This window comes from Anopheles moucheti, chromosome 2 (genome assembly GCF_943734755.1).
Source record: "Anopheles moucheti chromosome 2, idAnoMoucSN_F20_07, whole genome shotgun sequence".
NCBI classification, from domain to species: Eukaryota; Metazoa; Arthropoda; class Insecta; order Diptera; family Culicidae; genus Anopheles; species Anopheles moucheti.
In genome coordinates this window covers 15,748,734-15,890,129 of record NC_069140.1, presented here as the reverse complement: position 1 = coordinate 15,890,129, position 141,396 = coordinate 15,748,734, and the positions used below count along the sequence as shown (strand labels likewise).

Below are 141,396 nucleotides of genomic sequence, written 5' to 3'. Positions count from 1 at the left end.
GTGCGCCACATTTTGCTACTGGTGATGTACGAAGACAGCAAAACAGGCGAGACCCCAGGTCTCGGGGGCGACGGAACCGACCACCAGTTGAATGTGCTGCACGCGATTCATCTTTTGCGAACGCAGGAAATTACGCTTTTATGAGGATTGATAGTGGCGCGGCCCCCGGGAAAGCGGAAATTTCAAGCTGCGGAACAAAATCCTTCCCCACCCCCCCGGAAGGTTAGGAGGCGCGAGGTAAAGATTGTCCGTCCCGGAGTTGAATAAATCACCAATCATGCAACAGTCTGCGTCGGAAGCATCAGCTACGGTGGTAATGTCGTTATCGATGATGTTACGCCGAGGAAACACTTGTTTCCCGGCTGGCGAATCCTGGCAAGCCAGACACTAAACTGGAAGGCCAATTTTTATTCTGAAAATAATGAAAAGGGGACGGCTAACACCTTCATTCACCGTATTTCCATTTCCGCTAGCATGCTAATCAGCGAGATTCGATTATACGACACGACGCCAATCGGGGAGCCGCATCCGAAGCTAAAGTTTGAGCAACACGCAAGAAAGCGAGGAGTGGATTGATTGGTTGTTTCCGGACCTGGCACCGGGTTGCGTAATGGGAAAAGTCCTTTGAGTGATGAATTTTTAATTCCTAATCGACAAGATGATGAAAAATTTGTACCCCGACGACGGCAGGTCGGCCGGCGCTTAATGTTTCGCTTTTAATCGACCTGTAGAATAATAATAATTTGCATTATTTAAGCATATTGTGCATATTGTAGCAGCTCCTTCCTATAATGACCCCAAAAGCAGGGCTACTGTAGACGGTGCAACTGTTCTTTTGTGTGTGTGTGTGTGCAACTCGTTGGCATTAGGACGGGGCAACGGGGAAACGCAAACCGTAGCCAAGCAAGTGGAACTGAAAATCTAATGGAAATCGTCATGAATATATAACGAGGAAAATTGACTAAAATTTTAAGATCGCACGACTTGCCGGGTCCCCATGCCGGAGCGCATAACGAATTAGCTGCGCAAAAAGAAAAAAAATCACCGACCACGTTCTGTCCTTTCCGGTGCAATCGTTCACCTTTCATGTTTCGCTCCGTCACATGGTTCACATTCGTTTTATGTATTTATGTGCGATTTTTGAGCAAGTTTAAGCGTACCAGCCTCGGGGGAGATTTAATAACGATACTATGTGTGGTACGGCAGCAGCAGGACTACGAGGGTGGCCTGTTGTGTGAGGTTTCGGGTGCACGAGACGCTCGAGGGTTCGGAAATTTACGTGTTGAGGTACGGTGTTACAGTCGACCGTGTGTTACGTTCGATATTGTACACATTTGCTCTAAACCGTGGCTAGCCAGGTTGAGTTCTCCCGCCCCTCGGGGCAAGCGATACCGATAGTAGCGACACATCTTTCAAATGAGTGCTAGTCTCATATGTATATCCATTAAAATGTGGTACACTTTCAAAGTTTAATGAAGCACAGGGTGTCGTACCGGAAGCTATCGTGCTTTGCCGGCAATGCACATTACGCCTAGCTGTAGGCCACCGGGGAATTTGGAAAGCCAGGCTGTGGGTGCGGCTGTTAAAAGTGTCCAACAGGGAAAAGGACTTTAGAATTTTGCCCGCTATCATCTTGTGATAGCACGGATTTCAGAATGAATGCGCCTGAATGTGTTCGGTACCTGTGTTCCGTTGCAAAAGAAACCATCATTGGGCGTATATGTCACACAGGCGTTTGATTGCAGGCTCACCGGTTAGGAGTGTGTCTCTAGAAAATTAGATGCAGATGCAATTATTCGCCCCAATGTCTTACTGCTGCTCGTTTGCGTTTGCAAACCAGACGAGCTCGAGGTTTTTCATCGATGTCTCTGTGGCGCTTTTTGCAGCCAATTTCCATTGGAAAAATCCAGCCACAGAGCTTTGATTCGTCAGATTGATTAATTTAATTAGTGATATAGTGGGGTCGGGTGTTGAATGGGGACAGGAAGCACAAACATATTCAGTTCGTTATCGCTCATTGGGACCCGAGGCGGTTGGGCAAATGCTTGGTGAATCGAACAGAAGGATAGTGCGGTTAAACGCATTGCGTGTGGCACCCACAGTTGTCAGTAATCGTGACATACAATCAGAAAAAATGGCATGAACGAATCTCCGCTTCCGATGGTGGGACAGAGATACAAACCCTCCTCCACAAAACGGTTCCATGCTAGCGTCGCGGTGGAATGAATCATTGCGAAAGAATTAATTATCACAAACACTGTAATACATGTACTGTGTACGTAAAAATGTCATGTAGAATTTCGTTGATATTCTGATGTTATTTACCATAATTATCGAAGGAATTTTAAATAAATTTTTAACAAACCCTGCATTTGCGATACAAAGCGAGAGATCGCATGACGAGTTCGATCGGGCAGGTTGAGCTGAAAACAGATGTATCATAAGATGCTTTATCGCTCTCAATCGATAGAGTAATCTAAAATTCGTTCATATAGCAAACAGATGAGCGTTCTGTAGTATACTTTTAGGCTGCGCACAATGAGCGAAATTGTGAAAATGAGACGCGTTTTTCCAATGCGTTACTTGTCGAAACGTTTACCTTTCTCGATCAATGAACTTCAGCGATCAAATAACGATCAGCGAAAAACTGGTAAAGTACGGGGTGTTTGCCGGTATACTGCCTAGATATATTAGTTATTTTAAAATGATGAATTACGTTAACGATTAGAAATGGATGAATTTTCCACTAAACCCAACAGAATCACATTCAACATAGTGTTCTGATTTTGTGCATCGTAATTTCTACTTCTGCGAGGAACGCCTTCGTAGTAAGATTGTCAGATTGATACGCTAAGAGTGAATAGTACCAAAATAAACTTCTCCATTGGTAAAAACTTATCTTTTTGGCATTGGAAATCGTAGAGCGTAATTTAATCGAATTATTTGCTTAAGCCATGATGAAGAGAACATATCCGGTAGGAATGTGTGCAAAAAATAGTACCATCGCACAATTGGGTTGATTTTGCAACTGAGCACAATATGAACTATTATGCAAGGGTGAGTAGCAAATGTCTGCGAGAGGCGTTGCTGGCTTTTGACGCATATAAAAAGAGGGATGTGTTGCGAATTTCCTATTTCCTTTGCAGCAGTGACGGTATCGAAATGAAGCAAACATTCGCTATAATTGTGGCACTTGTTGCCTTAACCGGGCACGTGTGCGTTGGACTTGGAGTTGCAGTCAGTTTACCTGCGGTTACTGTCGCACCGGTGACTGTTCCCCCGGTTACCGTTGGACCTATCGCCGTGACTGTGGCACCTGTTACTGTTCCGCCGGTTACTGTACCTACCGTGGCTGTTACGGTTCCAGTGACAGTTCCATCAGTGACCATACCTGCAGTTACGCTTCCCGTCACCATTCCATCAGTGACCATACCTGCTGTAACGCTTCCCGTCACAATTCCATCGATTGCTGTGACGGTACCAACTCTGGCCGTTACTGTTCCTACAATAGCAGTTACAGTGCCTACCCTCCCCGTGACAGTGCCTTCCGTTATACCTATACTAGCAACAGTGGCCACTACAACGACTGCAGCCCCAACAACAACGACTGCAGCCCCAACAACAACGACTACGGCGGCGTCTGCCAGTACTGTGGTCTTCAATATTGGTGGCAGTGAGTATTGTTTTAGTGAAGTAGAGTCTAGACTCTAGAGGAATCTGAAATTGTCTATAACATTGTGCGTTTTGCATTGCAGGCATTCTAACAGTTGCTGCTTCGGATGTAGCAACAATTCAGGCTATAATTCAAGCTCTACAAGCCACTGCAACAACAACTACCGTTGCTGCAACAACTACGACAACTGCTAGCCCAACAACAACGACTACGGTTGCGGCCACTACAACCACTGCTGCCACCACAACGACAGCTGCTGCAACAACTACAACAACCGCGGCCGCAGCAACAACAACAACGACCACAGCAGCACCTACAACGACTACTGCAGCTTCTATTTCGATATCTATTACGATTAACTATAACGGGTCGTCCGTAATAATCGTAGCCAACAATAGTTCCCTACTGACGTTGCTTACTCAGTTGTTGAATCAACTGTCCTCGTCCACGACAACAACAAGCGCTGCAACATCGACGACGACCATTGCTGTGACGACTACTACAACCGGACGTCCGGGTGGTTGCCATAGGCATCATCATAGTCACGAGCTATTCGGTTTAGGTTTCGGTGGAAGAATCGGTATCGGTGGACCTGGCGGCGTCCTCGGTATTGGTGGAGGAATTCGTATCGGAAGACCACCGATCTCACCGATCGCACCGCTAGCTGCGCCCGCTCCGGTTGTTAATCCTATTGGACTCGTTGTCAGACCGGTGCTGGGTGCTGCCGGACAAATTGTGAATGGAATAGGAGCAGGTATTGGCAATATTGTAGGTGGCGTTGCAAATGCTGCTGTCGGTGCCTTGCGTGGTGTAGGTGCGGGACTTTCTGCAGGAGTAGGACTGAATGCTGGTGCTGGCATAGGTGGAGGCCTTGGTCTAGGCATCAGAGGCAACGTAGCGTTGATGGGCTGAACAATATGAATGAAAAACAAACCTGCAATAAACTGTTTCTCGTGAATACGAACCATTATGAACTGGCAATCAGCCCTGCCTGGAACTTCACGAATAATTTTTGTGTCCGAAACGAGAAATGTTCGTTTGACATTCAGCATTTTTCAGTGTCGAAGTGAGTTTTAGTAAATAGTCTCATTTATGCCCAGCAGTCCCCAGGAACAAGATGCGTATTGATTGTTGGGTGTGTTTGTAAACATTGCTAACAATCGTTTCTCAAACAATTCCGAATGACGTAAATTGCGAATGATCGCATGTTTGTGTGCTTGGTCGATGTCCCATTAAGTACATAAATCCTACTTCATCATTCATGAAACGGAGTGTTTCAAACAGGTTTTGTCGTTCTAAATGTTACAAACGTGTTTCTTTATAAGGACTTAATTTCCACTCCATCGTTCTATCGGCAGTGTTTTGACCAGACGGTAAACAGCTCTGCATCGGTTTCAAAGCAATATTTGCGGGTGCAATGTGCCACACGTGCAGCACAAACTGTGGAGATAGACCGCGCCCCCACAGAACGTTTTATTCAAGCAGAAGAAATGTTTGCATATCGCGTTCTCTTTTGTTTGTTTTACAACATGTGTGGATATTTTAGGTGGAAAAACATGTACCAGCTTCGTATAATGCCGATTTTTATAACTACTTTAAAGGTGTATCAAATAAAGAGAACTGGCCTTTCGAGTATCAAAGAAAATAATTGTACTATATGGCGTTCTTTGCGAACTGAGTTTGCAACGTTCGAGAGAAAGTGTTCTTGAAAGCTTGCTTGCGTTAAACAAAGAAATAGACTGTAATTCAAATTAGTACGGTTGTCCGATCGATGCAAAAACAAATTTGTAACAAATGTCTTACAACTGAAGATCAATGTTGTTTCGTTCAACATACCAAGGTCGATAAATAATCAGTTCTTTTGAATTTTCTACTGGAAGCTTCTGTTCAACACTGCTGTGTGAAAGTGTTGTTTGTTTTGTATATTTTGGCAAACGTATAGCCTTATGGTGTGCTTTTCGCAAATTCCCTATATAAAGCAGGTCGATGATAGTTCGATTGTAGCATTCATTATCTTGTGCCACACTTGAAGAGAGAATGAAGAAAAGCCTTTTGTTAACGTTTACCTTGGCAGCATGTCTGCTAATCAGTCAAGTGCAGGCTCAAGCTACTGTGGCTATAAATGTAGGAGGAAGTAAGTATAGGAGTTGAGGAGCATTCGACATATGGAAGCATGCCTGGTTGATGTACTAACGATTGTGAATTATGCAAAATAGGTACAATCACTGTCGCGTCAACCGATATTAGCACAATTTTGGCAATAGTGGCAGCACTGCAGACGACAACCACCACAGTCGCCGGTGCAACCACGACAACTGTTGCAGCAACTACGACAACTGTTGCAGCAACTACGACAACCGTTGCACCAACCACTACAACAACGGCTGCACCAACAACGACCACAACTACAGCAGCGCCAACAACAACAACGACCACTGCTGCTCCAACAACTACCACGACCACTGCTGCTCCAACAACTACCACGACCACTGCTGCTCCAACAACGACGACAACTACAGCAGCGCCAACCACTACTACAACTACGGCTGCTCCAACAACGACCACAACTACAGCAGCGCCAACCACTACTACAACCACGGCTGCTCCAACAACGACCACTACAACGGCTGCGGCGACGACTACTACAACTGTAGCTGCTACTACCACGACAGTGGCTCCTATTACCGTAACTGTCACCGTCAACGGAGCTACTGTTTCTGTATCATCTACCAATAATTCTTTGGTGAATGTAGTACTTCAACTGATCTCGAGTTTGACAGCAACAACCACTACGACCGCAGCCCCAACGACTACCACAACGGCGGCGACTACTACTACTACTACTACTGCTGCAGCAACGACCGCAGCTACTACGACGACTGTCGCTGCAACGACAACTACCACCGCTGCTCCAACAACCACAACGACTACAGCAGCCACTACTACGACCACTACTACCGTAGCTCCAACTACCACGACCACTACCGTTGCACCGACCACAAGCACAACGACTACCGCTGCCACAACGACCACTACCAGGAGATCGTGCGGTACGCATTTGGGAGGAGGTGTCGGTATTGTCGGTGGGCTTGGTCCGCTTGGCTTTGGATTGGGCGTTCGAGGTGGAATTGGCGGCTTTGGACACCCACATGTCGGAGGGTTCGGAATCCTGCCCGCTGTTGGTAACGTTGCCCGTACCCTTGTTGGCACTGGATTGAACGTGGTTGGATCTGCAGCTAATCTGGCTGGAAATGTAGTTGGTGCAGTTGGTAACGTAGCGGGCGGATTGCTGAGTGGATTGAGCAATGCTGCTACTGGAATCAGCAGTGGTTTAAATGCAGGAGTGAACGCTGGATTAAGCGCAGGAGTGAACACAGGAATAGGATTAAACTCGGGATTGAGCGCTGGTTTAAGCGCCAGAGTGGGAGGTGGTTTCGGAGGACATCATGGAAACCGCTTTGGAGGAAGCTTTGGCGGTGGAATCCGCGCCGGTCTATTGGGTTAAGCGGTGTTAACAGAATGTATATCAATGCAAGTATATAATATGCTCAGTTGAAAAATAAAGAATCCATGCAACAAACATGAATGCATTTTAAACATTTATTTTACAATGTTCATACAATCAGTGCTATCATAACGATGAGTCTCTTGAGTTGTCTTGAGTTGAGACAAAAATCAGAGCCGTGTAAGAATTTAGAACTACGTCAAACAATTCACTCATTATTGTTTTTTTTTTAATAATGATAACATCTTCGCAGTTCATAACCACCTGTAAACAATCAAGTAGATAATGTGTTTTTTTTTTCAAAAAGTCCAAAGCTAGTAAGGGATCGATACTTTTTTTATTTCTTCAATAGTTCTAGAATGTTCTTAGCAGAATAGAACACCTAAATATCAAACATGTTTTGGATGGCATGCTGTCGATTTCTTGTCCAAGAATGAGTCTTTTGTGCCCATCAATCGAACTTTGAACGGTTGAAAGCGCCTCGAAACTAATATTGGAGGCATTGACGTGATCGTTTTGTAAAAATATTTTGTTACCGTTTTCTCTATAATGACTTTTCATTCATTGGTGAAACTGGTTCATATGTTGGTTCGTGCAAAAAGCAATACAATGAATACTGTTATGCTTGAAACACATCTGCAGACGAGACGGTGGCATCAACACGTGCTTTATAGCTGATTTGAGTGCGCATATGTTCTGAACTAGATGTATATAAAGAGGTTCTCGGTCCTTCAGTCTTTAGAACGTATCCTTCGATAGCTGCCGTATAGTCTACAAAATGAAGAACTATTTGGCTTCTCTGGTGCTCGCCGTGTGTCTGCTCACCGGCCCTGTCGCTAGCCAAACGGTGTCTATCAATATCGGGGGAAGTAAGTGCTACAAAGAAAAGTGTTGAAGAGTGAATTTAGGGTTTGGAAATTAACTTTTTGTTCAATTGAAATTATTGCAGCTGTTATCACTTTAGCCTCGTCCGATCTAGCGACGATATTGGCCATTATAGCTTCATTGCAAGGTACAACAACGACTGTTGCTGCTACAACTACAACTGCCGCAACTACAGCTGTAGCAACAACAGCCGCAACTACAACTGTAGCAACAACAGCCGCAACTACAACAGCTGCAACTACTGCGGCTACAACAGCTGCAACTACTGCTGCTACTACAGCTGCTACTACAACCGCTGCAACTACTGCGGCTACTACTGCGGCTACTACTGCGGCTACTACAGCTGCTACTACAACAGTTGCAACTACTGCGGCTACTACTGCCGCTACTACAGCTGCTACTACAACAGCTGCTACCACAGCAGCTACTACTGCTGCCACAACTGCTGCTACTACAACAGTTGCTACCACAGCAGCTACTACTGCTGCCACAACTGCAGCTACTACTGCAGCCACTACAACCACAGCAGCAGCTACTACTGCTGCAACGACCGCCGCCACAACTGCTGCGACGACCGCAGCCACTACAACGACAGCCGCAGCTACTACTGCCGCGACGACCGCAGCCACAACTGCTGCTACCACTGCAGCCACTACAACTACAGCAGCAGCCACTACCGCTGCGACGACCGCAGCCACAACTGCTGCTACCACTGCAGCCACAACAACCACAGTCGCAGCTACTACTGCCGCGACGACCGCAGCCACTACTGCAGCCACAACAACCACAGTCGCAGCTACTACTGCCGCGACGACAGCAGCCACTACTGCAGCCACAACAACCACAGTAGCAGCCACTACTGCCGCAACGACCGTAGCAACAACAACCACAGCTGCAGCTACTACTGCCGCGACGACAGCAGCTACAACAACTACTACAGCCGCAGCAACCACGGCTGCTACGACTACGACCACAACAGCAGCAACCACTGCTGCCACTACTACGACTACTGCTGCTACGACTACAACAGCTGCTCCGACTACGACCACTGTTGCTGCTACCACAACAGCAGCAACCACGGCTGCTCCGACTACGACCACTGTTGCTGCTACCACAACTACAACCAGTGCTCCGACTACCACTACCGTAGCTACAACCACTACAACGGCGCCAAGTGTCACTGTTACACTTAATATTAATGGAAATGCCATTACTATCGTGGGTTCTAGTTCCGCTTTGGTGAATTTGATAACACAAATTTTGGCTAGCTTGACGAGTACAACTACCACTGTTGCACCGACCACCACGACTACAACGGTTGCACCGACCACCACCACCACTACGGTCGCGCCGACTACTACGACGACTACTGTTGCACCAACCACCACCACCACTACTGTTGCACCGACTACGACTACTACTACGGTTGCTCCGACTACGACTACCACTAAGGCGGCAACATCTACGACTACTACTACGGTTGCTCCGACTACGACTACCACTAAGGCGGCAACGACTACGACTACTACTACGGTTGCTCCGACTACCACTACCACTAAGGCGGCAACGACTACCACTAAGGCGGCAACGACTACAACTACTACGACGACACGACCTTGCGGTGTTGGTATTGGAATCGGAGGTGGAATCAACATTGGAGGACTTGGAGGAATTGGAGGAAGCATCGGTATTGGAGCAGGACTAGGGGGTATCGGTGTTGGGCTTGGAGCAGGACTTGGTGGTATCGGTGCTGGGCTTGGAGCCGGACTAAATGTAGGAGCTGGTTTGGGAGGAATTGGCGCTGGATTTGGTGCAGGAATTAATCTTGGTCCCAAAGTTGGAACTGTCGGCACAGGACTCAACATAGGCACGGGACTCAACGTAGGCACGGGACTCAACGTAGGTACGGGACTCAACGTCGGCACGGGACTCAACGTAGGCACGGGACTCAACGTAGGCACGGGACTCAATGTCGGTGCTGGTATCCGTCCTATCGGATCATTGCTGGGCACAGGATTGAACTTGGCCGGTAATGTGATTAATACGGCTGGTAATGTGGCCGGTACAGCGATTAATACAGCTGGTAATTTAGCTGGTAATTTGGCCGGCACTGCGCTAAATACGGCTGGTACTGCTGTTCGAGGAGTAGTCGGAGCCGCTACCAACGTGCTAGGCGCGGCCACCAACGTGGTTGGTAATGTAGCCGGCGGACTTTTGGGAGGGTTGACCAATGGTCTTCAGGCTGCCTCTAACGTAGGCACCAAGCTGAATGTCGGTGGAAGTGTGTCCGCAGGTGGTGGACTCCTTGGAGGCCTGTCCGGTGGACTTACAGGACGTCTTGGGTTCGGATTTGCTGGATAAAAAGTGTGAAAAGTTGTGATTACCAACAATCAAATAACTCTGGACTGATCTTTTGACTTTTTTTTCTATCTATTAAACATGCAATAAAAGCTGATCTATTTGACCAAAAGATGCGACCAAACTAAGAATTCTTCGGTTAAACAAGCGAACGAAGAAATGCGATACATTTTTGGGTAAAACAATACGAAATTTGTGTTTTGAAATGTAAATATCGATCACGTGAGACCCCAGAACCAGTTTGGATCCACTTCGTTCAATATGGCATTTGTTTACTGAGATGTCACCTCCGATAGTTTTTATCATAGCTTTCGATCTTCAACTGCTATCCAACCGCGGCGAAGTTGGTTGTGATGTAATACGTCACCAGGTGTCCCTTGCTTAGCAAGAAACCGTGACAATCTTGATGGCACTTCGTGCTTTACATCTGTTTGTGTTCCACCATCGATTACAATGGTTCGATTTTTCAAGTTTTCAAACAAGCCATACGATGCGAGGTTTCGTTTGCAAGACTAGGTGGCATCAATTCCAATCAAACATTAACAAGTCAACCGAGCCGCAACTAGAGACAGGTTTGGTTGCATTATGTGTTGGATCAACTCGCTGTCGTCGTGCTTGCGGCTAATTGCGATCGTAGTAAAACGTTCGACTTCGTAAATCAATCGCAAAGATGTTACAGAGAAGACCACGAAAAAATGTCCGACGTGTTGATAAAATTGATTAAAAAAGTTTCAAAATTGAGAAAGGAATACAGTTGCTATTGCTCAGCTATTCGGCGAAAAAGATTGTAAAACATTCTGATATCTGTCCCACAAGTGGCTGTGGCATCTTCTTTGGCTTTCCCTAATCCTATCATATTTTTGGCTGATCCCTGTCAAAAAGGGAACTGTTTTGGGCTGTGGAGCGCAGGCTCGCAAGGACGCTTCTGGAAGCGACTTTAGCGTGCTTTCTTTCCGCTTGAAATCCATTGCTGCCGCATTAATACCTGTCCGTGTGGGTACCTTAAAGCCCTCCCACCGTCGGCTCCAAAATGTGTCCGGTGGGCATCCAAAACCCGGGAAACCCTTTTTTTAATCTTTCCAATTTATCACCCCTTTTGTTTTCCAGCAAACGGGCGAACGTTTTATTGAATTAGATGGGAATGGACAAAGATTCGCTAAACAAAACAAAAAAAAAGATCGCCAAAAACCTCGGTGTGCTGTAGTCACTAAAACGGTAGCACACACAGAGGGCCCAAATACGCTGGATTGGTGGTGGAAGTGGTGTTTTATATTTTTGGTGCTTTTCAGTATCCGGGCTGCAGGTTTGTTTCAGCTTTTGCTGGAATAATATTGAGGAAAAAGTTGATCAATGGTGACAGTGCTGCCTGTTTGACAACACTTTTGCTCAATGATATTAGTCAAGTTGGCGTAAAAATATGTCACGATTTGGAGCCTTTCCATTCGGCGCAGAAAGTCGACGAAGCAGAAAACTACTCGCGGAAGTTATGTAGGTAAGATAGGAATCGTTGTTTACTGCCGGAAAAAACATGCTTATTGTGCGCTTCTGCTTGGCAATATGTTTCACTGTGCTTCGGTATTTTAGCGTCCGACTCGAACCCACTTGAACTCGAATCCACCATTAAGAACGTTTTATCCACTATTAGCGCCATAGCTTTGGTTGGCGGGAAAGTCTTACAAATGATGAAACACTGCTGAAAGTCCTTGGGTAGTGTGCCCTTCACTTGCCCGACGCCGACGCTGCAGGTGCATCGGAGTGATAGAGCGAGAAATAAACGGTCCACCAATTGCCGGGGAAGCACGTTTCCGCATTGCATTTCCTTTGTTGCGGAAGTCCACCGTTTTCCGGTTGCATATAATACTCCACACACACACCCGTCCGTCCGGTATGTAATTAGCAGAAACAAGACAAAGTTTCGCCGTAGACGAGTCGAAAACTTGCGCACGCCAAAATATAACCTCACTGCTGACACAAAAGCAAAGCGCCCCGATGCCAAGCGCATCCTTTACCTCTTATTTGTCTCGCTTTGAAGAGCGTCTCGTCTGGTCGTGAGACAACCGAGGCGCGAATAATGAAGAATAATTAGACTTTCGAGCTCGAGCAAACGAGTTTCGCGGAGCGCTATTTTAAACTAATCATAATTGAATCAATTTCATCGTGGCACCGCGCGCGGAACGCTCCAGTTCCAGCGTTGGCTGTTGTTCCGCAGCGCCCCCTGATCCGTTGTCGGTTTACTGTCTAGCGGAATTGTCTTTCTTTGCACGCGAAAAACCGCGGCCAATTTTCGTTGCTATCGATGGTTTGCCGAGCTGTGCCGGTGACTCAAACCTGGACGAGATGGAATTCTTCGAAGCGGAACACATCGTCATACGGTGGGATAAGTTTGCGTACGATACACATCTGGTTAACATACGTGTTGGAGTGTAAGCTACGATGAGGCGCACGACATCATTGCCGGGGCGTCACTGCATCGGGGTCAAGTTCAATTAGTCAGCGGAGCCTGTGACTAATGTCGTCCGTAACTCTCGGTGGTTGTCGTGGAAGTATGGCGTATGTCATTCTGCTAGTTTTCACTTACTTATTGGCTAACTATGCTCCCGTCGCAATGGTTGCAAAATCGAAATATCTTCAACGGTTATATGAGACTCGAAACATACCCCTTCGACCATTCTTCGCTACATGTTGTGGCGAGGTCGAGTCGCTGTCGAACACCACACATACGAATGTTTGTTTTTAATTTCGTCACTTTCCGGACAGAAACGCGGAAGGTGGCATAGAAACAAATCTTCAATACTGCACCATCTCTAATCGTAAGAGCCATCGGGGACGGTGCGGGGTTTGCTGGCAAGGAATTCAATCTCACGTCACTTTCCGATCCGAATCCCTTTTTTGCCTAAGCCAAAGTGTGCTGGTTCGATTTACATTCCATTAATCAAACCGTAAGGATCGATCGGAAGCGGTAACGATGTGTTCGATCGTCCGTCCGTCCAGTGGAAAGTGAATGCCAGTACCTTTGACGCAAGGACAGGATATACACCGGAGTGACACGATGTCGTCACGCGTACGGTTGAAATTATCAACGGTCGAAACGGTGCCCGAACCGAAGAGGGATGGACGCCCCTAGGAAGGCATGGATTATGCTGAAAAGATTCAAAATCGATTTATTTTGTTGCTTGTTAAACAGATTGTTTCAGCATCGGGTTGTGCCCCTGCCTGCCGGCAGGGCGAAATTCGCGCGCTTGGGGGCACGGAACTCGATAAGAAGTCTTCCGTCGGGTGTTTAGTGTTTGTTACTTGACACTTTCGGCGTGGCAAGATGAAAGAAAAGTGTTCGATTTTCTCGCCTTTTGTTGTTGTGTCCCGGCTTCACACTGCTGCTGAAACGAATTCGCACCGCACGATGTTGTTCTGTTCTAGGGAGGTATACGGGGGTTTTTCCCCCCACAACGCTTCACATCAAACGAATGCAACAACGCTTCCGCTTGCCAGCACCGGGCGGATCAGCTTCGGGATGATGTAAACCATTTGCACTGCTGTGCTGGGTGTGTTGGGATGTGGGAAATGGGATCAGGAAATGCTAAGCTGATAATATGGGCGGTGGAAAGCGAATGTGTTATGCAACGGTTATGCTAACGAACTTTAAGCTGTTTACATTAGCTCCGCAATCAGGTGGAGAAGTCACAGTCAGCAGAAAAATGTAGCCAACGTTACTGACTGGGGAAAAAAAATCATTAATCTTCTTAATTCTGTCTGGCGGAGTTCTCGTTCGTATAATTCATTAGCATTAGGCTTTACGAATGGAGGAATATTTTAAATTTGTTGATTATTTTAGTTTGTTTAGTGTCGTCTTGTTGACAGGTTAATATTACAATAGGAAAAGTTTTTTTTCAAATTTTAATGTATAGCAACCATCACGAATTCACCATTTCAATGTTGATGTTGATCCGGCATCTGATCGTAGTGTTGTGTATTGGCCGATCATGCTCGTCTCAGCATCTGGTGAGTCAGAGCCCGGTGATGCTTCTGGAGGAAATGTAAAACGAGAAGGAAATTAACCGCTTCGCACAGCGTAAACATCGCTCGTCTATTGAGATCTCATATTTGATCAACAAAGCCCACAGCAAATTGGTCAAACGTGTGATCACGGAGAACGTCAAATGCCGAAGACGCATTCCAGTTTGTTTAGACTAAGCTACAACCGTGCAGTTCGTTGTTGTACGCTACCCATGCGCTTGTTCGAAATTGGATGTTTTACTTCCGATAAAGAAGTCCAGATATTTTTACGCAGGTCCAGTGACAAGAATAAACACAAATCAAATCAGTTTGTCTAGATAACGATCCGAAACCGATATAGACATCGGGTGTGCCAGTCGCCGACCAAGACCTGACGGAAGTATTGCGGGAGGAAGTGCAACGGGAGCAATATGTTCCTGGGGACGATTGCATGCATGTTCGGTGTCAAATTCACCGGATCGGCAATCGGATGTGGTGATGCAGAGGGATGTAGAGGAACGCATTCTGCTAACATATCGTTTTGACTGTTGCTTTCAACGTACTTACTTGAAACTTTCTCTCTTTCTCTCTCTCTCTCTCTCGTTTCAGGTATGGCTCGAACCATCGAATCCTTCGGAGGAACAACTTCCATAAACATGTAACACTTTGAAGTAAAATCCGCACGCATCTTGTTTGGTGGCATGACAGGCGATCATGTTTCATAAAACGTATACATGATTAATTATGTTGAAATTCCTAACGAAATTGATAGGCAACGTTGGAGTGTAGGGTTGCGGCGATGGCTCCATCAATAAATACGCTTCACCTCCGATACGGAGCATCTTCACCGATGGATCGCTTACGAAGAAAAGCCCACAAGATCTTTTACTTCTCTCGTTAGTTTAATTGACTCCTTCGAGATGGTGGTGGGGGGGGTGTAGACGGACAAGCACACATAAGCATCATTATGGGCATTAGGACGGTTACGGAGCAGTTCGTTGTGAGCAGAAGTTACCCCTTTAGCGGTGGCATCGGGTGGGTGAGAAACTCCATTAAAAAGTTTTATTATTTGCTAACACACATACACACATCGGGACACAACACACACACACACACACACACACACACAGCACGTGCGCATACATACCGGTCCGGGGGTTGTCGACGTAATTTTCTTGCAAAACTGGAAAAGCGTGGGCTCATCATTAGTTTCGGGCAATTTATTTATTTAACCAACTTGTGGAAGTGATTAAAAAAAATCACCCTCTAACTCTGGCCCCAAACCAGTGCACGCCTTTTCAATATATGTAGGCAAAGGCAAGGTTGGTCGTTTATCGGAGATTAGCCAACAGTTCTGGTGTGTGTCTTGTGTGAGTTCATTGCCATGTTTGAAGCCACTGTTCGACGTTGGAACTTGTACGTTGGATATAAAACGTTCCGTGCCCGGGATGGTACAATGTGCAACACGGTGCGACGATTGCAGGATATATCGAAGAGGTGATCCTCCGGTGCGATAGTGAAACGTCAGGGATTTACAATGGGGGGACGATAAAGTTTAACCAGACAAAGGCTTATTAAAAATTTACGGACACGTTTATGTCATCCTTTGACTTTGCCTCACGTTGTGTGGAACACGGGAGAAGGATTGCAAAGAAGGCAACACTGGCAACGGAACATCTGACGATCTGTCCTGTGGCAGTAAAGCCTGCCGTGTGTTTCTGTCCATCCGGTGGACTGTCCACCGAGAATTCACCACCCACCATTTGCCCTAGAGAATTCCCTTCCACCCTGCGCCGTTCCAAAAAGGGTTCTTCGTTTTACCGTATCCGTGCCTCGGCGTGCGGATCACGACCGGAGGCGAAAGTGCGATGTGGACCAAGTGGCTGTGGTATTAAATTTTGTGCTTATTTGTTCTAAGCATTATTGCCCGCCCGTACCCAACCACACCGTCTGTTTGCCGTCCACTAGCCGAATGTTGATCTTCGTCCTTCGGGCAACATCTTCGTCCTAGTTTTCGATGCGGCCGCCCCACTCTATGCCCGGGTGGATGGACGCCTTTGCGGTCGAACCCGTTTATGGTGGGTGTTATTGCTGGGTGAAATAAATAAAGCGCCGCATGGGGGGATGGGGCTGTGGTTGGGCGGACCCCGGGCCAAGGGGAATGGATTGTGCAAGCTCATTTCCTTTGAAGAGCCATCAACCCGATAATATTCCCTCTTCACGTTGACGGTCTCGCTGAATGGCAGTTTTTGTCGAGGTAAAACCAGAAAACCAGAAGTGCAGCAGCAGTACCTCCAAGTGGGACCGTTTTGCTTGTGAGTGAAAGCGCACGTGGAGAAAAGCGATGAAAGGATACGCAAGCAGCAGCGGATAACGTGCGGGGCTGTCTTGTTGGTTTGTGCTGTCCAGGGGAATATGCTTCCTCTCGGTGGAATAGGAAAATTGAATTGAATCCTCCTGCTCGGACTGTTGGACATTGTCCCATTGTCTTCGGGAAACGGGGGTATAGGATTATACGCCAAGCACAACAGGGGGTTTCGGTTGTGCCCTGGTCCTGTTAGAGCGGTATTGAAAAACTGCAAACCGAATAAGGGTGGTGCACGTATCGTAATAAGGGAATTCTCTTACCGAAACTAAAAGCTCACCGCTTGCCTGACGTACGTCAGGAACGGCAAAAGGTGCCCAGACTGTGGGGGCATGTAATGCACGGTAAACATATTATCGTGCAAATGATAATCGGTCTCGGAAGGCGAACAGAAATCACCCTGTGTTTTGACACTTGGCGCTCGAAGGGCGATTAGACTTGTAGCCACAGTACGACCACAATAACAGGAAGCACACCGAATGTTCTTCCTGATTTTGGCCAGTCAGGTCAGGGCAGGTCCCCAGCACCGAGATGCCAAACAGTGTTGTGCGGTAGATGCATTGATGCATGCTGCAGCAGCAACAGCAGCATACATGATGTGCATGTTTGGCGTAGAACAATATACCACCGTCTCGGCGTGGCACACATGCCCCATTCGTCGAGCTTCGTCCTTTCCCGCTAGGTAGCCATAATGCCAGAAGTTGTTCGTCACTCGTCTAGTCGTACGCTTGACTGAACTTTGGCCGAAGAAAACAGGGTTTCACCTCTGCAAAGCTCGGTCCCCCGGCGTACGGTAGGTCGGATGTGGGAGGATACGCGAGGCCGGACCGAACAAAAACCGGAAGTCGCTTGAGACGAGAAGATGACGTTGTTCTAGAACTGGCCAAATACATGCATACACACACACACGGGTGCTTTTGGGGTGGGGCACAAGGTACAAGAATCCGTACGAACCTCGTCGGTCGTAGAAGTTCGTGTACATCCGTGGGCCCTTTGCTACCACGTCGGCACGTCGGCCTGTTGTTGCATTTAATGTCGATGCGATGAGTGCGCCCGACCCGACCCCCGGCACACGGTGTTTTATATCGCAATAATGGAAAACTATGTTGATCAAATTAAAAGATACCAACTTTTGCACTTGAAGTGCTGCTTCATGTTGGACTTGCAGTGGCGGCCACATGTCAATATAGGAGGGGAGCAAAGCTTGAAGTGGAGGAACTTCAAGGACGCAGGACAAATTTTCGTGCCGGTTGTGTCGTTCAAACAAAAGGGCACCCAAACATGTATGGTGCAACGTTTGCTCTCCGTTCCGGTGAGTATCGTCTATTGTTTTTAGGTGTTCCGGTTGTCGCTTGCCAACAAAGTTAAATATGGTGGCCATCGCTATTGGGGAAGGGTTTAGGCAGAGCTGTGTGTCTACAAAAAACCGAACGGCATGTGAACAACAAATTTGAGTTCCAACGCGTGGAGCTGGTGTGGAATCCGTCAGAACTCGTCCAACCGTACGGTGCCCACTGTTGCGAGATCGTTACGGCGGAAACGGTTTTGGAACACCGAGAGTTTTCGTGGATATCCAAGAACCTTTCCGGCACACCATACTGCCCTGTGTGACAATGACAAATCGAGCACGATTCGAAAGTGAGAAAACGCCGTGCAAATGTATGATTGTTTGCGAACCAGTTTGGTGAATGCATAGTATGAAGATATCACGAGTCACACCCGCTGAGAATAGCCAGCGGAGCACCAGGCAGAGGTGAGAACCCCATTAAATATGGTCGAAGGGAAGTCAAAGAAAGTCGAAACCCTCCTTTTTGGCCTCGTCGATGGATGATTAATGGTCATTTTCGTGGTTGGTCCAGCAGTCATCGACAGGATCGGAGAACTGGCCCAATTAAGGGTGGTAATTGTCTGCGAAAAGTTGTTGGATCATTGGCCCCATTGGGAAACTTGACATGTACCTGTACCTGGTCGATCGATTTAAGCTTGTACCATCACCGTTGCCGGCGAGCGGCGGTACAATTGTTCTCGTGAGCTGTTCAAATACGATGCGCGATGATTTGATCGCCTTCGGCCACAGTCTGCCACAGGTCTTGAAGCTGCCCGTGAGACGTGAAAAGTGCACTTTCATTTCGATTCAATTATATTTGTTAGTTTGCAGGGAAGCATGAAATATGCTTTGCTTTGTTTTTAAGCCTGCGCAGCAAATAGGTTTAGCGAGTTGCAAAATGTTGTAATAAGTTTGACGATAATAGCTTCTCCCCGTATCAGCGTGATGGTGGTAGGATGTGTAGGGGAGCATTAAATTTTGCATTTCGTTTGTCCTTTTCACGGGATGGGTCTGGTGGGATCCGTCAGCCATCGACAAGTTGACTGCGCCACCGTACAATGCTAAAGCCCGTCCTTCCGCAGCAGCAGAAGCTGCTGTTGCTGCTGCGGGAAAATACTGAAATGCTGTTGTTCAAGAGTACTTGGAAGGTTTTTGCGTTTGTTCGGCAAATTGTTTCGAAAATTGTTTGCCATTCGTATGTGTGCCGACGCGAACTTTTGGGGATGGTGTAAACAATTGAATAAAAAATGAATCCGCTTATATCGTTTAGGTGGTGCTGCTGCGGGCAAGAAAGGCGGAGGGCAATGGAAAAGAATGTGGAAAATCAGGAAAATTTTTGGTCAATGTGCTGCTTGTTGAAGTACGGATGCGGATGAAGAAGTTTTTTTTCCAAACCTTCCACACACGCCATTCGCCATTGGGGGAAATAATAAATAGGGAGGAATTGTGTGGAAAACTCGCTTTATAAACATTGTGACGTTTAGTGAGTGATGCTGTAGCTAATAGCGATGTAGATCAGCGCGTTACCTGTATTTCGTAACCGTAGAATCCCCACAAAGTATGGCTAGTTTTGCTACTTGTCCTATAAATCTTTAACAACATTTAGTGCCGCGACTAGTCAACAGACAAGCAAGCGATACGGAAAATTCCCCCGAGGCCCCCGGGCACCAAAACTTCGGTCGTGTGCCGCAAAAGGTAGGAAAAACTTGTCGTGCGTTTTCCTCATCTCATCTCGTCTTTTGTTTTAGTTTCATCTCGATCAACGCTGCCGAAAGCGCCGGTGAACGCTGTGGAAATAAATTACATTTTTCTCCGTATGATCAGTTCGCTCCACCACCGGCACGAACCGTTGGACAGACAAATGATAACACAGCGTGTAACACCACGTGGACCCGTGGACGGAAGAGCTCGATGGAAAACACCCAACTCTGTGGTAGCGGCAACAAAACTGTCCGCTAAAGGTGCCGACCTGGAAAATGACGACAAGAAAAACTAGTTCCCTGGCAGTGGATTTTCCGGGGGTGTGTTTCCTTTTTTTTTTGCTCCTTCGGTTTTCCCACTGCTTCCGACGTTCCAACAAGTTCCGCTCACTGTGGGACGTGGGATGGTTCCTACCACCGGCTTGCGATGCGAGGAAACATTTTTCACTGAAACCATACGGGAGGCCATAAGGTGGGGGGGGCGTACCCGGGACGGATGGGTTGGTTGGAAGTGTAGCAAAGGCGGTGAACTTTTGCCGCCTCCATCTCGGAATGTCTTCAAATGGCGGCTCGAGGGAGCAAACCTCCTCGTGGCGACTGAGTCTTTCGCGTGTTTTCCCATCATTTTTTTTTCCTGCTCCCATTTTACTCGATGTTGGCGTGTTTCCACTTCAACAATGTCAACTTTTTGTTGCCGATCCTGCCGTGGTGGCCGTAGATGTCAGTTGCCGGGGTCTTTATTTTCCTTATTTTTTTCTGTTACACTCCACATCCCTATCTTCATGCTGAGGGACGTCTGAGCGACTCGGTGACAGTAACGATGGCATGGTGGCGCCCCCCGCACACAGCTAGTGGGATCCAAAATGGCGATGAAAATGACAGGAATGTCAGTACGTTTTGTCTCGGTTATTTTCATCATAGTTGTTTCTCCATGTCGTCGTCGTATCGGCCGAGCTTTGTTTCCTCGGGAAAGGCGGCAATGCTTTCCATTTTCTTTATCACACCCAGTGCGCGCGAGACGCCGTCGAAAGTTGTACCTGTTATTACAAAACTGCAAACTCTATCGTATTGTACACAGGAGTCTGGGGAAACTTGGTTGGGTTCGCGTGCCCACCTTCATCCTCAAGTTGTCCCAGGGGAGTTTGAATATTTTCTTACCCTCGGCTTCGCGCTCGTGCACCTGTATTACGCCATGTGGAAGCGAAGGGATACTGGGAAGAACGGGCCACGGGGTTTTTCATCTTAACCCCCGGCTCACGGGAAAATGTAATCTCGTTCGATAGATGGATGAATGATAAAATTGTATGACCCCCGATACCCACCTCTTCCCATGGTGGTGTGTCGACCACCAGCTTTCCCACCAGGGCGCGACAGTTTCTGCCACAAAGAGAGCGCTTAATGCAGCACACGCACGCGGTTCCGTCGTATTTGTCGATTGCATTTTACCGGCCCGAAGAGTGCGTTAGGCGGAGCAAAGTTTATGATAATTTTAATTAAGCACTCGAAAGACAGAAGCGCGTACCGAACGCGAAAGAATAGCACGCGTAAGTGCAGAACGCCGGGGTTTTGAACAACGCTTCGCAATTACTCTAGCGCCGTGTGATCGGTAAAACCCCGCGGTAAGCCTCGGTGCGCTGATTTATTCAACCGTAATTTTGAGGTGAAAAGTTTGCATTTTTTCACTGCGGTTTCTGTGTGGTGCCGTTCGGTGTGGGTTCGTGGGGAGTTTCGTGTTTCGTTTTGCGTTTTTGTTTTATAATAATTTGCGCTGAAGTTAATTGCAAAGTTAACATGCCCCAGCTTCCACAGTTTGCTTTTGCCTAAGCGCGCGGCGTAGGCGATTATCATAAATTTTATTACGACGCGTTTCAACGTTGCAAGTTGTGATGAGGGAATGGGGGTGACTTAAAACCAACAGAACTGATTGCTATTGAAAAGGACGTTAGAGAGTTAACTCCATCGCTGAGGGGGTTTTATATCCTTTTTTTAGTATGGAGTGGAGTATGGTTGTATAACTCAGATTATACTTCTTATATGATGTGATGAATGATTTCGTACTGCTAGCTCCAGTGGTCGGCAAACTTCTTGAAGCCAACTGTTATAAAGATGTCAAGAAGGCAGGATATTAATGAAAAGGGAATTTGAGAAGAGCCAAAATAAGCTTCAAATGGACATGTAAGATGTCGATTTGTACATCTGATTACTAAATGATTCTGTTACCATTGATTAGTGTTTTAAGACAGCTGTTTATTAACAATTATTCTATATTTGAGGCTATCTTTTTGGGACAGTTTCTTTCGTTCTTTCTTCCCGATTTATTTTATTTCCAGTATTTTTAAAAATGAAAAGTTGAGAGTAAATAACCGATTTGAAAGATTCCTCGCTAAAGATTCATACACAAAAGATTCATCAAGCACTTGGCCAACCATCAACTTGGCCAAAAGTAGTAAAAGCTTAAAGGGTACCATTTTGGGACGCAGTGTCCTTATGACACAAACCTGAAGTAATCGAGACAACGATATCGAATATGTAAAGATCTCAAGGGCTCTCAAGGAAAATATTTCAGAAAAATCCTAGAATTTATCAATGAGCTTTAAATGCATTAAATGCAGTAACATTAATTGTAACATTTTACCAAATTTTTAGTTTAGTGGTGGATGCCAAAGAGTGACGAGTCGTACTTTGCCGACCACTGCACCAGCCAGATTTCTACACGTGACATCTTCATGTTGCCACGCCTTTCTCTGCTTGTTGATGCTTCTTTAATGGTTTATTGATAAACTTCCGAAAGTGATCATCTTAATCTTTATCGTTTCGGCCGGTTTATCAGGTAGCAATAACAATGGACACCCTACCCCAGGGGTGTGCTCTCAGGGAGCTACGCATGCAGCATCGCATCAGCAGAATTAGCATATATGCATCCAATTAAAATGTTTTGTTGCACACCATCATCAGGTATTCGAATCGAATCGGAAGGTTGGAAGCATCGATTTGTTTGCATCGAGCGACGATCACTGCCCGGCCCAGTATGAAGACATCATCAGCATAATGCTTCTCCGCCCCATAAGCACGGGTCCGAAAGCGGTGCCACTTTTTGGCTCGGTTTAATATCATCACCATTCTGCCCCCGGCAACCCAGTCGGCATAGCCTGCACAGTCCTATCTGTCAACACGTGTTTAAATTCGAATGTTTTTATCTTTCGACCCAGCCGCACTCGGGAAGCCGCCGCCGCGCGCTGTTTCGGATGGGTGGAAAGTAATAACATTAAATTAGAGCGAACTGATGATGGATAGGAACGAGGCGATAAAAATGCATAACTACCGTTTTGTGCAAGGGACACACAGCAGTACGGTTCGGGAAAGGAAGGCCAAATAAATGCAACGATTTGTGGAAACTCTCGGAACTCACCAACGCTCTATCGATCGAACGCTGTTCGGCCGTTCGGCTGCGGGCAATCAGTGGGAAATGATAATAACGCATGCATAGGACAATCGTTTGGATCGGACCGTTTTCAACAGATGTGCAAACGGATGGACATGGCGGAATGGACGCGCCCTGATCGGGTGGCTGGCGGGTATCCCTTCGAAACGATCATCGCACCGGTACCGTGCCTGAGTGGCTTTTGAGACTCAGACGTAGCCCTGTTTAAATTTTGGCCGTCGGCGGCTTCCGGCAAATTATCCTCCTGCCGGCATCTCCCGTTCCACCATAATTCCATTTTCGGCAAGGCATACGAAGCACTCTCAGGCGGGTTCTTTCCGTGCGGATCCCGACGATCGCCCGAGATGCAGTCAGTTAATTGAATTTCCACACGAAACGCTAACGACGACGGACAGTTCACAGGGCCGTTGTTGGGTTTATTGGGAGTGTGAGATATGCGCGCTGTAGAATGTCCGCTGATCGCGCCTAATGGACGAACCGGTCTGGTCGAAAGATAAAGATGGACGTCTTATCGTGATTTCCAATTAAGATTAGTATTTATTTTGTGCCCTGCCGTGCCTGCCCGGCCCGTGGACTGCGGCGGAGTGTGTTCGCTTCGCTTGTCGCGTTGCACGTGCACGCATTGCTGCAGCGTGTAAGACGAGCAACCGGAACCTGCGGGCGTTCTCCGGCCGACGAGGTGTTAAGTGATAAGAGCAAAAAGGCTTGCCCGAGGCTTTCTGCGTCCGTTTCGGCAAGGGGCGGATCAAACATTGATTGAATTCAATGGGTTCCCCCTTTCATGGTCCGGAGTTCCTCCGTTGGCTGGGTTCGCACAAAGCAGATGCTCCGTTACGATGCGCTGGTGTTTGGGGTTTGTTTTCGAATCGGCTGTTAGGACTCGGTCGCTAAAGTACGCACCGAATTAATTATATATGTTATGTTAATTGCAGCAGCGGGGACGGAAACGGACCACGGGCCGAGCATGTGGCGGCACCATCAAGCGTCCGATTCGTGCTCTTTATTAAGTCTTGGATCGGTATCGTCCGGCTGGGAATGCTTTGGGAGCGAACCTCCTAGGCGGCCAAGAACTTAATCTCCAACTGACCAAACTGGGCATGTAGGCTATACATTCCCACTTTATGCAGCGTACGATCCGCTTCAAACACACATACGGACACACACACCAGACGATTCGGCTTTGTCCTCTTTGGTGAGCATTTTTTAAAATGACGACACACCATAAATTCAATGTTCATAAATTCACGTCATTTGTGCACTCGGTAAGGGGGCGTTCTTAAATGACCAGCTTGAAGTTTGGCGTGTATGTCTTCAGGCGCTGCTTCCCGGTTGCGGGACCGTTGAAAATATTGTTCCCCCACCCGGCGGCGGACGCGCCGGACGGATAATAAACTCGTGCCATTCCCGAGCCTCCGTCACGAATAGTTTATTTTCGATTTTCAAACAATGTATTGCGCCGTTGTGGTTCTGGTTTGGTGTGTGCCGTCTGTATCATGTGTGTTTGCATTGGAACAGCGCCAATGCCGCCTTTTATCCACCAGCGGATTGTGCCATTTAATTATGCTTTTCGAATAGGTTTATGTGTTTTGCGTTTGCTGCTGGAGCAGCAGCGTTTAGCAGACACGATGTAGCGATGTGATTGGAGTATCGCATTATTATCGACGGTTTAACGATTTCTTCGATCACCATCACGCGGAGCGGTCGCGTGTGTTGTGTTGGCGCGAGGTCCTTTTTATTGTGCCGAGCTAATTTTGATTTATGCTGGCACTACTGAGTGTGCATTTTAGAACACACACACATATTGGCATGAGTGGCAAACTTTTACGATTTTTGCTGCACTTTGCATCTGGCATCGGGTGGTGGCCGATTAGTGTTAGTGTGCTGTAAAAGTTGTAAGTGCACAAGAGCATTTAATTTTAAGTGAACTTTATGTGTATGACTAACATCATCATCACTGTGGTCAAATTAAGTGCCTGGATCAATTTAAAGTGTGGTAAATTTATGCAAGCTGCCCCGTTTTCCATGGGAACTTGGGCTGCTGGGAATGCAAATTAAAAAATCCGACTTGCTTCTGCTGCTGCACCCATTTCCGCGCGTTCCGTTTCGAGTGTTTCGACTGCCGTGATAGTACCATCAACATTTCATCACCTTTTGCCGGAATTTTCCACCATTCGTAGCATCGCATGCTCGTAAATTTGTACGTTCCGATGCCATAGTGGTGGCGTTCTCTCCGCTAACGAAAACTCAGAAGCTCCAGTTGTCTGCGATCCACCCCTCCCTGCCCATCCGTCCGGACATTGGTTCATTCATGTATTTGGAGCGCCGTCTGGTAGTTTCGGCAGCGACGGTTTGGGGATTTTACACGGGAAGCGGAACACGCTCATTAACATGGTCGGAAGGTATGGTTCGTTGCTTCTACAACACAACACGTAACGTTGTGTCTCAACAACTTGTACGACAACAGGGTGGCGCAGTTTGGACGATGGCAGATCGTGTCACTAGCAGGTTGTGAAAATGAAAATCACATCGAGCCAGTGTCCGGGAGTTTTGTTTAGCTTGTGGCAGCGACGAAGTAATGCTGATTTAACTGCGGTCTCATAAATGGTGCTTGTTTACTCAACACACTCAGCAGTCGGCATTTACAGTGGGACCACCCAGTGTTTCTCTGGGACCGCGCATGCAACCATGCACGGATCCATGACCGGCTGATGGATCTCTGTCTGTCCGCGAAGAGACGACCAATGTTGAATGATCTGTGCGCAGCAGTGACTCCTTCACCGTACTGAAGTGAAGATTACTTAATTGCTTGTACGCAATACAGCCATTACAATTGCAGCTTTACGCACCGATTTCGCTGTTCATCCCATCCCAGCCAGAAGTCATGCCAGCTGTTTAAAAGGGTTTCTTGTTCGTGTCGGTTTTTTTTTCGTTGCTGTTGTAACTCCCACCCTCACCACTAGCTGATACAATCAACGTCCCCGTTGGTAGGGCCATAAAGGTGGGTTGGAAAATTCCGGGATGAAAATTAGAAATTCTTTGCAAAAGGATCCTCCCGAACTCCCCGCAACAAATCCCCGCACACATCCAAAACGTGGCACATCCGTGAGAAGCTTAACAATTGGTTGAAGATTTCACCGTGACTATGTGACCCAGATAGAGCAATGGCAATGGCACAACTGCAACCCATCTCGTCGCGGAATCGCTGGATGATCGGGGCGATGGGCTCATTGTTAGCGAGCGTGTTAGCAAAGGACGTGACAAGGACTTTGGGTTTTAATTGAAAACCGGTGTAAATGCGTCCTACGGTCGGAGGGGAAGGGGTGTATGTGTATCACCTTCAACGACCTCCCCGGGTACACCTGATTGGAATACAATAGATTAGTCCGTGGGCCCGGTCTTGGGAAATTCGGCACCGGGAGGGAACGCTTACCGCAGAGAGTTACGCAGGAGTTTCTGTCGCGGCTTTTTGTGGCCAGTTGTGGTGCATCGTTTCGTATCGTGGCACCCGGGAGTCATTATCGTGGTGGGGAGCACGATTGTTCCGCCACACCACAAGCTCAGCTCCAGCTCTGTTGCGGGGGTTTGAATAGTTTCATCTCGGGATTTTCCGACCTGGCCACACAGACATCTTCACACATTGCCGATGGGTCCGTATAATGACTGATGATGATTATGTTCCGCCTACCGGAATGTGTGGACCGTTTCGGTCGCAACAGCACACGTCCGATAGTCCGGACGATGTACGGTTGGACCATTTCGTTAATTCTTCTCGCCCGATTCCGATAGCGATGCTTGAGCATGCTTTGCGCATCATTGCGCTTTACGCTGCTGCCTACTAACTAATCTCCACCCCGTTTCCCACTCTCGATATGATGGAAGGTATCGAAAATGTGTCAAAACGTGGTTTCGAATATGATCCACACTTGAACCAACCGTACCGGTCGTTTACGGTGGGAATGTTCGATTAATCTTCACCTAGCACCGGGTAGCTTCGTGACAGCTGCCAAGGAATGTGCAACACATTCCTGAGAACACTTGGACAAACGGATGTCTTACTCCGAAATTCGTCATGATGCGTCTCTATCGCGTTGGAGACCGTCGGTTTCCGAAACGGATCGATCTCTGGTTCGATCTGTGCAAACCAAGCGTATAGTGTACTGTCGCACAACTGAGGCCACTCAATCTTACCCCAGTGACGTTTCGTGGGGAATCGATACGGTGAATGGGCAAGAGTAAATAGTCAGTCTCTTAGAATTCTTGTGTCTTTTTTCCGTTCAAATGAAGCGGTCACCATCCCTTAGAAGGTGACACAACGAATTTACTTCGTTGTGCCCAAACACGGTCAGTATTATTTGATCCAATTTTCCAGTTTTCCAGTTCACTCACAGCTTTGCTGCTTGAACGCTCGCAGGATGGGAAAAATTCGCCAATAGCCCCGTCACCGCAACAGTGCGATGGGGTGTGATGGCTTGTCTCTTAGCAAAGCAATGACGGAGTACTTTTTCGACAGTTGAGCGGGTGCGAACTACTACCATTCCATTCCCCGAGAAGGAATCCTTACGCGCCAAGTGTCACCATCTCAGCGGTGCGTGAAGCGAGATGGCACAAGATTGATTAGTGAGAAAGTAGTTTGTGAGCTTGCTCGTACGTTTCGCAACGACGCTACGACGCCGCGCAAAGGAAGGTTTGCTATTTAATTAATAAAGTTTTTCAACTACGAAAGCGCGTGAAGGCAAATTAATTTGCCAATGGAACCACTCGGAAGCGACGCCGTTCCAGGTTCGAAACGGCATCAGACGCCGGGAGGAGGATTTGTGAAAAGCGATCCGGTTGCGAAACGTCGCGAAGGAGACGATGATAACGATTCTGAAGTGTTCCTTATCAATTACAGTGTTCAAGAAATAGTAATTCCACCTCAGCGGGCTCAGCTTTTGGCTTCTTACTGCGATGCTGGAAGCGATTCTTCCTGAAACAGTTTGCGTGTTGTTCATCGAGCGCCAATTAACCTCGACGCCATTGCGAAGGCTTGTTGTGTAGCCTTCGCGGGAAGGAAACGGAACTGTAGTATATTGCAATTTGCAGGAAAAACAAAAATAATTCGAACTCAAGTAATTCCGTGCCGCATTAAATACTCCGTCGTTGTCTTGGGCGAGATCGCTAAAAGTACTGATTATTTGTTTTGCCATTTTTCCTGCTTTTGAAAGGGCACAATCCATGACCCCGGGGGTGAATGGTGCGACGAACATCGGTTCGGAATATTATCATAATTGCTGTCAATTAGGGATAAAAACGGTATCGACACGAACACGAACCATTCCTAGCAGTTCGCAGCAGCAGCAATGGTGCAGGCGAACGTCGAGGACATAATTTGAGTGTCACCGCTTGAGCTCTTTCACTCTGATGGCTCTTGAGTGCGTGGTCCACGGTGCACAGGGCAACGCGGCCCGGAGGCAACGGAGCTATTAAGTAGATATTGAAATTTTAATTGCAGACCAGTGGGGTGGGAACGAACACCGGGCGGTTCGATTGAGGTTTGTGGTGTACTTGATCAAGAGCCATCACCACCATCGTCGACCACTGTTCGCGATCTTGAGTGTGTTTGTGATTGAACGAGAGATCAAAAAGTGATCACCGTGATCAGGTAGGAGGGTGACATCGATTATGTAAATGTAATACGATCGCAATCGTTTAGGGACACCGGTTGTCTCTATTCAATTATGCAGCTACAATTACCAAGATCCTGTTGCGCTGCACCGTACGCGCTAGAAGGCGGGCAAACGAGAGAATAAAACGGCAAAAGATAAACATACGTACCTTTTCCCTGTTTTTTTTTAACTCACCAACCAACGACTGCGAGACCGATAAAACAGTTGCCGGCGGTAAAACGTTGTTATCGTTTCTGGTGCAATGTGGCTGCTCATAAAACACGACACAATAAACCCCTTTTTGATTACACACATTAAATTAGTGCTGTGCGCATCTCGACTCCGTTACACTTGTTGTTGGGTGCTCGAAAAACGGGTTAGCTTGATCACCTTCCCGCCCCATCCGGCCGTGAAGATGCCGAAGCGAGGAAAAGTAATAATTTTCCGATGCTCCGATACACTTCACCGTCTGCAGTGGAAAGCGAACGCGTCAACATGCATCCGCAAGGGTGTGCTGCCCGATATTGTGCTGCCCGATAATATAAATACAGCATCGCATCCCAGCCGCGGTGAAGGGGAAGCAGAACGACCCAGAACGGCCATAAAATCTGCCAACACATGTCATATATAGAATGGCGGCACCCTCCGTGCGCGAATGCAGGCGGGAGGCAAAACATAAATCAAATTGTTTGGAAGTTTAGTGGAAGCGATCGCTTCTTAATTCGTTACATGCTCCAAGACCCGTGTTGTGCGAGGAGTGTATGCTTGGCCATGTCTTCGTGACTTTACTACGCGCCGTACGACGTTTCATCGAAAACCATCGAACGACTGACGATGCTTGTGATGTTCGGCCGAGCGCTACTATTTGCTGCCACCTTTGGCGCACGTGGGAAGGGTGAATTTGGTTCAGAATTTATTTGCACACTGGAGTGGAGTGTCCGTAAGTGTCGCGATGTGTGTCCTGGGGGGGCACAATGAAGGGGGATTGCATTTTGTGTACTGCGCTCGTTTACGCAGCTGCTTCAGCCAGGATGTCAGCTGGCAGTACTAGCGCATTATGCACCAAAAACTGCACACACCACCATCGTGTGCATGCATGCATGCATGCACTGGGTCCGTTCGTTCTCGGTACTCGGTGGTTTTCGGGCGGCTGATGATGTTGTTGGACATAGTTTATGCTTATGAATACATCATTCGCAACGAGCGCAGCAACACGGAGACGCTTTAAACAATATGCTTCGATGTATGCAGACGGTGCAGGAAATTGCTCTCCCGAGTTGAGGCACGTCGGTGGTGGCGTATGTGCTGTAGCGACACAAAACACGATTAAGTGCCTCTTGTGTGTATGTGTGTTTGCGTGTGCAGAGGACGCTGATGAAGTGGTAAAGCGAACTCCAATGTGCATCCTGTACCTTCGTAAAAGGTAAATCATTATTCCTAGAATCGATACAATAAAAATGCATATCGTTTCTACTTTCATCCCCGAGCATGGAAGAAAGTGGTTAGGGAAAAGTTGTTCAATAACTTGTGAAAGGGACCACTCCACATATGCAAGACGCACTGGGGACGTTTCCTTGGTAAGCAATGTAATAAAATGCCCGATACACCATAAAGCCAGTGGAAATTGAATGAATATTTTGATGCAAAAGCGTACTCTTTTTTTTTGGACCGAAGCAGTGGTAGTATTCGTTTGGAAGGTTTGTGGCGCTTCCACTGCTTCAGTCCAATTGAATTTTCTTTCCATTTCGGGAAACCGGGAGGGAAGTCACGCACTCCGGGCAAAATCTGGCAAATCTGGTGTGCCAGGTCAGGGTTGCCGAATGGCTGGACGGCCTTCAGCAAATGTTTCTCGCTGGAACGTGCGTGCAACACTGGGGCTTTCGTGTGCCCATCCATCCATCACAGTTTGCATTTTCCATTTGCGTGCCGTGGGTGGGCTCTAGCTCTACCCAATTCCAATGGTCCAATTCTCCCCCCCCTCCCGAAATGGATTACGGACTTCCTGTACCGCGACCCATTCTCCCCGTCGGTGGTCGGTGATTTCGGGTCATCAATCATCAAGCGATCGATGTAGCGATCGAGGGAACGTTCGCGCGGAATGTGGCCCTTCATCTTGTGTGTGTTTTTTTGTCGTTTTTCTTGTTACATTTTATTTTTCATCCATCAAAATAACTCGCATTCGGCCAGCAGGCAATTGATGGCGGTTTCGTGTTGTGGAGGTGGTTTTTGCGTTTTTATTCAACCAAGCCTAATAATAGCCGGTGCAGAACAGTCGCTACAAGTTGCACCGAAGCATACTTTGTATTAGAAGCCGGAAAACAATTTCAATGGCCAATTGTTTTTATTGCCAGTTTTTCCACCCTGCCAGCGCATCTTAAAACGCGCATGTAAATTCGGCCAAAGGAATGCAGTTCCCTGTGCCCGTGACTGCCCTGCTTGGGGTGGTTTTATTTAGAAACATTAGTGAGCTGGGGGGGAGGAAAATGCTTCAAATTTTCTTCCACACCCCCCGGGGAAAAGCGGTGGGCGTTTTCGTATGCGGAATTGGAATGTAGTGTTTCCAGCGATCCAGCAGATTCCAAACCATCCATTGAAGGCCACCACCACGCACGGCCATGGTACGGCCAAATCATGGGGATGGAATTTGCAAAATGCAACATTCACGTAATTGCGGAGGCTGTGCTTGACTTGAACGCTTTTGTGCATTGCGTGCGTGAGGGAGTTTTCCGTTTTTCTTGGTGCTCAGTTTCAAACATTGACAAGTGGCGAAGGATGGTTTAAAGTAAACAGTTGGGCCGTTAAAGTTCGTTAAAAGTGATACAACGCTGGGCAGTACTGCGTGTGCTTGTTGCGCTAGGGCATGGCAACAAACGCCGAACATCTCCACATAATTGGCACAGAAATGATCCGCGCTCTCCGTACCGGGGAGTCCCGGGGAGAGTTCACTAACCACCGTAACCAAAAACCCACACGCGCCCCCACCTGCAACATTCTGGCAGGGCAAATAACCACCTGATTAAAATCATCATTACAGAATTACCATACCATGATTGTAACGCATTTCATTAATTTTCGGTACGCGGCGGTAGGCAGTTCGATAAGCGAGAGCTTTGCGAGAGGAACTGGCGCCACGATGCGATGCGAGCCGACACGCTGCGGTACACAATATTGCAATAATTTGGTAGTATTTATTGGATCGACATTTACGCCACGTTACGTGAATATTTGGAGAACGTTCCGCGAACGGAGGGAGAGCCGAGCTGCATCACTTGATAGAGAATGTATCGATGGTACCGGGTCAAATATTACCAACCAATATCCGTGCTTAATGAGGCGATTCATTAGCACCTATAAAGCATCTGCCGGCCGGGCCGCGTGGAAATGCGTCCGGATGCAATATGTGCGGCCCATCCGTTTTGGGGGGAGACAGGCCGGTCGGTGTAAGCAAACAAACGGGCCCACAACGGGGTACACGGCTGCACCGTTTTGTGCAATTAAAGCACCGAGTTTAACACCGGAAAATTATGCACACCTCTTCACGTTGATTAGTACAAATCAACCCGGCACGAACCGGTGTGTTTGTGTGTGACCCTTTTATCCTATAATTGGGCACTGCACTTCCCAAACATGCAGCAGGGATCAAAGTTTTGAAATTAGTTAAATACAAATTGTTTACCCTTTTACGCTTTAGCGTGGAATTAGTTTCGGGGGCTTATTGGGTTTGAAATTGGAGTCACCCTTTCGGATGCTAGGTGCCCTCATTGTTCTGATCGCGTGACTCAACCCGACCCGACTGACAAAACAACACCACGAACACGATCATCTCACCGTTTTGCCATTGCCCCTATCGCACATGTTTATCAGCGTCGTTTACCAACGGCCAAAATTACCGGTACCAATTTCAAACGATGCCACGGCAATAGAAGTTGTATGTGTGTGTGTGTGTGTTTTAATGACCATGCCGGAAGTTCCTTTTAGTGTGCCACGCTCAGCAGCGCGCAGTGCAGCAGCGGCAGAATGCTAAGTGTGCTGCTTCCCTTTTTATCACGTCGTTTGTATTTTACGATGGCATTTTAACTCCCCCCCTACCCGTAACGACAACGTCTACACTGCGTCGCTTATCGTCTGATGGGACACAAACACATTCTACCCAGTTCCCGTATTGCACGCGGTGTTCCAAGGCTCGGTCGCCTAAGGAAATCAATGTCAAGGTAGTTGATCATGTAAATATGTGGCATGGGGGAGAAGGGGGTGGAGGCCTGAAAGGGGAGGGTAAGAATTCACTTGGGAAATGTGAAAATGAAAATGAAACTCATCATCGCCGTCGTCATCATCATCATCATCGTCGTCGTCGCAGGATCTTAACTTCGCTGGAGTGTGTAATGGGCCTGGCGGAGGTTAGATCAATTTTTACGATACACACCATTTTACCGGCACGGCACGGCTAGTGAGGGTTAATGAAACATACTATTACTTTAGATTAAGCTGATGTGATGAGAGGAGCGCCCAAATACAGGATTAGTTTGCGTTTTTTTTCTTTTCGTGTTATCCACAGTTACCTGATGGGATTTGAAAACTTTTCTACACTGCGCGAGTTTGTGGGAGAGTTTTCCTTTAAACGTTTAGAGGGATTGATTGATTTGGAACACGTTAAACAGTTGAGTTTGATGGAGATCCATCAACAGAGCTTAAAGATTAGAGCGCACTGACTGCCAAACTCCGTTTGAACTTGTTTGCGTACTTGGACATCCGCACACAGACCCCGAACACCAAACAGATGGACAGTTTTCCAAACATTCGCCCGTAACGTAGACTGATGCCCGATTCGTTCGGATGGGAGTAGTTTGTTTATTCCGGATCGATCCGTACGTGTACGGATCATCATCTTTCTCCATCGCGCTTCCCCGGATGCATCGTTAGCGTACGGCGGCTTAGGGCGCACATGTTTGGGATTCCATCCATACTAACTGTGCCACCCGGACCCCCGAGTGTCCCATGAGACTTGTTCATGTTATTTTTCGCATCATTAAAATTGATTGCAGTGAAAATAACAACGAATCGGGATTAGAATTTTGGGGAGTAACAAAAAAAATAGATTTTTGAAAGATCACACGTGATAGAGGCAAAGAGAATTACTCTCGATGAAGTGGCTGCCAATTAGGCCGTTAGAATTAAATTAACTTCCGAGTCCGGCGAGCGGCGAGAATATTTAGTTTTCAACAACGTGTCACTACTGCTCTCCAATCCATGCGCAAAAGGGGAGTGCAAACCTGTTCCATGTTTTTCGTGTTTTGGAGCTTCGCAGCATTTAATAGTGACGAGTTCTAGTGACTTTGAATATTCGCACAACCTCCGCACGGACGGGAGATGAAGAATAGACGAATTAAAACCAGTCCAGAGACTAGCATCCAAACAAAAAAAGGAAAGGATGATCAACACGAGGCAGTGGCGCGCTGACAGGAAATACTTTGACATTTGGTGCGATGTCACCAACGACCAACGACGTCCGTCGCGTTTTTGGAGCTGATGCTGACCGGCGGAATGGTTCCCCGAAGCGTGTTCCCCACCGGCAACCAACCGTTCTAGGCCTGACTTTTTGGATTCGTTTTGGAAGGGCAGTGCACAAACGGTCGTTGCAGCCAGGAGGACCAGTTCATTGGACAGCGCTGCTATTTCGGTGCGAAGTTGATGAGCCATGTTCGGGATGACATTCGGCCACAGGAGGCCATACTAACGCGCGTCTGTCGGGACCGGGCTTAAAATGGTGTGGGAGAAAATCATCAACCCATCAAACGCTTCTGGTCGAGAAGGAGAAGGGTGATGGTGTTTTTTTGTTTGGTGTGTGTTAGATTCACACTGCCAAATCTCCCCTAGCGGACGGGTTGTGTGATTTGATGACACTGTCCAACAGGATGTAACTATCAATATATTCACCAAAATGGTAGAATATTTTAAAAGACCACCAAAGAGAATTGGCAGATATTAAAGGAGGTTTAATGGTATAGTGCTGCTAGAGTTGCTTAGTGGCCGCGTTGTTTCGCTTAATGGACTACGAAATTAAATCGTCACACAAAAACACGGCAACAGTCCCACATGTTCCATAACAGCAAAACACGCAACTGTTTTGAACTTCTACATTCCACTGGACATGGCCAAGTTGCCATCTTACAATCTCGTGGCCGTGATAATGCAAATCATTTACATCCAGATCGACGATCGGGATTGGGAGTGTGTTCCGATTAATCTATGCGCATAAATTAAGACCGGGCAGCATACCGATTGTGTGCCCCACGCCGAATGCCACCGGGAAGGAATATGGGTTCGGGTTACGATGCTATTGGAATGGGGAAGGGTGTTTTTTTTTCTTCGTAAATAATGATCTTCATCGCATCGAAATGGGAATCTATCGGTTTTCGGTGCGTTTGTAGCAAGGCTTAAACATAGACGAATTTTAACGGCAAAACCATTCCCAAGACACCGTCCACGCGACAGGCCGCACGATTAGTTTACATTTGTAATTAGTGAAAATTGAATTTAAGGAACTTTCGGTCGATGGAATCGTGATTTATCTTCCTAGAAATTGAATCGTGAAGGGTTCAGAATGGAAGAATTTAGTTACCCCTTACCGCCACCACCCGATTCCGATTCCGCCAGCGGCATTTTTAACCCCCCATGTTTTCGGGAAACAAAAAAAGGGATCCTAATTATCTGGATCCACCCCAAAAATGGGTGAATGTTGTGCGATCTGGCGGGGGTATGTCCCCCGGGGGCAAGCACTAAGCCGCGTACAGTTAATTGTTTCGCTGGTTCACTCTTTCTGCGCCTACTTCGTTTCGGCAGCACAAAAAATTGCTTTCGTTTGGGGAAAATTTCGCAACCAAAATTCATTTACCTAAGTCGGTGTTTTTATGTTAATTCGATCCGATTATTAACCGTACCGTGTGCTTGCTCTCGTTCGTTTGTTTCTTTTTTCCCCCCAGTGGGACTATTGGAGCACGTACCGGATGGAGGGTTCATGGTTTCAAACCACATCGATTCAATCATTTCAGCGAAATGTAACGAATTCGTGAAATATTTCTTATTTTGTAGTCATCTTGTGATAGTAGTCCCCCCCGGGGTGGATGTCTTTCTTGAGGAATGTTTTCGTACTGAACCCAAAATAGGTCCCTGGTTGTTCAGCGGGTAGAAAGCTGGCGCTAGTACAAATGAAAATAGCTTAAGCCTCTTGCTGCCTTTGGTGGCTAGAGCGGCGGGGACACACCGTTTCGCTTGGCCGGAAACAGAATCAATTAATTTATCGCAGCTTGCAAAAACACGGTTTTTTTGCGGTTTGCTGGTGAGATGCGGAACCGAACAAGCACTACGCAGCTTGCGGAGGTGGATCAAAAGCGATAAAATAGTGGCTGAATAATTGCCTCGTAAAGTTGACCTCCAAAGGGACCACCACCGCCACCATATGTCCCGCGAGACCGCGAGAGGTGCAAGAAGAAGTTTGTGTTTATGTTGCTCCCAGAAAGGGGGCTGGGGTTCTGTTCATTCAAAGCAGAAAACGTTGCCTTTTTGTGTCCACCGGTTCACCCGGCAAAAAGCTCCGTCCGTCGCGTAAGAGTGGTCGAATATTAATCACAGTTTAGAATCACGATCGAAACAAAGCATTAACACACGGTCTTGCACTTGGTAGAGTACATCGCAACGCCAATGCTCGATGGCGATGTACAACATGTGACATGAAAAAGTGTCCGAGTCGGGCCGGGCAAAAATTGCCGTGACAAACCGGGCGAATGTTCGACATGGCTGGGGACTATCGCAGCAGCAATGTAGGTTGTGGTGGTCCTGCTGCTACTATCCGGCTGCCTTCAGGTGGTGGAATATTCATAGGCGTCCCGGGTTGTTCCCGTAGTTTGGAATTAACTTGTTTGCATTTGGTGTCGCTGTCGTATGGATCATGAATATTTAAACTTTGTCTATACTTCGCTTCTCGCAAACTGGTGGGACGAAGTTGGCTGAGAATATGCAACTAGCCAAAATGTAGACCGAAGGATCGGATTTGACCGGGAAAAAAGCACACACACGAACACACAAATGAATGGCCTGAGCCAGCAATCCGGCGGCATTGTTTTTGTTCCGCTCACTTCGGGGGTTCGGTGATGTAGCACTTTCCATACGCGTGGCATCGCAAGCCGTTCCTCCAGTAATTCGACCGTTTATTGAGTGCTTTTTGTCCTCTCCGTACATTGTGGCTTTTTTCTGCCTAGATGTCCTGCCTGAAGGTGCCACCCAAACAACCACACGGCGAAGAGTAATTTGCATTAAATACTAAGCGATTTTACAGGACTCGAGGCTTGTTTTTTTCGAGGCCCCCCTTCTCAGCAGGACGCTAATAACACACGCCGAATTGAGCTTATCCCGTGTTGTGTTGCTTCACCGGGATAACAGGGACCGGGATGGGGAAGTGTGCAAAATTTGCATCGAAATGAAATGCAATTATGAGGAAAAAGTTTTATTCGCTTGAAACGACGCACAACAATATATCACACCTTTACACAGGGGTTTTTTTTGCCCGCATTGTCGCCGTCGTCGACGTCATCGGTTCGGGGTGTGTTTTGAGGACAAGGGACGCGCGGGTGAAATTTGAATTTTTGGCCACCCGAGCTTAAGGTACGGGCATGCTCCGTAGTAAATGGGATTTATTGACTTTTAGCGCAACATTTTTGCGCAACACGCGGTGGTAGTACACGCGACACGCGCGTGTGACAAAGTGTGTCGATGGTCGATGGTGGTGAAAAACTGTGCCGAATTATTCAAATGAACCGGTCGCTCGCATACACACAGCCAAGAAAGTCAGGTGAACCATTTTTGTGTGTGTGCGTGGTAATTGACTTCGTTATGTTTCATTACCACATTTTCCCAATAACTGAGGACTGATTTGAACCGTGGGTGATGAACGCACGCCGAGAATCGTTAGATGGGGCCGGGCCCCGCAGCTGTAATGGAGACGCTTTTCCGTGGAAAACAAACAAATTGCTCGGTACAAAGTGTGGGTCTCCTTCGTTTGCTTGCTTGCTTGATTTGTGAGCCCCCGCCCAAGCTCTCTCCGTCTTTGGGAAGTTGTATGAAATTGACACCAAAAAAACACGCAAAACAAAATGAGAATGATAACCTCACCTCCCTCCCCGGATTTTCATCGAATCATCGATGGAAAAACAAAACGGAAAAGCGGTCGTTCTTTCGTTTTTGTTTTTTTTTTTTTTGTGAAGAATCTGTGTGCCGTCTTTGTGCTGTGTAATGCGCACATTTTAAAAGGAAAGCTACGCAAGCACAACACCGGCTTGCTGCTATGCTGTTATGAAGTATCGTTTTTCTCCCGGTATCCGGTCCGTTTGTTTGTCTCGGGAAGAGACGTAATTGCGAGAGAATGGAAAACTCCTCGCCCCAAACTGTCTGGCTTTCACAGTCACAGCAGCAGAAGTAACCGATTCCGGTGGATGAAATAATAATATCCTTTCCGTGCCTTTTCCGCCCCGATAAATGCCCCCCCTCCCCCCTCCCCACTCCGCCCTTATCGAAGGAATAGGGTTGCATCTTGTCGTCACAAAGGAAAAGCGATCGCGATCTCCATCCCATTTTTCGTGCGATGCTCTGCCAAATGCGTTCGGATGACATCACACGGCCCCGCTGGCAGCTGGCTATCACAACCGTCGAAGTAATATTTTCTATTTCCCCATCAAACTTGTCCGTGTCCGTTTGTTTGTTGCTCTGGGTATTGCATGTCCTTTTGCTTGCCTTTTTTTGTTGTTGGCCACCCGAAAGAAGGTAACTAAATTGAGCTCCATAATTCAGTGCCCGCTCGGAAATGATACACAGATTTTGGGGTGGATTCGCTCTATGTGTGTGTGTGTGTATGCGTACCTTTTGCATCCTTCCATAAATAACGCCCATTAAGCATTTTTACTGTAGAGATATATCTTCATTACGCGACAAATCCTGCCTTTTTGCCTGTCTCACCTCATCTCTCCGGAAACCGGAGTTCCAACATCCTTGCGCCACGCGCTCTCCGTGGGACCACCGATGCTTTCCGGTGTGAAGTTGTGTGTTTGTCGCGGTTTCAGGGTCACCCGGTGTGTGTGTGTGTGAGTGTGTCCGGAGTTTGAATCCCCATGACATGGCGAATAGTTGTCCTTTTGCTGGTTCTGCAACTCTGGTTCCAGAAACTCGGTAGACGTGAGCGGTGTAGTATAATGCCACCCCGAATGTTGTGGCTTGGAGGCTTCTAAATGGTGTGTTAGCGAGGGCAGTTAGTTTCGATGTAGATTTGGGGTCAGTTTAGAATCAAAGTTGGTCTGGTTCGTCGTGTCCGTGTTCGGTGCGGTCGGTAATTCCCCATCGCAGAGCGCTGAAAATGTTATGCTAACGCCATACTGTCTCCGTCCGTTGTAGTGGCGCAACGCACGGAGCTCCCAGAAAAACCACTTGAGGCGATCATTTACAGCATTGAATTGGTTGGCTCCCAGTCTGCTGCTCAATCATGTTGCTGTGTGCACCGGCGTATGCTAAACGTTGCTGGATTACACGCACCACCACCACCACCATCGCCATCTCGGGGACGGGCGGGGGATTCCATCATTTGGAAGTCATTAGACATGTTGGGTGACCTACTCGCAAAAACCAAAGTACCATTGTTCCCCGGGAATGCAACAAGCACACACCGACTGTGGCTGCTGTAATGCCGAATCCACACGCACACTTACGTGCGCCGCGTGCCCACTGGGGCACCCCGAAATGCGAATGAAATGGAACAGTTTCGGGGAGGGAAAATTTGCACGGACCACAGGTTACCGCGATTGTGGGAAAATTTTCCAGTGGTTGACCCCTTTCCCAGTACCCGAGTTCCCTGTCCACAAACCCCATCCCCCTCCTTGTGTCGAGTGTTGCACGGATAAAGCGTGTCCTTTTTCCCATGGCAGTTACGGTAGGCTCTCTTTTTGAATAGTTGGCTGGCTGGCTGGCTGGCTGGCTGGCCGTCGCTCGGTGCCGTTTGCTCCGGTGGTTTCGTGGCTTTTTGTCGTTTCGCTTCGCTTCAGTTTGTTCGGTTCGGTTTGGGTGCAGTCTGGCGAAAGTTAGATAACGGAGAACGATGGGTAAAGTTTTGGTTCAAAAATCGTGTGCCCATGCGGCCACCCTCATCACGACTCGGTAAGCTCAGCGGAACTACAGCTTTTTCCGGTCACAGTCGTCGTTGTCGTCGTCGTGCTGGTGGTCATTGGGTTGAGAAAAGGAAAACTAGGAGGGAAAATGAGCGGGAAGTTTAATTGTGTGCTATCATTTCCTAAAAAGTCGGTTGTTTATGATTTTTATAATTTGTCCGCACGTTTTAATAGTGGAGCGTGTTGTGTGCTGTAGTTTTGTTGCTTGCCTTTTATTGTATCATAAGCATTAGCTGACACACGCAGAAAAAAGAAACGTTTTCGAATATCGTTGGGCATCCTGTATTTTCTTTAATTTTTTCTTCTGTGGAAAGGATTTGGGAAGTTTGTTATGTGCACTGTTTGCATTAACATGTGATAAGAAAGTAGGGTATTAATGTGTGAAGAAGCTAATGTGAGTGCTCTCTATTCTCACCTGTGCGAGATACCTTTTGGAACACAATAAATAGACAACATCCTTATCTTTAGTTTTCCAGCAGCCCAGTTATGCTGCTTCCTGTGTATAAGCTTCCTGTTCGTAATGCCTGCTTGCCAGTGCTTAGTGCTTACTTAGTAATAGTTTACGCGGGAGAATTGAATAACAATAACAATAATGCCATAAAAAATCCCTCTCAGTTGAGGTAAAAAGGGTGACGATTTAAGACATCTAACACCACGAGATCCTGTTTTTGAAACTGTTATAGAAACGATCCTGTTTTTGTCTTTAAACTACTTCAAACACCAAGAGAGTATTCAAATCATGAGGTAACACTAATTCTCTCCACCGAAGTTCTAGTACATCATACATCTTCTCCATTCTTCCATTGATCCTCGTATACTTATAAGTAGTCATCACATTATTTTATCAATATTATTAAAAAAAAACTGTACAAAAGTGGCAACAGGTACTCTACGATTTGTCCATCTTGCTTGCACTCTGGATCCTGTGTTTGATCGGGATAATTTAGTAGAATATCACTCAGAACGGAAAGTGGAACAGCTATATACTATATACTATAGGAATAAGTGCTACCTTCCTCGAGGATGCTCTCTGGAGTTAAAAAATTTGAAAGAAATATTATTTTCAAAGGAAATTTGTCACTTGATGACGAGTAGTTTTTACGATAGAAGGACGTTCTTAAGCATACTTTCTGCCTCTTTCGATATATGTACACTATTGATCGCTTTCATGGTAATGGAATATTGAAATGCTAAGAGATCTTCTATCACGATCAACGATACCGCGACATAATATACCAAAATGATTGATGTTGGATGAGGATCAATGCTACCTCCTCTACTAGGATGCTCTCTTGTTAAAGGATAAAATTAAGGCGAAAACTCCATTATCCTGGAAGAGTTTTCGCATTTCAACTGGCTGAGGTTTAAACAAATGGTGATATAAGTCAAAATCGTTCTATTTGATCTACGCGAGGATCACACCCCAGTCGATCATTCTCCAAGGTTTTTCCTTCTTTTAAATTAAATCCAAAATGCTACATCTAACTTCATGCCAGTTCCTTCAAAAGCTAGGGCTCATTAGCTAGAATACGGGCGCAACACTGTATTGTGGTGGTAAATCCTTCATTGTCACCGGTTGCAGCGGTTGGGTTCTGCTTTATCGAACCGGAAACACTCTTTCATCGTCCATTTTTTGTCCTCCCCATTTCGCTGCGATTGTTTGTTTTTCGACCCGTTCTTCAAACATTCGGCTCGTGTGCGGGCACACAACAGAATAAAAGAGCTGGGCGTTTCATCCCCATCCCTTGCAATTCAACACCCCTCACAAGACACGCTACACATTGGCCGGAGTGGAGCCACGGGTCGGGTGTGAATTTTACCCAAGGGAATTCAACGTGCAACGACCCAGCTTTGCGAAGAAAAACCGTCCGCGCCTCGGCATGCCCCCCGGGTGTGTGATGATGTGCTTCGGGGCGAATGAAGCAGACAAAATGTCACTTAAAATTAATTTTTCGAGTGGACTTGGGGCGCATCTTGTCCGACTCCGGTTCTCACACCAGCCCCCCCCCCCAAATGAGCGTGAGCTCACGGTCGGTCCGTTCGCACCCGTCTGCTAAATGAATGTTGTATGTTAATTTTACACGCGCCCACTGCTGGAGAAAACTCTGTCCCCGGAACCTTTTGGCTCCGTGCAAATGCAACGTACCTCAGACATTCGGGCGGCCACAGTCGGGCGTCCATCGACCCGAAGCGGATGAGAAGCGGGGTCTATCAGGGGGAGCGATGTGACTTGTGTTGGGTTGGGTGTATTTGATGAAGAACTTCCGCTTTGTTGTTTGTCAAGTGGCAGACCACTATTACTCCCTACCGAAGCGACGCCCCCGTTTCCTTCCCACGGCCACGGGGCCACCCTTCGTCCCGGTCCAGGCTCCCGGAGTGCTTCTCACACCTGAGTGAACTTCGATTTTTGAACTGGACCGAAAAGCGATTTTCACTCTTTGCCCGAATAGCTGCCACGGGGAAAGTCTTATTTGCTGTCCCCGGGGTGGACACACCCGGTTGTAGTACACGGTCCGGGCGTTGCTATGCGCCGAGCGAGATTGCGAGATCCTTGGAGCCCCTAGTGACGATGGGAATTTAAAGGGTTGGATGAGCTTTTCTCGGTTGGTTGGAACTCCAAGTTCGGGTCCCGGTCCAGGTCGTCAATGATCCATTCCCTGGACACGGTACTGTGGTGCTGTCCGCCCGTTGCGGGAAGTTAAAAGGAAATGAAGTTCAAAATACAATCTAATGACACTTGCTGCCGGTGACATGATGATTCACTTCGACCAATGGGTTTTGGGGGACCGGATTCCGGGTCTACGACTCCGTAGATAGCGTCGGTCAGTCCGTTTGGTCCGTTGGTGTTTTATGTTTGACATTGTACCGATAAAGTTACCCGGGGAGTCCGTGCCGTGTTGGACTAGCTTAGACCCGGCCAAAAACAGGAAGGACATCCGACGAAAGTACTTCGCTACCCCCCCTTACACAACGATTTAGCAAATTGGTGCTGGTGATGGATGAGGTCCACAGAGGGAGGTGTTTGCAGGTGTAGGTGTGGGAATTTTCAGCATCACCGAATCTTACATCGTTTTGTCCCCGATGGGGTAGCCGTACACGGAAACCGTGGAAGCTCGTGGAAGAAAGATTTATTCGCTTCGGTAACTTTCAATCCCGGTCGTGTGCTACATTGCATCTCACACACACACACACAGAGCCGTGGCGTCGAGTGCGACATAACTTGAAACTCTTTTGCAAGCCGTTATCATCAACGGTGCATCCCTTCGCCGAACACACGTTGACTAATTGCATCAAAAGGTTCCCGGTTCTCGCGCGGTGCGGTGTGCGGAGGTGTGTGGCTTTTGGATGGAATGCATAATGGCATTGATGACAGCGAGGATTGACCGTGCTACGCTGAAGATGTCAGTGCAGCCCCAGTTGCCAAGAAAAGATGCCTGGAAAAGAAGTGTGGCCCCATCACCGTCAGCAGCGAGGGTAAATTGTTATAAATTGATTTACGACAGTACGCCGTGACACACTCTGTAGTTCGTGTGGCCGAGTGACTCTGTGACGGTGAAGCCCTTACCACCCTTACCACTGACTACGATTTTGTGCAGCATTATCTATTTGTCGCGAATTCTTGCGACATGGCGTAATATCGCGTTGGCTTCGCGTACACGCGCTCAGCGCGTCGGCTTAGTGCCGTGGTATGAATAGGCGAAACGGTGGCTGTGTTCCCCGCGGGCCAACTAACTAGGGCAGGAAATCGAAGAAATCCCGTCGGAAATGGGAAGCTTTCATAAGATTGCGAATATTTATCCCGAGTTTCCCGGGTGCCGGTGTTGCGCGTGGAGTTAAAGCTTCGTTCCTTTGCGAGAGGGCGCATACGACACACGCAAAACAAAACACAGCTTAGCGGGGAGATCTGCCAGGCGAGACACACCCGGATCCGGTGATGGGGGGGGGTCGTGAAGACGACCCGGAGGCAAATCGGCAAACTCGAAATCCGGCCGCGGCCTAACCGGGGAAAGCATTTCTTTGCCGGCGGTAAGCATGAAAGGTAATCAAATAAAAACGTGCGCCCCGGAATCAAAGATCCACACGCCATTGATGATGGCCCGGGACATCGAAGCCGTCGACGGGAGCGGGAAGACTACTTGACGGTGGAGCGGTGAATCGTAATGTTATTACTAATAATAATAATAGCTACTACAATAACGGTAAGAACCGTCGTACGAAACACGGTGCACGTGCCTAGAACCGAATGCCTAAAGCTCTTGAAAGATAGACTAACGAAGGCGCAAGGCAAGTTTCGCCGGGGATCAGAGATGAATGGCCGCCGGATAAAGCCGAAATTGGATGAAAGATGGTAGCGACAAAAGGGAAAGCCGCCGGAAGGTTGAATCTTCGAAAAGGAAGCACTCAGTGCCATTATATTGCCCAGGACAACGGGTGTGATATGTATGGACGTTACGCAAATGTAACATTATTTCCACTTGTCCATCCAACCGGACGACCGGCCGGACGATGGGTGTCAAAATTTAAAGTAACAAAAATGTGTTTTATTACCACCGCGACCTTCTACGGTTGGGAACAGGTTTTCTACCCCGTGCCAGAAGAGAGAATAAGTATGGCCACCCAATGTAATGTGCTGTGCGCTCGAAATCGATCGAGAAATGAAAATGGATGGATGGAAATGAATGGAACAAAAAAAAAACATGGAGTGGGATTGGGGAGTTCCAAGGTAATAGAGATTCCAACGAGCAGCTCACAGGACGAACCGGAAGCCGGGCTCAATTGAAAGTGCCATCAGAGTGCCTTTCATCCTTCGGTGCCAGTGCCGGGGTGCCTGCCTGCCTTCTGACTTCTGAGCGTACGAGGTCGCTTTCTCGACAATGGTCCCGCCCGGAGTCCGTGTACATGTAACAATGCCGACACGTTCGAGGAGTTTCTCAGGAAAGTCGGTTTCACCTGCTCCAGCATTTTTTTCTTCTGCTGGGGGGTTGGAAAAGGAATGATTCGGATAAAAAACCCCTATCTTGTGCTCGGTTGTACGGAACAAGGGGGCCCAGAGTTGGGTTTTGCCAGAACGACTTTCCTTAAGAACGTTCAACCGCATCGGCAATTCACTGAACCATGTGTGCTGCGGCTCTGTGCTAGAAAGGTGCAGGGGACCTTTTCTGCCCTTCAATTGGATCCACGCCCGTTCGTGATGCGGTTCGCGGCGACAGTGATACGGAAGGGAGATGTTATGCTGAGCTTGCTGAGCACTCTCGAGATATCGAACTCGGGAACTGACCGAACGGACCGAACCGGGGGGGGGGGTCCATCGAAGACGAAACGGGAACCTCTTAAATAAATCTCAATTACGACGACACGGGGACCACGGTAAATAGCTTCTCACGTTTCATCGTTTTGCCTTCGTTTGGTTGGTCCACGCCCCCGTCGGAGCTCTCCCGGGACAACCCGAGATCACCCTCCCCAATTACCGGTGCCGTGGAGTGTATGGGACGGGAATCTGCGTCCATCGAAACGAACATACACGGACGGACGCGCGATTATTGCTCAATCATTTCGTCATTTTTCATTCATTCATTCATTCGTTCCCATCTGATGGTGGGGCGTCTGAAGGATCCACCAGGGTGCCACTGGCTTGTTTAAAGTGCGATTTTTATTTCTTTAAATTCTACCCACACCGACCACAACAGATGAACTGTCGAAGATGCTGCACACCAAATGCAAATGTAATGGATTGCATGCGGCGGCTTTCGTCGGTGCACATTTTGTGGTTCCCCGGTGCTGCGGTACCCAAACTCTCCCCTAAACAAAGGGGAAGCATTAAATGGAAATTAGTGAAATTCCTAGAAGATTTTGCATACAACATTTGAATGTGGCATGTGGCGTGGCATCAGAGGGCTTCTGAAACTCTCCCCTCCCGCCGAACGATGGCCGGAGCGCTATTAACACGATTCCATTGAAGAAGCTTTTTAGCAGGAAAATTGGCTTTAATGTATCTTTCATGCGTTGTTTCCTTTAAGCACTGCGCCAACAACGGTGTACGGTACGGGTTACCACGGGACAATGAAATTTAGGATGCTGGAGCGTGCATCAACAACCGTTGGTTTAGTCATTGCCCGGTGCTTGCCCGTGGTTTTTGCACCATAGTCAGCTCGTTCTATGATATGTTGTATGATGTATGCTATCAAAACATTTCTTCGAACTTGAGCCCGAACACAGCCCGCGAACGAAAGGTTTTTATTATTGCGCTGTGTGTGTGTGTTTTTTTTTCGTTCTCCGCTTCTTTGCGCTTCATATTTCCACACTTTCAGGTGGGACCAGGAGAGGGACCGAAGGGATATGGAGAGAAAGAGGAAGAGAGAGGATCTTTTTTTTTGCCCACCTCAGACACCCAGAAGAGGATTTCATTTTCATTTCCCGTAATTAAATGATGCTGTGCCTGCTGACGACGTGTGCCCCCGTTTGTGTCTGCTTTCAAGGAACGGTTCGGTGGTGTTCCTTTATGCTGAAACATATGCCATGCGTAATAAAAACATACCCCCCCTCCCACTGTTCGGTACGGCATCCGATGTGATGGTTTAAATGGCTGAAAATTACAAAGAATTCGTTTAACTTTCCATATTGAGTAGCAAATTGATAGATAGTTAAGGCGTAACCCTATGCCGGGTGATACTGGTGATGCTTTTTGCCCTACTGAGTGATGGTTGTTTAATACTTTGAAAACAATCTTAATTTCTAGTATTAAATAGAACACTAGAATGCGTCAAACGTTAGGTACTACATGGATCGTACTTATTTAAACCTCGAACTCTATTCGTCTTGAGCTAAAACTTAAAGCTCTTTTCTGATAAAAGCTCCTGGAAGACATCACTTATAACATGCTTTATTATCTATTTACAGCTTGCCTATGCATGAGCGTGTGGTTGGTGCAGTTGGCCGATGCTCGGAAGTGTTACATTTGTGGCGAAGGAGCTGATGGACCGTTCCGGACGCTTCCGACGCATCACGGACAGAGCAGTGTGCCAACCGTCGAAGGCACCTGCGAAGACTTTCGACCGGAGGAAAAGTATGCTTTCGACTGTCCGCCAACGTACACGAGCTGTTTGACGCAGGTTGATGGTAAGTTAGTTCACATGACCCGTTGGCTAATGAGACAAAACTTGACAAACACTTTTAAGCAACCGACTAACTGCGGCGACCAATATTCCAAGTTAACATTGGACACCCCAAAGCAACTGAGGGTTTTATCATCACAAACATAATCGTAAAGCAGATTTTTAAATCGGTTCATGTGCTTATGATGTGTACCCCCGACACCCGAACTCTCGACGGCAGAGCTAGAGAGCCGATGGCCCTTCTTTCTTTTGGGGCAACGTTGGACAAGATGCTGCGTTACGATTATGATGGTGACAAAAACGATAATGATCATGACACTACGGGACCAACTAACTATCGGTTGATGGTGACGATGACGATGATGATGATGATGATAAGAGATTATTCCCGACTAACATTGGAGCGAGAGAGCCACTCGAGAAAAGATACAAATGACAAGTGCACTCGAGTGTTATGCCTTGTCGCATCGGTACACATGCACGTCACTCCGGCTGAAGGTATGCTACCATTCGCGTTTAACCTCCGACCGAACGTTCCACACAGTGCGGTCTTTTTACGCGAGGATGGCCTTTTTAGCTGCTCATTAAAACACATAGCTCTCGCCTGGTGTCTGGCAAGTGTCACAAGGAAGAGAAAAACCCCGAAAACCATAAGCCCCTGTGTGCGTTTTATGGTCACGAAGCACAGCTATTCATATTGGTTTGTCCTTTCGTTCGCATCGCCGTACTACGGATGAAATGATATTATGTCCACTACGTTGTTGGTGTTTCAAGGTACAGTATTTAAGGTACTTACCTTTAAATAAGACACATTAATATGTCGAAATGAGGACAGGGCGATATAATCTTCGCTACGACAGTGGAATGTACGGAATTTAAAGAAGTACAATCTTCCAGTTAATATTTACCATTTATTTACATCCTCAATAGTCCGCATTCGAAGACCAGCGATTTTTAGTTCCTGGACCGCTCGATTTGTCCGACTGGTTTCTTAAAAACTTCAATCCCGCCTCGATGGAAGCTTCCAGATTGGTTCTGCTTTCCGAACTGCCCGCTTTCTGCCGTCCTCCGGTACGATTGCGATGCATTCCAGCAGCATCCGAAGGTCCGTAGTAATCGTACGTCGGTGGAGGCTCTATTTCGGCCCCTCTCCTTTTCGGCAAGTCGGTTTCCTGCCTGCCCGAATCAGCTGCTTCTTCCGTGTCGCTTAGTTCGTTAACAATAGGCACGGGTGCAGGTTGTTTCGCTGGCGTTACCATTTCAACTACGTTCAAATTACGCCGCTTCAGCTCCTTCTTGGGGGGATTTTTTTTCGTGGTAAAAAACAGAGACCTTCCTGCGGGGTCTTCCTGTTCTGGAAGTGGAATGTCCTCCAGCAGCGCGCTAGAAGAAGGATCGTTCGGCGTACTCTCCTCCTCGGGCATCATCATCGGTGGCATTGGTCCAACAATTATTTCCTCGCTGTCACTCGCATTGGAGGCGTCACTGCTGTCCACATCGGAGTGGGTCGCGGGCTGTGAAGGTTTCCACGGAGTTCGATCAGTTCTACCGGTATGCGCGACAGGTGGTGGAGCAAATTCGGCTATCCGTTCGTTGCGCTTCAGATCGTTCCATTCGTGCTGGGACAGAATGAACCGTTCCTTTGCCGGGACCCATTCCTTATCATCCGCATTCTGCTCCTTTCCCTCATCCCACGGTCTGACATGGTCCGCCCGCTCGCGCTCTCTGCGCCGTTCTTCCTTCTCCTTCTTTTTGCGCTGTTTTTCTTCGGCCTTGCGTGCACGCTTTTCCTCCGCCTGATCGAACAGCTGATCGGTGGAGTTTTTGTCCGTCTGATTTTCATCCCCGTCTTCGTCCACTGGCGGCAGTCCCTGGCGTGCCCGTTGACGGGCACGGGCAGCTTTTACCCGATCGGCGATAAGTTTGTCACGTGCGTTTCGCAACGTTTCCCGTTCCTTTTGTGCCTCGAGCGTTGACTCACGTATCGAATCCAGCTCGTCCCGTTGCCGGTTACGTTCTTGCTGGTCGGTGGAAAATGCATAGTATCCGACGCCATGCAATCGTGCCTCTAGAGGGTTGGAGAACGGATAAAGACCAATTATTAATTGTAACAAGCAATTCTGTGCGGGTTTCCCGTTCGAAGGGGAATAAAACGACTCATAATCATGCGGAGTAGTCTGTTCTAGTAAGTGAAAAGCATTATGTTTTAACTAAATTGGGTCTCTCGCCGTTTCTTTTCGTCCTAAATATGAATATTAATGTAAATAATGTTACATTCACAGTCCGGTTGCGGATATATTCAACCGATAGCACAAAATGGCCAATGATGCCTTGCTTTCCTTTTTCGGAGAGTATTCCCTCAGCTACACAATTATCCAAGCGATGCCAAAAGATTCCGCACCGGCAGAGATTTTTTTGTGTGGAAGTTTTTAATTAAATTACTCCTTATCACACCCTTCCGTCGTTGCCGCGTCACCTTCAGCTGGCAGGGCTTTCTCCTTTTGGGCAGTTAAATCTTTGTTCGTTTCCAAGCTCTCGAGCACTAGTGCCAGGGGGCGAGTTCGGTGTGTAGCGTTCGGCCACGGGTTTGAAAATTGCAATCCTTGCCACAGCTGGTCAGTAGCAGCAGTGGGTGAGAAATTGGGATGCGAGAGTGAAAATTAGTTTGAACCACACCATATAGTAGAACGCAGCGCAAAAGCGATACAACGGGAGGGACACACAGGGAATGGGGAACCACATTTATTACATTATATTGTTTCTGTTTGCCATCATCGACAGGCGACACACAGCATGTTGCAATAACCGTGATGTTTTACAAGGGTTAAATACGCGAGACGGCCAGCAAACGGCACGCGATTAAATGGGTTTTCATTCGGCAAGTCCCAGCATTTTATTTCCACTTTTAATCGCCGATTATTGTCACTGAATGTGACTGCAATGTTTGACCACCAGTCGTGCCCAGCTGGGGGCGGTGCGTCCCCATCGGTGCCAGTTGTTTTGCTATTTTCACAACTTTCCAATCCAATTTGCGTCATGTCGATTATCCAATAATGTTTTTGTTTTGTGGTTTAGTTTTTGATGAAAAATGGTCCCTTTCTTTTTTGAGCTTTTGCCCTGCTGCATGCAACTTTGTACGTTAACTCCTTTATCATTTGGTTTATGCTTGCTTTCTTTAGATAAGAAAAGAACTCCCACTATCTACGCTCAGGATCGTTGGCAAAAGAAAGCGTACAATAAAAACAGTACGCCCAAAAGCGGTTTTGTAACACAACCACCAGCATCATCGTACATCGCTGCTGTGTTTCGGTCCGTATGGACAGAGAAAAAGTTTGCAATCACCTTTGCCAGGAACCGTGAAGATGTGAGGCTCTTTGAGTTCCACAACCATACCCGTGTAACGATATGCCACTGCTTATGATGCGCTTCTATCTCGCACTGGAAAACTTCGTCCACGGGGAAAACTTTTCGCCCCCATTTAGGCATAGGCATGACACTCATACCTCTTGCAGGGACGGTGTCTATCAGGGCGCGTCTGGAGTTCGTTTTTGCCGGGTTTGCTTATCGGTAAGACAAACCGCTTTCATTAACACAACCGGGAGGACGGACCAAGCCGGGGTAGACGGGTGAAGTTTGTGACAGGCCACGAAGTCGCACGAAAGCGCGAGGTGAACAAATAGCGCACCAGAATCAAATGCCTAAAAACGTCCGCGCAAAACCCGCGCGGTGTTACTGCCAAAAGGTTCGCAAAGCCTATTGCTGAGGATGCCATTTCCCTTACCTTGACGGAGGAACAGGATGGTGCTGCTCCAAAGACTTCCTATCTGAGATCTGGGTGTTACTTTCCTTCTTTTGCATCGCTCGTGTGCTTTCTGGATGCTTCAAACAAATCATTATCAACAACAGACTTTGATGCTGCTTCTCGGGGAAAGCGTACAATCTCAATAATCACATACCCCATACACGTGCCGGATGATGGGCGTGTGTCTGTGGCTGTGCTACATAAAAAGCTCACACTAAACACCCGGTACCCGCAATAAGGGAAAAAACGAGAAAAGCAAATTTAATTTTAATGATATTCCTTTCAAAAAAAATAAATAAGGCCCCATCATAACAACTTCTTACAACGTCAAAGAGGAAACCTTTACCGGCAGCGTTAACACCACACACTTTGGGCTCTTTGAGGAAAGCGGGAGCGCAAAAAGCAGCTGGCGAAACGGGGACGATTCCTGCGTTCGATGTGACACATTGAAAATCGCGCAAATGGTATGACATCTTAATGGACCTCGCTTGTCTTCGGTTCCTCCTTCGGCGCGCACTCCTTCCTTTCACTTGCACCACTCTCGCAGTGGATTTATGCCTGGGACATTTCGCGTATGTGCTCCAGAACGTTTCACTGCCGCTCATCAGCCAGTGTGATTCTAAAATTCACCCCCCTACTGCATGCCCTACTGCTTCCCCTCCGGTGCCTGTTGGCGTGTAGCGTGCGCATAGAGGCCCGACCAGCACCGGTCCTGAGGCTCGTTCCCGTGCTCGATGACAGGATTCATTTTTAATGAAGATTGAAAGTTTATTAGTTCTATACGCATCCCCGATCCGGGATGAATCAACACAACCGGAAGGGAATGGCCGACCGTATTTGTGCGTGTGCGTGTTTCATCTACCGGAAACGTTCGGCGGTTTTATGGACTTTGGTGAAGGTTTCACGCAAGGGGAAGTGGGCATGAGTTTCATGTGCAAACTCCAAAGAGCTGAAATTGTTTAAAAATTAAAACCCTTTCAAAATAATGATTAAAAGTACCAAATGTTGAGAAATGTGTGCCGAAAAGGCTTGGTTAAATCCTTTAAACAAGAGAGAAAGTATATACAAAATAAAACGTATAATAATCAATTAACCAACCGCGCTACAAAAAGTAACCACAATCTGTGAGCACCTGTGTTTTCCACCCTCTAACGAATTTATACTCAGCAAAAATACATTTCGTGTTGAAAACCGTTTTCCCTTGCATGAAATCATGCAATAAAATCATTCACAACCGACGTTCGTTTTTTTGCAAAGAAAATCCTTCATTTTTTCACTACAAACGGGTGGAAAACGCACGTGCCGTTTTCTGCCAATTGGCAGTAAAATTCAAAGTCAGCAGTTGAATTATAATTTCACATGTAAATTTCTGCGGCAAGCAACCAGCTCGCGTTCCCTCCTACAGAAGTTGATTTATTGACGTCCTTGCTATTTTACGTGAAACAAAAAAAACAAAAGCTCTACCACCCTTACACACTACCCTTACCGTGCCTGGAGATTACTGCATTAGTCATGACCGAAGGTAAGGGCAATTTATTGCCGTCTAATTGTACCGTTTGTATTTCTGTTCGGAACGCCTCCGCGTGCAGGAATGACTAATGGGGAAGTGGCGTATCGTTATGAGCATTAAGACATCAACTGATTTGTCATTTGTTAGCCTAATATTCTCTTTTTTGATTGTATAGTTTAACTTTTATCTTCTCGTTTCTGTTTCCCCCCACCAGGTGAAATCGAGATACGAACGTGTGGCGAAAGTTTGGCGATTAACGATTGCAAGAGCGCGAACAGCATCGACTACTGCTACTGCAGCACGGACCTATGCAACCAGCTGACCCGTACCGAGATCCGCCGTTCGATCGAAACCTCCCTAATGCATGCGCACCATCGGAACCGGCTCGGTGGTGTCGGGATGCATCATCAACCGCCACCGAACAACAGTGACGATGAGGATATGGCCGAATCGTCTGGTATGGACGGTGATCGCAGCGAGACGCATCGTACTATCTCGTCGTCGCGTTCGTCCACGCAGCACCAGCAACCGCACCATCGCGATATGCTACACAATGGTGGTGCCATCGTTGCGCCGGGCCATCGGGATGCTACGACGCAAATCAATGTTACGCTCAAACCAGTAGCGACTGCGGCCGATCGGCGAAACAAGGATAACAGTGCCACCAGTGACTCCAATACGACCGCATCCGATCGAAGCAGAGAAGCCAATGCCATTCCCAGCACTAGCAGCTCGCCGTCCTCGGTGCGGCTGGGATCGTTCGTTGTCAGTTGTTCCGTTCTGCTGCTTGTCACGTTGCAGCACCCACTACTACCGTACTAAACCGGTGGGTCCGTGTGAAAATAAAAAAAAAACACCATAAACACATCCCTGTGGATAGATGTGATTCGGAAAATGTTTTGCAAACGCCGTGTACACGACTGCATTCCAAGAATGAAGCAACACCGGCCACACAACTAGGCACTGGTGCCGGCACGAAAGTGATTTGGATTGGCATTGGTGATGCCATGCGTCGCCATCGTCGATCCCAAAGAATCTGAAATTTGGACGCGAAATGAAAATGCATAACCATAGCTAATGGTTATTTCGAATTTTCCTTTCGGTGCGTAGTAGTAAGTAGAACGAGTAGTGGACTCCCTTCCCCTCCCGTTAGTCCCGCGTCGCGGTGGTGCTTTTGATCGATTAGTAAATTAATAAATATGTTTCACCATCGCAATATGTGCTGGAGGGAAACCAGCAGCAGATCGACACCTTTGTTGCACCACACGACGCACGGATGCACAGTCATTCTGGTGCCATGTTAGTTGAACGCATCGTCAAAAAGCTGTCGTATTTGGTTCGACCTGTTGTGCCACTAGTCCTCCTCCGGTTTCCTTCCCTTCTCCCATCCGTTGCAGAAGGCTTGATAAGGATTGTACATAATTGTAAATAGTGAAAAAGCCACTGAAGCTACACTACTAATGGTCACTCTTGCGCTTCGACACCGTAAACGAAGCAAATCTATCATGTATTCTATCGTAAATTACTTCTTCTCATTCCATCCCCCAGCTAAAAGAAAATGCAATATGTAGAGAATAATAGAAGACGAAAGTGCGAAAGGGACGACGACCAGAGAAGGAAGGAAATTGACTAATCTGCAAGTAGTAGGAAGTGTAGTTTTGTGTATCGTCCCACCTCGAAAGAAAACCCCTTCTCACCCCACTGGGTAACCCATAGGGAGCTCAGCTCGATGGACCAGGGGTTTTGTTTTATTTTTGCTCAACCATCCCAACATTCTTCCACAGCTACGAATCTGACGATTAGCGTACGATCGTTGTCGTTCTTATTAATCTTAAAACAAACAGAACAGCTAACATTAAATCGGCTCTACCATGGGATGGCAATAAGATATACACGGACAGTATTGCAATATAAAAGGAACGAGAAAATGATTAATACTCTAAGCGAAAAAACAAATAAATAAAACGGCTAGGAATTTAAAACGAGGGAAAACATACATATGCATGTAAGCGATGTTCGAATTTCACCTGCACAATTAAAATGTAGTAGAGAACCAGAGAACCATTAATATACTTTCCCCTTTCCGAAGGGAAAACCAGCAAAGGGCGTAAAACGGATACGTTGGCTGAAGAATGCAAGCATGTGTTGTATTAGATGTTAGAACTAGCCCGGTTTGTATCGATTAAAAATGTCCCGCAAATTACAGATCGATTCATCGGATCGAACCGAAAATAAAATCCCCCGGAATAATGTGAAAATGTAGTTGAACAAATGACGGGATGCTCTACCAATGCAGGATTCGTTTGGACGACTTGTAGCGTGCATAATATCACATAGAGAAAGTTTACGGGTAACGCGTCTATCCCGTTCATTGGGAAGGTGAGTAGCAAAGCACACATACCCACATTGAAAGGTACGGAATCGCCGGTGCTATTTCCGACAGCGGCATTATGCGTTCCGCAATAAGTGGATCTGCAAATTATCACTAACAACTAACGCGTCGACCTAGTAGGGGGAAATGCAAATTTGCATAACAACTTTCGGAAGTGCGTATTTGCCGCCTCTGACAAGCGTTTTTAACTCGCGTTTCCTCGTGAATACTACACACGAAAGCGGTGTAGCTCAATCGGGCCAGATTTAACAATACCGTCCCGGATGAGTTTACACATCCACCATCCGCTCGGTGGAAAAATGGACGCGCTTGTGAGACATGGATCGCTTCGGCTACAAGCGTGTGATACATTAGTCTCCACGGCGGCGCAAATTATATTCCATTGGGATAATTCTAGCAGAGATTGGAGCGAACCTCAATCGAGCTTTCCGGTTAATTTCAACTCCAGCTTGGACCCGTGCGTGAATTCTCTTGAGATTACCGTTTAAGTACTAACCGACAAAGATTGTCATTAGGAAGCCAATGGGGCTAGTTAGCCCATTAGCACATCAATTGCTGCGGTGAATCCACCAGGACAATCTGTTTAACTAACACATTCGTTAAACTCTGCTTCAAATTGATATATTAACAAGATTTAGAAAAGATCAATAACTTGCCTCCCTGAAAGCCATATAAGTACATTTTTGCCACTTACCATCAAACAATACATCCTGGTAGTGTATGGAATCCTTCTCCAGATTAGCTTCCTCCTGTTGTATCCATTGCTCTTTCATCTCACGGAACCGTTCACCAATATCTGTGCAACCGGGTAGACCCATCGCAGGAGGCATTGGACCAACAATTTCTCCATCCTCCTTCTCCTCCAGGTCGTCTTGATGATCATTGACGATTTTGTCGTGCTTGGTGCTTTCAAGGGGAGCCTTTGCTGCTGGCGTGTTTTCAGTAGACGGTCCACCCTGCATGTCTTCTCTACGCTGCCCATCGCGCGGACCCATCGATTTTGCAAGCTCTTTATCCCGGGCTAGACATGCTTTCAAATCTTCCTTTAGACACTTTCTCGTACGTCCCAAGCAATCCGTGTATTCAACCCTGCAACAAGACATCAATATTTAACCATTTTTAAAACCCAATCACCCTACTTGTAATGTTACGAAACCCAGCTCCTTACCATTTGTTGTCTCCACTTTCATCTGCTTCACTCTCGGACGAGCTAGAGCTAGCACTGCTTTCTGGGGCAGATTCGTCGGATACGTTGTAAGCTGGTTTAACGTCCTGCTTCTTTTTGTTGAACATCACCAAACTATTTTCATCACTGTTGAGCGAACCACCGGCCGCAACCATCCGGTCGTAATATTTGGCCTTCGCTTGCAGCATTTGTTTCGACCTCGCGAGCTGCGCGGAATCTTCCAGTTCCGTGACAATAGGCTTTTCCTTCTTCGCACGACGTTCCTTTCGTGCTGTGGATTCATCCTTCTCCGGTTTTGGGACTCTTTTTGGTACGAAATCTTCAATCGATGTTGACGCCTTGGCTCGTCCTACTTCTTCCTGTTTGCGAAGCAGCTCCGCTTTCAAACTGAGTAACTAAATGAAACGATCAATTAGTACTCTAGTAGGCTATTTAATATAAACGCCATGTAGCAGCATACTTACCGAAGATTTATCAATTTCTATTTTACGGTTTGGATCGTTCATGGTTGCTTTGTTTTGTTGTGAATTTATGTTTCACTATGACAGTCCTGGCGCGTCCATCAGCTGATTGTGGAACGCGTTCGCAGAGTATGTTTTGTTTTTGCGTGACAATAGTTTGACAGTTCTTCTCTTTAGCTGCACTTTTTGCTGTTTTGCTGGCAGACAACACGTATTTGCGGTTTTTGCAGGAGACTCGGGCATTCTTTTTTCAGAGGTAAGCAATGTTCGTTTTGTTTTTGCTGTATTTCAATTTGCGACCCTGTTAAGTAAGACTGTCTCGATCGCCACGTGCAGGCATGGTGCGTATCTTGTTCGTTCATCCGGATCTGGGCATTGGCGGTGCCGAACGGCTAGTAGTGGATGCGGCGCTAGCTTTGCAAAGCAAGGGCCACTCGGTCAGCTTTCTAACCAACCATCATGACCCCAACCACTGCTTCGACGAGACGAAAGATGGACGCTTGCCGGTGATGACGGTCGGTGATTGGCTCCCGAGAGATATCTTTGGCAAGTTCTATGCCGTGTGCGCCTACATACGCATGATGTACGCCGCCTTCTACTACAGTCTTTTCCTGTCCAAAAAAGAACCGGTGGATGTGGTTTTCTGTGATCTGATCTCGCTGGGAATTCCCATATTTCGGCTGGCACGTCCCAACCCTAAAATACTGTTCTACTGCCACTATCCAGACCAGCTGCTGTCCAAACCGGGAAGCCTTCTGAAGCAGTACTATCGCATGCCGCTCAATTACCTCGAGGAAGTAACAACGGCGCAAGCAGATGGCATCCTGGTGAACAGTAAGTTTACCAGTCGAGTATTTAAGGAAACGTTCAAACGAATTGCAACCGATCCGGATGTGCTGTATCCTTCGCTAAACACCCGATTCTTCGACGAATCTCACATCGATGAGTCGGACCAGGTGGTCAAGCTGTCGAATGATGCTTTCGTGTTTCTCTCCATAAATCGTTACGAGCGCAAAAAGAACCTTTCGCTAGCTTTGCACGCTTTCAAGGCGCTGCAGGAGTTGGTATCCCCGGCTGAGTGGCACAAGGTGTGTCTCATTATGGCCGGCGGATACGACGATCGGGTGATGGAGAATGTGGAGCATTACGACGAGCTGGAGGAGCTGGCTGAAGATATGCAGATACGTGCCAAAGTACGTCTTCTAAAGTCTCCCACCGATCGCCAAAAGCTGTCCCTGTTGCACCGCGCACAGGCCCTGGTTTACACGCCAGAATTCGAGCATTTCGGAATCGTTCCGCTGGAGGGAATGTACCTCTCGAAACCAATCATTGCAGCTAACAGTGGTGGTCCGCTGGAGACCATCATCCACGAGCAGACGGGATTCTTATGCGAGCCCGTCCCGAAGGAATTTGCGACCGCGATGGCAAAGCTGGTGAAAGATGATAAGCACTGCGAACGAATGGGAGCCATGGGACGGAAGCGAGTGCAGCAAAGGTTTTCGTTCGAGGCATTCAGTACCAAGCTGGACAACGTCGTTACCGATCTGATTCAGCGAGATGGAGAGAAAAAGTTCAAATAGCATAGGTGGTGCTTGTTGCTTTCAACATTGCTGGCGATTCATGGTACTCCTGGGTTTGGCTGTGACTACCCGTGGAAACCCATGTTTACATTTCCAGTGCGTCAGCACATCGACTAAAGCGACTGCAAAGAATTTCAATGTAAAATTGTGTATCTCTCTGACCGCTGGAATAATGCGCTGCGGCGCATATTCATACAGCCCCATTATATCTTAATGCACGTAGTTATTGTGATTAGCCAGCATAGTAGCAGTGAACAGAACTAGTTCCAGTAGATTATCGAGTTGTAGTTGATGTTTTAGCCTTCTCAAATAAACTTCTAATCAAAAGCTTCCGACGTCCGGCATCTCGCGACCGTGATGGGTGGGAGTTTCGTATTTTGAATTCAGTCAAATAACAATTCGTGTTTATCTACTTTATTATTACTTGATAAGCTTCATAGCATCACTTTTCCATTTATTATTCTGGAAGGTATCGAAAATATGGGGTGAGGAAAATTGCCACAATTCATATAGAAAAATAATGCTTACCAAAGATTTAAGAGCATTTTCCGCATAAAGCCGTTCCTCTGTGCCGGTATCAAGCGAATTTCGATAGTTTTCCAGTTCTGCACGATCCTTCAAGAGAACAAGCGCATCCACGATACCGTGCTTCGAATTAACCTTCCTCGCTAAAGCCAATCGCCTGTGCGGATCTTCCAATTTGGCGAGAAACGTATTCAGCACCGGATCGGGTGCGTGCAGTGAATACAGTCGCAGGATCGTGCGATCTATGGGAATGTTAATTTTGAACGATTTTTGTTTCAACTTCAGCCATGCTTTTCGTTCGAAAATGTGATCAAAGTCTAGCCACGCCTGTTGTCTCGCACGTTCATTCAACGCGACCCACTCGAACTGGGCCTGCGATACTTGATGGTATTCCGCTAGCTTGAATGGATTGTCGTTCGTTTGCAGCGAAGTGTCACCCCATTTGTACTTCCCACAAACGTAATTCAGCGTTTCCAGTACTGATTTGTCCTGGATGGCCAGCGCTTTGCTGCTTCCTCCCGATGAATGAAGTTCCCCGGTTTGATATTCTGAAGTGGTAAAACATCGTATTCATTCTCCCACCGGTGATGGTCTCCAGGGTAGTGCTACGTACCTAAGAGATTCAAATAGTTGATCACCAATTGCGTGTAGAAAGTGTTTGCACCCGGCTGAGAAAAATAGTCGCTGTAAATCTTTTTCAACCTTTGTCGCTTTATATCGAGATTCGATGTGCTGCATACAAATATTGAGAATTGTAATAACTAAAAGAGGGAACGGAATAAAAATAATCAGAACCAGAATAAATAATCTTCAATTGCGTTTACTCACACTCGCGTCATGGTGCCTTCCTAAAAATCTGTAAGTAAAACAGCTTGAAAAATTGCTTTGTAACGAAAGAGAATTTGCTACAACTTACACCAGCAAATCGGTACATTCCGTCACCTTCAGCCGAAGAGATAGATAGTTCACGTAATGATGAACGGCCTCGGGGCGAGTTTGTAGCAACGTGTAGAAAAGTTTCTTTTTTAGCGTTTGGTCCAGAAACAGGGTAACTTTCAGAATCGCATTACCACACCCGGAAGCGATCGCTTCATCAAGCAGTTGTTCTTTTTCGGCCATCGATCGAAACATTTCCAGCGAACAGGGTTTACCGAGTATCAGCTTCCGGATGACCGATGCTGCCGACGGAGCGTAGTTAAACTCTTGTATCTTCTTTCGCAACAGTTTTACTTCCTCCTCGAGCGATATTCCCTTTGGAATGGTCATTTCATTGCGCGACTGTTCTTGCAATATGATTTCAAGATTTTCGTCCGAGATAATGGTGTGCAGCGGAAGTTCCCGCTGGCCACTGGAATAGTTTGATTCTGATGCGGTATCATCACCAAATAGGCTTCGTTTGTTGTTATTGCTTGCAATCTCGAGGACAGCCACCTGTTAGGCACGAGAAGTGCTTGTGTTACTTGTTGAAGTTATCAGCTGATACTCCGCAGAGAATTCTCATCCGTTTACTTACATCGTCTTCGTCGAAGTTGAACGATTTGCTCGCCGAATCATTCCAATAATCGTCGTCTTTGGATTCCATCTCGCAAAAACAAGAAACTCGCAGCGGAACTTTATCGGCAATGGGCTCGCGAATGAATTGTTGCGCTTTGCAAAACATGAGCAATCACAACAATAACAAACCCCGGTTCGCATGACGTTTCAAATTTGAATTTGTCTTCAAAACCGTTACACAGGCATATCAGCACAATTATCTTAAATTATTTCTGCCTATATCCTTTCATAACTTTGAGCTTTAGTGTGATAAGTATAAAGATTGCAATCAAAACGGTATTTTATGCTTATTTTTGCATCGCAACAAGTGAATAATCGGCGCACCATGCACAAGGAGCACGTTCGCAGATTCTCCACTGTATTATGCCACCTGGGGCATGCAAAATTGCCGTGAAAACCGGCTGACAGTTCTCGGGACAAGGCAGGCCAAATTCCTCTTGCGACAACGTTTGCAATTGTGGAAGAAGATCCTAGCTATTTCGCCAGGTTGGAAATATTTATTCAATATCTGCACTGGTGATTAAATACGGTGTTAGCGGGTGAATAGGAGCTGCCGGAATTGAGTAGATATTTTGTATTACTTTAAGCGTAAGTCGGTAAGCAAGCACGACCTTACGAAGTGCCACATCGGTTTTAGGGTACTAGCACCGAAAACATAGAATTATAGTCAGTGAAACAATTGTAACCACCGGAGGCCAAAACTGTAAAAACATGACGGAGTTACCGAGACTGTCCCGGGCTATGCGAGCCAACACTGACCTGGATGTGCAACGAAATCTTACCCTTGATCCCAAGGAACGAGCCGCTATACAGCTGTTCCGCAAAAAGGAAGTTACGAGGTAAGATACTAGCAGAAAATGGAACCGAATTGTGTTGACTAATTTGTAAAATTTTTCCCTAGTGGTGTATCGTGGAAGGAACTGAAACTGTTCATTAACAGCAATGTAGATCCAAAAATTGGCGGTGTTCTAGCGAAACAGCTGCGAGACCTGTGGGAAATGAGCCGAGAGATGGTAGGCTCGGAAGAAAATGCTGAGCTGGTCGATGAAGCGGCTATACTAGTGTTGAGGTTATTCCTAGATCAGAAGGTTGTAATGATGAAGCACTTATCTAAGCTGAAGAAAATGTTTGGCCAAGTTCCAAACGCTTTAATCAACAAAATGTGTACGGTATGTTAGAAAAACCATGATATGGGCAGGGATGGATTGTTAATTCTTACCTTTCAATTTTAGTTGGTGTTTGATATCAGCAGTAATTTAAACCCAGAATGTCGGACATATCTCGAAGAGCAAGAGATAAACGAAAACGGGCATGCGGTAGAAGGCTTTGGTGAAGACATCGAGTGCAATTTGTCGCTGGAACGGGAAACGCACGACCACAGCAAGCTGATGGATCTTTCTCCCGCGAACCCATTGGATAGCCAGGTGGCACAAAGGTTTTCGATGAACTACGATGCTATTCAAAAAACTGCCGAACCGGTAGCGGGATGTTCCGGAATCTCGGCCACCAAGCAGCAACCGGAAAAATATACTCGCAGCTGGCTGGCCCAGCAAGTTCCACCGGATTTGGTGGACAATCTGATGGAATTACTCAAGTCGGCCAAAACGAATGACGAGCTGCAGATGGATTTGTTTGACTTTCTGGGGGTGGAGTACTTGGACGTCATACCGGAAATGCTACAAAACCGGAAGCATCTGATCGAGTCAGTGAAAGCATTGAAGCAAATTAAAGTGATGAAAAAGATACAGCAAGACATGGAAGCCATGCAACACGCCCCGTCCTACCTGATGCCGGTGACAATACAAACGGAATCACAGAAGCAGATGCGCAAGCAGGTGAACAAAGAGCAGAAAAAACTGAAAAAGTTCCTTAACGAGACGGCGGTCGACAAGAAGGGAGACTGTGTTGAGATCGATCCAATTCAGTTACGTCAGAATTATCAGAAAAGTTTAATGCTTGCTGCACAAATGCCCCAAATGCTGTTGGAAAAAATTAAAGCGAAGAGAGGCGTGCTGCCAATATCGAAGCCACCCACAAAGCAGGTGAAGTATCCGAACGTGTACGACTCGTACAGTGAAGCTCGCAGCCACGTCGGATTCATAGCGGGCAATAAGATTGTTCTTCCGGAGAATGTCGAGCGAACGGATAACAAGCTGTACGAAGAGGTTAAAATTCCTGCCACCGATCCACCGCCTTTGTCGATCGGTAGCGAAAGGATCAAAACCAGCTCTTTGGATGAAATCGGGCAGATTGCGTTCAAGGGATGCGAAGAGTTGAATCGGATTCAAAGTGTCGTGTATCCGGCAGCATATAATAGCAACGAAAATTTGCTTGTATGCGCCCCGACTGGAGCGGGTAAGACCAATGTAGCCATGTTGACGATTGTATACACTATCAGACAGTTCGTCGATCAAGGCGTGATACATCGTGATCAGTTCAAGATTGTGTATGTGGCGCCGATGAAGGCACTGGCAGCAGAAATGACGAGCAACTTCGGCCGGCGGTTGCAACCGTTGGGCATTTCTGTGCGAGAACTCACCGGTGATATGCAGCTATCGAAGGCTGAGCTTCAGCAGACGCAAATGATCGTTACCACGCCCGAAAAGTGGGACGTTGTAACACGCAAGGGTGCCGGCGACGTTACGTTCATCAGTTTGGTGAAACTGCTCATCATCGACGAGGTACACCTGCTGCACGGCGAACGTGGACCCGTGGTGGAGGCGCTCGTAGCTCGAACTCTCCGCCTGGTAGAATCTTCCCAAAGCATGATTCGAATCGTTGGTTTATCGGCCACACTTCCCAACTACATTGACGTGGCACGGTTTTTGCGCGTTAACCCAATGATCGGACTATTCTTCTTTGATTCCCGCTTCCGACCGGTTCCGCTAAGCACCAACTTTATAGGCGTGAAAGCGCTGAATGCGCTGAAGCAGCTTTCGGACATGGACATGATTTGTTACGAGCGCTGCATTGATATGGTACGCCAGGGTCACCAAGTGATGGTGTTTGTGCATGCGCGCAACGCTACAGTACGTACGGCCACTTTGATCAAAGATCTTGCGCAGCAAAAAGGCCACATCAATCTGCTCCTACCGGAAAGCAACCCCGAGTATGGAAGTGCACTAAAAACAGTGTCGAAGAGCCGCAACAAACAGTTTGTGGAACTGTTTCAAAACGGACTGGCAATGCACCACGCAGGCATGTTGCGCCAGGATAGAAATTTGGTCGAGAAATACTTTGCCGATGGAATGATTAAGGTGTTGGTGTGTACGGCGACGCTTGCTTGGGGTGTTAACTTGCCGGCGCATGCGGTCATTATCAAGGGAACGGAAATTTACGACTCGAAGCACGGTACGTTCGTGGATTTGGGAATACTGGATGTGCTTCAGATATTCGGTCGAGCGGGACGTCCGCAGTACGACAAGAGCGGCGTTGGTACGATCATTACCACGCACGATAAGCTAAACCACTACCTTTCACTATTGACCAATCAGTTCCCGATCGAGTCAAACTTCATCCAGTGTTTGGCGGATAACCTGAATGCCGAGGTGACCCTAGGTACAATCAGCAACATTGACGAAGCGATCGTTTGGCTAAGCTACACGTATCTTTTCGTGCGTATGCGAATGAATCCACAGTGCTACGGACTAAACTACGACGATCTGCGCGAAGATCCATCGCTGGAACAGAAACGCCGACAGTTGATCCATACGGCAGCGATGTCCCTGGACAAGGCGCGTATGTTGCGATACAACGATCGTACTGGCGATTTGAATGTAACGGATCTCGGTCGGACGGCGTCACATTTCTACATCAAGTACGACACGGTGGAAGTGTTCAACGAAATGCTGAAACCGATCATGACCGATGCGGACATTTTGCAGATGATGTCAAACGCGCACGAGTTCCAGCAGCTGAAGGTGCGTGACGACGAGATGGATGAACTGGACGAACTGACGCACATCTGTTGCGAGGTGCCGGTCCGTGGTGGCAGCGAAAACATCCACGGCAAAGTGAACATCCTCATGCAGACGTACCTGTCGAAGGGTATGGTACGTTCGTTCTCGCTAATGTCCGACATGTCGTACATTACGCAGAACGCGGTACGAATCGCTCGGGCCCTCTTCACGATGGTGCTGCGCGCCAACAATCCCATCCTGGCCGGACGAATGCTGAACGTGAGCAAGATGTTCGAGAAACAGATGTGGGAGTTTCAGACACCAATGTACCAGTTCAACCTACTTCCGTTGGACGTTGTGGATAAGATAGAGAAGCGTGGTCTAAGTGTACTCGCTCTCCGGGATATGGAGGAGAAGGAGATTGGAGACTTTCTGCGGAACCATCGGTATGCGAAGATGGTAAAACGATGCGCGGAGGAGTTTCCGATGCTTGAAATCGAAGCTACACTTCAACCGATCACTAGAACGGTACTGCGAATAAGGGTGTTTATACGGGCTTCGTTCCGGTGGAACGATCGTGTGCACGGCAAAACGGCAGAATCGTTCTGGATATGGATAGAGGATCCGGAGAGCAACTACATCTATCATTCGGAGTACTTCCAGATTACGAAACGGCAGACAATGCGACAGGAAGATCAGGAACTGATCATGATCATTCCATTGAAGGATCCCTTGCCTCCCCAGTACTACATACGAGTTGCCAGTGACACCTGGTTAGGTAGTAACAATCTGGTACCACTTTCCTTCAAGCATCTCATTCTGCCGGAAGTACATCCCCCGCATACGGAGCTGTTGCCCCTGCAACCTCTGCCTGTGACGGTGTTAAATAATCGAAAGTACGAATCATTGTACAGCTTCACCCATTACAACCCCATTCAGACGCAGATCTTCCACTGTCTTTACCACACGGACAACAACGTACTGCTCGGAGCACCTACCGGATCCGGTAAAACAATCGCTGCCGAAATGGCAATGTTTCGCGTGTTTCGTTTGCTCCCAGCGGGCAAGGTAGTGTACATTGCACCGCTGAAGGCGCTGGTAAAGGAACGAATGGACGACTGGAAGGTGCGGCTCGAACAAAAGTTGGGCAAAAAGGTGGTAGAACTGACCGGAGACGTTACACCGGACGTTCGGGCGATTAAGGAATCGTCGGTGATCGTTACCACGCCCGAGAAATGGGACGGCATTAGTCGATCGTGGCAAACGCGTGATTATGTGCGAGATGTTGCATTGATCGTGATTGACGAAATCCACCTCTTGGGTGAAGATCGTGGTCCAGTGCTGGAGGTGATTGTGTCGCGAATGAACTTCATTTCGTCGCATACGGAACGAACGGTGCGGATCGTTGGACTTTCGACGGCATTGGCAAACGCACGTGATCTGGCAAACTGGCTCGGGATCGATACGATGGGTTTGTACAACTTCAAACCGTCCGTCCGTCCGGTACCGCTGTCGGTGCACATCCAGGGATTCCCGGGAAGGCATTACTGCCCGCGAATGGCCACCATGAATCGTCCCGCGTACCAGGCTATTCGGCAGTATTCACCATGCACTCCGGCGCTTATTTTTGTAGCGTCTCGTAGACAAACTCGTCTTACGGCGCTGGACCTGATCACGTTCCTGGCAAGCGAAGACAACTCCAAACAGTTCCTACACACGTCCGAAGAAGAGATGGAGCAGATACTGCAAAACGTTCGCGACAGTAACCTTCGGCTGACGTTAGCGTTTGGCATCGGTATGCACCATGCAGGGTTACACGAGCGCGATCGCAAGACGGCGGAGGAGCTGTTTTTGAACAGAAAAATTCAAATTCTCATCGCAACGGCCACCTTAGCGTGGGGAGTCAATCTTCCCGCCCATCTGGTGATCATCAAGGGAACGGAGTTTTACGATGGCAAGCTGAAACGATATGTAGATATGCCTATCACTGACGTGCTGCAGATGATGGGTCGTGCTGGACGACCACAGTTCGGCAATGAGGGTATTGCCTGCGTGTTCGTTCAGGACACGCGAAAGAACTTTTACAAAAAGTTCCTGTACGATCCATTCCCGGTGGAATCCAGCCTACTGGCCGTGTTGCCGGATCACATAAACGCCGAGATCGTGTCGGGAACGTTACGAACGAAGCAGAGCATCCTGGATTATCTTACCTGGACGTACTTCTACCGTCGATTGCTACGCAATCCCACCTACTACGGGCTGGAGAACACGGAAATGGACAATGTGAACTGCTTCCTTTCGGAACTAATCGAGAAAATGCTCGATAAGCTTATACGGGCCGGATGTGTGATAGTGGAGGAAGATAACAGATCCCTCATAGCCACCTCGATGGGGCGCATTTCTTCCTATTACTATCTATCGCACATCACCATGCGTCACTTTGCTGATACGCTGCGATACGATATGAGCATGGAAGAGCTACTACGTGCGATGGCAGACGCGGCGGAATTCGAAGAGCATCCTGTCCGCCATAATGAAGATTTATATAACGCGTACGTTAACAGTGAAGTGCATCTTCAGTGTGTATGTACTAATTGGTTGTGTCGTTCATTTGTTTGCTTCCCTTTTGCAGTGATTTGGCGAAACTATGCCCACTAAAGGTGGATTCGCTATCTGTCGACAATCCGCACACGAAAGTATTCCTGCTTTTGCAAGCTCACTTATCGCGGCTTCCCTTACCAAATTCCGATTACGGAACGGACACGAAATCGGTGCTCGATCAATCGATACGAATTCTTCAGGTATGCTGTCTGCCTTTCATTCATCCCTTAGTGGAAGATTATTTCATTTCCACGCCTGTGCATTTTTCAGGCCATGGTCGATATCAGCGCGGAAAGTGGTTGGCTTGCGACAACGCTACGGATACAACAGCTGATGCAGTGTATAATCCAAGCACGCTGGCTAGATGATCCCGTTGTCATGACGCTCCCCAACGTCGAATCGCACAATGCGGCTATCTTCAGCCAGATAAAAACAGAGTAAGCAACTTTTGTAAATTCCTCAAATTGAAAATGGTGGGAGATTACTTTGATAGTGCTGTTATTAATTTATCTACCATCTACCACTTCAGTTTACCATTCCTGACGCTTCCGGCTTTGAAAGAAAATTGTAACCGAAAGTACGAAAACCTAGCTGCACCGTTACGGCAGGAGTTTGAGGAACCGGAAATTGAGCAGATTTACAAGGTGATAAGTGAGTTGCCCTCACTGAACGTTCAGATTTCGGTACGCGGACCGTACGGTACGGAGGGAGATGTGGACCGGCCAGTCCAGCAACCCACGCACCGTGATCAATGGATGGAGCTGTATGCCGATCAGGAGTATGTCGTTTGCGTGCAGCTAATACGATTGGGTTCGTTCGATGCGCTCCGCATAAACTGTCCCAAGTTCCCGAAGGGTAAAGATGAGGGTTGGTTCCTAACGCTGGGTCATCAAGCGGAGGGAGAACTAATAGCCCTGAAACGATGTGTGTACCGCAGCAATCGTAGTACTCATCAGCTGTGCTTTTATGCCCCTTCGCGTGTTGGTAAGATTCAGTGATGCTTGCGGGTTTTGTCCTCAACGTGGCTAATTCATCATTTTTGCTTTTCATATCGACACAGGACGTTGTATATACACAGTGTACCTGCTTTCCGATGGCTATATAGGGCTGGATCAACAGTACAACATACAATTCGAAGTGGTGCCTGCTCCGGTCAGTGAAAAAGATGGAGCGCAACAAGTGTTTGCGAAAGGTGAAGGATTCTGGTAAACCTGCAGAATAGTGCACCGGAGCAATGATCTTAACGAGCAATGATATGAACGGAATAATACAGAAGACCGAATAATACACGAACGACACGACGAGTGATTGACGGAATCGAAAGAAAAGAAACGCAAGTAAATCAATTATTATTAATGGTAATATTAACATAAAAATATATTCTTTAAATGAAACACTTCGGCAGGAACAATTCGTTTTGCTAACAGGGGATTTTCGTTAATGGTTGTATATTGCTAGTAATTAAAAATCACCTATACACAAGGTTCGACTCCGAACCCTTTGGTAATTGAGGTCAACAATGGGTTTGTTTTTCTATACAACTGGTAAGGTGTCATGTATACGCGTGTGACGGTAATAGCTCGTGTAACAATCAAGCCGCGGGATTGTTAACGGTATTGGGATCACATTAAAATCACGATCGTGCAGAATCCCTTTCCCCCCAAAAACGTATTGTTGTAGCAGTTCGTTTAAATCTACAAGTCTTTATACCGGTGTTCTGTCTTTGCATCGATGTTGCCGCCTAATCTTTATGACGCAAGGTCAGGAAATTAAATAGCACATGAATCAATCCAATCGTGTACAATATGCACTACTCTTACGGTTATTTTCCACTAACGCTACGCACCTGTTCCTGCTGTTCGGGAAAATGTGTGCGTCGTGCATGCGCCACCGTCGGTACTCTTGGCGGCAACTAGATGAACAAATGTTTTACCGATGGACTGATTCGTATTTGCACGTTAACTTAGCACATTATCTAGAATTAACAACCTCTCACACAACTTTCGCACCCGACGCTAGTTGAATCACTGTTGTACTTAGGCTTGGGTCTGGCTATGGATAAAACGGTAAAGGAATAGGTGTTGTTAACTTAAAAACTATTTCTATCCTGAGACACTACACTGAGACGCGTGCCGGTTGTCACAAACCGTCGTGAAGCGATTGGTGAATACTTTTTTATAATTGTGTCGATTCCGTAACGTCTAAAGTTTCGATCACGCGTTTCACTTCTGCTGGATCTTCCGTCGTTTCCTCCGTACCTTCGAACGTTCCTAACCGCTCTCCGACTTTCACACGTTGACCGGGAAAGAGATTAAATCTGCAACCAAATCAATAACCAATTAATACCACCCTTACGACCATGGATTAAGAACTCTATACACTTACTTAAATTCTTTAGGCGCTTCGAAGATCAACACAATGGTGCTTCCCATCCGGAACTGACCAACCAGTTCACCCTTATCCAGGTACTTATCATTAGGCATTTCCAACTCGTCGTACTCCTTCTTTTTGTGACTGCCACATGCTAATCCGACCCATTTGTTAGTTTTCAGCTTTTCATCCATGAAAATCTCCACCGAGCCAACATTGGTAGCTCCTGCAAGCAACGGATGGAAAAGAAAGAAAAAGGTAAGTGATTGCAACTATCCCACGACCCGGATCTTTAGTTCTCACGCCACGCTAACCCAAGATCAAACCCGAGCCACGATTACCGCTTATCAATCGCTTCATTCATGGTTCAGCAGAGTATCATCCATCGTACGATCGTACGACTGAAAAGATCCTGTGCCAAACGGGAAGAAAGGTCCCGGATCCGGTAAAGTGAAACAATTGATAATGATTACAGCATCGTACGGTAGTTGAATCCCTTATCATCTCGTTTCCCACACCTTACCGGCAGTGAGATGGTTTCTCACTTAACATTCGACAAATTGATAAGCAAACCAAGCGCTGATTGCTGGTCAGTGGAAGTTTGGATCCGGGAGAAGAACAACAAAAAAAAAGCTCCATTTCCTACTTACCCACAGCGGTGTAACTGAAGAACCCGTGTTTCCACTTGCCGATGTAGACGGCCCTTTCATTGAGACAGAACAGCCCCGGAATCCAGCCTGCAATTTTTGGACTAACCGACAACAGCTCACCGGAAAAGTGTCTCCGTAGCTCCGGTTTCCATAACGTGGGTGAGTGGAATCGATGGTAGTCTCCCGGTGCTAGGTAGATGACGCACTGATACAGCACACTGTCGGGTGAGGGCTTTTTCTTCACCTTTTCCACCATTTCCGGGGCTTCCTTTTTGGTCCATGTCGGAGGTCCTAGGAAGGCCTCTAAACTGTAAGACACTCCTTTGACCTAAGGAAGCGAAAAAAATGGCAATTATATTGCATAATGTTCGTAATAGTTCGATTGTTTTACTATTTGTAACGTACCTGCTCGATTTGACTAGTGCTGGCGGTACCGAAGTGGAGAATTCTCCCATCACATGGTGACACAAAACTGGTATTAGGATCGATTGGACGAGCATCTTCCTTGAGCGGGCGGGTGAAAAACTCTCCTAAACTACGATACTCTCTGCGTTGACGGAGAAGTGAATCAAAAATGAAAGGGATACAATTAAAATGTATGCAGAAGCAAACGGAAACAGTGAAAGACATTTACAGATAGAGTTTAGGTACGAAAAGAAACACCATTGGCACACCAAAAGAGGGACGCGCATTGAAAGCTGATCGCAATAAAAGATCAATAAAAGCGAATAGTGAGTAGGCAGGCAAAGGACACGTCTACACAGAAGCACTTTAAAAAGCATTCAAAAGCATATAAAAGCAGCAAGTATTCATTGCGCATTCTTTGAACAAAGACCCACCGGCACCAATAAACAATCACACAGAGAGACACACAAAGAGGAAAAAATAGAGAGACAGAGTTCAGGTTCCTTTCTACAGTCTTCCAATAGACTTTTCATTCAGGCTGTCGAGAAGTGGTGCTTATATCAAACAGAAACACATTACCTTTTCTTGCTCTAACAGTAATACTTTATCTGCATGTTGTACCAAACAACGCTAACTTGGAACAGTATGATTTAACATACCGTTTGGGATATACGTTAAAGGATAAAGTTTGGAACAGTTTGGTGGGGCCATCCTTACGGAAGAGAAACACATTCCCACAAGCACATCGTACTTACTTGAAGTTGTCTGTGGCGGCTTCCTCCATCTTTACACCGAACGTTGTCGAGTAGAGACCATAGACCATGGGTCGTACCGGTTTGGGAACCTTTCGATCGGCCATCCACCCCCAGGCCCGGCTCATGACGCGCAGTGGCAGTGAGCAGTACATTTTCGCCTGCATTACAAAAGCGTGCATTAACCCTGGAGCGCATCGTTCTAGCCGGTGGTCCAACTTACCTGCCATTTTGCGGCGGTCCTCGGTAGGCCCTTCTTATCGAGTTCACGATTGTGAAGGTGCCACTTTGCTGCCACCACCATACAGATACCGATCGGTGTCCAACGAAGAAATACACCGCGCCAAGTCAGCCAACCGCCGGCTGCTAGTAACCACCAATCCAAAACCGATAATATAGTCCAACCTGCACCGGCCTTCCAACTCCACTTTCTGTAAACTTTGCTACGGGATTTACCTGTCGTCGACTGATGGTGGAACTGCTGCTGATGCTGCTGCTGCTGCTGCTGCTGGTGGTGGTTATGGTGATTGTGGTGGTTTGTGGAGGATGTATTCGGCTGCTGCTGAAGCTGTCTGCTACCATAGATTGACCGCTGCACAATAGTCCATCGCGCAGTCCACTGTCTAGGGTTCGGCTTCAGGTTGACCGCCTTCGAGAACCTGGCACAGGCGAAAAGAAACCAAGAAACAGCGAAACAAAGGTTGAAAATCAGTTTCCTGCGGTACGCGAGGATCGCCATGTTCTGCATCTTTCGCCACTGGCCAGGGTGGGACTGCGATGCGTTTCCCCCAGATTTGGCACGTTCAACTACACGCCCCCAGAAACAATTGAGCACACACTGTGGAGATTCGGACTCACTCGGATCAGACCATCCCCAACGAACTTCGTCTTGTCCTGCTGACCCGTCCCCTTGTTGCTGGCTCGATCGAGCGATCTCTCGCGCGCCTCTCAATTGGTTAATTTAATATCAAGCATAACGATTGGCAAGATACACACACACACACATGCATGGACGCACGAGGACACACACGAACTAGCCAGTTTGTGATCCGTTTTTGTTTGCGAGCTGTACGCGAAACGCGAAAATCTAATCAATTCACAACACTACGGCGATCCCTACAGAGCGCTGGATACTCCGGGCTAGCAGTTGATGCTACTCAAGTCCATCGCGCGACGTACGCCCGAGGACTGGTCGTCAGACATTGTAAATTGCGCGATACTTCGCAGCGGTTGTGTGCCGTGGCTGAGGGACAAAAATAAAATCCCACCGAAAGCCTGTGCACATGCACAGCTAGCGACCAATATCACGTGTTGCTACTATCGTTTGAGTCCCCGAATCATTCCATCCGGCGTGCCTGTTCCAGTGACGTTACCTGCTACGTGGACGAACAATTTGTACCAACAGCACGTGCTTCCAGTCATGCTGTTTGGCCAGTACAGTACTATCTTCTTCCCGGCTCTCGCACTATTCGCGTGACCCTGGGTGTACTGCATGCACTTGCACTTCGTGCTAAAATAGACAAACGGAAGCACCTGGGAATAGTGCCTAGAGCACATTTTATCGATTTTAGTCCCGAAGTGCGAGAGACAGAGACAGGGGTGGCTTTGTGTTGGGCGGTGTGAGTTACTGTTTGGGGACACCACCCACGAGGTGCCCTAGTGTGGCTTCTGTCTCCGCTGGGCACATCACGTCACGATCCTTATCGTTGGCCAATGAAGTAAAGTTTACCGAAGTTCAATATCGGATAGCAATGATAACGATTAAAAGAAGCCATCCGTTGGTGATGGCGGGAAAGAAGAACGCTGTTGAGAACCGATGCTGAGTCTAACCAGGCACATTCCAGATCGTTTAAGTGATGATCATTTTCAAAAGAACACAAATCTTCACAGAACACACACCGCAACAGTAATTCTCTCAATTTACTCACAGTGTAAACAATGGACAACTTCCGGTTGTATACACTTCCCCTCCAGCTCCGAAGTTTACTGCTAATTTGGCCACCAAATTGTGTGTGCCCAAGAGCAGCAGACCTTCGCGAAAGACGACAATCAATCAACTGTTCGTAACGGTGGAAGAAATGGCAAGTGGTTAAATTTTTTGGCGATATTAGCCCATCTTATCTACCCCCGGTTCTGGGGTTATAAAGCATCCAGTCACTGGGCCTAAAATCAAACGTGCCCCACTATCGCGATCCAGATATCGGTGACTAATCGTAGTATGCACAGTGGATTTCCTGCGATACGACGGCACCTGTTGGTTGGTGGTGGTGTTTGCTATAGCCGAAACACAATATCGACCTTTCCTGAGGTCCCAAGGTCCATCTACCACAGGCAGAGGGGAAATGATATTGTTTTCCAAAAAATAAGGGAAACATGGCTCCGGAGCAGCGTTCTGGGGATTTGCACGCTGCATACTCAGAGATATGCTAGAGTTTTAGACCTAGTATTGACATTAAGTCATCTACAGTTGAGTTGAGTTTAGATAATGTTTTATTGTTGTTCTGCGATAGCACCGCTAGCCTTTATAAAGATAATGCCATTGGTGGGAAAACATATGTGCAAAAGGGACATAAAGCGAGGGCAAAATCATACGTTGAGATACACAGTCGACAGGCTTATCGACAAAACACCAAATTGATCGCTGTTTCATATCTCCATACGCACGTAACTTGCCAATACGATGGTACGAGTCAATGCCTAATTTAATTACTTGCGGTTAACATTTAAGCAATAACCGAATTGCTCATAGCGGAAGCGTGTTGCAAGCTCGCAGGAAGTCCCTCCCAAATTTAAACTCTCATTTTTGTTGAAATGGAATTTGTAATTGTCTCAACACATCCAACAATTGCGATCCCTATTACTCATTGCATAGAATTGGCACCAGCTGTACTTTTACTTTCATAGTTGCTAATACCATCGTCGTAAGTTAATTGGCCTTGAACTTGAACCAATCAATCGACTGTAAACATAGTTAGCGGTGCAAAATCCTATGTCCAGGGAAAGAGTTGTAATAATGATCTTAATTCCACAATTGATCAAAACATACACCATATTAATAGTTGTTCAAATTGTATTCCGAACAGCCGGGGATAGTATTCCAGTTTGTTGACCCCCGGAGATGGAAAGCTATGCCGCCCAGCTGATAGCGTTTAGCGCGGGCAAGACCGTAACGTAACATACATTCCTACCCAACCAACGAACCGGCCCTCAGGTGACCTGCGCTAATCATATGTTCATGTGCGCGACTGACCCACACGCTCACACATAAATAAAAACTCATCGGCAAGCACATGGCTTTAACGCCACGGGTTCCCTCGGGAGAAGAAAACGCGTAGGACTGATGTTAGGCCACGCGGACGTGAAGTTTCTAGATTAGAAACAGATTACGAGCGGGGTGAATGGTTGTATAATCAACCTTTTGAACGGCTTGTGTCGCTCCTGCGTGACCGAGTGTCCGCCACAGACGAGATAGCCGAACATTGAAAGCTAAACCGAAATATTTAGGAACCACCTAAAAAGAGAAAGTTTCCCCGATCAACGTTCTTGGGGGGATCGTTACGATCTTCACAACATCCATTAACGAGTGCCATCTCATTTTTTCATTCAGGGCACAGAACATATGATCGAGCAAAGGAGGGACCGTAACTATGGAAATCATTCATGTTTCTTTGTTCGTGACTCTACATAATGCTTCCCCTCAGTCCGGATAGGTCAATTGATGTAGACCCCACTTGTTAAATTGATCCGAATGTCTTAGAACAGATCCGTTTCGATGGTGGCTCTTGCCATTGCGTGCCTAAAACTTACAATCGATATTTAGGCATAAACACAGCCATCGTGAAGAACTTTTCCTTTCTGGCGCTGAATCTCAATCACTATTTTCACGCACTTTCACGCACTGCACGCTCTACGGACAACGGACCCGATCCTCTCGCGCTCGATCGCACGGAACGATTTGTTGTCTGGTTCGATCGACTGCTGCTATTTAAACCATTCCTATCCGATCGTGTTTGGCGCACCCTTCAGGAGCAGATTTTAGCTTCTCCGTTAATTAATCGAACGATTTCTAGTTAACCATGTTTCGAGCTGGCTTAAAACAATAGGCTAAACTCAAAAACTTGCTAAAAATTCACAGTTTGTGTCCTTTTTTGTACGGTTTTATCTGCAAAACTAATGTTTTCGTGCGCACGACGGCTCTGTTTACGTTTCACCCTGTATCGCTTTGTTTATGTCATTGGTAGCTGTCAAACATTACTGACACTGGGTGGACGAGTGGTCACGATGACAAATTTGAAATGTTTCACATCGTTTCGTGTAATTTTTAAATAAATCGTTACGATAATAGCAGCTACTGGTTTTGTATTTAAAAATATGTTATTAGTTCTACTACATTTGTATATGTATATAAAACACACAATTAACATAAGGAGAGTGTTGGATTTAAACTTCCATCTGAAATATTTTTGATTTTGAATTCATCGAATTGCTGACATCGAAGAGATTTGAATTGTGCTCAATTAAATAAACTTATTTATTTATTCTCTTACTAAAATACCATCGAATATAATTTTTCTCTGCAATAATGGTTAATCGCCTACCTCGATTGTTTGTCATCCATGAATGGATCAATACCGTTGATGTAATAAAGGCAACCACGTGTTCGGTGCGCCATGTTGGGCGCCATATTTCTTTTTGAAAACTGCGTGACAAAATGTACTGTACACATTTGTATAATCGTAACATCTATAAACATGGTTACTGTTGGTAGATAATGAAATGCTTATCTAATAGAAAGGATGCGATTATCGGCGCGTGTTTGTGCTGTCCATCTTACTGCAGTTAAATGATAAGTGAGAGTGGAAAATCTCGATGGAGCGCATCATCATCATCGGTGATAATCCCACCCATAATACAGCTCAAATGGATCGGAAGCAACGCGGATGCATACAGAAACGCAACTCATTTCCATTTTCCCTCCTTTCTTATCAATCATCGTTTCCATTTCCACCGTTCGGACCCGTTCTATGTTTACCGTGGGCATTAGAAGAGGCATTTGTTCCACACTCACAGCAACAGTGCACTGTCAATGCACTGCATTCCGTGCAAGGTCGCATCGAGGTAGTTGCGAAATAATGCCCCAACCGTTGCCATCTGACCCGTGCCATTCTGCTGGTGCATGCAATGTGGGGAATAAGCACAAAACCCGCTAGACTTTTCTTTCCATGCCGGTGTATTATGCTGCGCGCATCTGACGCGCTGAGATCGTTTAGATGTGCCGCTGATGCTGTTGGTCACCCAACCGCCCTAACCCTCCGCGTTCTGCTTTATCGTGAGACCCGATTTGTCGTCGATCGTTCGTTCGTACTGTGCGACAGCCTTCGGGACATTGGCGCTGTGCTGCTGCTGTTCAGTTTGAATTACACCATCGAACGGCGCACACACACGGTGTGGATAGTAGCAGCTTCGGACCACGGCTCCATATTGGTTTCCATTCACGGGCACTACCGTCACGCGTTCACCGGTGATATATTTGCAAGTTGCAAAAGTAAAAGTGTGTCTAAATTATTCCGTTACAAAGCAAAAGGGACAGGTTGGTTCAGTGAACACGAGGAAGATTTTGGGCTAAAGTTCCTATTTGTTGGATGTGCATACGAAAAGTGGTGCAGTGCGCTAAGGTGTTGTGTAAAGTGAAGATCATTGTTGTGTTTACTAACCCGTCGTTTGAGTGTTGTGTATTTGGATAAAATAAGGAAAAAAGTAATCCAAAGTGTGTAAGAAACCTCAGAAAACACATAAAAGTGATACGGTTAGTATAATTTAGCAGAATTCTAACGAGTAAAAAGGGAGTGAGTAATGAAAATGATGGTTGCATTCTAACTCGATGAACTAACAATGGTGTTGTTTATAAGCTCAGCTGATATTATTTATCCAACAGTGCCTGGCGACAACTGGTCTTGCGCATGTACCGTTCGTTTTAATATGCAATCAAATTACTCTTCTTCCCCCGTGTGTTTTTTCTCATCAAGCCAGAGCCAGAGTCAGTAGAAAGCCTTTCTAAACGATCGTACTTCATTCACCGTTTGATGCGCTGTACACTGCCTCTACTTACCTAGGGTAAGTGCACTGAAGGCGGAGGTACATGGCCATCCACGACACCTACGCATCTTCGCATTGTGCATGCAAAACCTGTCCCTCGTATGTCCCTCGCGCTATTAACACATGCTCCCTGCTCCGCACGATCACCTATGACTTTCTTCCAGCGCCGCAAAGCGAAACATGTTGTGCAACTAATTTCTCCTGTGCCCGCACGCTAGATGTGTCCTCTGTGTACCACTTCCCTCGACGACCGCCACGGAGATGGATTTAGTTCGCGATAGGTTTAATTTTTGCTTTGCCCCCGCTTGGTTCGGACACACCGGTTTTTGGAGCCGGTTTGATTTCGGTTTGTTGTTTTGCCTTCCGCCCGGTGGCACTGTTTTCGAAGCGCTCATCCTGCAGATTTTGCCGTTTGTCGGAACGGGTTTATGTGGGGCCGGTTGGATGGATGGAAAATACACGAAATGTAACATTCGGTGCTGTTTATTCTGATTTTGGAGCATGCGGAAATGATGGGGTTTCGTGTTTATCGAGATTGAGCTGCAATTAGATGACGCGTTCAAACTACCCTATCCCAAAATTCAAAACACACCGGTTGGAGGCTTCGTTGGTTGGTGGGGTTGGTTTTGTTTTGTTTGTTTGTTTTTGCTGTGGGTTGAAAATATTCGCCTGGTCATGGCTTTACGGCAGTGGGTTGACCTATCAACGGTGAATTATTGCTTGCCTCTCCGAGACTCATTCATCATTCAAGGACGTGAACAATTTCCAGATAGTTCGGGTCTTCTGCTAGATGTCTCTTTGGTGTTTTTTTCTGTTCATGATCGAATGGAAGGAGAACCCGATTTGCGAAGACAAGAAAATTATGCTCAACCTGTTCGAAAGCAGCGATCTGCCCTCCACATCAATCTCCCAAAACAGTTTGGCGACCGGTGTCGACCCGTAGCTTTTCAATCTACGGGGATTAACCCAATCGTCTACGAAGCACTGATACATTCGGCGTATGTACTGTGGGGAATGAGAAGCGGTATTCAATTTCGCCTGGATGCTGTTGCTGGGACACCCCGTATTAACATCCACGATCGATCGTCGCATGAGTGAGATCGACGCTAAAACCCACACGAACCGTGACTGGCTCAAATAAACCTTACACACATGGTTCCGGCGTCGTGTCGGGTGCGATCGATCATTTGATAGGCCGTGGGAGCGATGAAGCGCTCTAAGCACGAATTGTGTCCCTTAGCAATTGTTACACCTTACAAATTCGCCGCGAGTGGATAAGATTCTCGCCATTCCTCGCCACCTTTCCATTTGACAGTCCCACACAGATGGCTGGCTGGAATTAGACGACCTGGAATCTATAAACGCGTGTCTATTGTGTGCACCGTACCGTGATTAGAGCACCCCCGACGCGACCGAATTACACGTCATTTACATTGGTCCACTGGTTCTACAGGCCCGGAGGCACGGTAGCCTGTGCGCGCCAAGCGCAAATTGAACTTAAGGGCCACTCGTCACTTCCCGAAAATGGCGCTCATCACTCTAACCGAGCAGAAGATCGCGTGGTGTAGCCTTGACCGGGACCTGTGCTCTCGTGGTTGCGGTTCCCCACCAAAACCAAACCATTCCATCCATTCAGCTTGATGGTGATCGTCGCGATCATGTGGCTTTGCGGCCGATCTACTGCGCAGCGTAAGCGAAGGGAAGCGATCGTTCGAGCCTCCAACGCCGAATGCACCGCTGCACAATTGTAGCTCATTAGAATTACACATTTATCGACAAGCGTCCAACCCAGGGATCGGCACACATTTCAGAACAGTTCTGAAGCTGCGAACCGATCTTTTGAGAAGAGTGATTCATATGAATCGGCGAAGTGAGGAGTCATTCACATCAGGAATCGACTCCCGAAAGATTCATGAATCCTCGAATCAAGTCCCTTGAGGATTGGATTGGTACATAACGGACAAGCCCCATGGAAGTGATAGATCTTGTATAATGCATCACTCTTTGAAACTTTGATCACAGGATTCAAGAATCTTTGATGATTCACGGATCTTTGAAGATTCTTCATGGACGCATTTGACCTACGATGATATCTCACACGTATATGCAATGTTAGTGTCGTGGTGAAGAGATCTTGTGTTGTTTAGGTGAGGTCTATAAAAACTTTTGTATCGGGCCGTCTATTCGCGGGCCGGATTTGGCCCACGGGGCCGCCAATTGTCAACCCCTGGTCTAAACGATCGCAACTTATTACCTCGCGACTGTTGGGGCGTTTAAAGCGGCAGTACGACTTCATCATCGGTGCACGTTAATCTGGAGAAAAGTCACCGTTTGCCAGCCGTCATCATCATCGATCATCGCACACTGTCGTCAGGCGAGAACCGGCAATACGAGATCGTGTTTGGGGAGGTTTGTTCGACACCGGCGTAGTGGGAAATGATCGTCAGAATCATACACGGGTTTCATAAACAAACCTTGAACGTTGGACTTGAGAACTCCCCCCGGGGGCTGGAAAGGTACACGGTAATGGATCTTAATAGGAACTTTTTTCCCTTATTTACACACGACTATTTGCCCAGAGGAAGTTTATCTGTACGCGGAAAGCTTCGGTTCGGTTTGTGATGTTGATCTGTCCTGTATTAGCAGTACTGTGCGCGCTCGCGCACGATCACAAACACCGAAAGAAAGTGAAAGGCAAACCACCCCTCTGGACGCTGCAAGTGCTGTGAGGTACTTTTGCTAACTTTGAGACCAAGCCATGCATAATGAGCGATGCTGCGCGTGCCTCCACAATCCTGACTGGCACTCTGGCACTGGACAGCCTGATCGCGAGTCGACTGATCCGTCGCAGGGTGTTTTACGATTTTACGACCATTGCACCTCATGGCCACGAAACCTTGGCGCAAAATTGGTCACACCTCGTGCTGTGTACCTCGTGCACTCGGCTCCAATACACGCTTGCATCTTTTTCGCCTTGTGGCCCTTTTAAAGCGTTCTGATAGCTTTCGAAATCTGTCGCCATTACGGCTAAGACCATGGGCCCGTAATGGATCGTGGTCTAACATGATGGTGGCTCTGTTGGTACGCGAGGGCAGCAGAGTTGCAGCTGACTGCGCACGATCCATTCATGCTTCGTTCTAGTGTGACGAGTCGTAGCAGTAGTTGAAAAAGGGTAGTTGTGGCTGCGAAACACGTTGTGACACGGTGGACAAACTCAACGGTTGTGGCCATTGCATAACATACCGGCGTAAACGTAAGGGTGGTTGGTTTGTGAGGAATTGTTTGGTTCCGTCTCCAACTTCCATTCAGGTGCTGCCAACAATTCGGTCTAACCGGTTCGATTGGGTCAGCGCTATGGCGCTTTAAAGAAACAACCCGCCATTCCTCGTGCGCACAGCAGCAGCTGCATCGTTCCCAGAAGCCACAAGACAAATCAAAACATGTTGTTAGACATAATGATTTCTTTTCTGCCGCTAGACGAATCGAAAACATACGGGTTAAACCGAACGCAATCGTTTTACTATTACCGCTTGAACGGAGGCCTCTGCCAGGGGCATGATCAAGGAAGGGTTATTTGTGGGAGCCGAGAATGAGATCGCGTGTCCTTCAGCTTATCAGTCACAACAAACTTCAATCCACAAAAAAAAAAACGATGATGATCTGGTCTCTTACCGAGTGACCTCTTTTTAATCAACCTTTTTTCCAATCTCTCTCCCTCTACTTTGCCGTATTAGAAGCTCTGCGAGACCTGACCACAGTGACTACGGTGGAAAATGTCGGTAGAGTAACCGTTCTCGCCCACAGCGAACCAGCGAAACCCATTATCAATCACACGGCACCGCGCGCTCGGTCGGTACTACTGGTCCCGGGAGAAGATCGTGCGTGCGTACTTGAAGAATTGATCCGCGTATCTGATCAACGAAAGCGGGTTCCATCATGGGGTAAGTAGTCGGAAGTGACAGATCGAAATGAAGAATAAAAAAACCTCCCCGAAACCCTTCGCTTATCAAAAACTTGTAATTCTCACACAAAACCTTGTCACTGCACGTGCGCTTCTAACCGTTTGACGTTTCCGCTTCCTCCTCCGCTGATTTCAGTAAAACGGCGTACACTATTAATGGTTCGGGGACGAATGGGACCACCAACGGACGGGATGACAAAAAGGTACACCGCGAGGACGATAAGGAGCGACAGGAAGTGAGTACGTTCCGTCGCATCTTGCCCCAGATACTGGCTAGCACCGCAAAAAATTTCCTTCTCCTCGATCTGGGCATGGCGGTCGCATTTCCGACGATCGTCATTCCGGCACTGAGGGGCATAAAAAACCGTGCACCGGATGAGTTTCTTCACTTTACGCCCCAGCAGGCGTCTTGGTTCGGTAAGTGCATCGTCGTTACCCGCTTTGGTTTCGCAGAACGTTTCTCCTAACTCTTTCGGCTTGATCTTCCGTTTTAGGCAGCATCGCGTACATTTGCCAACCGGTGGGAAGTGTCCTGTCCGGCATCATTCTCGAACCGCTCGGACGAAAGCGTTCAATGATTCTGGTCAACATACCGCACATTATCGGATGGTTTATGTTGCACTTTGCTGGATCGCTCGAGGAAATGTACACAGCGGCGATCCTGCTCGGGCTGGGCGTCGGCTTTATGGAGGCTCCAATTGTAACCTATGTTGGGGAAATTTGGTAAGAACCAAGTCCTTCTTGAACATTCGCTCCAGAGCACCTCACTTTACACGTATCGCTTGTGCATTGATTCTTTCCAGCCAACCTTCGATACGGGGAATTCTTACCTCTTGTGCCGGAGTGGCGGTAATGTTGGGATTCTTCATGGTTTATCTATTGGGAACGGTTACCACGTGGCGTACTACAGCGGCCATCTGTGCCTCCATTCCCATCGCTACGATGATCGCGATCTGTTTCGTGCCGGAAACTCCGATGTGGTTGCTGTCGAAGAATCGTGCCGACGATGCGCTCAAATCACTTCAATGGTTGCGGGGCTGGGTATCGCCGAAAGCCGTGGAGCAAGAGTTCCAGGAGATGAAACGCTACAGCCTGCAGTCGGCGAAGTGTGCCATCTGTCAGAAAAGTGGTGCAACCACCTGCCAGCACCCGCCACTGACGGAGTGGACAAAGTTGAAGGAACTTACGCGAAAGCGCAACCTGCGCCCATTCGTGCTTGTGATGCTGTTTTTCGTGTTCGGTCAGCTGAGCGGATTGACCGGCATGAGACCGTATCTGGTGCAGATCTTTCAAGCGTACGGTGTGCCACTGGATGCTAACTGGGCTACCGTTTCGACCGGACTGCTAGGACTAATCGCCAACATTGTGTGCATGGTTAGCATTAAGTTCGTGGGCAAACGAAGGCTCGCCATTACATCGATGGCGGTTACCGCTCTATCCTGCATTTCCCTTTCAATTTACGCGTTCAACACATTCCCACCCGGATGGACGTCGTTCGACAACCACCCGGGCACGAGCCACGTCACATCGCTGGGCTACATTCCGATGGTTCTGTTCTTCATGTTAGCATTCTTCACCAGCGTTGGCGTGCTGCCTGTGCCCTGGATTTTACTCAGCGAAGTCTTTCCATTCAGGTGACAATCGACAGTCGCAGTTATGTTGAAAAGCACCTTGCTCTATATTGCCGACTGTTGTATGCTTACAGAAACCGAAGTTTGGCGTGCGGTATTACTGCGGCCCTGCACTATGTCATGTCGTTCGTGACGACGAAGACGTACTTTAATCTCGAGAGCGCATTCTCACTACCCGGTGTGATCCTGTTCTACGGCGTGATGGGCATTATCGGACTCGGGTTCGTGTATTTCTTACTGCCCGAAACGGAGAAACGCACCCTGGAAGACATCGAGCTGTACTTCTCGGACAACAAGCGTAAACTCACCGATATCTACATTCCGCGACGAAACCGCGACGAAGAGATGGTGGCCGTCGTATCGAACCTGGCCGAGAAGGCGATGGAAAAGCAGGGCATAGATAACGTCGTCTTTACGGAGGGCGATAAATAACCGTAAACCGATCCTAATTACTGTACTAGTTGTAAGCTTAATTTTATTTCTTAGACCGGATCGATAAGACCGAACCACAAGTCAGACTGGGCCGCATGAGGAACTCACATCACGTTCGCCGACCATTCGCTCATGCTCATTTCTCTGTGTATGCCATAAAGAACAAATAAACTAAATCATTATTCTTCTCCAACCAACCCGCATCGCCTTCTGCTGCCTGGTCTATCATTCACTGGGAGAAATGTTTTGGGCGGCACAAATTAGCGTGTCGTGGATGTCCTTTGCGTAGCCAATCTGTAGCTTAACCACCTCCAGGTATTGGTTGTACGTTAACGCATTTGTTTCTGTCAACGGCGGCTGGCTCGTGGCAACCGGAATCGGAAGATACTGTTGTGACGAGGTGCACTGCTGCATACAAAGCTTGGCCGTTTTCTGATCAAGCACGGAGAGGACAACAGTAAATTGAATTGTTCAATGCAAGTTGCTTACTTTCTAACGTTACTTACCAAGTTCAGCTCTATTTGATCGCAAATTGAATAAAACTCTTCCAGATGCTTATCAAAGCGGGGTGCATTATTGAGATCAACCGTTTTGCTGCACAACGGAAGGGAAAGTGTTAACAAAATCGGAACGCATTCATTGAAAAGGTATGAAACTTACGATCCTGCGTCGGCGAGCGTGTTTTGTTGTATCAGCTGGGCAGCAGTTTTGATCGTAGTTGACAAGGCATCCCGGAGCGGACCAACCAACACCTTGACCTTAGAAATGTTGTCCACCTTCTCGGTTTGTTGTGCTTGCTGCTGAGCGGATTGGCTGTGTTGTTGCGGCTGCGCTTGCTGCTGAACCTGCTGTTGTTGCACTTGTTGCTGCTGCTGCTGCTGTTGTTGCTGGACCTGTTGCTGCTGGACTTGCTGTTGCTGCACTTGCTGCATTTGAGGAGACTGCATCATCCCGGGCGATACTCCAACTCCGCCAGGCCCGGGCATACCAACGCCACCCACACCGCCCGGACCACCGGGAACACCGACACCCTGCTGCTGCATCATCATCCCCATTTGGTTCATCATTTTGTAAAGGGACGTGATTCACAGAGATAGATGAGTCACTAAACGCAGCTAAATCTTACAACAATCCCGCGGACAAGACGACGATCGACACAGCAAACGAATTGTTTTGTAAACAAAGTCAAGATGCAGACACCCTGACATATCGGGATGGTGAAGTATCAAGCCCGCTATTATAAACGGATGTGAAAGATTTCAATGAAATCTCAAAGGTTTCAAACAATTCGCTGCTTGAACGTTGAAACGATTGTCCAATGGATCAGAGCTAAAATTATCTCCGGGAAAAGAAAAATTTATAGAAATAATGGAATATATGATTGGAAAATTCTCATATCTACAAAATCTACATATCCCTTTTCTTGTGCACAATTGTTTAGTTTAAATGGGAACGATAGTATAACTCTGGTAAGAGTATCGGCCGAGCACCATAAAGAATCGTTGAACGGTATGAAGAAGGAACTGTCTCTCAACCAATACGAATTGTATATAATGTAATATTAGCATATAAGCAATACAATCAAATCGTCACATTGGAGGTAGTGCAACAAACCTCTTCAGGAGTGTCGCACATGTCACGCATGACCTACAAGGTCGTTAAGCAAAAAACGAACAAGAGAATAGCAACGAAAGTTACAATAAAAACATGAATAATTGATGAATTGTATAAAATTTTTGACCTCATTATTAAGAAGAAAAAATACACGAATAACAAATAGCAGTTTACAACGAACTCATCGTCCAGAACTGAAAAAAAACCCTTTGCACGCAAGGCACCTACTAAACGGGGCGTGTGTGTTTTGTGATTTTCTAACCAAATTGTTTGTAAACATGCAGTCAAAACCATCCATTAAGCCACCATCAAAAATGTCCCCCACCAGAGAGATGTTGTCTTAACGTGCGTTGAAAAAAAAGGTCAACAGTCGGAAAGCAGTTGGAAAAACATGTTCCAACAAAATGCGCAACATCATTTTGGGCAAACCGTTAACCGAAAAATGAGCGTGTTAAAGTGATAACAAATGGGCATTATAATTTCCAACGAGCCGGAGAACTGACAACGAGACGCGCGTCAGCTTGTTGCTGCTAATAGCCAGCTCGTCAGGGGACACAGATACGCTGCTCAGCTCGCAAGGAATTCCCAACGCGTTAATGGGAGGGTTAATTCTGCTGCAACAAACCGCATTGAGTGCGATGATAATGGTTGAATATTTTAAACGCTTTGGCCTTGAAAGGCACGAAAATCTGTATCTGTTTTTTTTATTGCACCATGGTCAGAACACAGAACAGAATTTATTGATGTGCAAAGCACTGCGTATCAATTGAGCTTCAGAGAATTATTATACAAACAAAAGTTTCCTTCTCATCTCCATACAAATGCGAATGCAAATGGTGTCCCATGGACGCTCTGTGAATAGAATAACGCCTATCATCGGTCCTATTTACGGACTTCTTGCTACTTGTTGCAGTGGTAAAGGGAGTTCGAGGAAAATAGAGAGCGGAACCAAGAGATAATAAAAAAGAACCTGAACACCAATTGATTTCATTTTTGGGCCCATCCAGAGAACATCGCACGGGTGCGTATTTTTTTTTTTGTTGGAGACTAGCCCCAAAAGTAGATAATTGTGCTATTTATAAACATGGCGCTGGCGATAGACCACCTTTTGCGTCAGTGCAGGTGTGTCGCATTCGCGCGTACGCACCCCAGGTGAGCCGATATACATTGCTATACGCACAAACCGTTTCAGCTGAAGGAACCGCTGGATCTAAGGTTTTGCGAGCAAGTTGTGACGACGACCAACCCCAACGGGGCGTCATCATGTGGCGATAACGATGCGATATCTTGTTAGTTGATTTGAATTTAGAGATGGACCGTGTTAGTTCTCGGGACACAAAAGAACCACAGGCCACAAATTTACTTCCCTGCAAAAAAAATAACGGGTACCCTTGTTGGAAAACGATTGTAAAGTGGCGAAAAGCCTACGATGTCCCGTTTCCAATGCCAACGGGAGCGCAACGCCTAAAATTGGGTCAATGTAACGAAAACCCCCCGCGTGCAGAACCGGGCGTCTCCATCTGGGCAATAGCAGATTCCATTTACTCGCTGTCTTTCTCTCTCTCTCTTTCTCTCTCTCTGCCGCTCTTCCTTCCTTTCTGGCGCACTGTTCAAATGTCCATTATAATCCCGTATCCTTTTTCCAGCCTGTTGTAGAGCACACGTTCTGTAGTACGAGCACATTTTACTCATCCCTCACCTGAGTCCTTTTACCTTCCTGGGCAATGTTTGCCCGCTCCGAAATACGAACACGCGCGGGAGAAACACAGCTGGTCGGCTCTGTGTGGAGCATCATCGTAGTAGGCCTGCGTTTTTCAGCTTCTCACCTGCTCTTGTGTGTGCGTTCTACCTGTCAGTGCGACCTTGATCCTGCTTGCTTCGGCGCTTCGTCCTGCGCTAACTGTGTTTTGTTCGTCCTAGTCCTGGAAGTAACGCACATCCCCTCCCACCGCATCACTTGACAACGGTAGTAACCGTGACTATGGTAATGGCGACTCGAACAACGATCTTCTCGTGTGAGAGTAACGAATTTTCCACCATCATCCGTCGATGATTGGTGGGATTGATGATACCTGTATACTCCCGGATTACTCCCAGGGATTCTTTACAGCATGCACACGTGCGTGTGTATGTGTGTATTTACGCGTGTGTTTCATGGGAATCACATTGGCGAACACATTCCGTCTTTATTTTGTGACAGGTGGCAGTAACGAAGCAGCGGATGGAGATGATTTTACGCAGCAAGGAATGTGTTCCGTTCGTGATTCTGTAACAGCTTCTCCCCTCTCAGATTGCTGCCCACGTGCTCTGGCAACACAAAGCAAAACCCCGAGTACGGTTTGAACATGTTTTAAAGGTTGGCTTAATGAGGTTGATGATTGGAAGTTGTTTGCGATGAACCGGATCCGGACCAATCTCGTGGAAGCTATCACATTGCTTTGGGGATGTTTCCAAACTACTGGTGCCGCGGAGATACCTTGAGATAATGCTATATCCAGCGCGATTGTACACGGTGAATAGCACGAAGCAGCGTAATCACGTATAAATTAGTTAAATTTTAAACGAAATGTGTCCACTGTTGGAGCTAATCTTGCCAAGAACAACGACAGCAGTAATGGAGAATGGGATCGACGAAGACTTTGCAGTGTTGTCAGCAGCAAGCGAAGTAAAGGAGGCTGATTAGAGCAAGCGGAGCAGACTAATTTGGGAACGGGAATGGATAAGATTGGTGGACGTTGCGTGTATTTAATGTGCTGCTAATGGAGGTTGACACGTGACAGGGACTTCCATAATTTAGACATTGCTTGTGATTTTAATTCGACATGATTCGGCTGCTTGCATACCTGTGTATCAGCCAACAGAATATCTAACTTTATGCTTTTGTTTTTATAACTCCTTAATTTATAACATTTTAGCACAAAATAGAAAACCAAAAATTTATGGAAACGATCCAACAAAGTGGGCGAAATGGGGATTTTGTCATTATTTTCCGGTGTGATAATTTCACCATCATTCTCATCTACTCACCAGCGCGTCTCGTGCCATTGACGTCATCTGGTGAAATCCTTCGGGAGTACGATCGTCTCGTTTCGCGGGTATCGATTTCATTCTTTTTGGCAGTTAAGGTTTACGCATGAATTCATCAAAGTGGAGATTGCGGAAAACCGACCCGACACGGCCGAAGCCGAAGGTACCAAACGTAAGGAAGGAAATCTTTCAATCAATTCAAACATACCAATACCACACAGGGGGGGGGGGGGGGGGGCTGAAATGAACATTCTCACCTTACATCAATCATCAATACCGACAGACATGATGCCCGTATGATTTATGTTGATTTTACCGCGTACACACGCCACGTCACGTTACGGTGGGTTTTTTTTTTCGTTCGAAATGCGATGCGAAATTCGATGGTTTTGCTGAGCAACTGCGGGGCCGGATCTAATCATAAATTGGCTCTAATTTGGTGTGCTTATGTAAGCCTCAAGCACAAGAACGTTCCTCATATTGATTCTCCTGTCGAAAACGAGCTCCAGCTCGACAGCGTGCTCGTTTGGTGATGTTTTCAGTCGGAAGTCATCTTTAAATCCTAAGAAATTGAAGTTAACATCCCAAGTCTAAGCTAAAACTTGATAGAGCCCTTATCCTTATCCGTTTTTTTTTCAACGATTCTTGTGGCTTCTTTTAGGCTGTTGAATCTTGTACAAACTTTTAACGATTAAATCGAAAGAGTTTTTACTGGAAAACGGCAGAAGAAAAAGGAAAGCAAGTTGGCGCAAAATGCGGTAAACTGTTGCTCGCTCCCGAAAGCGACGGATCTGGACGGGTTTTGGTTAGATGCGGCAGTTTGGTTTTAGTGAACCGTCGGCCGGATCTGACGAAAGGATTCCTCTCCTACACATTTATGTTGCGACTCTCCGGTGCTCTCTCGTGGTTTGATAAGAAAAGCACAACCCAGTGCAGTGCAGGGCAGGATCACACTCCGACCACAGTACTCTCCCGTACTGTTCTCCGGGAGCTTTGGCGGCCCGAAGCTTTGTAAACTGTTGCGAGCTCGAGGAAATTCTATTTTCGTCCTCGTGGTACCGCAACATTTGGGACCGTAGCGATGCAGAACAGAACTTCCCTCGCACTGCTCCAGCGCGGCAACATGCCGACCCGAAGCGAATAACCTGTGAAGTGGTTGTGTGGTCGTTCCGTTCGCGCACCGTCCTTGCCCTGCCATCGGTTTGGGCATCGCATGGCCACAGCAACAGGCGAAGCAACAGTTAGCATTGGCCAAAAACCCGAACAGTGTACAACCGAGCAGGGTTTCGGCAACGGCTGGCCACGCTGTGCCAAACGGGGTTTTCGCCGGGTGCTTGTTGAGATTGAGCAAACGAGGCACGAGCGAGCGAACAGCTGCTGCTGGCTGGCTGCTTGGTGCTGCCTCCGATACTCGCAGATAAATCGTAAATGACAAGGACCAAACCCAAGGACGCGGATGCAAATTCACGCGCAAAAAAGACTGTGATAATCGATCGAGCAGAAGTCATCAATGCAGGTGGACAGTGGTGGAACTTTAATTAGTTTGTTGTGATGTTCCAAACAGAGCACAATATTTGAGGTAAACTTATCAAAACTCCCGAACTCTTGCCTAAAACTAACGTGCTTTTTTTGGAGCTTTCAATGAGAGCTTCAGGTTGAGGAGGGATTTTTTGTTGTTAAATCATAAAGCAATCCTAGTAACAGCTGACTTTTCTCTGGCTACTTCAGTGGTTACCGCTAGTGTCAACAGTGAGGTGTGAGCAAAAAAAGGTAGAGACCTATGCCATATCCTCCTAACCTTGCCGAGTGCTTGAACACGGTGACCACGGCTAAACCCCCCTAGCATAACGGTGACGGCATTGTTCCCGTACGGCCGTACCGTGTTGGATGGATAGCATAAAACATAAATATGTAATGTGCCATCGTATCGCGTGGCACGGACTCCGTCAGCGATGCGAGAGCATAGCTTCAGAACCCGAGCGAGAGCAAAACCGGATACCGGATTGCCGAAAGGAGCTTAGGATCGCGCGAGAGCATCGCCACGACCGAACACCCGATGCCGGATCGGTCGGTTCATGGTTTTGCTCGTGGAGGAAAGTGAAAATTTTCCTCCAGTACCAGTCGTAAGTCATCCTTCGAGCGCATCAGCACACAGTGCACGGTGTGCGCCCAGTGGTACGGGTGTTCGGGGTGCCTCTGAGTCCTCTGGTCTGAGTCTGCAGTGGCTGCATGGTCACCGCTGGTGGTGGTGATGGTGATGGCGGTCGTGAAGCATTCATTTCAATTGCTCCAAACGCAAAGTGCGGTGAAAGCGTGTGTTTAGTGTCGCTAGAAAGAACATTTCGGGTGTTGCACTGTGGGCAGGCACGCGCCTAAGGTAACATTGATTAGTGTGAGGTGAAGCGAGCGCGAGCGAAGCCCCGGCCGAAGAAGATGGAACTCCATTAGTTGTCCCCCCCCATCGCACCCCCTCCGCCTCGACTGGAGGGTAACTTTCCCATCAAACAGTACGGCTTTGCGTGCGAGTGTGTGAGTGTGTAAGGGTAATTTGTGCTTTCATGTACGGCGTGGTCCAGTCCCCATTGCTGGAATTCATTAGCGCACGACACCTGGTCGTAAAGTGAGTCGACGAGACGGAGTCCTCGAATCACCATTTTTCTTTTTTAACGCGTGCGGTAATATAGCTGCGAGTCACTGGACACTGTTGCGCGCAACACTTGCACGGTACACGGTGGATGGGAACGGTGCCAACAAACAATCGACTGCACTGCACTCAAACGGGAACCACCTGTCGATTGCAGTTTGAAATTAAATTCTCTCATTTGTCAATAATCACATCGCGGCCGGTCGTGTCGAATGGACACCGCGCCACACCGACTTTATTACAATTGCGCACAATTAACAACGCTTCCCATCGGTAGGTGGAAATCCTGGGCAGTGCTGTCCGTTGATCGCTGAGATGAAGGTGATAATTATGGGTATGATTTATCGCGCTCAGGAACAACATAATGTGAAGTTTGATATTTCCATTCCTGCAACATGGTGCTTGCCACACACCAGCACTAGCAACCACTCCTTAATTCCTTCACACGATGAGTTGGGTTAACGGCAGACCTTGAAGCAGCACGGGAAGAATGTGATTAGAATTGGAGAGATGGGCCTTTGGTTCTAGATAAAACCAACCCACCAACGCTTCAAAAGTGCTTGGAATCTTCCTTCACGCATGCTGTTCTACAAGCATTCCCGGAATATGCGTAAGATTGCGCGCATTCACAGTAACGTGTGTCTAAACGCACATCGCAAAAAAGGGAGGCAACATTTTCGAGGCATAACTTTTGCATAAAAAATGTCTGAAAAACACACACACACACACACCGAGCATGATCGAAGCATTCGTGTTAGCATTTTTTGTGCATGCGAAACAATGCGCAGCTTTGATGTTTGCCCAGGGTGTTTCGTGTGGATGGCCCCTGTTGAGCCCACGAGACCAAGGACATCCGGACATGGGATCGAGCCCTGGAATGGGAGGCGGAGGGTGTGCTGTAACCTTGTCCCGGCTCTCCCGGTGGCCTATTTTCTTCGGTGCACGATATGCAGCAAGGTCACTCCAGATAGACTCCGGAACAACAGGTCGAAACCGACACGGTTAATGTTGCACCGTCCTTGAGAGTATAGTGTGAGCGTAGCGCATCCACTCCAAGGACGACCATCTCGAAGTTGTTAAACATTATCTATTTAGTTGAAAGCTTTGGCGAGATTTGGCCGAGATTTAGTGCGGCAACCAATATAGTGCGGGATACTGACTCCACCGATGACTACGCCGCAGCCTGATAACATAGCCATAAAGCCATTTTCCCTGCACAAGCATGAGTAAGCTTAAGCATTCACATGATAATTTGCGCCGAGTACAATGGCCTCGCAAACTTTTCCGTCTATTGAAAAGATGGGAAAACTTTGCCTTCTGCCCACCCAATGGGGCAATGAGATACCCATGCACCGCAACGGGCACACATATAATGCGTGAATTTTAATATCCACATTTCCACGGTACGGCGTGGCCAATTTCTATGATGGTACTGCTAATGGACTAATTTACTTTATTATGATTATTAAAAAAAAAAACCGATCCACTGATATCCTCCCAGTGGAGTGCTGTGCGTTTGACGACACTTATCGCGCTTCCCCGCATCGCATTAGCATAAGCGCGATGAAAGCTTATTAAGGAGGGGGGCGAAACGCACATAATTTGATAGCACATTTTCGCGTACATTTCGTCGACTATTTGCCCACCTTCGGATCCACCCCCCGCGGCATTTCATTTGTTCCAGTCGTCGAAGCCGCCCACACGGATGATCTGTTCGCATGATCGATGCCAGATGACATGTGGCGTGGGGAATCTTTCCCGATAACTGGGAGTTCAACAGCTCACACTGATTCTTTCCCCCCACCAGCCGATGCGTGTGACGTACTTGAGTTCGGTACTGAAGCTCCCGCTATCAACGCGCACTTCATCTAACAAACATGATCGACTGCCTTCTTCCTTGGTCTCGTTCACGAATCTTTGGCGTGGAAGACACTCGCCTAGCGAGCGTTTTTTGTTTTTTTTTTTCGGGGCATATCGCCATTAATCATCGCCGCTCAGGACGTGTCAGGATCGGGACAGCGAGTCAAGAAGATGTGAGGGGGCGTAAGACAATCGCAGGACCGGCTGGTCTCACAAGCGCACCGAAAGAGTGAAAGTCTATTGAACGAACCGGAAGCCTTTCGCTTTACAGGACGATGAGGAGGATGATGATGGAATGAGGTTTTGCCAAGCCGTTTGCCGAACGATGATTTAATTTGTACCAGTAAGAGCTTTAGTTTCGGGTAAAGACCGGACGGGGGTGATGCGGGTTTATTTATAGCATTCGGCGAACTCTTTGACTCGTTCGGCCGGATGTGATGGAAAATCGGTGGCAAGCGGTGGTCAAACATCATCAACATCGGGAGAGGATGAGGGAGAGAGAGAAAGTGGATTGATTTTGCCACTGATTGCGTGTTCATCTGCCACGTGCTCTGGTTCGAGTGGTGGCCATTTGTGGCCAGTCAAGAAGCATGCATTAATCGATAGGCAAGATGTTTCCTAGTTACGGGGCGGAAATACGGTGAGTAGAAAAATAAAACCAACAAAAGCCACTCACCAATGCGGGTCGCCGCTTCGTCAATTTGTCCTTTCGGGGTTTCGGGCGTACCGGGTACTCTTCTTTTTCCGGTAAGTGACACTTTTCCCAACTCCCAAACGGTACCCCCTTTACGGTGCTAAGCGAAAACGAATTGAAGCCATTGAGGGATGAGCTGTTGTTAAAAAAAAACAAGCCAAAAAGGATCGTTCTTCATTGTTTAGCATTCAATTTGAACTACTTAATCATTTTCTGATGTTACTTTTCTGGGTAGCCCAACAAAAACAACCACCCACCAGGCAGGAAAAAAAAGAGCAAAATCGCTCATTTTTAAATACCGCCTACCAACCCACGCCGTTGCTGTACTCGCAGAAATTTTTGGGCACTTTTGGGCCCCCAAAAAGCCTAGGAAAAAGGGAAAGTTTATTTTCATCTTTTCGCTCGGTGGATGCGAATTTAATTGAAATGTATCTTACATTACACCAACCCACGGCCGGGACCTCCCGTCTCCCCCTTGGATGCGTCTTGATCACGCTCCGAGAGGCTGTTTTTAGGCGCAACAAATATTCCCCGGTTGAGTTACCATCCTTCCTGAAATCGACATTCAACAAGCAGCCGGGGATGGGTCGATGACGTCGACGAACTACAGCCACGTCGCATTTACCTTGCTTACCGTTTAGCAACCGTTCCTGGGTCATTACACTGCGGCTCCGAGGAGATCCCTCTCGACAAAAAAACGCTCTCGGAAAACGGATACCAGTGCCACCAGTACCGTTCTCGCCGGCACCTCACCGTTTTGGGGGGTATTTAGAATGATTTTCATCGACTTTCCGCCCAATGCCACGGATACCTACATTTGGAGAACCGGGAGGAAACGGGTTGATAGGGGAGGACGGGGGGAGGGGGGGGGGGAACGGGCCGGGGAAGGATTTCTGCACTTGCTCTCCTGTTGTGCTTAGCCTTGGCAGAAGATTACACCGATGCTGGGGACTGATTCGAGTACTAAAAATAAACCTCCGTCTGTCATGGGTTCGGTACGGGTTTAAGGTACGGGATTTTCTCTACGGAACGACGGTATTTGTCTGTATGTGAGTGTGTGAATTTGCGTAGGTATGTGGGACTTACGTTTTAAAAGCTTCCGATTGGTGGAAGAATCGCAAGCAGTTGATGAAGCACAAACCGTGCTACGGACGATCGGCCATTGCTTTTCCCATGCTTGGTTTGAAGTTACTAGCTTTGAGATGCTTCGGTGTGTTTTGGAATGTAGTATCTTCAGTACGGATGTGTTTTTCTTCAATTTTAAACACCTGTTAACCTTCTTACTGAAACTGTATCAAATCCTTAGTCAAAACAATTTCTTCGTCTTTGGTCAGCTTCTTTCTTCTGGATTGGCTGGATTTTTTTTACTTCATTGGTCCGAATGGAATTTTGGACGGATCTTGTCCTATTAAGACCAGCGCCACCTCTCTTTGACCACACATACTAAATTGTGCAATGTTTTATTAACATCATCGAAGCACCAAGTCCAAGCACCAGTCTGAAAGCACCTGAAAGTCTAGTGAGTAAGTGGGGTAAGCCAGCAACTTCCAATTAAACGACTCCACTAACTCCTGAGGAACTGTTGATTTTTTTAGGCAAAGGGATTTAGGGGATTTTAACAGCTTCTGGCGGATTCCACCAAGCCAATAGGTGTTCGATTGCACTCCTCGTTTATCGTTTATCTGCAAATGAAAGATGAAAATAAAAACATCCCCGCAAATGGACAGGTTGGGGCGCGAAATCAGACGTTACATTATCATGTTTTGGCCCAGTTTTGAGTACACATCCCCACGTAGAACGCTTATGGAGTATTTCATGTGTCTTGTTTGACGGCGTTCAAAATGTTAATCTAAGGCCACAAATCTATTCCCTCACGAATATGGTTTAACCCTGCTAAAGCCAAAGTATAAGTAACGGAGGTACATTAATTCTATTGCCTACTCCATCGGCTCCATCGGATCACCATACTATCATTTTGTGGCCCAGGGCTAACGAACTTGTGCCCGGGGTGGGGGAGGTTTTGCCGCCGATCTCAACAAACGCTTCCTGGAGGAGTTTCTTAATGCCGCTCGATTGACTCTAACTTAGGAAGCACTCGATAGCGCTCGATAGCACCGACCACCACCGCAACGCTACATTTACTACCGTGATTCGCGACCATAAACCGCTTTAATGGGCTTGTAAAAGCCAACCCCGAGTGCACGGTTGCCTTCCTCAACAGCAAGGCACGGTACGTGACGTTTCAAAGCACAACTTAAAGCACGGTGCAACCAACACTTCTCGGCGCGCAGTGACGAAGATTTAGCGACGGTGGATGGCGGCGGGTAGGATTCGTATCGTAAACCCCCCCACCCAAAAAAAAAAACAAAGAAAAAAAGAACAAAACCGAGTATTGCAAACTTTTCTTCCAAGCAGTTGTGGTTGCCAAAAGTTGTCGACTGTGCGGGACTTCGTGTCGAAGAGCACGTTGTTGGAGGGATACACAATGTCGGCAGGTTTGGCGGAAAGCACCGGAAAGCGAGGAGAGGAGCGAAAGTTCCCACGGACAACAACGCCACAACCACACATAACCGACACGAACACATGGGTCGAACGAAATGGCAGAAAACCATCATCGAGGGAAGCATAAATATTATTTTAATGCATACCAATAAAACGGACCATTTTATTAACGATCCACCGGGAGAATGGAAAAAAACCCGCTGAAGCTGCCCGATCCGAGTGGGGTAAAAACATGCAAACTGGCCCCCTGGTGGAATTCGGTCGATTTTGCAACATTCAGCCAGTTAATAGTCGTTGTACATATTTTAAGGTTTCCTTTTTGATTCGATTAACAAAATGAATAATTCCAACGGCAGCGCATTGTGTGCGCCTAACCGAGCTCACGTAACTACCACACACAGTGTTTTACAGTGTCAGCAGTGTGCCACTAAATGAGTGACTTTGCTTCGCGATTGTCTTTCAATTGTCAGTAACATTGTCGGAACTTTTCCTACCACGACCGACGGGTGACGGGTGACGACGAACTTCCGCATCAATGTCGGTACGTTGAATGGGGAGGAAAAAAAATCACAGCTACACGATGCGGTGCGCAAAGCACAAACGATGCCGCCGCTGCTGCTGCTGATGATGATGATGATGATGATGCTGGTGAAGGTTTTGAAAAGTGCATCTCGAGCAGGATATAATGAGAAGTTGAGTACGATAATGCTCTTAGCGCAATGGCAGACGGGCAGAAGAGTAGCACCAAGGTGCATTGTCCCCATCGTCGACGGTCGTCAACCGGTGCGACTAGCGTGCTGACAGGATGTTGACTTGGCAATGGCAATGGTACACGGTGGTGCCTGGTTTTCCGTGCGCTTTGCAGAATCAAAACAGGAAATGACAAACCTTTACCACCGATTTGCTATTATTTGTTGACATTTTACGGCTTGGCTTGGACATGAAGCCGATGCAGAAATCGTCTCTTCAATGGCAAAAGCCTCTTAACCACTGAGTAGACATACTATTTACGTACAGCACTCACGGCCGGATGGGTTGACACACGGAAGGGACGTGATGATCGGCAGCAGGAAAATAGCGTCCATCAAGCTGATTGAATATTTACCTCCATTTATTCCAATGCTTGGGTAATTCTACCGGGTTGGCCGGACATGCAGACACTCGGGTTGCCTTGGGCGCCCTCCCCGCCGTCGCAAACGAAGCAATTTAAATATTGAACTCACGAAAAATCGATCATCTCGACGCTGGATTACATTAGCCGCTTGTACTACGAAGGGTGTGCGCGTACCGTAGCGCAATACGCTACGCAAAATGTCATTTTCATCGAGCACCAGGCGTCTCCATCTGGCGCTTGTGTGGTGATGAAAATGGGATCAAGCAAAGAAGAAAAAAAAAACATGGAAAGACTGGAGCATAAAAAGGAGTTGTGCAGGCTGTATGTATTTTTTTTCTTCCTTCTTTCACTTTTGCTCCGCTATTATTGGTTATCGATTGAAGCGCATTGAAATATTATCCCCCTGATACGGGAGAGCAGCGTGTGTTTCATTGTGGAAAACTAGGAAGACAGGCGCAAGCCTGTCGGTACATTCGAGTTTTCCGACGGGGGTTTGGAGCGAGGATAAGCGCGATAGGACGTGGTAATACGAAGCAGGGAAGCATCGAGTTTTTATACCACTCGCACTCGCTTTATCGCTACGATTGGTCGAATGGTAATAGGTTTTGTATTACTCTTCGCTAAATTATCCTTCGTTTGGTTCCTCCACTTCCGTTGGGGATTTGTTTTTCTAATCAAATTTCATTCGTCACGTGCGTCTCTGTGTGATAAGAGACAAATGTGTGTGTGTGAAAGAGAGAGAAAAAGATAGATAATTGACCCTTATACTATCGCAATCGATCGTATTGAGGATTAATTTAAACTTTCCCATTTGAAATCCTGTTACAAGACCTTGTCGGAACTGAGGTAACTCCAATGCTTTTTGAACATAATGTGAGAAAGTTTCCGTCTTTTATGCGAACGTACCCCCCCGGCACAAAAAGGGCTTCAAATTCAACTCACACAATGAACCTGTGTCCGAGAGAATGGAGTGAAACAGTGAGGGAATAGATGAAAATAGTGATGTAAGGGTGTTGACCACATCATACAAACCTTCGGATGCGCATAAGGTCAGTCGTAAAAGTTTCCGTTTATTCTCGTTCTTTTTTTTCTTCTCTATTGAAGCTTTGCTTTTACTTTTAATCTACACCGTCTGTCGCCCATCGTAACCGTTGGGGTCCGTTCTGGTGTGAAGAAACTTTTGCGTATCGTCAAGCTGGGCGGCCCAAAGTTCGGTACCGAAGCCCCACAAAACCCGTTAACGTCATCACGTCCATCAGAAGCACATAATTTTGTTGGAAATTCCTCTTCAAAGGGTTTTTGCAAGTGGAACGACCGTAGAGTAGGTCCCCGCCTCCACCCTTTTGCCAGCGCCCCTCTCTTTGTCAACCCTTGAGGTGCACACTTTCGGTTCGGTGCCGTCGTGGAGACGGGTGCCGTTCCCCGTTCGTCCGAACCCGCGTGTGCGCTAGCGTGCAAAAGGTTCATTTGTCTCCATTAGTGGCTTCTATCAGCTCCTTGGTAAGAACTGGCACTGGTAAAGATTCTTCGTTCTGAAGCTGGTTATACGCTGGGCGGTGGTTCAAGATTATCTGCAGCAGATCCACCCGGCAAAAGCCGCGGTACGAGATGCTGGGCAGGCCACGACCACAAACGACTGGTGTGTTGCCGATTCTGTACCGAGTACTGCTGGTCTCGTCTAAATGGTGCCATAAATCTGGTAATTTAACACCAATCGTGCCACGGAGATCAAACGGAACCGAACGCGGGGGAGAATTGAAACCTTCTGCCACGGTGGCCAGGTTGATCGAGTGTAAATGGATTATCGTTATGGGTGTTTAGATTTCTTTCCTGCTCCCTGTGCCTTCTGCTGTTCCGGGCGTGATTTATGCGCCTACAAGGCGCGCGCGAGCACAGATTAACTCGAAGCCAACCTTGACGCAAACACCGCGGAAAAACCGCATGAATCGCATTTTCCACGAAATAATTGGGCCCAACGAATGCTTCCCATCCTCCGCACCGATAAATAGCTGGTGTTTATGCGTCACTGATGGGAATTCTTTTCTTTCGGCGCATAGTTAATAACATTATTCGCAAGTGTGGATAAATATAATTTTCAGCACGACCTGGCACGTTTGTTTCGTTGGCGCTTTCCAACGGGGATGGAGAAGAAGCGTTGGAAGGCTGTGACAAGCGTAGCTGGAAAACAGCAAACTGATAAGCTGCTATTATTCATCTGCCCTTTTTCTTCACTCTCTCTCTCCCTATCTCTCTCCCTCGTTGCCAGCTGGCTCGAGTCATGATTAGCATGGACTAGGGAGCACAGCGGGACCAGAGACAGTACAGAGACAGGCGTAGAGCTCATCAGCAAAGCCCTCGGTAAATAATGAATTTCTGAGGGCCACATCAGACTTCATCGTCTTCACAGCGAGCTCAACCCGGCGTTCGGCCCGCACAGCTTCTGCTGCTTTGGGCGCGGGCGTATTCGCAGCGAGCCGAGACAACTTCCCGCACACAGGGGACGCTTTAGCGGCGCGCCGACGAGGGGGCTGAAACACGGGGCACAATGACGTTTTCTCATTGCTACTGCGACCGGGCCCAACCGGGGCCGGTGACGAGCGCGGGCGAAAGAGTGCAAACCTGAACAAACAAACCCGTACGCTGCCCCGCAACTGGATCTTGGCTGGAGGTCGGTCGGTCGGTCGGTGTTGCAGCCGAGGACGAAGGAAGCTCGTTCAACAACACCCACCCACCCGCCACGAGGAAGAACATTGACGGCACGCTGTGCCGTGACGGGACGTGTGACAAGTAGTCAAACAATGCACTGCTTTGTGGGAATCGAATCGCGATCGAGATACGTGTGGCTCAATATTATGACAATCGAAGGCATGCCGTCTTCGGGCGATGCGATAAAGTGGCCGTATTGAATGTGTCTTCACATCCCAACCCAACTACCGTCGGCCGGGTGTTTGTGGTTGGAGAGAGTTGTGAAACGGTGCGAAGATGACAGCGATCACAGTACCGGTGGCATCCACCAGACAGCGTCAAACATTTACCGGTGGCCCGGTTGCCGGCCAGTCAGTGCGATGCGTGTATTCCGTTCGCTGCGGTGAACCAACTCCAGAACCCGAGTGAATCGAGTGAGTCCGTGTGTGAGTGTGTGTCCGTGTGATTTTGCTAACTAATACTGAAAGAGTGTGTTGAGTGTGCACGTCCTAGTGGTGTGAAATCGCGAAAACTTCCACTGTGTCTCCTTGGGAGAGCGAGTGCTTAATTCCTTAACGAAAAGAAGAAAACAACACCCACCCGTTGCATCAATGCTCAGCCCCAAAATGCAGCGTTCCGTGCGGGTAAACGAGAACCAGCTGATTATGCTGTCCGATCGGGCACAGTATGATCATTCAATGGTAAGTGAATACGTGTGCAGGAGAGTGTAAAGTCTCAACCATGTATGATAGCTAACAACAACCCAGTGTGTTGTTGTTTTTCGTTAACATCTTTTATTTAAATTCGACCCCATGTTCCGAAAAATGCTCTCTCACACACACACACGAACACCAGCTCTTTTGTTCATGTACAGAACGACGATGTTTTTGTGTCCGCAGATGGTATTTGCATGGTTTTGCATCCCAACAACATGGCGGTACGAAGTACCAGCGTGGGCCAGCTTGCGACAAAACACTTCACCACACTGGGGTATAGTAATCCCGTTCCTTCCCATATCCCATCCTTTCACATTTCGGGGTCTGCTGTGTTGTTGGAGAGCTACGCTGCTGGGAAAGTTTGGTCGTAACAGTTATTTACCACTTGCCGGGGCTGTACACATATTTTCCTCTAATTGAGCATCGTCATATCGTTGTGTTGCTGGATGCCCGCACCATGTCGGAGCTGTCGTCCCATGTGTTTGTTGCTTGGCTACGCCAACGACGCCGGGTTAAACCAATATCAATTTACAGTACAGCCAGTGGAGGATCAATCCCCTTGGAGGCCCAGGGTGGAATTTTTAAAGGGGGGCCTATAATCATGCTACGACATTATCGGTGTTAGGGAGGTGTACTTCAAACATGATTTAACAACACCAGCAAAGTCTCGGAAAGAAAGCTCCCTTGCGTACACCTTAGAGTTCTTTTGCGTAGCCCTGTAAACGGGCCTAATAAGCTAGTCTATATATAAACGTTTGTATGCGCTAAGGAGAACATTTTCTACGATTTACGTACATTTACGATTCCTGATTAGTCCAACGCCTTCTACGATTTTTCGCCCAAGGTACAGTTTTCAATCGGTTTACATTACGGTAACAATCAGAGAAATTTCATAGAAACCTGTTTCGCTCATGTTGATGTTTAAGACCATGAACAACACAATTGTTTGCAGATTTTCGATACCAGAAAAACATGTTTTTCAAGAGGTGACACCTGCAGTGTGCAATAAATTTACCCATCACTATTGCATTGCATACTATCTAATCCGTGAGAGCGATCGCTAGTGTAAGGAAGATGGATGAAACGGAAAGCATCCTTCATCTCGTTCAAACTTCCCGTCGGTTGGTACGAAATTCCATACGAAACCAGCTGTTTTCCGATTGCCGATACCAGGAGAGCATTCACGGAAGAGGTAGCACCTTGTACAGCAATTTTGCTCGAAAACCGCCGAAAGGTATGCAATGTTTAAACACTAACTTTCCCGTTGGTCGAGAAAAATTTCTTCAAAAACTACCAGTTTTTGAATGTATAATACCAGGAGAGCATGCACGGAAGAGGTAGCTCCTGATACTGCGCCAGAAGTTATGCAATCAACTTGCAATGCAATGCGCCGTAAGGTATGCAATGTTTATACACTAAATTTTCATACAAACCAGCTGTTTTCAGATTTCCGATATCAGGAGAGCATGTTTTTCAAGAGGTGACATCTTCCTTCCCCCTCCCCCCCCCCCCCCCTCTTGGCGGCCAAGATGGCGGCCAAGATGGCGCGCAAGATGGCGCCCAACTTCGAACTTGCATGCAACAAACTTGCATGCAAGTTTGCATGCAAGAACTTGCATGCAAGAACTTGCATGCAAGTTTGCATACAAGAAATTGCATGCAAAAACTTGCATGCAAGTTTGCATGCAAGTTCGTTGCATGCAAGTTCGACGTTGGACGCCATCTTGCGCGCCATTTTGCTCGGCCGGTACAACTTGCATTGCAAGTTGGTTGCAAAGTTAGTGTATAAACATTGCATACCTTACGGCGCATTACATTGCAAGTTGGTTGCAAAGTTAGTGTATAAACATTGCATACCTTACGGCGCAGTACTAGGTGCTACCTCTTCTGTGCATGCTCTCCTGGTATTATACATTCAAAAACTGGTAGTTTTCAAAGAAATTTTTCTCGACCAACGGGAAAGTTAGTGTTTAAACATTGCATACCTTTAGGCGGGCAAAATTACCAGGAGCTACCTCTTCCGTGCATGCTCTCCTGGTACTATACATTCGGAAACTGGTAGTTTTTGAAGAAATTTTTCTCGATTAACGGGAAAATTAGTGTCCTGGTCCTGGTGCAATTTTGTTTATACTTTAAAGTCACAAAGTCGATATTCTTCTCTGCATTTAATTTATCACATAGAAACAAATGTTTTATATAACCAAGGAAGATATTTTTGATCAATTTTTTATCTTTTAAATTATTTTTTTTTGCTATAAATTAACTCTGCTGTATAATTTTAAAAAAACACACAATCGGCACAAATTTGTTGGGGCCCTCAACACGGCGAGGCCCTAGGCGACCGCCCACTCTGCCTACCGTTTAATCCGCCGCTGCGAGTACCGTAGCACACTGGAAGGGAAACGCTCACGTACACACACAAAAAAACGTCCATAAGAATATGAATGGCTCCGTAAAGTTTTCGTCGTACCTTTAATACACCCAGCACATCAATTAATCTTGCTTCCGTTTCCTTCACTTTCAGCACGGACATCTACACAAACGCACCTCCGATAATAACAAATGGCAGATGCGTTGGTTTGTGCTCTATCAGGTAAGTGCCGTAATCGTCACGATGGCGCACCCTCAACACCGTCACATCATCATTTTGGGAATATTTGCACTAATTGCGGTTGTATTTATTCTTCTCGCTAGAATTTACTCTTCTACTACGAATCCGAACAATCGTCGCGACCCTCCGGACTCATCTTCCTGGAGGGTTGCTACTGTGAGCGGCTTGTTTCAGCCCCCTCGATATCAGGACCCCCCATATCAACCAGCACCGGGCAGGCATCGAAAATTATTAAGGAAGAAAAATTACAGGTACTTTAACAGCCTATATGTATAGTTCCGAACCAAAATAAATCCCACACCCCGTCCAGGACGAAGTGCACGGAAGCAAAATCAATTTTGCTATCGTTTACGAGCTGCTTGTCTTCTTCGGCTAAGCTCTTTCGCCCTTGAACTTGCTACAGGCGTACGCGGCGTACACCAACACCTCCGCTAGTTCCGTCCGGTCTCGTGTTTCATGCGCCCAGATGCCCAGATATCCTGGATCGCAACCGAGAAAAGTGTCATCGTTTTGATTGGGGTTTTGGCTATGGCGCTTATGCTTCCCCCTGCCCCATATCCCTTCTTTGGGTGGGAGGCTGGGCGAGGGTTGGGAATAATCGCGGTCGAAAAGCCGACGGCAGAAACGACGGCATAGCAAAGAGATTGGAAGAAAAATTAATATATGAGACCAATTTATCACATACGCAGTTTATTGCCGGCACGTGAAACGATTCGTTTCGGGCCACTTTTTTTATGGGTTGCCGTCGACGTTGAACGCGCGCCAAGCAAAATGTGTGACAATCATTGTTGCACGGCGTTTATGCACTCGCGCGGCAGGTGTTTGATTACACTTTTTGCTGATGTAAACGACATAAAACAGACACCGAGGAGGAACAACACTAGCCACCGGATGAGGAAGGCTTGTAACCAAACGGGGCATGGAAGCACAAATATATGCGTCTATAAATCATCACCTATTGCTAAGAGAAACAAAGCTTTTTTTGTTTGCCTGGTACCTATCGATTAGAAGGAGGTCCAAAGTGCCTACATTGAAAGCTGGAATTGAATAAAAAAAAGGATAAAAAGGTTGAAGATCATGTTAGGCATTGAATTGTTTTGCGATTGTATCGCTCCTGGCAAGCTTTTTTTGCCTATCGTGGAGAAAAGTTTGTCGACCAAACGTTCCCTACCCAAATGTGGCACACGCTGTTTGTAAATGCGAAAAGTTTCTGCCGCTTCGGGAAGCTGGCGCAGCAAACCGTAAAGCGAATTAAAAAAAAGTAAACCGCCCGTCCGACAAAAAGCTGCTACCGAAAAACAACATCTTCGTGAAGTGAAGCAGAGAATGGATGACGCGGCCGGTCGAGCCGAGAAGGTCGGGATAAAAACGGATCCAAGCAACAGGCGGCACAGGTAATCAGATATTCATGAACAACCTGAGATGAGGTTGAAGAACGATGAAATTAAGACGTGAAGGCGTGCGAGATCAAAAACCATTCAGTAGGTTAGCGAGTTCACTAGTGCCGTCCGTACGCGTGGCTGCTGCTGCTGCTTGATAACATAATAAGAAAGCCGCATGAATAAAACATACGCTTCAGAAGTCAGTACCACCGACCCATTGTCTGCTCGCTGGCATCTGTGTCGGTGCTGAACGGTACCATTTTGTATGAGCAAATCCCGCTGTTGAAGGACAACGTTTCCACAACCGGGTGCTCCATGCGGAAGTGAAAGTTCTGCTCCTGCGGAGGTCAGTGACGTGTCGGCCATTTTGAAACTTGTTTTACCAATCACGGGGTCACGGGGGTTGTTAGTGCGGACATAATTTTTAATCTCCTTTGTTCCGTGAGCATCCTGGGTGTGTGTATTGGTTAGAAAAACCAAATAAGAATTTCCCGCTCTGCTTGTAGTTCGTCATTTCCGACGACTTACCTACCCATGTAGCTTTTCCCAATGTTTAAATTCTTTCTCCAACGGAAGAATGTCCTTTTGTAGCCCCCGAAGGGTGCGCAAAAAAAACCCCCGGGTAGAAGTATCGAAAAACCAACCCCCATCGTCTGATCCCAGTGCTCCACGCACACGAAGAAGGTGTTTGGGACGGAAGGGAGACGGTGCGTTGTTTGTCGTTAAAATCGAAAACTTTTCTTTTGGCCGCTTATCTGCCTGGATCGAAAATTTATCGTTTACTTTGCCAGTAGCGCTAGGCACCGGCATGTACGGGAGAGGAAAGGTTTTGTTTGCTTGTCACAAACCGATTGATCCGTTTCGAAGAATTGGAAGCGCTCCGTGGGGGGTGGATCGGTGGATGGAGGTGGGCGGTGATGTTTTTTTTTGCATTCATCTACCGATCTCCCTTTGTCCACCCTTAGCCAAAACCAATCAAACAAAATTATAACAATTTTATGCCTTAACCATCGTTGGCTTTTGAATGGGTAACGAACTGGTGTCTCGATTTCAGTTACGATTTTGTTACATCATGATTAATTCATTATGCTGATGAATAGATCATTATAAGTATGCGAGGCTCTACTTGGGAGGAGTGTTAGGAAATAGACATAATCATCTCGTCTTTTGACGGGAAATACGCCGCACGTTGTGTTTTTTAGTTTTAAAAAACAATCAAACTCCTTCGGTTGATTTTTTCTATGTTTTTAATTACAATATCGCCGCCACCAAATCGCTTACGACTTATCCTTCACGAGCAAAAGATTCATACTGATTTTTGTCTGTCTCTTCTTCTGCTATCTGATTGCTTAGATTAAAAAATCTTTCTTCTCCTAACTGTCCCATATCCGTTGACATATATGGATCGAAATCTTCTCCTCATGAACCTGACTCTGCTTTCAGAACTATTGAAATTGAACAACATTGTCTGTAGAACGTACTGTTTGGCAGTTGACTGAATTGGTGGAAATTTATTTTTAAACACTTTCAACATCGCAACACTTGTCAGGTCGTGACACTCGCCAAAAACACCCGACAAATAATAAATACGACCCCATTCGGATCGCGTACGCTCCAGAAGTGTCCTCGGCAAGCGGGTACATCACAAGTGCTTACGAAAGCTGTTTACGGCGAAGCTAATTCACTTCAAACATGCAAACATACAAACATAATGCGCTGGTGATGATGGCCCTTTCGGGTGATATTGTTCATCCCCACCACCAGCATCTAAAGTGGCACACCCGTTTCCCGCCCGTTTGGCAGGTCGGTCGTTTATGGTGCGAATAATTAATCCCGCTCTTCCGTCACAGCTGCTGCTGGCAATTATGGCCAAATCACACTTTTCCAGCAGCCCTCCGAGCGGCGAACATTGAAGTTGGGTGCTGCACCCGCGACAGGGTGGAAGGAATTTAATTCGAACCCTCGGTTCGGTTTCGGTTGTGTAATGAGTTTTCTGCCTTTGGTCCTGGAACGGCGGCCGGCGTGCGGCGGGTTTGCAGAGCGAGGCAAACAGCTCGAAGTGTTTTGCACCACATTGCCATTAGGAAAATGGGATGATGAAAATGCTTCGGCGTCGGTCGAATGGAAACGAGCTTTCTGCTGGCTTTCTGAGCGCGAACTTTCCCCATAGACGAATGCAACTACTTGCTGCACACCGGTGGGAGGGTGCTCGATGAGATGCGTTTGTGTGTTTCTCTAAGATGTTTTGCACTGGCATCAAAACAATTTAATCAAATTTGTTGGCTTCATCTAGCGCACAAATAAGTTACGTAAATAAAGCATTCCTGGGTGCTTAAAAATTAATCGACCAAACATGTGCCGTAAACTGGCACAAGAAGCACGCTTTCGGTACACTTGCGCTCCATTCGGAAGATTTACTTGTGGGACTTTCAACGAACTTGCCGGGTTCTTTCCCCAACCTGCGTTAGTGTGTTTGTGTTGGATGAATTTTTCAACGAACCGTGCACGTTTCCGTTGCGCTTTCTTGGAAGGTTTTGTATCCTACACGGTGGGCTTTTTTTTTGGTTTGTTATATGAAGGCGGAATCTCAAACGAACCGTGGTCCACAGGGAAGCGCCATATATAGGGCGTACACGGGAGCATCGAGTATGATACAGTTCGTTCCATTCTTGCTGTGGTCATCTCTTGCTGTGAAGAGCGGTACGATTGCCGCTGGATATGAATGCAGATAAAGGGGTTTGCAACAATGCGGCACCAGCAATGCAACCCAAGACCCCAGCACGGAACGGAAGGAAATTTGATTACAATCCCTTCTTCGGTCGTGGTTTTTCCGTAGCGTCTGAAAGGAAAAGTCTCTCAGTAACACGGGACGGAACGGAAAAGGCTGTACCATCATCACACAAACTCGGGCTCCGCATTTATAGATTCATAAATCCGATCTGTCCGGAATGCTACCACGATCTGGGATGTAATATTTCATTAGACCTCCAGTGCACTATTGCTACATTAGAAAGTCAAAGTAAATGCACAATCAGGCGAATCTAAATAATATACTAGGGCAGTGATCGGCAAGCTTCTCAAAGTGAGGAACCAAATATATTAAAGATTCACATGGCATGAATTTTTAAATGTTAACATATGAAAGAAGGTACTGAGATTCAGCGGCGGTTCAAACGGTAGGCGGTGTAGACCCCTTCTTACTGCGCTTTTCGCCCTGCCTCATTTCAAGTCCCCTCAATGTCCCCCTTCCCTCCTGCATCGTTTTTAAAATTAGAGACCCCAACTATAATTCCGCGCTGGGCCTCCAAGGGGATTGATTCTCCACTGCTGAGATTAATGTAGGAAAAAAAACCGGATTATATTGTGCATTACATTCGAAGATGTCTCAAGAAAGAGTAATTTCTTACCAACCTTATGGTTTCATTGGCCTAACCGAGTAATCGAGACAACTGAAGGCAATAGATATTTTCTCAATGTTCGCTCAAGTTGGGCCTGTTACAGGAACAACAATGCTTAGAATCTATTTCAACATTTTTATGAATCAGTAATAAGATTTAAGTGTAGATACACTTTTAAGTAAAATTTTAACGCACTTGGTATTGGGTTGGATATTTTAAATCCAGAACCAAAAACCATTTGCATTTTGCTTTATATCTGTATGATATACCGTTGTATCATTGTTATCTTAACCTTCTATTTCTATCGTTGAATTGTTTTTCCTTCACAGCATTGCTTCACTATTTGCTACCGACGAGAAAACCAAAGACAGTATGAACTGCGCGCGGCCACGGAATCCGAGTGCTCAGCCTGGATCATTGCCATACGCGAGGCTAGGTAAGAGAGCGGACACTATCTAACGGACCTCAAACACTTCTAGCATGAAAAAAGAAAAACCCTCTGCCTCTGTTTAATGATGGCAAAGTTGTGGATGAATTGTGGCCGTTTGCAACGCAAGCAATAGTTGTTGCATAATTTTCCATGTTTAATGAATGTGTTTTTTCGTTGCCCCTTCCCTCCATTTTTCGGGAGCCCGGGAAATGAGTTCCCATTGAAGACAGTGTAATAAATCTACCACTCCCCCATTCAAGTTTTGCCCACTTTCCCACGGGCACACGTGCCCGGTTCTTTATTTAAATTCTTCCCTTCAACGCTCATACATATTCATTGCCAAGTGAGAAGCCAAGAGTAGCAGCCAGCCACTCGGCTTCCAAACGCTCTTCAGCTGATTGCATTTTAATTAGTACACTTGTCGGCTTTGAAGGCTCCCTCTCTAGTTAGGTGCACTTGCTACTGTGCTTTTGCAGCGTGGGAAACTGCTGGTTGCGTTTTGCCCTTTGCCAATGTCCCATGCTCCACGTGGTCGCCAATGGTTTTTCATATAAATATATGTATTTCTTGTGCATCTTCGAACTCTCGTGAACAAACACAACCAGCTTCAACAAACTGCTGCTCCAGAAGGAGGAACTCGAGCAGAAGCATGTCCATCTGTTGCAAGTGGTCGAAAGCGAGAAAACGGCCAAATGGCAGTACACCCAACAGTGCGAGGAGCTGGCATCGGAAATACGAAAGCTTCGTGCCGAGGTAAGCTGTATGTGTGTTTGTGATTTGTTTGGGATGGGAGGGCGTGGAAAGGAGAAGGGGTTTGGCCAGAGGGAGAGGATTGTTTGTGTGCGTGTTTGTATTCCCGTGGGACGACCGTACGGCGCAGAACGTTATTAATCGTCCTCAGTTGTTGCTTGCCTTTCGCTTCACTTCACTTCAACGACATTGGCCGGAAGCTTTTCCGGAAGCATTCAGTGGTTTCGGAGAAGCCCGTTGGTGGTGGCTGAAGGACGTGAGGTGGCAGAGCTCGCCTGCAGGGTGCGGGTTGTTTGTACGATGGCAAGGCGGCAAGCAACACACTTAAGAACTAATTATTGTTTTGACTTTCCTCGTTTCCGGTTTTTGGGGCGCGTGTCGACATTTCGTTTTCACAATATTTCCTGCGATCGGGCCTCTTTCCCCGCTTTCGCGGCGGCTGGCTAGATTTGTGTGCTGCGAAAGGAGACCCGTTCGAGCTATTCGGCCACACCGGTCGGGCGGGGCAGCTTCAGCGTGCCGGGCGACGCGCAGGACGATCACGGTTCGCTGCCGGGACTGTGCGCCTCGGTCCAGGACTCGATTGAGCTGCGCAAGATCAAGAAGGTGCAGAGCTTCTTCCGCGGCTGGCTATGCAGACGACGCTGGAAGCAGATCGTCGAAGAGTACATCCGGTCGCCGCACGCGGAAAGTATGCGCAAGCGGAACCATCTCGTGTTCAGCATGGTCGAGGCGGAGGAGGAGTACCTCGAGCAGCTGGAGGTGTTAGTGGCGTGCTTTCTGCGCCCGTTCAAGATGGCCGCCAGCTCGAAGCGGCCGCCCTGCTCGCACGAGGACGTCAACTCGATCTTCCTCAACTCCGAGACGGTACTGTTCCTGCACCAGATATTCCTGAAGGGATTGACCTCACGACTGGAGTCCTGGCCGACGCTAGTGCTTGGTAAGATTGCTTCTACTCCGTGGACCAAACTGGGGTCAGAACAGTACCGTGATGTTGTTCGCCCTCTATGCTCACTTACCAAACGCGCTTCTTGCGACCTGCACGTCTACACGTCCCCTTTCTGCCCATACATCATTTTGTATAAAATTAGCTTTAATTTTCCGAATACATTTCTAGGCGATCTGTTCGACATGCTGCTCCCCATGCTGAGCATCTACCAGGAGTATGTACGCAATCACCATTACAGTCTACAGGTGCTGACCGAGTGCAAGAGCAACACCAACTTTGCCACGGTGCTGAAGCGCCTGGAAGCGAAACCATCCTGCCAGGGGCGAAGCCTCGAAACGTTCCTGACCTACCCGATGCATCAGATCCCGCGGTACATCATCACGCTGCACGAGCTCTTGGCCCACACGCCCCACGACCATGTCGAGCGGAAGAGCCTGCAAAATGCGCGCCAGCAGCTCGAAGATCTGTCGCGCCAGATGCACGACGAGGTGTCGGAAACGGAAAACCTCCGCAAGAACCTTGCGGTCGAGCGGATGATAGTCGAGGGTTGCGACATTTTACTCGACGTCAATCAGGTGTTTGTGAGGCAAGGTGAGCCCTAAGGGACGGAAAAAGCTTGAAGCATTGAAGAAGTTACAGCTTTTTTGCTGGCGTATGCTGTCAGCCTTCCACTGTATATGCTGTCAAATTTTCGTTCACAGGTAGCTTGGTGCAAGTACCGCCTGGTCGGGGACGAATACGCAGCCGCCTCGCGTCCTTCAAGAGCGAACGTGATGCCGTTCGGCAATGTTTCCTTTTCTCGAACCACATGATTATAGCAACGAGGTAAGCAACCCTGCCCAAAGCTTTCGCTCTCACAGTGAAATATTTCACGAAACTTTTCGTCGCTCGAGAATTGTGAAATCTTTCACGCTTACCATGGAGCCACGATTTCAGGATGCGTTTCAGGACATTTGAGAGCTTTCATTGCTTTCTGAATTGAATGAAGAGTGTGAAGAAGAGTATTTCGTGATTTAAGAATACGCTTTTATTAAGTTTGACAATAAAATGTCTATAAAATGCTGATTATTTTTCAGAACATCGGGAGGCCGTTTACATCTGCTACCGGATGTGGGAAAAATTCCCTTAGCCGATGCGACGCTCGTCGAGGATCCGAGTGAGGTACAGCACGATGATGAGGATGCATCCGTGTGTTCCGCATCGACCCGTGGCAGTACGCTGAGCGTCACCGAGTCGGTCAATGCAGGCAACAGGGATTTCAAGATATTTGTTGAATCGAAATCCGGCGCCCGTCATGGTATTCATCTGGTGGCACCCACCATCCAAGACAAGGAAGCGTGGATAAGCGATATCTCACAGTGTTTGGATAACATTCACATGCACTCGTTGCTGTCGCCGGGAATTGGGGGATCTTCGGGAGGTATGTAACCCAGCGAGATCAGCGAATGACCCGGTGAATGTTGAGTGTAGTGCAATCTCGCAAGATATCCGTTGTATGTGCGTCGTTCCTGGTGAAATCCTGATCCGGTCTTTATCTATTTTTCTCTTCCCATCGCACACTGTATGTTACTTGTCCTCGATGGAAACTGGATGTTCTTGCGTTATCCTTCCTTGTATTTGCATGCTTTCCGTCAACCCCTCTCCGTTTGGGCGGCTGGCCATTGTTGGTGTTGAAAAACAAAAAAACCCCTGAAGCATCTCTTCTTGCAGGCCATCAAGCGCTACGGGCCGATCCACGGCTATTTAAAGACGATGTGGATATCCGTTTCTCAAGAACATTGAACTCGTGCAAGCTGCCGCAGGTGCGGTACGCTACACCGGAGCGTTTGCTACAACGTCTCACAGATCTGAGGTTCCTGTCGATAGACTTCTTGAACACGTTCCTGCTAACGTACCGCGTCTTTACCGACGGTGAAACGGTGCTGAACGCGTTGAAAAGCGTTTTCTATGATCCTCCGGTGGAGCCATCGTGCGATTGTGAGCATCAGACAGATTTCCTGGAGCTGCCGTATCAAGACGGGCGTGCCTCACCGCGCCGCACATCGGGGGCGAGCTCCGTTTCAGGTGGGTTGTTGTTGTGCAGGTCATTAGTTTCACCGACGTGTCGAACATTGAACGGAATGGCTTTATTCTCCCAACGCTAGGCTACTGCTCCGAGGGAGCCGACCGAGATCGCTCGATGAGCGGTGACTCAACAGGTCTACGCTTTCGAGGCTCACGAAGGGGTTATCAAAATCACCAAAGCTCCGAGCAGGAAACACTGTCCTGGATACCGGAGCAAGTCGGTCCGGTAATAATCCACAGCACGCACCATCTGAACGAGAAGGTCGCGGAGGAAAAGCCAATCGAACCGGTGACCGGGCCGGCACATTTGCAGAGCAAATCTCAGCATCAGCTTCACCAACAGCCACAGGACGATTCCTACCTGGTGATACCAAAAACGATGCCCGGTTCGAGTAGCTCCGATACTTTAACAGGTGATTAGGCAATGTTTATGATACATTACACGCGCGCACTTTCCCATTGCTGTCCACTCGCATACTAATCCCCTTTGTCGTGCATTGTACATCTTTCAGAGACGGCCATGAGCGGTCCTTCCTCCCCGTCCAATCTCAGCAGCGTCACACTGGTAGGATCAACCGGTTCCGGGGGCCAGGATAAATCAGACGACACACCGACCGAGGGAACATTTAAGTACGGCAAAGCACCCACCAGCCCATTGCCGGAGCGTGTTAATCCGAAGGCACACAAACTCCCCACACACCCCCCGACCACGACACCCCCGACGCCCACCATCTGTACTACGGATACGAGCCAAACGGAGGACGCGTCCGGGCAGACATCAAGAACGCCGGACAAACAACCGCCAGCTTCGCAGGATCATCTCCAGCAGCAGCAGCAGCATCATTCGCCACAACATCAGCAGCAACAAATTAAAACACCTCCGACACCCCCAACCGTAACCACCACCCCATGCTACAGCCCTTCGAACGGGCAGCCCCCGAATGGGGCCGCACCGCTGCACCAGCAGGTACAGCAGCACCAATCACTTCCGCTCAAACCGGAACAAGCCACCATCGTGCAGGGACGGCTCGAGATTGGAGGGCCGAAAATCGTAACTCAACCTTATCTGACGACCACGACTACAACGACGGTTACGATAACGACGACGACAACGGCCACGTCCACAAAAAGCATTTCGCCGCCTCATCTGCTGCCGATGGACCGACGGCCGAGCGTTGGCCACAACATTGCCATACCGCATGCGGCCCTCTGTCAACATCGGCACAGCCTGCAGCTGAACGGGGACGGCAGTCTCTTCAACAAGGTACGTACCACCTCCGTTTCCGTTTTGCGCAAGGGATTAGAAATCATCCTCGCCGTTGCCGGCACGCACTCGGCCGGAGTTTGGCCGGAGAGGCTCTACACGACGACCCCGAACCACTTACACCGGGTGACCTTTACCATTAAATTACTGTTACGGCTTAAGCTCGTACTACAACGTGCTCCGTCGTGTACTGACGGCCCCGGGTACACACCGTGTTAGGGTTACTTTCCTTTTGGGGCAAACCACGGTTGGGAAGGGAAAATTGGACTCGTTAGTTACACCAAAACCATACATCCGTGTTGTGTGTTGAGTTTCTTTTATGATTAGCAAAAACCATTAACACTGTTACGAGAAGTTCCTTCCCGTTTTTTTTTTGTATGGATGCCCTTCCCCTTTTTATTTCCAATCAAGCGATGTTTTGTTGGAGATGGACATACATTTTACCAAAAACCTATTCGCCATTATGCGCCATGTTGTGCGCGTTTATTTTGCAGAGTGAAAAAACGAGCAGCAGCCCCCGATTGACGACCAGGAAATTTTCCGCCCCAAAGACACCGGAACGGCAGCGCAAAAGTTTGTTTGGAACGCCCCAGAGAGATCGTGATTCATCCAGGTATGTATGACCCCGGTGTGAATGTGTGCGTGCGCGTGTGTGTGTCCAGGAGAAGAAGGAGACGCATCTTCGCCACACACGTCCACACACGTTTGCGGCATCCTTAATTGAATGTTGCTGCGCTGCCTTTTTCCCGTATTGCCTTCGGTGTTGCTGATGCTGATGTGTCCAAGCTTCTGTGTTGGCTTCAATCGTCCTTCATAGTTTGTTTCGAAGTTTCGTCCTGCCGTACGAGTGAATGCCTCGTCGTACACTCAACACGAAAGCGGACCGCGCATTAGAAATGTCCATTCGTCGTACAATTATTTCGCCGAATAAATCATCTCCTTTCCACGTTTCGCCCTCTTTGGCCCTGTTGGACACACTGGCGAAAGATGCATGCGTCAACATCGTTACACGGGCGCGCAGTGGAATGATTAATTGTTCACTAATTTACGAGCTCAAGTAGACAACCGCCCGTCCTTTTGCAAAAACGCTTCCCGTTTGGGCCCGCTGGCCGGGACGCTCGGGATGTTTGTGTAGCCAAACTCCATTCCAAGGTCGGTTTTTGATGCCCAAAACGCCCAATGCGTCAAACGTTTGCCTGGTTGTGACAACGCAGCAGAACATTTGTTTGTTTTAACTCCGGTGTCCCACAATTCCTCCGGTCTGTTTAACCGCGCCCATACGATGCAAATGATTTGTGTTCGCTGATGCGTTTTTAGTAAAATACATGACCTGTAAATAGAGAATGAGCTTGGCGATAGTGTACATGTGATTCCCAGACGGGAACCTTATCGACGGTCGTGATGTGACTGGCGATCAGGTTAAGCTGGGGTAAGTAACCCAATTGTGGCTATAATATGTTATCGACATAGAAAATGTTATACTGGGGAACATTCTTTAAAACACAAACAATCGTTTTGGCAACATGCTTTAATAATATTCTATTGCCATAACTGTTACTGTAGCCATAATTGAGCCTACTCTTCCGAAGTTGTGTCAAATGATGTATATATTCGTGCAACACTGAAGCATTCTGTACGGCACATCCTCCAATACAGTGACTGCTAGAGACCACTCCATTTCCCGCTTGAACCCCTTCTCTTACTCAACCAGATTTTAACCGGATATGCATACCTTCCCTATGCACATCCGTCGAAATGCACCCACCAATACACAACCCCATGGTCCTTTGTGTGTGTTTGCTCTCTCTCTCTCTCCCTCTCTCTCCCCCGCTCTCTATCTGTCCTTCTTTCTATCTGTTTCTCTTCACCGTTCGTTCTCAGCACGCGCCGATTTTCCGAAAGCGACGACGACATGGCCACGTCGATCTTCACCACACCACGCGGATCGCTTGGTGGTGTATCGCTGAACACCATTTCGTCCCGAGCTTCCATGCAGCACGATCATGTTCCTCACTGCTCCAGCAAAGTAGGCGTAGTAATCACTTCCTACCGCCAGTCGCAACGCAGGTAAACACTACCCAAAACCTACCCTCTACACTGACCCTTAAACACCCCCGCCCACCTACCCCCCACAACCCCCTATTCACTACCGTCAGATGTTCTTCCGAAAGGGTGGCCCACGCTATGAACGTGGCGGTGGTTATTTGCCCCAAACCAAGCTCTTCATTTCCTTTCGTTCCGCGTACATCATACGCATGATCGGTATCGTGCGCCCCATTTGCAGGATCAGGATCTTCGGTTCACCCCCCAAAACCCCATTTGCATACTGTTGTGTTTAACTGTGTTCCAGTTTTAGACTCTGTTTTTTTATGGCATTTTGCTAACGGATGTGTTCGCTCGATTCTTCAACACACCCACTGCGAGCTGTTTCGGTTTTGTTTTCCGTTGATCTGTTTGTGTTTGATCTGTTCCGTTTTTTTTTCGTTGTTTTGAAATGCTGTCTTCTTTAATTATTTTTGCCCGTTTTAACCGATTGCTCTAACGTTTGCTATTTGGGAATGAGCCCGAAGTGTTTCTGGCTTTTTCCCGCTCTCCACGCCGTGTTATTGATCATTGTCGATTTATGTTATGACCCACGACCGAATGTTGGAATGCTTAATTTCGTTGAGAAATATTTGTGCCTACCAATTCGTTTCTTGTTTTCTTTTGTATTCTCTCTCAGTTCATTGATCTGTATACGATAGAAAATGCAAAAAAATAATAATGCGTTCGCTTCCCGTTCAAAGATTGAACGGTGGGGATTATTGGGGTTTAAACGCAAGCCAAAAAAAGGGGATAGAAATCAAAACAAACTTCAACAAGGGTTAGGATGGAAGAAATTCTTTTATCCGGTTTTATCGGCTAGGTTAGAACGTGTAAAAGGGGTTAAATGGGGTTAAAATAAATCCTTTTAATTGCTTAATCACAACGTTTCCTGGTACCGCAACACCCTCCTATCGGTTTGTTACTGTATCGATAGCTCGTTGTAAGGCTCGTTAAAATCGATGTTAAAACCCTCCAAGCATTTCCGAAATTACACGTGGATGGTGTATTTTCGAATCGGAAGATAAAAATCGATTAAAACAATAAATAATGTGGCGGTTCATATTGGCGAGGTCATCGCCAACGGTGAAACGTTTTACGGCAGGATGTTAAAGAAGGCTCAAAAGGGAAATTGTGCACATTTGCTTTTTTTAATTAAACCACAACGCCCCTTAAATTCCACTCTCAGGGTTTAGTGCATTAATTCAATCTTTTAAAATTAAAAGCTGCTGGGCTGAGGTCTTGTGTCGGGATGGTCGGATGAAACGCACAAATGAGACTCTTCAAATGGCAAGATGTCCCCGTATGAGAATCGGATTAAGGTCAGCGTAACTAATCACAGCAATTGTCATGGTACGGACCTCCCGGTCTCCTTCCCTTCCCGGCTACGGAAGGAACAGTACACGAGTTTAATCTTGAAATATGTCAGCAGAGATGTCTTTTCTGTACAGCTTTACTTGCTCTTGCCTGTCTCGCTGCCACTCGAGTATTAACGTCGACAGTCAAATAAAGCTACGGCACATGTCGAAGCAGCACCAGCAGCGGCAACATCTGCACGCTCGCCAATCCTTTTCCTTGCGGGCTGTATTAAATTCTAAAGTGAGAAGACAATCGTATCTGACATGTTTTCACACAGGCAAACGTCGGTGGAGCGTTAGTTGGAGCAAGCAAAGGGAAAGACAAAAAAATGGAACGTAACCAAACAAAGTTCCTGGATTACGACGGACGACCGGCTGTGTGTATGCAAACACATGCTCTCGGATGTGTTTTATACATCGTTGCGCAGTGTGTCGTCAGGGAGTTAGACATTCTTCGTACCAAGGAAGCTACACACTAGAGCTAGAGCTAGGGAAAGGATCAGCAACCATCAGCGGGCAAAAACAACTGCCAACAGCAGGTCGGCAACAAGCCGAAGGAACGAATGCGAACCTTTTACACGATTGTGGCGTGTGCGAGGTGAGTGTCTGCCTGTTGTGAACATTGTTTACGTAGTCCTGTTTCCGACAATTTATGATTTATTGCATCTTATCCGCACGAAGATGTTAAACATGCGATGGTACGCTATCGAGCGACCCCAAACCGATCGTCCGAAACCTCTCCGAGGAAACTCTCCCCCGGGAGGGTGGGAAGCAAAGCGAGGGAGAAACAAAGAGCCAAAAACAAAAAAAGAACTCCCAATTCCCGCTTCCATACCGAGGATAGAAAATGACTCCTCGCCACAACACTCCAAGTAGAGTGGTGAATTTAGTGGATATCTTCTGGGAAATATCTACCTAAGTGGATTTCTTGCTCGAGCTATCAGCTTTATCGACGTGACTATCCCGGTCGTACGGCGCACACCACCACAGACCGCAAGTATTCAATCGAGAGCTTTGGCTATACATTTGCTCCGCACTGGCAACTGGCGTTTGTTTTTTCGAAACGGAGCTTAATGTTTTTACTTCTCCATCAACAACGGTCCTCGCTGGCGTGCTTGTCGGAAATAAAATCGCACCAAGAGCGTAGTTTTTGTTAGGAAAATTATTGTAAAACTAGAACTTCATCTGCTAGCATCGAAGGAAGAACAAAAGTTGGAACAAATTGGACATGACGGAGATAACAGTCGGAGTCGGAAGTTGAATAAGAATATCGCCTATCGCCGGAAGTCACCGCCGTAATATGTTCCTTCCAACAGTTCTTAATAATCTCAGCATGCAAACAGTGAATCCCGCTGTTTCTCCTGAGCTCAGGACACGAAAACGGTGGATAATAAAATAAAGACAGTGCAAATCATAAACTAGCACCGTCCAGAAGAATCGGCTGAGCTGTAGCACAGATGGGAAAATACGTTTTTATTGCAATATACAATTCGTGCAGCATTTCTCGTTCGTCCACAGCTGTATAGTTTTACAGCCAACAGCCTCAAATCTCTGCCAACGATGGCACCAGCAAAATGGAAACATGCATAACCAGCAGCCCGCCCCGCAGGCAAATGGAAGCAGTGGAAGAAAAGATTCAAAACTAAGCGATAAAAAGGATAATGTTTGCATCCTTTGCCACTCAGCCACGGCAACCGTAAGATCCCGCACACCGGCACTCTGGCGAGCGCAAAACGGAAGAAGTGTGAATTTTCTTGCTGCTAGTTGCTAGTTTTCTGCCATTTTCTTCATGGTTCCCGGTTATGTTCCGGTGAGCCTTATGGTTTACCGCAAACGAAGACGCGTCACACCCGTCCAAACAGGGGAGGCGGGATGGAGGAGGACGGTGATGGTGGTGGTGCTGGTTTGCCATCGTTTTGGCAGAAGATTTATAGCAATTGGAACGATGAAAACGTATTTTGCTACATAAATCTTGTTTTCCTCCCCATCGAAATACAGTCGTCCTGTGCTCAGGCTTCTTCGTACATGGGCGCGAGTAGGTTTACGGGCAGAAGCTCTTAAAGAGGGCCAATCACAACATGGCCAACAAAACCGGCACCGGGCACGACCGGAACGGTGGGCGAAGGGGTTTTTCGAGGACGGCGGCGAATATGTGTGTAAGTCATTGAGAGTGAAAACAAGGGCAAGTGCAGGGCAACGGAGCATCGGACACTATCGGAGATTGATGAAGATTTAGAGCTAATGTATTTCCAAGGGTGATGTATGAACTTCCTGTTACTGTTTAGTCGGACCGGCAGCAACCCGTTCTTGCTCATGATGGTTCTGCGTGATGTGGTTCCTTTCCGGGGGGAAAAAAGCGTCAGACCACGCGCGCCCAAGAAAAAGGTTATTCTAAAGCCATCACGAATGACTAAATGGGATTTTGTATCAAATTGTTCTGCCGATTGTTAGCGTTTGGTGGAGCTAGGATCGTTAAGTGGAGAGAATTTACATGAATTTGCTGTGATTTGTAGCAATTAGAGTGCCGTTTTCTTAACATAGTATCAGACGCACAGAACAGGGTGTATCAGGGAGGAGCCCATCGCTAATGTAATCCTTAATATTCCTAAAAATGAAACTTTCTACATAATAGGAATGAATACATTTTGGGAGACGAGCCTTTCAAGCCATTAAGACATGTTTATATGCCTCTTAAGGGATGTTTTACATTCTTTTGGATATTTCTCAATAGTTGGAAGAAAAATGTGCCGAGGTGAATACAAGACAGGTAGTCGATCTGGAGGAACGTTGAGTTACTGGGCGTCTCCATTGCGCTGTACCGGTAAAATTCAAAACATAGGCTAGTGGAAAATTAATTCCCAAAGAGGCTTTTAAATTTTAGAAAGTTTCTTATTAGCAATATAGACAAGGTGCCCCACCGCTCAATCTTTGTTCATACAAGGAACGAACGTTTTTCGTGTGTTTTTCTTTAGTTTTTCCTGCTCTCTGTCTGTCTGTCTCTCTCTCTCTGTATTTATCCGATTTTTTTTATCTTACTTACCTGTCTCGTGTCGCTGCAACTCTGCAACTCATCCGAACTGAAATACATCAGAAAACAACAAAACCCATAACTGTGTGTGCGTGTATGTTTTTTTTTCATGCAATGTATTACCTTAAGTTAATTTGTTACTTACCGTTTACTTGTCGTTTCGTACTCTTCTTACACTATGTTTTTCTTGATCTCTCTTTCTCTTTTATCTCTTTCTCTCTCTCTCTCTGAATGTATTGCTCTCACTTGCTCTGATACCGTGTGTGATCGTGTTCATGGATGTTTATATTTACGTCTGTTTCTTGTGTGCATTGTGTACCAACTGTACCAACCAAACAAAAAAAAAACCAACCTCCAATCGTGATTCTGCAACAACCAAAAACAAAACAAAATACATCTTATCAAATCCCACTCAACGCACCATCGGACGGATAACACATATATGTGCTCAACAACATCATAACATTGTTGCCTATAAATATAAACAAACGCCTTAATGGACGCATAAAACATAAAACAATACCATCCCTCTCCCGGGCTCATTTTCATCCTGCACCATAATCACATGCTTTCTTTGCCACCGGAAAAACAAAACCAAACAACAAAAAAATCCCCCCTTTGCTCGCTGTATCATGCTGGCCATGGCACGATGGGCATGATCTCCTTCACTGCCGGTGGTGCTCGATATAAATTTGCTCCACTAACAATCTTATCACTTCCCAATCTATCAACCTACGCTACATTTGCACAAATCCTCACGCTTTGGAAAATTCGTCTGGCAATGGGCGATTGGTGGAAAACACTGCCCAACAACACTGGAAATATTCTCCACTCTCAATGTCACACATACAACAAACACTCACATCGCTCCATCAATCAACCCCGGTTTGATCTCTCTTGTTGCTTCCATGTGACAAACTAAATCGTGGGACTGTATTTTTATTTGTCTCCCCATCTGCCCCAATCTTTGTGGCCGGGCTTTACCGACCCGTTGGGTGAACTCCATCTCCATCACCGTCTCCCAAACTTTCGTCCTGCCCGCGTTGGGTATCCTTGTTCATCGCAATCCCAAAACGCTCTCTGCTCCCCTCTATCAATCTATCTCACTATCTGTCTATCTGTTTTTGGCTGTCTGTGGCTGTGGCTGTGCTGTGTGCTGTCTGTGTGTACTGTGCCTCACTCTTTTGTGGCTCTGTCTGTCTGTCGTCGAATGCCTGTTTGACGTCGTCCGTCCAAATGTGACCGAACTGGTCCTTGGTTTGATTGATCGTGGCGTATGAACCGGTGTGTCTATCCATTTTTCGTGTCGGTCCTCGTTTGGATGCATTGATGGCAACTATTCAACCATAATCTCTATCTGTTTTTGTCGTGTTATTTTTCATTTTTTGTTCCACCATTCGAACCATCCTTACATTGCTGTTGGATCTACCGTTCATTACACCTGCTACCGACAAAATCAAAACCTACCCCCTTGATAATATATTTCTGACGAACTCCAACTTTAAACGAACCTTTTATCGTAAAAAAACAAAACAAAAAATCAATCAAACTTCAAATAATTTCATTGATCTTCCATCGACGCTTTCGGTTCGATATTCCCGTTTTATCGATAACCTGTTCACCTGTTTCGCCCTTTTTAACATTCGTAACTACGGTTTTCACTTACTAAAACCCACCCGATCCCCCCCGCCCCAAAAATACCAATATTATTTTGGCACGTTTTCACATCGTTTGCGATAACGATTCGTTCGATCGTGTGGGAACTTGTGCATTTTTTTCCCTCCACAATCTGCGAAAAATTTCACCATTTTTATTTCTTCATAAAAACCGGCCAATCCTGTTCGGTGTGGTGTGTGTTTGTTCACATAAAAACACGCATACACACACACACGCAATCCAATGATTACATTGCGCGCTTCGGGGTTGCCTTTGTGGCTTGTGCGACACACTTCCTTTCTTTTTTTCTTATTCGCTCCCTTCCACATTAAACTTTGCTGCACCATGCGGCAAAATGCAATCTGGAAAACCGTACCACAAAATCAAATAATACATCCCCCGTTCATCCTTTTTATTAACGTTGATTCAACACGTGAACATAACGCGATGGTTGAAAAATACAACCTGCTTCGGTGGGTACCTCGGAACGGGAAACCTCCACCGACGCGACTTATTATATGCTGTGGGCCTTGGGATGTTTGATAACAAATGCACCGAAATGTGAAATATATCCCATTCGTGCGGCACACACATACATCCATGCTGCATCTACTTATATCCCCTCCCGGTAACCTAACCATGTTTGTGGACCTAAATGTCCATTTCCATCATGGTATTGTGGACATGGTATTAAAACACCTTTCCGACAATGGGGCTCTTTTTGTGGGGGTTGGATTTGATGGCCCTGATCCGACAAATCTTTCATCCTGCCCCCACATTGCGGCAAACTTGCCGTACCGTTGCTGGCCTTTGGGCGATCTGGAATGTTGGGTTTTATTGCCGTCCGCACACACACTCATTCCGGTGGACTCGTTCATTTCGCCCTTCTTTCGACACGATGGCGATAACTCATTCGTAACAAACCCTCCAAAACTGACCCACACTAATATGTAATGCAAACACTCACACATACACACACTATCGTCGGGTCACTATTCGGAATACCATAAAATGGCTACCGGGTCTGGGGATAACAAAAAAAAAACCCCCACCTGATCGTGTGCTCATATCCACCTGGTCACGATGGTTGCCTCCCCGGGGGGATGATGCTGCCCTGCGGGAATGTGAATTCACCACGGGTTCCAATGGCCCTTTTCTCATTCATCTCATCGGTGGGGCAAAAAAAAAATAACCCCCCTCCATTCTTTCATTCTCGGGTGATTCGGGTTTTATGAACGGATTTTGCTTCCTGCTATTGCTCGCATACGTGTTCCCGGGTTCTTCCCTTGTATTCCCGTCTTGCCTATAATAAAACATCATCTTCATGACGTCGTCGTCTCCTCGACCATCGCCCCTTTGCCATCGAACGCCCATTGAATCCCGTGATGCTGCACGCTTTCGGACTCGGTCGGGCCCGTTGAAAACCCGTGCCGCGTGTGTGTGTGTCTGCATTTCCACATATTGGCTGCCCCGGTGCTGCGGGGATGGGGATTTCGGTTTTATTATCAATTTTCCAAACGATGAAATTGATGACGTCCAATTGAAACCGGGGAATAATAACTCGGTGGTGGTTCTCGTTTCCGTGAATGTTGCACCGGACACCGGCGTTTTTTTTTCTTGTTGTTGTACGTCTCGGGGTGGTCCTTATGCATGTTGGATAAATTTCGTCGCTTCGCTTGTGTTCGCTTGAATTTGTACGCCCACAGCATGGGACCGGACCCGCTTTGGTAAGTCAATGGTAGAAACACGCGCTTTCCATTATTAATATGAGCCCACCCACCTCCGTCCCGCTTTTGGAGTGATCGGTTCGATTGCGGAAAGTATGCTTAAAGCTGCATGAGTTGAGCATGTGGAAATAAAGGAAGCCCTAGCAGGACGCCACCGAATATAGGTGTGTGCTTGCTGCCTTTTATACTTGCAGTGGGTTAACCCATTACATCCCAGCGAATTTTATTCCATCGGCAAACCCAGATGACCCAGCTTGTTGTTAATGACATAGGGATGAAAATGTCTGAGTGCCTTCTGTGCCAGAAACACTTTGTTGAACAATTTTTGTCATTGTTGTTTGTTGTGATTTTTAACGTGAGAAAGTTCTGGAAAAATGGATTCTCAAAAGAAATTATCACAAAAGTACAAAAATGCTCTTTTTGAACAGAGTCTTCATTAAATTAATTTAAAATCTTGAATATTAATACCTTGAATTCTGAATACCGCCAGATGAACATAATGTCCTGACCCTCCCCCTGCTCGTTTAAGGAAATCTCTTAAAGGACTACAAAGTTTCATGTCATTTGGATTAAGATTCCGTACCCCTTGGGATGTAATGGGTTCAACGAGAGTCGTCGTTTGTCGGCCGATGAATTACTTTTCGCCGGACGTGCCCAAGGAAATGTGGGGTTTTAAGATCATTTGAACTTTATGCAAACCAGGCCAGTTCATCATAAAATTGAAACGCACGAGAAGAGATTCGCCAATTAATATGTAATCGAGACACTAATTGAACAGAGTAGGATCAAATTTCAAATTACCATTTGAACCACTGAACGAAATGGAGCGTTCCTCGCCGGTTTTGCAACGACAACGACAACACGCCCGTGTGGTGGCGAACGAAAGTTTACGAGATAAATAATGTATATGTATCTCAAGACGACAGGGCTTCGGTCGCCCGGAGCTCAAGGGCAGGGCTCAACGTGAAGAGAGCGCTTTGCGGTCGTGGTGTCATAACAAGCCACCCGCCAAGATGTTTTATTTACAAGCTTTCGCGTGTCCGTGCCCTGGCAGGGCGTTGGTTTGGTGGGTGGGTGGGTTGCGGAAGGTGAAAGCAATTTCCGAGCAATCCCCCTACTGACACGAATAGTAATGAAGCAGGTGCGTGTGGCGATGTCAGCGACAGAATCTTATCCCGATACTGCGACCGGCAGTGGGAATGATTTATATCCGACGGTTTGCGCCTCCGATGCGGCCCCGGTTGGTGGTTGTTCTTTCGGCGCGTAATCACCTGTGAGAATAAATCAACCTTCCCCGTGTTCCCGTGGGAGAGCGCGGCGATACGAACGTCTCGGTTAACGCTGCCATGAAAGGTGCGTAACAGGGCCGGAATCTCACTTTAACAGCTAGCTGCCGTTGATTGCAGGATGCGAGCACTTTTCCTGGCAAATTATTTCTATATCCTAGTGGCTGCATCCTGGGCGCGATGAAGTCGTTTTTCCGGTAAAGCTTCCACTCTTTCCGACACCTCAAACCGATTTCCCCATCACACTCGATCGATCTTCATGTCCGTGTTGCAGTGCACAATCATGCTTTCATCGTTAACCATCATCACGCTTTCCACACGCCAAACCTTCACATCACACTGCTATCGCAACCATCTGCCCTTTGAACACGTGTGACCCCTTTCGGGAAATAAAAACAAACTAAAACGTAACACTAAACCCTCACCTCAAACCCCATGGCGCAACGCATCCCACTTGCCACGCAACACTACGCGATCGTTGCGGTCGTCCTCCTTCGTCCCGCGTGTTCTAATCCCGCACAGGAGTAGCACATCGACGGCAGCGGCGGCATTCGCGATCGCTACCTCAGCTTCCAGCAATCCCCGGGACGAGCCCCCCGAGGTGGAAGCTAGGAACCGAAAGGAATCCGTCGTCAGCTCGCCGGCCACGATGCGCGTGCTGAACGTGCTGCGACACTGGGTGTCGAAGCACTTCCAGGACTTCGAGCAGGATGCAGCTCTGCGCAGTCAGACGATAGCCTTCCTGGACGACATCACCTGCAGTCCGAACCTATTGCCCACTGAGCACCGAGCTGCATCGCAACTGCTGCGGCTGCTCTGCCGTGACGATATCGATAGCGGGAAGCAACAGCTCGAAATTCTTCTAACGCCACCGCAGGTGGGTACCCATTGGTGGTTTGGCGTTTAATGGTCGATGCTCTATTCACACTTCTCCTTCTCACGCCCGTGGGCAGACACCGAGCAAGGAGAGCATCGAGACGCTGTCAGCGCTGGAGATCGCGGAACAGATGACGTACTTGGATCATCAGATATTCCTGGCCATTCGTAGCGAGTAAGTGATGACCTGCTAAAGTGATGTTGGAGAACTTTCTAACTGAGTTTGTGCAATACTTCCCACACACACAGAGAGTTCCTTGGACAGGCCTGGATGAAATCGGACAAAAAGTCGCGTGCAGAACATATCATTCTTATGACGAAACGTTTCAACGACGGCTCACGGTTAGTTTGTTCGGAAATAGTGTCAAGGTAAGGGAGGGTCACCTCGGTAAGGGAGTCCGAGCCGCATGTCCTATAACTGTCCTACTTTGTCCGTCTCCAAAAAAAAACACACACAGGAGCAATATGGCGGCACGGGTAGCGGCCATCGAAAAGTGGACAGCCGTGGCGGACATTTGTCGTTGCTTGCACAACTTCAACGGGGTGCTGCAGATCTGTGCTGCCTTCACGAATGCGGCTGTGTACCGACTGAAGAAGACCTGGGACAAAGTACCTAGAACAGTAAGTGCAATGAGAGCTGTGTTTGATTCGCTGAAGAAATTATTATTTTTGTACAAAGTATTGTAAGCTGCCAGCACAGGCAAGGGATAGGACTATTGCTAATCCACCCGAGCTATTCCCAACAGCGCCACCAGCGGCAACCACCGATACGACTGTTAACCCACCCTGAAGGACGGATGAGTGTGGATTGCAGCATGTGTGCCTTGTGTTGTTTAAAAATTCGCTTTATAAAACACGAGTCTACAACACACGGGGCCACCTGTGCCACTCATGCTCTCCTGCTCGCTCTTCCCGCAATTTTTCCTCGCAATTTTTCTCCCGTATATCATCGTTTTTCTCGACTTCATCGCCGTGAACAAACTTTCCAACGGAGGCGGTTTGTTGGGGGGGGGGACTGTAGCTTTCTTTGCTACAACGCGACACAGTTCCCAGCGGTGAACATGGAACTCATCTCATCGCCGAGCGGTTGTGTTTGCCATGGGATGGTGTGTCCGTGTTGTCGCAACGGCAGTACAACGCAGGTGATGCCGGTACGCCGGGTACGCGCTACATATGTTTGTTTACAGATGTGAAACTGTTTTTCCCTGACGCTGGAGAATTACATTGTCGTTATTTCAATTAGCGTAAGCACAACACTGCCGACACGGTGCGCTGGTGCGAGATTCCCCCAGGAGGAGTTTTGTACGTGGGCTTCTTTTTCCACACACACTGCGAATGCCCGCAAGCGAAAGCCCTGCGCCAGTGTGGCGCCGTGGTTTTTGACTCACCGAGGAACGGTCGGTGGGAACGCGTTTTACATGTTTCTTTGCGGGGCCCGGAAGACGGAAGATAAGTTGACTTTCCATTAAAAATTATCAAAAAACAAAATCACCCAACCGGCGGCAACGTGTGTGTGTGTGTGTGGTTAGAGAAATGGTGAAAGAGTTTTCCAAACAGGGATCTATAACTGGGACACTCGTCGGTGAATTATTTACCCATCGGAGAGGAAGTTAAATTGCTTTGTAAATTTTGTTGTGCTAATCCCCCGCCGCAGACGGATGATGATGAGAAGCTTTCCACTGCTTTATTGTTGTTTCTTTTGCGAGTGTGCGGGGAACAGGTTTTAATAACTCATATGTGTGGGGAGTGCGCAGTTTAGAAGCCTCTGTTTGTGCGGCGTTCCTTGAATGGGCACCCAAACAAGCATGAAAATGCCATTTTTGTCCTGCTGTTGGCCCGTGCCCATGCAGAAGAGCAGAAAGTTTTCCAATTGTAATTTATTATCTTCCAATGACAACGACAGCTCCTTGCGCTCGTACCCGTCCACCCATCTTGGTAAAGGAAAATTTCCAAATTCCCAACACCCCACACCGGCCAGGAAGCGGGCATTTCGTTTTTAAATGCGAATTATTTGCGAAACAATGGGTATTACTTCCCATTTCATTGAGATCGCTCGTAATTTCATCGTTCCTCGACAGTACCACAACAGTTTTGCCACACATTTTCCAACTCCGGGGTTGGACCGATTCCAGAAATGTGTCGGCCCTTGTTGACCGGGCGTTTCCGAAGTTAGCCAAAATGGTTAGCTCCGGCACCGTGGCAGTCGTTTTTGCATTGTTTCGCATAACCAATTGCGCCATTGTTCTATTTGTTTTTATTATGATGAACTTTGGCCCGCAGACACACAGACTGGCGGAACGTAACAAAAGGCGGCGTGAAATCGGCCACCGGTTTCCGCCCCAAAAAACATTTCCTGCCGTATCCGGAAGCGGAAAGGTCAGAAGAAGTTCGTCCAAGTGGCCAATAAAAATCACCACACCCTGTTTATCGCGCTCGCAGCTATACGGTACCCCGGGTGCACGGGGGTCTGTGGATCAAACATCCCTGTTTTGTGTACCGCTTTTTTTTTTGTTTGTTGTTGTGTTCCTCCATGGCGCAGTTTGTGTGCAAGCGATCCGGTGCGGTTCGTGTGCGTCGATGAATATCCTGCTGGTCATAAAAATAAATATCGCCAGCCGGAACAACTTCCCTATTTGCTTAATTCATTTGCAAACGAAACTCGATGGCCTTTACTACACTCGGCGTAATGAAATGATGGGCAGTTTTGTTGCTGCTTTCGCCCACTTTCGAGTGGATTGTCGGAGGGTTTTACACCACACCACGCCAAACGGCGTACTAGATCGCTTGGACTCGAAGCTATTTTGTTTTCACTGGAAACTGCCCAACTGCTTGGCCGGCCTCCCATACGGCCTCGGGTCGTGTGTTGCTGATGTTTTATGGCCGCAATTGTGGAAAATCTGTCACGAAAACTGTCTCATTGTTTGCGAACACCGTATTTATACAGCATGACACATTTCGGGGTAGTGGACGATCGTACGGTGTGATTCGGTAACGGCTAATGGTAACCCCCGTTTTTTTTTTGTTTGGCCTGCTAGATCAAATCGACAATCACTAAACTGCAGGCCGTGGTATGCTCGGATGGCAGGTTTCGTGTGATGCGCGAGGCCCTGCACCGGTGCGATCCGCCCTGCATTCCGTACCTGGGCATGTATCTGACCGACCTGTCCTTCATCGAGGAGGGCACGCCAGACTTTACACCGGATGGATTGCTGAACTTCTCCAAAATGCGTATGGTAAGTCGGGTCGGATCGGAATCGCACAAACCGGACGCCTAATCGATCGGGTCGGGGTGGGTGTTTGCGGATTGTTTAATTTCAGATTGCCCACGTGATACGTGAGATACGCCACTTCCAACAGACGCCGTACAAAATTGATCACATACCGAAAGTTACATCCTACCTCCTGGATACATCGTTGCTGCTGGACGACGACGAATTGTACCACAAATCACTGCAGATCGAACCGAGAAGTTCGCGGCTCAGTGCACCGAACACGGCCAACGTTTAATCCTCTGGAACCGGCCCTCTGGATGGAGCCCCAACAAAACACCTTCCCGTCCCACCCCCCCCTCCCCGCTTCCATCACGCACACTTCGCTCAATTTACGCACACATTTGTCCTGCCCGGCCTTTGCGCCAATTCTTATGAACGTAGCGTGGAGAACGTGTAGCTTCTGTAGGATGCCGGTCAATCATCTTAATTCTGTGACGGATGGACGTGCAGCTTTTGGCTTCGGTAAGTACAGAAGGTTGCAAAATAAGATTCTCTGTCTATTTTATCAACGCGAATGTGTCGGAAAACCTTATTTGTATTACGCTCTGTCCGTTCTAAAGACGATTCCGATTCCCGGTTTAGGTCTCGTGTCCGTGAAACATGTTCATGTTTGTTCAGCCGCCGTGATGTGTGTTTGTTTGTGTATTTTGGTCCGGAGTTTGCAACGTCCATATCGAATCCCCCCTTGTGGGCAGAAGTATTCATGATTAGAGAATATTTGTTGCAATAGTTTAGAAGATTTCGTACAAAACTATTACTTAACATACTTAAGTTAAGTTACTATTACTTAATAGTACTCGGCCCGTTGTTGTAGTACTAAATTCTATTTCCATATAATTTTTTCATCCCGGTGTTCGGCTGATGTGCTCGGATAATCAAGAACTACCCATCCCGGGCCGCGTGGGATTTCTATCGCTGCAATAAATCTACGTCAATATCATTCGTCTATTCCCGGTTCCAAGAATCCCGGAAGCTTCCCTCAATTCTCTTTGCCAGATCGCTCCAGCACGACGTGCCAGAAGTTTGCATGAGCTCGGAACTGTTTGCAGGTATGGAACCCCACAGGGGCCGCTGTGTTGCAGCCTGCATCCATGCCGTCCGAAGCGATTCTGCATCGTTAGTTGCTAGTTGGACGATGATGGATTTATTAGCGAGCGACCATGCATCGGACACCCCATTGATGACCTTCGCTCAGTGGCCCAGCGTCCGGCTGTACGGGGGCTAGCTCATTTGACGAGCAAAGTATCTCCCGTTTAACGGGTGGTTGCTTAGAAGATTGATGTGCCTCTCGGTGGAGCTCTGGTAGAAACTGAAACTGAAATTGTACTGATACAGTAAAGGGAGATGGAAACTTCCACCATCTCGAACGCTTTCCTACGTCCGTGTCGAAAGGGACGGATGATTGAGTTAATTTATCCGACTTGGCCACCGCACATGGCCGCCAGGGGCAGTGTTGAAAATGGTGCGTGTGAGCATCTGCTAACTAAATAGTGAGATTTTGCCAAGGTCTTGTCGGTGAGTTGTTTATGGGACACTTACTATTGCGCCATCCTCGTGAAAGGCATCTAAAAGTGAGGTTTAATTTTCAGCTCAGCTCAGCAAATCAGTGAACCGGAATGGATAGTTTATCGACCGAAGCGAACAAATATCTACACGCCTTTAAGTTCGGTAAAGATTGTCGTTAATCGCACGACTTTGTGCCGCACGAAAATCCCTGTACCGTGCCATAAAAGATCAAACTTTACGACGGGGGCGCACCCCCTGTGGGGGGCTTTCGCCAGCCTTAGAAATTGGAATTCTGTCGCAGCAAAATGGGATGCAAGGCAGCTGCCGACACAACACAGCATCACGGCTAAAAAGGACAATTATCGCCCTTCAAACACACAGTGCCATAAAGTGTGAGATATAAAGGGTCCTACTGCCCAGGAACACAGGTAACGATTTTACCATGCGTGTGACTGTGCGTAGAAGCTGCCTATTTGGATAGCGTCATCATTATTTGCATGTTTGCGAATTAATTATGCCACCGGAGCATATGGTTTGGGGTTGACCCGAACATTCACCCTCCGAAAAACACGTGCCCGATTATGAAAATGTTTATGATGTTTATAATATCCCAACTAATGTGTGCGTGCGTGAAGGAATGGCAATGGAGCGGTTTGGCATGCTCGGTGGGGCTGCTGGACAAATGTTTCTGTTTGTTTGACAGCCGTAAAAGTAAAATGGAGGTGGAGGGTTGTGAAGAAAGAGTTTGGATATCTTTACACGCACCTATTCGCTGCTCAATGGCTACTGGGTCGGGATGGTTTGTTTCGTATGAATTTGTTTAAATGGTGTGTATTATGCTTACGGACCAAAATCCTTCCAAAATCACCAACAAGTTGTAACGACCATCATATTAAATAATACCATTGTTGTCTACACTACCCAAAGCCACGCACACATGTTCCCGCAGCCAGCTGAAAGCTTTCATTGTTGTACGGGACAGAGGAGGATCAATCCCCTTGGAGGCCCAGGGCGGAATTATAGTTGGGGCCTCTAATTTCAAAAACGATTCAGGAGGGAAGGGGAACATTGAGAGGACTTAAAATGAGACAAGGCGAAAAGCGCAGTAAGAAAGGTCCGCCAGGGCCATCACCATCTTCGAATACAATAACGGAACCGGTTATATCACCACCAACACCAGTTACCACTGTATCTGTACTCTTCTAAATGGAGCTACAATCATACGTGCGCCAATTTCGAGAAGCAGCACGTGGTGGAATTTACAACTACAGCATCCAAGGAGCACTTTGCCATCGAATTGGTTCTCTCGCAGTACAATTTCTTCGAAAACTCCAGTTTCCGAGTGTATAGTACCAGGAGAGCATCCACGGAAGAGGTAGCACCTAGTACAACAATTTTGGTAGAAAACCGCCGAAAGGTATGCACTGTTTAAACACTAACTTTCCCGTTGGTCGTGAAAAATTTCTTCGAAAACTACCAGTTTCCGAATTTAAAGTACCAGGAGAGCATGCACGGAAGAGGTAGCTCCTGATACTGCGCCAGAAGTTATGCAATCAACTTGCAATGCAATGCGCCGTAAGGTATGCAATGTTTATACACTAACTTTTCATACAAACCAGCTGTTTTCAAATTTCCGATACCAGGAGAGCATGTCTCTCAAGAGGTGACATCTTCCTTCCCCCTCCCCCCCCCCCTTGGCGGCCAAGATGGCGCCCAACTTCGAACTTGCATGCAACAAACTTGCATGCAAGTTTGCATGCAAGAAACTTGCATGCGAGAACTTGCATACAAACTTGCATGCAAGAACTTGCATGCAAGAACTTGCATGCAAGAACTTGCATGCAAGAACTTGCATGCAAGAACTTGCATGCAAGTTTGCATACAAGAAATTGCATGCAAAAACTTGCATGCAAGTTTGCATGCAAGTTCGTTGCATGCAAGTTCGACGTTGGGCGCCATCTTGCGCGCCATTTTGCTCGGCCGGTACAACTTGCGTTGCAAGTTGGTTGCAAAGTTAGTGTATCAACATTGCATACCTTACGGCGCATTGCGTTGCAAGTTGGTTGCAAAGTTAGTGTATAAACATTGCATACCTTACGGCGCAGTACCAGGAGCTACCTCTTCCGTGCATGCTCTCCTGGTACTTTAAATTCGGAAACTGGTAGTTTTCGAAGAAATTTTTCTCGACCAACGGGAAAGTTAGTGTTTAAATATTGCATACCTTTCGGCGGTTTTCTACCAAAATTGCTGTACAAGGTGCTACCTCTTCCGTGGATGCTTTCCTGGTATCGGGAATCTGAAAATAGCTGGTTTTGTATGGAATTTCGTACCAACCGACGGGAAGTTTGAGCGAGATGAAGGATGCTTTCCGTTTCATGCTATCAATGCTAGCTATTTCGTAGTACACTGACAGATTGTGTCGGTTATAACATCATTACCGGCTTGCAAACTTGCAGAAATTGTGACAATCGAAATACTAAACACAATACTCCAACACAATACAATTTCGAAACACGTAGGCTGGACATTTTCACGGTTCAATCGGGGAGAGAAAACAATACCACACCACGAGTATCGCAATGGCAATAGCTTGCAAATATTGCGGAAGTGAAAACAAGCATGGTTTCTATTCTAGCATCTAACGATAGGATCATTTACGAACAGATGAAAAAATCCCGTTCAAGAAATAGAATACATTAAAAGGTTGAAGTAAAAGGACATATAAGGGTTCACGGGGCGGCCAGATGGTGTATTGGTAGCGCAGTCGGTCTGTACAAGACAGGACCACGGAAAAAAATCATTTGGACCACCAAACCTCCGTACGCAGCACTGACTATCCTACGGGTAAATAAAGTACAAATAAAAATAGAAATGGTAGGCATAAACATCCTGAAGATGTCGTGCCGATAAAGAAGAAAGAGTTTGAGTAAATTGCATACTTCTCTTGCGTAGCCGTGTAACCGGGCCGATATAGCCAATGAAATAAAAAAAATTATCTAACCAAGGATATATAAAATCTAAGGATATTTTCGATCAATTTTCTACCTTTTTAATTAGATTTTGTGCTATAAATTAACTTTGCTGTAAAATTTCCAAAAATCGCACAATCGGCACAAGTTGTTTGGGGCCCCCAACACAGCGAGGCCCTAGGCGACCGCCTACTCCGCCTACCGTTTGATCCGCCGCTGGTACGGGAGTTTTGCTCCTCGTAACAGAGACCAATGCATTTATTTTATGCAGAGAATCAATGCATTTATATGTTCATGGCATGTATTAACTACGCGCGGTCAGTGCATCGCATTGCCGAATGCCAGGAAACAAGAACTTTAAATTGGCTCCAACACACCATCGGCTAGTGTTGTACATTGTGGCTAACAGTGATAGCCTTTTGAGCTTTCAAGCACCTTATTACATTCGCTTTTATTGTGCAACTGCGACTACCACTACGCTGTATGACATGCTGTTGCCCAAAATGTTGCAAAAGTACCGATCCGCTACCAGGCACACCACAGTGCAGACAAGGGTTGACTACAATCCGAGCTTACAAAACCCCTCGCAGCAGAATGTTGAGCTAGACTAGGTTTTAGCATAATCGAGCCATGAAAGGATAGTTAGTTACCGGGCGAACCATTATTGCTGGCACACAAAAGGCGAGTATCGGAGCGGAGGCCGCGAATCAGCCGTCCTCCCTTCCTAGGGCAATGGTATTTCACTTTTGTTCGGTTAAAACTACACATGTTGTACTGCTTTACACACCAGGTTCGTCCAGTGCTGAGGACGTCATTCCTCGGCCAAACAGGGCCCAGGGCATTGTGCAGCGGGCACAACGGGCACCAGAGCACCGCAAGCGGATGTGTATGTAGTTTATTTCTAATGAGAAAATGGTGCTTAACGCTTGTTTACGTTGTGGTTTTGTGAAGCACACCCGCACGCTAAAACTATTTGGCGTCGGAAAACGGAAAAGAAATACAAAATCGGGCAGCATTATGTACGGCAGCTCATTAGCCAGTAACACGCTGGGCGCTTTAAATGCTTGATAAAAGCCTCCCACCTTAAAAAAAGAGAAAATAAAAACATAATAAATGAATTTGTTGTTAGTTGTTCTTTTTTTGTTGCTAATTTAACCCGTAAAAAGCGTGCGAATTCAAACGTGCGAAAGGGAATATAATTAGTTCCGTGTGGCAAAGACACATCTCATTTAATGAGCAACACACCGAGCCTGTTGAAAATAGTTGGAAATATGAAGAATACGTACAATTATTCACCGTATCACCGGGCCGATTTGGGAGAGAAATTTTCCACTAAAATGCACATAAACCGGCAGCCCCTGCACTCGAGGAATTAGTTTAATGAAACTTTTCCAAATCTATTTCAAAACTTTTCCTTTAGCGCTCGCGTCGCCTGATAGGGTTCATAAATTATTTCCTCCATTGCAAGCAGTCTTTCATTTTTATGGCAATAAGCGCACACCGCCAACCGTTCGAAGCCTCCAGAAATGGGGGCGCCAGATGATTCAATCAACCTGGAACACGGTGAGCGTGCTGGGTGGTGCTGAACTCAAGACAAAGCGTAGCTTCCGAGCAAAATGCATTCCTAATTTTCACTTAATGCTTGTGTAAAACACATCCGCCTCCAATGTAGAACAACTTTTCTATTTAGTCGCACTTTTTCGTGCTCAACTTCAACTTTTTCGTGCTGCAGTTTTTCAATGAAGCTTCTCGACTTTTTATCATTGTTTCAATGTTTTCCCCTCCTCTCTGTCTCTCTCTCTCCTCCCGGTCGGTTGCTTCGGTTCCCGGTCACACTCCGGGGTTCCGGCTGTGTGTTAGTGTCAAATTCATAAATTATCGGAGATGGTTCTTGATTCTTAGCAAGCGTCAGCTCATTCATTCAACCACTTGCTGCGGCAAGAGAACGACACCGGTAACCGAGCCTGCCACTCTATTGGCGTACTCAATGCGTACAAGATACGAGCTTCCGGCACGAGTTCCCCTGCCCGCTCAGCAACCGGTGCTCTGGGTCGACATTATACAGGGACATAAATTATAGTTGGGGTTTTTCCTATAATCGTTTTTACATGTGCACCAGAATGCTTATACCGAAGGAACGTTCGGGGGGAGCATAGCAAAAACCCTCCCGAATAACTTGAGACAATGAATCCTGTGTCCGCCCGGGCGCAGCTCACCCTGGTCGCTGGTTCTCTACAGTGCAGATTGCATCGCTGGACCAACGTACATACACACGTACACGCAAGCGGAGTACTTTTCGGGTTTTGATGGCATCGAGCTCACTAAACTTTATAACAACCTTATTTATGATCCTTGCGCTTCGTCCTTGTAACGACCGGTTGTGCTGTTTCAGCGTCCAAAAGGACGTTGTGCCGGTCCCGAACATGGTCGGGCGGCCAGCAAACCGGTGGAAAACGGGCCAGCAGGCTTTTTTTGTGAGCCGGTGAGATGGAGCAGAATGACGGCGATTGCGACAACGATGATGTGCGCTTGCTTCCTTGACTGAGGAGCCCCGATAGTTGTGTGTAGCCTTGATGGTACGATCCTTGCCAAAGGAAAGATGAAAGCTTCTACCTTTTCCAATTGCCAGTGTTCGCTTCGCTTCGTGCAAGGGCCAGGGAGCTTCCATGTTATTTTTTTTTTGTCCAGCGAAAGCAGAAAAGCTTTTAAAACAGAAATAAAACCGTGTCTGCCTTTACAGCCGGGCGGAGGATGGAGCTGGAAATTAAAGCTGGCAGATTTTTCACATTGGCAGCGAGGGCTTTCTGTACGTAGCTTACTAATGTGTGCTGTGGCATGTATGGTCCATCGTATTTTTGTTCGGGGATGGGGTTTTTTTTTTCTTCTCGCCCAGCATATCTTCCTTTCATCTGTAAAATTGCTTTGGTGGCAGAAATTGTTTTCTTTTTTTATGTGTGTGTGTGTGTGTTTCACCTGCCTTTCTCTCCGCCATACCACTCCACCAGGAGTGTTATCGAATTTTTACACCCAAGCGCAAAGCGTACCAGGGCACGTATGCTACCACTGCTGCAGCATCCCAATCCTTGTTGAACTGGAGGTTTTTCTTCTTTATCGCCGCTACCGTAGCACGGCCATCGTTTATTTCAATATGGAGAACAATTTACGAGTGCCCTGGAAAAAGGCGGAGAAAAAATTGCACCATTTATACGATTCTCTGTTTGCGCGAGAGTGTTCTTCCTTTCGATTTTGTTCCTTCCGGTCTGGGAAAAGTTTTCCAGCTTTGTGCTGCGCTCCTGCGGCAGAAAAAAAAGCACATAAGAATTTTGGCTTCCCAAACAAAACGGTTGATGTGTGTGTGTGATGGGGGTTTTTGCGAAGGAAAACTTAGCTTTCTTACGCTATTTTGCCACTGCCACGCAACTACAAAGCCTTTGATTAAGCGCTGTAAGAAAGGAGCTGCCAAGGTGGGTAAATTGCGATGGATATTCCCAATTAGCCGCTAATACTTGTCTTAAAAGAAAATGAAATCATTTTTTGATGTCAACCGAATTTGAGCGAGCTTGTGTAGGTTTTGTTTTGTTTGGGAAAGCATTTGGTTTGATATTTCGTGCAAAAAAAAGCCAACATCTTGTGGTGCCACAAATGCTTTTAGTCCTGAATGTGACACTCCACACGACACTCCACAAGACGGAGATAATGAATTCGCCCGAAACTAGAACACGAGACAGACAAATCACTTCCAGGCGATGGTTCGTTATTGTCCCCGCGCTAGAGCTACTTGAAAGAAGTTCTTAAAAAGTCGAATAATCCTTGAAGCACGCAAACCGTCTCGCATCCAAGTGCCCTTCGCCCAGGGTGTAAGATTTCTTTTCACACACTCCGAAGATGGTGCTTTGCAGGACGCTTTCACATGTATTAGATTTTATGTTCTAATTCAATTAGGAATTTTATCGGACATACCGGGAGGGAGGATCGCCCGATTCCCTCACGCTCAGTGGACCGTTCTTTTGTGGTCAACTAAAGCACACACGGAATTACTTAAAGATTGAGCAATATAGTTCTATTCAGTGGGTCGGTGTATGCGGTTGGAAGCATTTAATCCGTAACGTGCTATCGTGCTTTTGCTGAACAACTTTTGAGAATTTATGGCAACGATACGGACAGGAATGGTCGTCGTGGTGTTGAGCCGGTAGGTATGGCTAATTTCGAAATGTGGCGAATGTCTCAATATCGAATGAAGCAAACCGTTTATCAGCTGCTAATTGAAATCGTAATGTGTCTTATCACGGGTGAGAAATGAGCGATAACTTTTATGATTATTATTTCGTGTGTAGCCTAATTGGGTAGGAAAACACCCACGGAACATGTTCGTCTCGTACCAACTTAGTAACGGATAAAGCTTCCGTTAGCTCTTTCCAACCATTAGCGTACGTTGGGCGTAAGCTTTGATGAGTAACAACACCCACTACTAATCAACTCTGAACTATGCTAAATTGAATCTCACTGACGATTTCTATCACCGACGATGGTTAATTTCTGTTGTCGATGCCAAGATTTGTCGGAATTAACGTGTCTTCATGCTAGTGGCAGTGGTGCTGATTATAATCCTACCCAGCGCTGCAAACCAATCATTGGACGTTCGACATACTTCAGGTGGCAGACGACGCATGGTTTATCATCGCAGGTCGTGGGGTCGTCGTTAGGGCAAGTTGATTCACGCCCGGCGAAGACAGCATGCTGTACTGTCTGATTATCGCCACCACACTGCAACAATGGCTACAACCCCAGGGTCAATCGGTGGCAAAGCCCGAAATCCTTCCCGCGCAGCTCGATGCTTCCATTGCCAAAGTTGATGATGGAATCTTTTTCCTACCAGCAAGGCGCTCGCACTAGTCGCCTTCTACTAATCGATGGAACCCACCGGCAAACGTTTGGCGATATTGCGTTACTCGGTTTGCTTGCTAGCAAACAATCACATAATTAGTGGCTCGAGGTTGTTTACCGCTTTATTCGCTTCATATCACAGCAATTCACACCGCCCGGATGGTCGGATTGGGCGGGGAGATGAGAACGAAAAAAGAAGGAACGCTGATCCTGTCTGACTGATAACCATAATCAGCGGCTATAATCCTGGTTGCCAGCTATTGACGGTCGGGAAGCAGTCTTGCCGTTGATCGAAGAAATGGACTGTTCACAATCGGGAAACTGTTCTTGCCTGCTACGTTGGAGAAATCGGCAAACCAGCAAACGGCAGGAAGGAACGCGCTAAAGATGGTGTTGAACGACGATTGGCATTAGCAAAGCGAGCGTGATGCGTGGATATATGCGTGAAAATGTGTGAAAGGTCAGTGAAAAATTAGCTCCCATATGAATGCACATGTGGGAGAGATTCATGCTGTGGTGGTAGACGATGTGGACAAAACGAGTTCGAGATTCTACCTAGGGATAACGCGATATGACGATGCAAAAATGTTCATGCTGGTTGGTACTGGTGGCCATATATAAATTAGAAGTACAAAACTCAATGATGCTGATAGACCGGATGGTAATATGGGTAATTATGCGATAGCATAGGACGCTTTTGTTTCATTAACCGTAGCGAATCGGTTGTGTCCTTGCGTGCAAACAAGCAATTCTAATGGAAAATATTGCTCTTATGCTTTTTCTTTTAGTAACAAATGTGCATAATACGAAAGTTGTAGAAATCCTATTGGGGCCTACACTCACCAAAAAAGCTTATAGTGAATATCTATCCTTTCAAATGCGATTGTTGTTTAAATCAGGTCTAATTCCATAATTTTCAACAAACGATGCATGTAACTTGGCTTATATAAAAAAAATATGATTCCCCCACGGTCAAGGATTTGAACAAATAGCTTATCAGATAATATTCCCTCAGCATTCACATTCACCAAAACACGGTTGAAACTTTATTGTACGGCCGAAACCGTAACTGGGCATGTATGTGGCTAGGGTCGACATCATCCCCTGGCGGGACACAGCGAACGGAAGCTGCAAGACAAGTTTCTTGCCTGTTTTGCATCTTCGATACCATCTTCAAACCTTCCCGGCGATGGTGCCAGTATGCTACGGACAATTTGGAAATATTTTCCCATTTAAGAACAATTCGCATTCGGTGAAACATTCTCCGTTAAATTCCTTATCATTACAAAGCCTTCCGAAAGGGTAGACAGAACCAGAGAGGACCCTTCACAGCAGGGCAAAGCATGAAAATGGATAGTAATAGCTGTTTTACTTCGATCCTCGCAAACCCTTTTACGGGGTAGCTTTTTTGTTTCCACTGACAATTGTTTCTGCTGCCTACCAAAAACCCAGCCCGTTCACACGGAACAAGAAGCTTTCCGCACATTCGAATCAGAATATTCGCATCTTTAAGCTCGACCCCGAATGAACAGTGAAATGAAAACGATACGGCCCTGGTTGGGCATATGCTTTTTGGCTTTAAAGTGCTCCGTGCTGGTCTTTCGCAAGATTCTGCGTCTGCCGGAGACAACAACCTCCCAAAAGGATTCATTTAAACGGTATAAACCAAACCAAACTTTTTTCACCATAGTTCCGCAAGCGGGGAAGAGTATATGCTAAGCTACGGTCTGTCGTGTCTCCGTGGGTACGGCTGCCGGGCCGAGCACAAACTTCTCCCTTTCAGATGGGATGCTGAAGAATGTCGACCCGGGTAAAGTACGTGACACCTTTCAGATATCGTCTAGCTTCTGTCGCTACTATCTGGTGCTGCATTATCACAGAAAGACGACAAACGGCACCTTCACCTACGCCAAAGGATGGTGCGTTGATGGCGAGGAGCATGTGTACTGGATGTTTTCGGTCTTTTGCTTCCGCGAGTACAAGCTGGTGGGGAAAAACGGCTCCCCACGGTTAGGAGAGTGGTAAACGAAATCAAAATATTTAAATTGCCGCTGGAAATGAAGAGGAAAAATTTAATCTCATCGTATCCGTGACGGTGCTTTTGCCTTGCCGATTTGCCGTACCCACTTCGCACCGTGTTTTATTCGATGAATACAACAATGATTCCGTTCGTTTAAATATTTCCCATCCCCGCGTGTTATTTATGGCGTGCGATGGGTGTAACAACGTTTTTATGGACAATTTTGTGTCGCTTTCTGCTCATCTGGCGACACTATTTACGGTAACACCAGAGCGGACAGGAGCAAACATACACGGCAGGTAGGAACTCTGCCAGAAGTCCTGAATATCCAGGTAGTTGGGTAGCATGTAGCAGATCCCGAATGATGTTCGCCTCCTGGTAGCAGAATGAAGATTTCATTTATGGTATTTGCGTATCGAGAAAGTTACGTTGTATAGCAGCTCCCAGGCCAGGCCAATTCATCTTGTAAGCACAACTATCTCACCCGAATGTTCCGTACGAAGGGTACTCGCTGGGCAAGCAATTTGTACCGTTTTGTACACCTAGGTAGACGAAACGAAATGAAGACTGGCAATATCCAGGCCGGAGAATGTAACGCAAACAGGCAGCTGCAAGCAAAGGTCCTGTGCAGGTCAAAACAAAGGGTCGTTCAGTGGCTGATGATAATTAAGTTTCTGATGGAACTTTAAGCGGTTTTCTCTATACACGCTTAACGCTAAGAAGGCCCAACATATCCTAATGACCTTTATGGAAATGTTTGATGAAGTTCAGGTGTATTCATTAGCTTCCACCGTAAACCGTAGACCGTAAACCTTGGATTACCAAATGAAAGATTATTTTTCAAAGGATAAACCGTACGACTATTTAGGATGTCCTTCGAGAAGTATTTATCATAGACATGTTATATTAGTTGGTTTCAGTTTTCGCACTTTAACCTAAATCACATAAGTACCAAATTTTGGCACATACCTTGGTGGGAAAACTTGTCCTCCCCTTGCGACCACGTAGAATTTAAAAGGTTTTTTTTTGTCTGGATCTTCCTTTGCATCGAATTGGAGCGTACCTGTAACATAGCGTTGGTAATTTAAAGTTCTTTTAAAGTACAATTTCTTACCTTTACGATGCACGTACACACGTGCCTTCCCAGAAGTACCATTTCCTAACGCCATCGGTAGAAATAGGAGCAAACTTTTACCCTTGAAATCGTCGTTTGTGTCGCTTTCAGCCGGTTCTCCAGTATATTATCCGGTTCGTACAAATTGCCAACCGCATAAAGCGTACTTCGAAAAGAGGTCGTAAAATTGCATTCGCGCAGTACCTGCGGCAATATTCGAACTGCAGCTAACAATGGTACACGTTCCGCAAAAAAAAAAAACAGGTAGAAAACTGTAAGTTTCGTGCACTGGAATCAAAGATTAAGAGTAGAAGAAAGCAATGTGAATAAAAGCAGCAAAAGTTTCAGTACATCAGGCGTTGTTTGAATAATCTTTTCCTCTAGCAGTACTGTACATTCTACAGCACGGCGGAATTATACATTTTCGAACTTCAAACATGGATAGTTTGGTTCGGAAAATAATATTCCGTCATCGATCGGTATGATTGCCATTGACATTTTGCGGCAATTTGTAGATACAAATCACGAAAACATAACTCCAAAATTGGAAGAATTTGTCGCTTGCTGGGCCTTCGACAAAATCCCCCGGCGCGTGTGTCACATGTTGAAAAACACATGTTATCATAGAAAATAAAACACAAGTAAATTTTGTCAAGCAAACAAACGCTACCCCTTTCCGGGGACCAATTTTCAACACGATATTTTTGGATGAATAATCAAATATTCTTTTATTGTTTTTCATTATGATGTCTCTAACTTATACTTAAGTATATTAAGCATACTTGTGTAATGAATCCAAAACACAATTCATCAAACCAAATCCAATTGGAATTTGCTTGACAAAACACGGTCCATACTGGCTTGCTTGTGTGGCTGAAACGCCGGTATGGGATGGTGT

The 141,396-nt window shown here is 47.0% G+C and overlaps 10 protein-coding genes across 12 annotated transcripts; 6 read left to right on the top strand and 4 right to left on the bottom strand.

Moving 5' to 3' along the window:
• Nucleotides 1-3,162: 3,162 nt before the first annotated feature.
• LOC128299184 (mucin-5AC-like) lies at nucleotides 3,163-7,178 on the top strand. Its single transcript, XM_053035065.1, has 3 exons — nucleotides 3,163-3,673; nucleotides 3,756-4,562; nucleotides 5,890-7,178. Exons 1-3 carry the CDS (start codon nucleotides 3,163-3,165, stop codon nucleotides 7,176-7,178), a joined length of 2,607 nt encoding a protein of 868 aa, XP_052891025.1.
• A 778-nt stretch (nucleotides 7,179-7,956) lies between these two features.
• LOC128299183 (mucin-5AC-like) lies at nucleotides 7,957-10,424 on the top strand. Its single transcript, XM_053035064.1, has 4 exons — nucleotides 7,957-8,047; nucleotides 8,128-8,190; nucleotides 8,713-9,705; nucleotides 9,763-10,424. Exons 1-4 carry the CDS (start codon nucleotides 7,957-7,959, stop codon nucleotides 10,422-10,424), a joined length of 1,809 nt encoding a protein of 602 aa, XP_052891024.1.
• Nucleotides 10,425-48,112: 37,688 nt separating this feature from the next.
• LOC128306432 (coiled-coil domain-containing protein 174) lies at nucleotides 48,113-56,616 on the bottom strand. The gene is made up of 4 exons (XM_053043988.1): nucleotides 56,564-56,616; nucleotides 56,082-56,494; nucleotides 55,608-56,002; nucleotides 48,113-49,277 (listed from the first exon to the last, which is right to left on the bottom strand). Exons 1-4 carry the CDS (start codon nucleotides 56,603-56,605, stop codon nucleotides 48,133-48,135), a joined length of 1,995 nt encoding a protein of 664 aa, XP_052899948.1. The 5' UTR covers nucleotides 56,606-56,616; the 3' UTR covers nucleotides 48,113-48,132.
• A 151-nt stretch (nucleotides 56,617-56,767) lies between these two features.
• On the top strand, nucleotides 56,768-58,529 carry LOC128296849 (alpha-1,3/1,6-mannosyltransferase ALG2). Its single transcript, XM_053032354.1, has 2 exons — nucleotides 56,768-56,816; nucleotides 56,897-58,529. Exon 2 carries the CDS (start codon nucleotides 56,899-56,901, stop codon nucleotides 58,138-58,140), a length of 1,242 nt encoding a protein of 413 aa, XP_052888314.1. The 5' UTR covers nucleotides 56,768-56,816; nucleotides 56,897-56,898; the 3' UTR covers nucleotides 58,141-58,529.
• A 31-nt stretch (nucleotides 58,530-58,560) lies between these two features.
• Nucleotides 58,561-60,297, bottom strand: LOC128297972 (vacuolar protein sorting-associated protein 16B). Its single transcript, XM_053033693.1, has 6 exons — nucleotides 60,179-60,297; nucleotides 59,582-60,096; nucleotides 59,494-59,521; nucleotides 59,279-59,426; nucleotides 58,669-59,213; nucleotides 58,561-58,602 (listed from the first exon to the last, which is right to left on the bottom strand). The coding sequence occupies exons 1-6, from the start codon at nucleotides 60,245-60,247 to the stop codon at nucleotides 58,561-58,563; spliced, it is 1,347 nt and encodes a 448-aa protein (XP_052889653.1). The 5' UTR covers nucleotides 60,248-60,297.
• A 633-nt stretch (nucleotides 60,298-60,930) lies between these two features.
• On the top strand, nucleotides 60,931-67,993 carry LOC128309868 (activating signal cointegrator 1 complex subunit 3). Its single transcript, XM_053046353.1, has 7 exons — nucleotides 60,931-61,058; nucleotides 61,121-61,388; nucleotides 61,452-66,670; nucleotides 66,751-66,919; nucleotides 66,990-67,156; nucleotides 67,249-67,703; nucleotides 67,780-67,993. The coding sequence occupies exons 1-7, from the start codon at nucleotides 60,931-60,933 to the stop codon at nucleotides 67,926-67,928; spliced, it is 6,555 nt and encodes a 2,184-aa protein (XP_052902313.1). The 3' UTR covers nucleotides 67,929-67,993.
• Nucleotides 67,994-68,074: 81 nt separating this feature from the next.
• On the bottom strand, nucleotides 68,075-74,981 carry LOC128309550 (phosphatidylserine decarboxylase proenzyme, mitochondrial). 3 transcript variants are annotated; one of them, XM_053045969.1, is made up of 8 exons: nucleotides 74,704-74,981; nucleotides 71,353-71,555; nucleotides 71,120-71,262; nucleotides 70,900-71,057; nucleotides 70,145-70,286; nucleotides 69,740-70,067; nucleotides 69,105-69,315; nucleotides 68,075-69,036 (listed from the first exon to the last, which is right to left on the bottom strand). In XM_053045969.1, exons 1-8 carry the CDS (start codon nucleotides 74,730-74,732, stop codon nucleotides 68,895-68,897), a joined length of 1,356 nt encoding a protein of 451 aa, XP_052901929.1. In that variant the 5' UTR covers nucleotides 74,733-74,981; the 3' UTR covers nucleotides 68,075-68,894. The 3 variants fall into 3 exon arrangements, with proteins under 3 accessions (XP_052901929.1, XP_052901930.1, XP_052901928.1); XM_053045970.1 differs by having other exon boundaries at nucleotides 71,120-71,259; XM_053045968.1 differs by having other exon boundaries at nucleotides 71,120-71,555.
• A 5,947-nt stretch (nucleotides 74,982-80,928) lies between these two features.
• On the top strand, nucleotides 80,929-83,029 carry LOC128299181 (facilitated trehalose transporter Tret1-like). The gene is made up of 5 exons (XM_053035054.1): nucleotides 80,929-80,933; nucleotides 81,090-81,370; nucleotides 81,448-81,676; nucleotides 81,757-82,587; nucleotides 82,659-83,029. Exons 1-5 carry the CDS (start codon nucleotides 80,929-80,931, stop codon nucleotides 83,014-83,016), a joined length of 1,704 nt encoding a protein of 567 aa, XP_052891014.1. The 3' UTR covers nucleotides 83,017-83,029.
• A 1-nt stretch (nucleotide 83,030) lies between these two features.
• Nucleotides 83,031-84,164, bottom strand: LOC128306302 (mediator of RNA polymerase II transcription subunit 29). The gene is made up of 3 exons (XM_053043754.1): nucleotides 83,677-84,164; nucleotides 83,523-83,610; nucleotides 83,031-83,448 (listed from the first exon to the last, which is right to left on the bottom strand). Exons 1-3 carry the CDS (start codon nucleotides 84,081-84,083, stop codon nucleotides 83,242-83,244), a joined length of 702 nt encoding a protein of 233 aa, XP_052899714.1. The 5' UTR covers nucleotides 84,084-84,164; the 3' UTR covers nucleotides 83,031-83,241.
• Nucleotides 84,165-99,767: 15,603 nt separating this feature from the next.
• LOC128298093 (ras-specific guanine nucleotide-releasing factor 2-like) lies at nucleotides 99,768-128,240 on the top strand. The gene is made up of 21 exons (XM_053033828.1): nucleotides 99,768-99,857; nucleotides 102,397-102,465; nucleotides 102,567-102,734; nucleotides 107,593-107,699; nucleotides 108,299-108,446; nucleotides 108,891-109,383; nucleotides 109,561-109,983; nucleotides 110,094-110,217; nucleotides 110,469-110,812; nucleotides 111,088-111,456; nucleotides 111,537-111,869; nucleotides 111,969-112,720; nucleotides 113,215-113,333; nucleotides 114,602-114,787; nucleotides 122,551-122,571; nucleotides 124,380-124,734; nucleotides 124,811-124,908; nucleotides 124,983-125,102; nucleotides 125,192-125,354; nucleotides 127,769-127,966; nucleotides 128,052-128,240. The coding sequence occupies exons 1-21, from the start codon at nucleotides 99,768-99,770 to the stop codon at nucleotides 128,238-128,240; spliced, it is 4,869 nt and encodes a 1,622-aa protein (XP_052889788.1).
• Nucleotides 128,241-141,396: the final 13,156 nt, after the last annotated feature.

What these genes read in the sequence shown, in the direction of transcription:
- LOC128299184 (XM_053035065.1), top strand. Translation starts at nt 3,163, where the DNA reads ATGAAGCAAACATTCGCTATAATTGTGGCACTTGTTGCCTTAACCGGG. An exon ending in GGTCTTCAATATTGGTGGCA is followed by an intron (nt 3,674 to 3,755) that starts GTGAGTATTGTT and finishes TTTGCATTGCAG; the next exon opens with GCATTCTAACAGTTGCTGCT. An exon ending in CCTTGGTCTAGGCATCAGAG is followed by an intron (nt 4,563 to 5,889) that starts GCAACGTAGCGT and finishes TATGCAAAATAG; the next exon opens with GTACAATCACTGTCGCGTCA.
- LOC128299183 (XM_053035064.1), top strand. Translation starts at nt 7,957, where the DNA reads ATGAAGAACTATTTGGCTTCTCTGGTGCTCGCCGTGTGTCTGCTCACC. An exon ending in CATTATAGCTTCATTGCAAG is followed by an intron (nt 8,191 to 8,712) that starts GTACAACAACGA and finishes CTACCACTGCAG; the next exon opens with CCACTACAACTACAGCAGCA. An exon ending in TGTTGGTATTGGAATCGGAG is followed by an intron (nt 9,706 to 9,762) that starts GTGGAATCAACA and finishes GTATTGGAGCAG; the next exon opens with GACTAGGGGGTATCGGTGTT.
- LOC128306432 (XM_053043988.1), bottom strand. Translation starts at nt 56,605, where the DNA reads ATGAACGATCCAAACCGTAAAATAGAAATTGATAAATCTTCG. An exon ending in TAGAAATTGATAAATCTTCG is followed by an intron (nt 56,495 to 56,563) that starts GTAAGTATGCTG and finishes CGTTTCATTTAG; the next exon opens with TTACTCAGTTTGAAAGCGGA. An exon ending in GAAAGTGGAGACAACAAATG is followed by an intron (nt 56,003 to 56,081) that starts GTAAGGAGCTGG and finishes GTCTTGTTGCAG; the next exon opens with GGTTGAATACACGGATTGCT.
- LOC128296849 (XM_053032354.1), top strand. Translation starts at nt 56,899, where the DNA reads ATGGTGCGTATCTTGTTCGTTCATCCGGATCTGGGCATTGGCGGTGCC.
- LOC128297972 (XM_053033693.1), bottom strand. Translation starts at nt 60,247, where the DNA reads ATGGAATCCAAAGACGACGATTATTGGAATGATTCGGCGAGCAAATCG. An exon ending in GAATGTACCGATTTGCTGGT is followed by an intron (nt 59,522 to 59,581) that starts GTAAGTTGTAGC and finishes TTTTACTTACAG; the next exon opens with ATTTTTAGGAAGGCACCATG. An exon ending in AAAATGCTCTTAAATCTTTG is followed by an intron (nt 58,603 to 58,668) that starts GTAAGCATTATT and finishes GATACCTTCCAG; the next exon opens with AATAATAAATGGAAAAGTGA.
- LOC128309868 (XM_053046353.1), top strand. Translation starts at nt 60,931, where the DNA reads ATGACGGAGTTACCGAGACTGTCCCGGGCTATGCGAGCCAACACTGAC. An exon ending in TTCAGCCAGATAAAAACAGA is followed by an intron (nt 67,157 to 67,248) that starts GTAAGCAACTTT and finishes CTACCACTTCAG; the next exon opens with TTTACCATTCCTGACGCTTC. An exon ending in TTATGCCCCTTCGCGTGTTG is followed by an intron (nt 67,704 to 67,779) that starts GTAAGATTCAGT and finishes ATATCGACACAG; the next exon opens with GACGTTGTATATACACAGTG.
- LOC128309550 (XM_053045968.1), bottom strand. Translation starts at nt 74,732, where the DNA reads ATGGCTGTGTTTATGCCTAAATATCGATT. An exon ending in TTTATGCCTAAATATCGATT is followed by an intron (nt 71,556 to 74,703) that starts GTAAGTTTTAGG and finishes CGCCTGTGCCAG; the next exon opens with GTTCTCGAAGGCGGTCAACC. An exon ending in CTTCAGTTACACCGCTGTGG is followed by an intron (nt 69,316 to 69,739) that starts GTAAGTAGGAAA and finishes CGTTGCTTGCAG; the next exon opens with GAGCTACCAATGTTGGCTCG.
- LOC128299181 (XM_053035054.1), top strand. An exon ending in ACCTATGTTGGGGAAATTTG is followed by an intron (nt 81,677 to 81,756) that starts GTAAGAACCAAG and finishes GATTCTTTCCAG; the next exon opens with CCAACCTTCGATACGGGGAA. An exon ending in AGCGAAGTCTTTCCATTCAG is followed by an intron (nt 82,588 to 82,658) that starts GTGACAATCGAC and finishes GTATGCTTACAG; the next exon opens with AAACCGAAGTTTGGCGTGCG.
- LOC128306302 (XM_053043754.1), bottom strand. Translation starts at nt 84,083, where the DNA reads ATGATGAACCAAATGGGGATGATGATGCAGCAGCAGGGTGTCGGTGTT. An exon ending in ACGCTCGCCGACGCAGGATC is followed by an intron (nt 83,611 to 83,676) that starts GTAAGTTTCATA and finishes TCCGTTGTGCAG; the next exon opens with CAAAACGGTTGATCTCAATA. An exon ending in ATCAAATAGAGCTGAACTTG is followed by an intron (nt 83,449 to 83,522) that starts GTAAGTAACGTT and finishes GTGCTTGATCAG; the next exon opens with AAAACGGCCAAGCTTTGTAT.
- LOC128298093 (XM_053033828.1), top strand. Translation starts at nt 99,768, where the DNA reads ATGCTCAGCCCCAAAATGCAGCGTTCCGTGCGGGTAAACGAGAACCAG. An exon ending in TACGAAAGCTTCGTGCCGAG is followed by an intron (nt 108,447 to 108,890) that starts GTAAGCTGTATG and finishes GCGGCTGGCTAG; the next exon opens with ATTTGTGTGCTGCGAAAGGA. An exon ending in GGGGGCGAGCTCCGTTTCAG is followed by an intron (nt 111,457 to 111,536) that starts GTGGGTTGTTGT and finishes TCCCAACGCTAG; the next exon opens with GCTACTGCTCCGAGGGAGCC.